Genomic DNA, 132,418 nt, shown 5'->3' on the forward strand with positions numbered 1-132,418 from the left:
GGTGCTGGGTGCTCAGTACTCAGGGTGCTCAGTGCTCAGGGTTCTGGGTGCTCAGGGTGCTGGGTGCTCAGTGCTCGGGGTGCTGGGTGCTCAGTGCTCAGGGTGCTGTGTGCTCAGTGCTCAGTACTCAGCGTGCTGAGTGCTCAGTGCTCAGAGTGTTGGGTGCTCAGTACTCAGGGTGCTGGGTGCTCAGTGCTCAGTGCTCAGGGTGCTCAGTGCTCAGGGTGCTGGGTGCTCAGTGCTCGGGGTGCTGGGTGCTCAGTGCTCAGTGCTCAGGGTGCTGGGTGTTCAGTACTCAGGGTGCTCGGTGCGCAGTGCTCAGGGTGCTAGGTGCTCAGTACTCAGGGTGCTGGGTGCTCAGTGCTCGGGGTGCTGGGTGCTCAGTGCTCAGGGTGATCAGTGCTCAGTACTCAGGGTGCTGGGTGCTCAGTACTCAGGGTGCTGGGTGCTCAGTACTCAGGGTGCTGGGTGCTCAGTACTCAGGGTGCTCCGTGCTCAGTACTCAGGGTGCTGGGTGCTCAGTGCTCAGGGTGCTTTGTACTCAGTACTCAGCGTTCTGGGTGCTCAGTACTCAGGGTGCTGGGTGCTCAATGCTCAGGGTGCTGGGTGCTCAGTGCTCAGGGTGCTGGGTGCTCAGTACTCAGGGTGCTGGGTGCTCAGTGCTCAGGGTGATCGGTGCTCAGTACTCAGGGTGCTCAGTACTCAGGTTGCTGGGTGCTCAGTACTCAGGGTGCTGGGTGCTCATTGCTCAGGGTGCTGGGTGCTCAGTGCTCTGGGTGCTGGGTGCTCAGTGCTCAGGGTGCTGGGTGCTCAGTGCTCAGGGTGCTGGGCGCTCAGTGCTCGGGGTGCTCGGTGCTCAGTGCTCAGGGTCCTGGGTGCTCAGTACTCAGGGTGCTGGGTGCTTAGTCATCAGGGTGCTCAGTGCTCAGTACACAGGGTGCTGGGTGCTCAGTGCTCGGGGTGCTGGGTGCTCAGTGCTCAGTGCTCAGGGTGCTGGGTGCTCAGTGCTCAGGGTGCTGGGTGCTCAGTGCTCGGGGAGCTCGGTGCTCAGTACTCAGGGTGCTGGGTGCTCAGTACTCAGTGCTCGGGGACCTGGGTGCTCCGTGCTCGGGGTGCTGGGTGCTCAGTACTCAGGGTGCTGGGTGCTCAGTGCTCGGGGTGCTGGGTGCTCAGTACTCAGGGTTCTGGGGGCTCAGTACTCAGGGTGCTGGGTGCTCAGTACTCAGGGTGCTCGGTTCTCAGTACTCAGGGTGCTGGGTGCTCATTCTCGGGGTGCTGGGTGCTCAGTGCTCGGGGTGCTGGGTGCTCAGTACTCAGGGTGCTGGGGGCTCAGTACTCAGGGTGCTGTGTGCTCAGTACTCAGGGTGATCTGTTCTCAGTACTCAGGGTGCTGGGTGCTCAGTACTCGGGGTGCTCAGTACTCAGGGTACTGGGTGCTCAGTACTCAGGGTGCTGGGTGCTCAGTGCTCGGGGTGCTCGGTGCTCAGTACTCGGGGTGCTGGGTGCTCAGTACTCGGGGTGCTGGGTGCTCAGTGCTCAGGGTGCTGGGTGCTCAGTGCTCGGGGTGCTGGGTGCTCAGTGCTGAGGGTGCTGGCTGCTCAGTGCTCAGGGTGCTGGGTGCTCAGTACTCAGGGTGCTAGGTGCTCAGTACTCAGGGTGCTCAGTGCTCCGTACTCAGCGTGCTGGGTGCTCAGTGCTCAGGGTCCTCGGTGCTCAGTACTCAGGGTGCTCAGTGCTCAGTACTCAGCGTGCTTTATGCTCAGTGCTCAGGGTGCTGGGTGCTCAGTACTCAGGGTGCTGGGTGCTCAGTACTCAGGGTGCTGGGTGCTCAGTACTCAGGGTGCTGGGTGCTCAGTGCTCGGGGTGCTCGGTGATCAGTACTCAGGGTGCTGGGTGCTCAGTGCTCAGGGTGCTGAGTACTCAGTACTCAGGGTGCTGGGTGCTCAGTGCTCAGGGTGCTGGGTGCTCAGTACTCAGGGTGCTGGGAGCTCAGTACTCAGGGTGCTCGGTGCTCAGTACTCAGGGTGCTGGGTGCTCAGTGCTCAGGGTGCTTTGTACTCAGTACTCAGGGTTCTGGGTGCTCATAACTCACGGTGCTGGGTGCTCAGTGCTCAGGGTGCTGGGTGCTCAGTGCTCAGGGTGCTGGGTGCTCAGTACTCAGGGTGCTGGGTGCTCAGTGCTCAGGGTGATCGTTGCTCAGTACTCAGGGTGCTCAGTACTCAGGGTGCTGGGTGCTCAGTGCTCAGGGTGCTGGGTGCTCAGTACTCAGGGTGCTGGGTGCTCAGTGCTCGGGGTGCTGGGTGCTCAGTGCTCAGGGTGATCGGTGCTCAGTACTCAGGGTGCTGGGTGCTCAGTGCTCAGGTTGCTGGGTGCTCAGTCCTCAGGGTGCTCAGTGCTCAGGGTGCTTGGTGCTCAGTGCTCGGGGTGCTCGGTGCTCAGTACTCAGGGTGCTGAGTGCTCAGTACTCAGGGTGCTGGGTGCTCAGTACTCATGGTGCTGGGTGCTCAGTACTCAGGGGGCTGGGTGCTCAGTGCTCAGGGTGCTGGGTGCTCAGTGCTCAGGGTGCTGGGTGCTCAGTGCTCGGGGTGCTGGGTGGTCAGTGCTCAGTGCTCAGGGTGCTGGGTGCTCAGTGCTCAGTGCTCAGGGTGCTGGGTGCTCAGTACTCAGGGTGCTGGGTGCTCAGTACTCAGGGTGCTGGGTGCTCAGTTCTCAGGCTGCTGGGTGCTCAGTACTCTGGGTGTTGGGTGCTCAGTACTCAGGGTGCTGGGTGCTCAGTGCTCGGGGTGCTGGGTGCTCAGTGCTCTGGGTGCTGGGTGCTCAGTGCTCAGGGTGCTGGGTGCTCAGTACTCAGGGTGCTGGGTGCTCAGTGCTCGGGGTGCTCGGTGCTCAGTACTCAAGGTGCTGGGTGCTCAGTGCTCAGGGTGCGGGGTGCTCAGTCCTCGGGGTGCTCCATGCTCAGTGTTCAGGGTGCGGGGTGCTCAGTCCTCGGGGTGCTCCATGCTCAGTGCTCGGGGTGCTGGGTGCTCAGTGCTCGGGGTGCTGGGTGCTCAGTGCTCAGTACTCAGGGTGCTGGGTTCTCAGTGCTCAGGGTGCTGAGTGCTCAGTACTCAGCGTGCTGGGTGCTCAGTACTCAGGGTGCTGGGTGCTCAGTGCTCAGGGTGCTGGGTGCTCAGTGCTCAGGGTGCTGGGTGCTCAGTGCTCGGGGAGCTCGGTGCTCAGTACTCAGGGTGCTGGGTACTCAGTACTCAGTGCTCGGGGTCCTGGGTGCTCCGTGCTCAGGGTGCTGGGTGCTCAGTACTCAGGGTGCTGGGTGCTCAGTGCTCAGGGTGCTGGGTGCTCAGTGCTCAGGGTGCTTTGTGCTCAGTACTCAGGGTGCTGGGTGCTCAGTGCTCAGGGTGATCGGTGCTCAGTACTCAGGGTGCTCGGTGCTCAGTACTCAGGGTGCTGAGTGCTCAGTACTCAGGGTACTGGGTGCTCAGGACTCATGGTGCTGGGTGCTCAGTACTCAGGGGGCTGGGTGCTCAGTGCTCAGTGTGCTGGGTGCTCAGTGCTCAGGGCGCTGGGTGCTCAGTGCTCGGGGTGCTGAGTGCTCAGTGCTCGGGGTGCTGGGTGGTCAGTGCTCAGTGCTCAAGGTGCTGGGTGCTCAGTGCTCAGTGCTCAGGCAGCTGGGTGCTCAGTACTCAGGGTGCTGGGTGCTCAGTACTCAGGGTGCTGGGTGCTCAGTTCTCAGGGTGCTGGGTGATCAGTACTCTGGGTGTTGGGTGCTCAGTACTCAGGGTGCTCAGTGCTCAGTACTCGGGGTGCTGGGTGCTCAGTGCTCAGTGTGCTCAGTGCTCAGTGCTCAGGGTGCTGGGTGCTCAGTGCTCGGGGCGCTGGGAGCTCAGTGCTCGGGGTGCTCAGTGCTCAGTACTCGGGGTGCTGGGTGCTCAGTACTCAGTGCTCGGGGTCCTGGGTGCTCTGTGCTCAGGGTGCTGGGTGCTCAGTACTCAGGGTGCTGGGTGCTCAGTGCTCAGGGTGCTGGGTGCTCAGTGCTCAGGGTGCTTTGTGCTCAGTACTCAGAGTGCTGTGTGCTCAGTGCTCAGTACTCAGCGTGCTGGGTGCTCAGTGCTCAGAGTGTTGGGTGCTCAGTACTCAGTGTGCTGGGTGCTCAGTGCTCAGTGCTCAGGGTGCTCAGTGCTCAGGGTGCTCAGTGCTCAGGGTGCTGGGTGCTCAGGGTGCTGGGTGCTCAGTGCTCAGGGTGCTGGGAGCTCAGTACTCAGGGTGCTGGGTGCTCAGTGCTCGGGGTGCTCGGTGCTCAGTACTCAAGGTGCTGGGTGCTCAGTGCTCAGGGTGCGGGGTGCTCAGTCCTCGGGGTGCTCCATGCTCAGTGTTCAGGGTGCGGGGTGCTCAGTCCTCGGGGTGCTCCATGCTCAGTGCTCGGGGTGCTGGGTGCTCAGTGCTCGGGGTGCTGGGTGCTCAGTGCTCAGTACTCAGGGTGCTGGGTTCTCAGTGCTCAGGGTGCTGAGTGCTCAGTACTCAGCGTGCTGGGTGCTCAGTACTCAGGGTGCTGGGTGCTCAGTGCTCAGGGTGCTGGGTGCTCAGTGCTCAGGGTGCTGGGTGCTCAGTGCTCGGGGAGCTCGGTGCTCAGTACTCAGGGTGCTGGGTGCTCAGTACTCAGTGCTCGGGGTCCTGGGTGCTCCGTGCTCAGGGTGCTGGGTGCTCAGTACTCAGGGTGCTGGGTGCTCAGTGCTCAGGGTGCTGGGTGCTCAGTGCTCAGGGTGCTTTGTGCTCAGTACTCAGGGTGCTGGGTGCTCAGTGCTCAGGGTGATCGGTGCTCAGTACTCAGGGTGCTCGGTGCTCAGTACTCAGGGTGCTGAGTGCTCAGTACTCAGGGTACTGGGTGCTCAGGACTCATGGTGCTGGGTGCTCAGTACTCAGGGGGCTGGGTGCTCAGTGCTCAGTGTGCTGGGTGCTCAGTGCTCAGGGCGCTGGGTGCTCAGTGCTCGGGGTGCTGAGTGCTCAGTGCTCGGGGTGCTGGGTGGTCAGTGCTCAGTGCTCAAGGTGCTGGGTGCTCAGTGCTCAGTGCTCAGGCAGCTGGGTGCTCAGTACTCAGGGTGCTGGGTGCTCAGTACTCAGGGTGCTGGGTGCTCAGTTCTCAGGGTGCTGGGTGATCAGTACTCTGGGTGTTGGGTGCTCAGTACTCAGGGTGCTCAGTGCTCAGTACTCGGGGTGCTGGGTGCTCAGTGCTCAGTGTGCTCAGTGCTCAGTGCTCAGGGTGCTGGGTGCTCAGTGCTCGGGGCGCTGGGAGCTCAGTGCTCGGGGTGCTCAGTGCTCAGTACTCGGGGTGCTGGGTGCTCAGTACTCAGTGCTCGGGGTCCTGGGTGCTCTGTGCTCAGGGTGCTGGGTGCTCAGTACTCAGGGTGCTGGGTGCTCAGTGCTCAGGGTGCTGGGTGCTCAGTGCTCAGGGTGCTTTGTGCTCAGTACTCAGAGTGCTGTGTGCTCAGTGCTCAGTACTCAGCGTGCTGGGTGCTCAGTGCTCAGAGTGTTGGGTGCTCAGTACTCAGTGTGCTGGGCGCTCAGTGCTCAGTGCTCAGGGTGCTCAGTGCTCAGGGTGCTCAGTGCTCAGGGTGCTGGGTGCTCAGGGTGCTGGGTGCTCAGTGCTCAGGGTGCTGGGAGCTCAGTGCTCAGTGCTCAGGGTGCTGGGTGCTCAGTGCTCAGTGCTCAGGGTGCTGGGTGTTCAGTACTCAGGGTGCTCGGTGCTCAGTGCTCGGGGTGCTCGGTGCTCAGTACTCAGGGTGCTGGGTGCTCAGTACTCAGGGTGCTGGGTGCTCCGTACTCAGGGTGCTGGGTGCTCAGTACTCAGGTTGCTGGGTGCTCAGTACTCAGGGTGCTGGGTGCTCAGTGCTCAGGGTGCTGGGTGCTCAGTACTCAGGGTGCTGGGTGCTCAGTACTCAGGGTGCTCGGTGCTCAGTACTCAGGGTGCTGGGTGCTCAGTGCTCAGGGTGCTTTGTACTCAGTACTCAGGGTTCTGGGTGCTCAGTACTCAGGGTGCTGGGTGCTCAGTGCTCAGGGTGCTGGGTGCTCAGTGCTCAGGGTGCTGTGTGCTCAGTACTCAGGGTGCTGGGTGCTCAGTTCTCAGGGTGATCGGTGCTCAGTACTCAGGGTGCTCAGTACTCAGGGTGCTGGGTGCTCAGTGCTCAGGGTGCTGGGTGCTCAGTACTCAGGGTGCTCAGTGCTCAGGGTTCTGGGTGCTCAGGGTGCTGGGTGCTCAGTGCTCGGGGTGCTGGGTGCTCAGTGCTCAGGGTGCTGTGTGCTCAGTGCTCAGTACTCAGCGTGCTGGGTGCTCAGTGCTCAGAGTGTTGGGTGCTCAGTACTCAGGGTGCTGGGTGCTCAGTGCTCAGTGCTCAGGGTGCTCAGTGCTCAGGGTGCTGGGTGCTCAGTGCTCGGGGTGCTGGGTGCTCAGTGCTCAGTGCTCAGGGTGCTGGGTGTTCAGTACTCAGGGTGCTCGGTGCTCAGTGCTCAGGGTGCTAGGTGCTCAGTACTCAGGGTGCTGGGTGCTCAGTGCTCGGGGTGCTGGGTGCTCAGTGCTCAGGGTGATCAGTGCTCAGTACTCAGGGTGCTGGGTGCTCAGTACTCAGGGTGCTGGGTGCTCAGTACTCAGGGTGCTGGGTGCTCAGTACTCAGGGTGCTCCGTGCTCAGTACTCAGGGTGCTGGGTGCTCAGTGCTCAGGGTGCTTTGTACTCAGTACTCAGCGTTCTGGGTGCTCAGTACTCAGGGTGCTGGGTGCTCAATGCTCAGGGTGCTTTGTGCTCAGTGCTCAGGGTGCTGGGTGCTCAGTACTCACTGTGCTGGGTGCTCAGTGCTCAGGGTGATCGGTGCTCAGTACTCAGGGTGCTCAGTACTCAGGTTGCTGGGTGCTCAGTACTCAGGGTGCTGGGTGCTCATTGCTCAGGGTGCTGGGTGCTCAGTGCTCTGGGTGCTGGGTGCTCAGTGCTCAGGGTGCTGGGTGCTCAGTGCTCAGGGTGCTGGGCGCTCAGTGCTCGGGGTGCTCGGTGCTCAGTGCTCAGGGTCCTGGGTGCTCAGTACTCAGGGTGCTGGGTGCTTAGTCATCAGGGTGCTCAGTGCTCAGTACACAGGGTGCTGGGTGCTCAGTGCTCGGGGTGCTGGGTGCTCAGTGCTCAGTACTCAGGGTCCTGGGTGCTCAGTGCTCAGGGTGCTGAGTACTCAGTACTCAGCGTGCTGGGTGCTCAGTACTCAGGGTGCTGGGTGCTCAGTGCTCAGGGTGCTGGGTGCTCAGTGCTCAGGGTGCTGGGTGCTCAGTGCTCGGGGAGCTCGGTGCTCAGTACTCAGGGTGCTGGGTGCTCAGTACTCAGTGCTCGGGGACCTGGGTGCTCCGTGCTCGGGGTGCTGGGTGCTCAGTACTCAGGGTGCTGGGTGCTCAGTTCTCAGGGTGCTGGGTGATCAGTACTCTGGGTGTTGGGTGCTCAGTACTCAGGGTGCTCAGTGCTCAGTACTCGGGGTGCTGGGTGCTCAGTGCTCAGTGTGCTCAGTGCTCAGTACACAGGGTGCTGGGTGCTCAGTGCTCGGGGTGCTGGGTGCTCAGTGCTCAGTACTCAGGGTCCTGGGTGCTCAGTGCTCAGGGTGCTGAGTACTCAGTACTCAGCGTGCTGGGTGCTCAGTACTCAGGGTGCTGGGTGCTCAGTGCTCAGGGTGCTGGGTGTTCAGTACTCAGGGTGCTCGGTGCTCAGTGCTCAGGGTGCTAGGTGCTCAGTACTCAGGGTGCTGGGTGCTCAGTGCTCGGGGTGCTGGGTGCTCAGTGCTCAGGGTGATCAGTGCTCAGTACTCAGGGTGCTGGGTGCTCAGTACTCAGGGTGCTGGGTGCTCAGTACTCAGGGTGCTGGGTGCTCAGTACTCAGGGTGCTCCGTGCTCAGTACTCAGGGTGCTGGGTGCTCAGTGCTCAGGGTGCTTTGTACTCAGTACTCAGCGTTCTGGGTGCTCAGTACTCAGGGTGCTGGGTGCTCAATGCTCAGGGTGCTTTGTGCTCAGTGCTCAGGGTGCTGGGTGCTCAGTACTCACTGTGCTGGGTGCTCAGTGCTCAGGGTGATCGGTGCTCAGTACTCAGGGTGCTCAGTACTCAGGTTGCTGGGTGCTCAGTACTCAGGGTGCTGGGTGCTCATTGCTCAGGGTGCTGGGTGCTCAGTGCTCTGGGTGCTGGGTGCTCAGTGCTCAGGGTGCTGGGTGCTCAGTGCTCAGGGTGCTGGGCGCTCAGTGCTCGGGGTGCTCGGTGCTCAGTGCTCAGGGTCCTGGGTGCTCAGTACTCAGGGTGCTGGGTGCTTAGTCATCAGGGTGCTCAGTGCTCAGTACACAGGGTGCTGGGTGCTCAGTGCTCGGGGTGCTGGGTGCTCAGTGCTCAGTACTCAGGGTCCTGGGTGCTCAGTGCTCAGGGTGCTGAGTACTCAGTACTCAGCGTGCTGGGTGCTCAGTACTCAGGGTGCTGGGTGCTCAGTGCTCAGGGTGCTGGGTGCTCAGTGCTCAGGGTGCTGGGTGCTCAGTGCTCGGGGAGCTCGGTGCTCAGTACTCAGGGTGCTGGGTGCTCAGTACTCAGTGCTCGGGGACCTGGGTGCTCCGTGCTCGGGGTGCTGGGTGCTCAGTACTCAGGGTGCTGGGTGCTCAGTGCTCGGGGTGCTGGGTGCTCAGTACTCAGGGTGCTGTGGGCTCAGTACTCAGGGTGCTGGGTGCTCAGTACTCAGGGTGCTCGGTTCTCAGTACTCAGGGTGCTGGGTGCTCATTCTCGGGGTGCTGGGTGCTCAGTGCTCGGGGTGCTGGGTGCTCAGTACTCAGGGTGATCTGTTCTCAGTACTCAGGGTGCTGGGTGCTCAGTACTCGGGGTGCTCAGTACTCAGGGTACTGGGTGCTCAGTACTCAGGGTGCTGGGTGCTCAGTGCTCGGGGTGCTCGGTGCTCAGTACTCGGGGTGCTGGGTGCTCAGTGCTCAGGGTGCTGGGTGCTCAGTGCTCGGGGTGCTGGGTGCTCAGTGCTGAGGGTGCTGGCTGCTCAGTGCTCAGGGTGCTGGGTGCTCAGTGCTCGGCTTGCTCGGTGCTCAGTACTCGGGGTGCTGGGTGCTCAGTGCTCAGGGTGCTGGGTGCTCAGTGCTCGGGGTGCTCGGTGCTCAGTACTCGGGGTGCTGGGTGCTCAGTGCTCAGGGTGCTGGGTGCTCAGTGCTCGGGGTGCTGGGTGCTCAGTGCTGAGGGTGCTGGCTGCTCAGTGCTCAGGGTGCTGGGTGCTCAGTACTCAGGGTGCTAGGTGCTCAGTACTCAGGGTGCTCAGTGCTCCGTACTCAGCGTGCTGGGTGCTCAGTGCTCAGGGTCCTCGGTGCTCAGTACTCAGGGTGCTCAGTGCTCAGTACTCAGCGTGCTTTATGCTCAGTGCTCAGGGTGCTGGGTGCTCAGTACTCAGGGTGCTGGGTGCTCAGTACTCAGGGTGCTGGGTGCTCAGTACTCAGGGTGCTGGGTGCTCAGTGCTCGGGGTGCTCGGTGATCAGTACTCAGGGTGCTGGGTGCTCAGTGCTCAGGGTGCTGAGTACTCAGTACTCAGGGTGCTGGGTGCTCAGTGCTCAGGGTGCTGGGTGCTCAGTACTCAGGGTGCTGGGTGCTCAGTACTCAGGGTGCTCGGTGCTCAGTACTCAGGGTGCTGGGTGCTCAGTGCTCAGGGTGCTTTGTACTCAGTACTCAGGGTTCTGGGTGCTCATAACTCACGGTGCTGGGTGCTCAGTGCTCAGGGTGCTGGGTGCTCAGTGCTCAGGGTGCTGGGTGCTCAGTACTCAGGGTGCTGGGTGCTCAGTGCTCAGGGTGATCGTTGCTCAGTACTCAGGGTGCTCAGTACTCAGGGTGCTGGGTGCTCAGTGCTCAGGGTGCTGGGTGCTCAGTACTCAGGGTGCTGGGTGCTCAGTGCTCGGGGTGCTGGGTGCTCAGTGCTCAGGGTGATCGGTGCTCAGTACTCAGGGTGCTGGGTGCTCAGTGCTCAGGTTGCTGGGTGCTCAGTCCTCAGGGTGCTCAGTGCTCAGGGTGCTTGGTGCTCAGTGCTCGGGGTGCTCGGTGCTCAGTACTCAGGGTGCTGAGTGCTCAGTACTCAGGGTGCTGGGTGCTCAGTACTCATGGTGCTGGGTGCTCAGTACTCAGGGGGCTGGGTGCTCAGTGCTCAGGGTGCTGGGTGCTCAGTGCTCAGGGTGCTGGGTGCTCAGTGCTCGGGGTGCTGGGTGGTCAGTGCTCAGTGCTCAGGGTGCTGGGTGCTCAGTGCTCAGTGCTCAGGGTGCTGGGTGCTCAGTACTCAGGGTGCTGGGTGCTCAGTACTCAGGGTGCTGGGTGCTCAGTTCTCAGGCTGCTGGGTGCTCAGTACTCTGGGTGTTGGGTGCTCAGTACTCAGGGTGCTGGGTGCTCATTGCTCGGGGTGCTGGGTGCTCAGTGCTCAGGGTGCTGGGTGCTCAGTGCTCAGGGTTCTGGGTGCTCAGTACTCAGGGTGCTGGGTGCTCAGTGCTCGGGGTGCTCGGTGCTCAGTACTCAAGGTGCTGGGTGCTCAGTGCTCAGGGTGCGGGGTGCTCAGTCCTCGGGGTGCTCCATGCTCAGTGTTCAGGGTGCGGGGTGCTCAGTCCTCGGGGTGCTCCATGCTCAGTGCTCGGGGTGCTGGGTGCTCAGTGCTCGGGGTGCTGGGTGCTCAGTGCTCAGTAGTCAGGGTGCTGGGTGCTCAGTGCTCAGGGTGCTGAGTGCTCAGTACTCAGCGTGCTGGGTGCTCAGTACTCAGGGTTCTGGGTGCTCAGTGCTCAGGGTGCTGGGTGCTCAGTGCTCAGGGTGCTGGGTGCTCAGTGCTCGGGGAGCTCGGTGCTCAGTACTCAGGGTGCTGGGTGCTCAGTACTCAGTGCTCGGGGTCCTGGGTGCTCCGTGCTCAGGGTGCTGGGTGCTCAGTACTCAGGGTGCTGGGTGCTCAGTGCTCAGGGTGCTGGGTGCTCAGTGCTCAGGGTGCTTTGTGCTCAGTACTCAGGGTGCTGGGTGCTCAGTGCTCAGGGTGATCGGTGCTCAGTACTCAGGGTGCTCGGTGCTCAGTACTCAGGGTGCTGAGTGCTCAGTACTCAGGGTACTGGGTGCTCAGGACTCATGGTGCTGGGTGCTCAGTACTCAGGGGGCTGGGTGCTCAGTGCTCAGTGTGCTGGGTGCTCAGTGCTCAGGGCGCTGGGTGCTCAGTGCTCGGGGTGCTGAGTGCTCAGTGCTCGGGGTGCTGGGTGGTCAGTGCTCAGTGCTCAAGGTGCTGGGTGCTCAGTGCTCAGTGCTCAGGCAGCTGGGTGCTCAGTACTCAGGGTGCTGGGTGCTCAGTACTCAGGGTGCTGGGTGCTCAGTTCTCAGGGTGCTGGGTGATCAGTACTCTGGGTGTTGGGTGCTCAGTACTCAGGGTGCTCAGTGCTCAGTACTCGGGGTGCTGGGTGCTCAGTGCTCAGTGTGCTCAGTGCTCAGTGCTCAGGGTGCTGGGTGCTCAGTGCTCGGGGCGCTGGGAGCTCAGTGCTCGGGGTGCTCAGTGCTCAGTTTTCGGGGTGCTGGGTGCTCAGTACTCAGTGCTCGGGGTCCTGGGTGCTCCGTGCTCAGGGTGCTGGGTGCTCAGTACTCAGGGTGCTGGGTGCTCAGTGCTCAGGGTGCTGGGTGCTCAGTGCTCAGGGTGCTTTGTGCTCAGTACTCAGAGTGCTGTGTGCTCAGTGCTCAGTACTCAGCGTGCTGGGTGCTCAGTGCTCAGAGTGTTGGGTGCTCAGTACTCAGTGTGCTGGGTGCTCAGTGCTCAGTGCTCAGGGTGCTCAGTGCTCAGGGTGCTCAGTGCTCAGGGTGCTGGGTGCTCAGGGTGCTGGGTGCTCAGTGCTCAGGGTGCTGGGAGCTCAGTGCTCAGTGCTCAGGGTGCTGGGTGCTCAGTGCTCAGTGCTCAGGGTGCTGGGTGTTCAGTACTCAGGGTGCTCGGTGCTCAGTGCTCAGGCTGCTAGGTGCTCAGTACTCAGGGTCCTGGGTGCTCAGTGCTCGGGGTGCTGGGTGATCAGTGCTCAGGGTGATCAGTGCTGAGTACTCAGGGTGCTGGGTGCTCAGTGCTCAGGGTGCTGGGTGCTCAGGGTGCTGGGTGCTCAGTGCTCGGGGTGCTGGGTGATCAGTGCTCAGGGTGATCAGTGCTCAGTACTCAGGGTGCTGGGTGCTCAGTGCTCAGGGTGCTGGGTGCTCAGGGTGCTGGGTGCTCAGTACTCAGGGTGCTGATTGCTCAGTAGTCAGGGTGCTGGGTGCTCAGTACTCAGGGTGCTGGGTGCTCAGTGCTCAGGGTGCTGGGTGCTCAGGGTGCTGGGTGCTCAGTACTCAGGGTGCTGGGTGCTCAGTGCTCGGGGTGCTGGGTGCTCAGGGCTGTGGTGCTGGGTGCTCAGTGGTCAGTGCTCAGGGTGCTGGGTGCTCAGTGCTCAGTGCTCAGGGTGCTGGTTGCTCAGTACTCAGGGTGCTGGGTGCTCAGTACTCAGGGTGCTGGGTGCTCAGTGCTCAGGGTGCTCTGTGCTCAGTACTCAGGGTGCTGGGTGCTCAGTGCTCGGGGTGCTGCGTGCTCAGTGCTCAGTGTGCTGGGTGCTCAGTGCTCAGGGTGCTGGGTGCTCAGTACTCAGGGTGCTCAGTGCTCAGTACTCGGGGTGCTTGTTGCTCAGTACTCGGGGTGCTCATGGCTGTGGTGCTGGGTGCTCAGTGGTCAGTGCTCAGGGTGCTGGGTGCTCAGTGCTCAGTACTCAGGGTGCTCGGTGCTCAGTACTCAGGGTTCTCAGTGCTCAGTACTCAGGGTGCTGGGTGATCAGTACTCTGGGTGTTGGGTGCTCAGTACTCAGGGTGCTCAGTGCTCAGTACTCGGGGTGCTGGGTGCTCAGTGCTCAGTGTGCTCAGTGCTCAGTGCTCAGGGTGCTGGGTGCTCAGTGCTCGGGGCGCTGGGAGCTCAGTGCTAGGGGTGCTCAGTGCTCAGTATTCGGGGTGCTGGGTGCTCAGTACTCAGTGCTCGGGGTCCTGGGTGCTCCGTGCTCAGGGTGCTGGGTGCTCAGTACTCAGGGTGCTGGGTGCTCAGTGCTCAGGGTGCTGGGTGCTCAGTGCTCAGGGTGCTTTGTGCTCAGTACTCAGAGTGCTGTGTGCTCAGTGCTCAGTACTCAGCGTGCTGGGTGCTCAGTGCTCAGAGTGTTGGGTGCTCAGTACTCAGTGTGCTGGGTGCTCAGTGCTCAGTGCTCAGGGTGCTCAGTGCTCAGGGTGCTCAGTGCTCAGGGTGCTGGGTGCTCAGGGTGCTGGGTGCTCAGTGCTCAGGGTGCTGGGAGCTCAGTGCTCAGTGCTCAGGGTGCTGGGTGCTCAGTGCTCAGTGCTCAGGGTGCTGGGTGTTCAGTACTCAGGGTGCTCGGTGCTCAGTGCTCAGGCTGCTAGGTGCTCAGTACTCAGGGTCCTGGGTGCTCAGTGCTCGGTGTGCTGGGTGATCAGTGCTCAGGGTGATCAGTGCTCAGTACTCAGGGTGCTGGGTGCTCAGTGCTCAGGGTGCTGGGTGCTCAGGGTGCTGGGTGCTCAGTGCTCGGGGTGCTGGGTGATCAGTGCTCAGGGTGATCAGTGCTCAGTACTCAGGGTGCTGGGTGCTCAGTGCTCAGGGTGCTGGGTGCTCAGGGTGCTGGGTGCTCAGTACTCAGGGTGCTGAGTGCTCAGTAGTCAGGGTGCTGGGTGCTCAGTACTCAGGGTGCTGGGTGCTCAGTGCTCAGGGTGCTGGGTGCTCAGGGTGCTGGGTGCTCAGTACTCAGGGTGCTGGGTGCTCAGTGCTCGGGGTGCTGGGTGCTCAGGGCTGTGGTGCTGGGTGCTCAGTGGTCAGTGCTCAGGGTGCTGGGTGCTCAGTGCTCAGTGCTCAGGGTGCTGGTTGCTCAGTACTCAGGGTGCTGGGTGCTCAGTACTCAGGGTGCTGGGTGCTCAGTGCTCAGGGTGCTCTGTGCTCAGTACTCAGGGTGCTGGGTGCTCAGTGCTCGGGGTGCTGCGTGCTCAGTGCTCAGTGTGCTGGGTGCTCAGTGCTCAGGGTGCTGGGTGCTCAGTACTCAGGGTGCTCAGTGCTCAGTACTCGGGGTGCTTGTTGCTCAGTACTCGGGGTGCTCAGGGCTGTGGTGCTGGGTGCTCAGTGGTCAGTGCTCAGGGTGCTGGGTGCTCAGTGCTCAGTACTCAGGGTGCTCGGTGCTCAGTACTCAGGGTTCTCAGTGCTCAGTACTCAGGGTGCTGGGTGCTCAGTTCTCAGGGTGCTGGGTGCTCAGTACTCAGGGTGCTCAATGCTCAGTACTCGGGGTGCTTGTTGCTCAGTACTCAGGGTGCTCAGTGCTCAGTACTCGGGGTGCTGGGTGCTCAGTGCTCAGGGTGCTCAGTTCTCAGTGCTCGGGGTGCTGGGTGCTCAGTGCTCGGGGCGCTGGGTGCTCAGTGCTCGGGGTGCTGGGTGCTCAGTACTCGGGGTGCTGGGTGCTCAGTGCTCAGGGTGCTCAGTGCTCAGTACTCAGTGCTCAGGGTGCTCAGTGCTCAGTGCTCAGGGTGCTGGGTGTTCAATACTCAGGGTGCTGGGTGCTCAGTACTCAGGGTGCTGGGTGCTCAGTGCTCAGGGTGCTGGGTGCTCAGTACTCTGGGTGTTGGGTGCTCAGTACTCAGGGTGCTGGGTGCTCCGTGCTCGGGGTGCTGGGTGCTCAGTGCTCAGGGTGCTGGGTGCTCTGTGCTCAGGGTGCTGGGTGCTCAGTGCTCAGGGTGCTGGGTGCTCAGTACTCGGGGTGCTCCGTGCTCAGGGTGCTGGGTGCTCAGTGCTCAGGTTGCTGGGTGCTCAGTGCTCAAGGTGCTGGGTGCTGAGTGCTCAGGGTGCTGGGTGCTCAGTGCTCGGGCTGCTCGGTGCTCAGTGCTCAGGGTCCTGGGTGCTCAGTTCTCAGGGTGCTGGGTGCTTAGTACTCAGGGTGCTCAGTGCTCAGTACACAGGGTGCTGGGTGCTCAGTGCTCGGGGTGCTGGGTGCTCAGTGCTCAGTACTCAGGGTGCTGGGTGCTCAGTGCTCGGGGTGCTGGGTGCTCAGTACTCAGCGTGCTGGGTGCTCAGTACTCAGTGTGCTGGGTGCTCAGTTCTCAGGGTGCTGGGTGCTCAGTGCTCAGGGTGCTGGGTGCTCAGTGCTCAGGGTGCTGGGTGCTCAGTACTCAGGGTGCTGGGTGCTCAGTGCTCGGGGTGCTCGGTGCTCAGTACTCAAGGTGCTGGGTGCTCAGTGCTCAGGGTGCGGGGTGCTCAGTCCTCGGGGTGCTCCATGCTCAGTGTTCAGGGTGCGGGGTGCTCAGTCCTCGGGGTGCTCCATGCTCAGTGCTCGGGGTGCTGGGTGCTCAGTGCTCGGGGTGCTGGGTGCTCAGTGCTCAGTAGTCAGGGTGCTGGGTGCTCAGTGCTCAGGGTGCTGAGTGCTCAGTACTCAGCGTGCTGGGTGCTCAGTACTCAGGGTTCTGGGTGCTCAGTGCTCAGGGTGCTGGGTGCTCAGTGCTCAGGGTGCTGGGTGCTCAGTGCTCGGGGAGCTCGGTGCTCAGTACTCAGGGTGCTGGGTGCTCAGTACTCAGTGCTCGGGGTCCTGGGTGCTCCGTGCTCAGGGTGCTGGGTGCTCAGTACTCAGGGTGCTGGGTGCTCAGTGCTCAGGGTGCTGGGTGCTCAGTGCTCAGGGTGCTTTGTGCTCAGTACTCAGGGTGCTGGGTGCTCAGTGCTCAGGGTGATCGGTGCTCAGTACTCAGGGTGCTCGGTGCTCAGTACTCAGGGTGCTGAGTGCTCAGTACTCAGGGTACTGGGTGCTCAGGACTCATGGTGCTGGGTGCTCAGTACTCAGGGGGCTGGGTGCTCAGTGCTCAGTGTGCTGGGTGCTCAGTGCTCAGGGCGCTGGGTGCTCAGTGCTCGGGGTGCTGAGTGCTCAGTGCTCGGGGTGCTGGGTGGTCAGTGCTCAGTGCTCAAGGTGCTGGGTGCTCAGTGCTCAGTGCTCAGGCAGCTGGGTGCTCAGTACTCAGGGTGCTGGGTGCTCAGTACTCAGGGTGCTGGGTGCTCAGTTCTCAGGGTGCTGGGTGATCAGTACTCTGGGTGTTGGGTGCTCAGTACTCAGGGTGCTCAGTGCTCAGTACTCGGGGTGCTGGGTGCTCAGTGCTCAGTGTGCTCAGTGCTCAGTGCTCAGGGTGCTGGGTGCTCAGTGCTCGGGGCGCTGGGAGCTCAGTGCTCGGGGTGCTCAGTGCTCAGTTTTCGGGGTGCTGGGTGCTCAGTACTCAGTGCTCGGGGTCCTGGGTGCTCCGTGCTCAGGGTGCTGGGTGCTCAGTACTCAGGGTGCTGGGTGCTCAGTGCTCAGGGTGCTGGGTGCTCAGTGCTCAGGGTGCTTTGTGCTCAGTACTCAGAGTGCTGTGTGCTCAGTGCTCAGTACTCAGCGTGCTGGGTGCTCAGTGCTCAGAGTGTTGGGTGCTCAGTACTCAGTGTGCTGGGTGCTCAGTGCTCAGTGCTCAGGGTGCTCAGTGCTCAGGGTGCTCAGTGCTCAGGGTGCTGGGTGCTCAGGGTGCTGGGTGCTCAGTGCTCAGGGTGCTGGGAGCTCAGTGCTCAGTGCTCAGGGTGCTGGGTGCTCAGTGCCCAGTGCTCAGGGTGCTGGGTGTTCAGTACTCAGGGTGCTCAGTGCTCAGTGCTCAGGCTGCTAGGTGCTCAGTACTCAGGGTCCTGGGTGCTCAGTGCTCGGGGTGCTGGGTGATCAGTGCTCAGGGTGATCAGTGCTCAGTACTCAGGGTGCTGGGTGCTCAGTGCTCAGGGTGCTGGGTGCTCAGGGTGCTGGGTGCTCAGTGCTCGGGGTGCTGGGTGATCAGTGCTCAGGGTGATCAGTGCTCAGTACTCAGGGTGCTGGGTGCTCAGTGCTCAGGGTGCTGGGTGCTCAGGGTGCTGGGTGCTCAGTACTCAGGGTGCTGAGTGCTCAGTAGTCAGGGTGCTGGGTGCTCAGTACTCAGGGTGCTGGGTGCTCAGTGCTCAGGGTGCTGGGTGCTCAGGGTGCTGGGTGCTCAGTACTCAGGGTGCTGGGTGCTCAGTGCTCGGGGTGCTGGGTGCTCAGGGCTGTGGTGCTGGGTGCTCAGTGGTCAGTGCTCAGGGTGCTGGGTGCTCAGTGCTCAGTGCTCAGGGTGCTGGTTGCTCAGTACTCAGGGTGCTGGGTGCTCAGTACTCAGGGTGCTGGGTGCTCAGTGCTCAGGGTGCTCTGTGCTCAGTACTCAGGGTGCTGGGTGCTCAGTGCTCGGGGTGCTGCGTGCTCAGTGCTCAGTGTGCTGGGTGCTCAGTGCTCAGGGTGCTGGGTGCTCAGTACTCAGGGTGCTCAGTGCTCAGTACTCGGGGTGCTTGTTGCTCAGTACTCGGGGTGCTCAGGGCTGTGGTGCTGGGTGCTCAGTGGTCAGTGCTCAGGGTGCTGGGTGCTCAGTGCTCAGTACTCAGGGTGCTCGGTGCTCAGTACTCAGGGTTCTCAGTGCTCAGTACTCAGGGTGCTGGGTGATCAGTACTCTGGGTGTTGGGTGCTCAGTACTCAGGGTGCTCAGTGCTCAGTACTCGGGGTGCTGGGTGCTCAGTGCTCAGTGTGCTCAGTGCTCAGTGCTCAGGGTGCTGGGTGCTCAGTGCTCGGGGCGCTGGGAGCTCAGTGCTAGGGGTGCTCAGTGCTCAGTATTCGGGGTGCTGGGTGCTCAGTACTCAGTGCTCGGGGTCCTGGGTGCTCCGTGCTCAGGGTGCTGGGTGCTCAGTACTCAGGGTGCTGGGTGCTCAGTGCTCAGGGCGCTGGGTGCTCAGTGCTCAGGGTGCTTTGTGCTCAGTACTCAGAGTGCTGTGTGCTCAGTGCTCAGTACTCAGCGTGCTGGGTGCTCAGTGCTCAGAGTGTTGGGTGCTCAGTACTCAGTGTGCTGGGTGCTCAGTGCTCAGTGCTCAGGGTGCTCAGTGCTCAGGGTGCTCAGTGCTCAGGGTGCTGGGTGCTCAGGGTGCTGGGTGCTCAGTGCTCAGGGTGCTGGGAGCTCAGTGCTCAGTGCTCAGGGTGCTGGGTGCTCAGTGCTCAGTGCTCAGGGTGCTGGGTGTTCAGTACTCAGGGTGCTCGGTGCTCAGTGCTCAGGCTGCTAGGTGCTCAGTACTCAGGGTCCTGGGTGCTCAGTGCTCGGTGTGCTGGGTGATCAGTGCTCAGGGTGATCAGTGCTCAGTACTCAGGGTGCTGGGTGCTCAGTGCTCAGGGTGCTGGGTGCTCAGGGTGCTGGGTGCTCAGTGCTCGGGGTGCTGGGTGATCAGTGCTCAGGGTGATCAGTGCTCAGTACTCAGGGTGCTGGGTGCTCAGTGCTCAGGGTGCTGGGTGCTCAGGGTGCTGGGTGCTCAGTACTCAGGGTGCTGAGTGCTCAGTAGTCAGGGTGCTGGGTGCTCAGTACTCAGGGTGCTGGGTGCTCAGTGCTCAGGGTGCTGGGTGCTCAGGGTGCTGGGTGCTCAGTACTCAGGGTGCTGGGTGCTCAGTGCTCGGGGTGCTGGGTGCTCAGGGCTGTGGTGCTGGGTGCTCAGTGGTCAGTGCTCAGGGTGCTGGGTGCTCAGTGCTCAGTGCTCAGGGTGCTGGTTGCTCAGTACTCAGGGTGCTGGGTGCTCAGTACTCAGGGTGCTGGGTGCTCAGTGCTCAGGGTGCTCTGTGCTCAGTACTCAGGGTGCTGGGTGCTCAGTGCTCGGGGTGCTGCGTGCTCAGTGCTCAGTGTGCTGGGTGCTCAGTGCTCAGGGTGCTGGGTGCTCAGTACTCAGGGTGCTCAGTGCTCAGTACTCGGGGTGCTTGTTGCTCAGTACTCGGGGTGCTCAGGGCTGTGGTGCTGGGTGCTCAGTGGTCAGTGCTCAGGGTGCTGGGTGCTCAGTGCTCAGTACTCAGGGTGCTCGGTGCTCAGTACTCAGGGTTCTCAGTGCTCAGTACTCAGGGTGCTGGGTGCTCAGTTCTCAGGGTGCTGGGTGCTCAGTACTCAGGGTGCTCAATGCTCAGTACTCGGGGTGCTTGTTGCTCAGTACTCAGGGTGCTCAGTGCTCAGTACTCGGGGTGCTGGGTGCTCAGTGCTCAGGGTGCTCAGTTCTCAGTGCTCGGGGTGCTGGGTGCTCAGTGCTCGGGGCGCTGGGTGCTCAGTGCTCGGGGTGCTGGGTGCTCAGTACTCGGGGTGCTGGGTGCTCAGTGCTCAGGGTGCTCAGTGCTCAGTACTCAGTGCTCAGGGTGCTCAGTGCTCAGTGCTCAGGGTGCTGGGTGTTCAATACTCAGGGTGCTGGGTGCTCAGTACTCAGGGTGCTGGGTGCTCAGTGCTCAGGGTGCTGGGTGCTCAGTACTCTGGGTGTTGGGTGCTCAGTACTCAGGGTGCTGGGTGCTCCGTGCTCGGGGTGCTGGGTGCTCAGTGCTCAGGGTGCTGGGTGCTCTGTGCTCAGGGTGCTGGGTGCTCAGTGCTCAGGGTGCTGGGTGCTCAGTACTCGGGGTGCTCCGTGCTCAGGGTGCTGGGTGCTCAGTGCTCAGGTTGCTGGGTGCTCAGTGCTCAAGGTGCTGGGTGCTGAGTGCTCAGGGTGCTGGGTGCTCAGTGCTCGGGCTGCTCGGTGCTCAGTGCTCAGGGTCCTGGGTGCTCAGTTCTCAGGGTGCTGGGTGCTTAGTACTCAGGGTGCTCAGTGCTCAGTACACAGGGTGCTGGGTGCTCAGTGCTCGGGGTGCTGGGTGCTCAGTGCTCAGTACTCAGGGTGCTGGGTGCTCAGTGCTCGGGGTGCTGGGTGCTCAGTACTCAGCGTGCTGGGTGCTCAGTACTCAGTGTGCTGGGTGCTCAGTTCTCAGGGTGCTGGGTGCTCAGTGCTCAGGGTGCTGGGTGCTCAGTGATCGGGGTGCTGAGTGCTCAGTACTCAGTGTGCTCAGTGCTCGGGGAGCTCGGTGCTCAGTACTCAGGGTGCTGGGTGCTCAGTTCTCAGTGCTCGGGGTCCTGGGTGCTCCGTGCTCAGGGTGCTGGGTGCTCAGTGCTCTGGGTGCTTAGTGCTCAGTACTCAGGGTGCTGGGTGCTCAGTATTCATGGTGCTGGGTGCTCATTCTCAGGGTGCTGGGTGCTCAGTGCTCGGGTTGCTGGGTGCTCAGTACTCAGGGTGCTGGGGGCTCAGTACTCAGGGTGCTGGGTGCTCAGTACTCAGGGTGCTCGGTTCTCAGTACTCAGGGTGCTGGGTGCTCATTCTCGGGGTGCTGGGTGCTCAGTGCTCGGGGTGCTGGGTGCTCAGTACTCAGGGTGCTGGGGGCTCAGTACTCAGGGTGCTGGGTGCTCAGTACTCAGGGTGATCTGTTCTCAGTACTCAGGTTGCTGGGTGCTCAGTGCTCGGGGTGCTGGGTGCTCAGTACTCGGGGTGCTCAGTTCTCAGTACTCAGGGTGCTGGGTGCTCAGTACTCAGGGTGCTGGGTGCTCAGTGCTCGGGGTGCACGGTGCTCAGTACTCGGTGTGCAGGGTGCTCAGTACTCGAGGTGCTGGGTGCTCAGTGCTCAGGGTGCTGGGTGCTCAGTACTCAGGGTGCTGAGTGCTCAGTACTCAGGGTGCTGGGTGCTCAGTACTCAGGTTGCTGGTTGCTCAGTACTCAGGGTGCTGGGTGCTCAGTGCTCAGGGTGCTGGGTGCTCAGTGCTCGGGGTTCTGGGTGCTCAGGGCTGTTGTGCTGGGTGCTCAGTGCTCAGTGCTCAGGGTGCTGGGTGCTCAGTGCTCAGTGCTCAGGGTGCTGGTTGCTCAGTACTCAGGGTGCTGGGTGCTCAGTACTCAGGGTGCTGGGTGCTCAGTGCTCAGGGTGCTCTGTGCTCAGTACTCAGGGTGCTGGGTGCTCAGTGCTCGGGGTGCTGCGTGCTCAGTGCTCAGGGAGCTGGGTGCTCAGTGCTCAGGGTGCTGGGTGCTCAGTACTCAGGGTGCTGGGTGCTCAGTGCTCAGGGTGCTGGGTGCTCAGTCCTCAGGGTGCTCAGTACTCAGGGTGCTCGGTGCTCAGTGCTCAGTACTCAGGGTGCTCAGTACTCAGGGTGCTGGTTGCTCAGTGCTCGGGGTGCTGGGTGCTCAGTACTCAGGGTGCTGGGTGCTCAGTACTCGGGGTGCTGGGTGCTCAGTACTCAGGGTGCTGGGTGCTCAGTGCTCGGGGTGCTGGGTGCTCAGTGCTCAGGGTGATCGGTGCTCAGTGCTCAGGGTGCTGGGTGCTCAGTCCTCCGGGTGCACAGTGCTCAGGGTGCTGTTTGCTCAGTGCTTGGGGTGCTCGGTGCTCAGTACTCAGGGTGCTGAGTGCTCAGTACTCAGGGTGCTGGGTGCTCAGTACTCAGGGTGCTGGGTGCTCAGTACTCAGGGTGCTGGGTGCTCAGGGTGCTGGGTGCTCAGTACTCAGGGTGCTGGGTGCTCAGTGCTCGGGGTGCTGGGTGCTCAGGGCTGTGGTGCTGGGTGCTCAGTGGTCAGTGCTCAGGGTGCTGGGTGCTCAGTGCTCAGTGCTCAGGGTGCTGGTTGCTCAGTACTCAGGGTGCTGGGTGCTCAGTACTCAGGGTGCTGGGTGCTCAGTGCTCGGGGTGCTCTGTGCTCAGTACTCAGGGTGCTGGGTGCTCAGTGCTCAGTTTGCTGGGTGCTCAGTGCTCAGGGTGCTGGGTGCTCAGTACTCAGGGTGCTCAGTGCTCAGTACTCGGGGTGCTTGTTGCTCAGTACTCGGGGTGCTCAGGGCTGTGGTGCTGGGTGCTCAGTGGTCAGTACTCAGGGTGCTGGGTGCTCAGTGCTCAGTACTCAGGGTGCTCGGTGCTCAGTACTCAGGGTTCTCAGTGCTCAGTACTCAGGGTGCTGGGTGCTCATTTCTCAGGGTGCTGGGTGCTCACTACTCAGGGTGCTCAGTGTTCAGTACTCGGGGTGCTTGTTGCTCAGTACTCAGGGTGCTCAGTGCTCAGTACTCGGGGTGCTGGGTGCTCAGTGCTCAGGGTGCTCAGTTCTCAGTGCTCGGGGTGCTGGGTGCTCAGTGCTCGGGGCGCTGGGTGCTCAGTGATCGGGGTGCTGGGTGCTCAGTACTCGGGGTGCTGGGTGCTCAGTGCTCAGGGTGCTCAGTGCTCAGTACTCAGTGCTCAGGGTGCTCAGTGCTCAGTGCTCAGGGTGCTGGGTGTTCAATACTCAGGGTGCTGGGTGCTCAGTACTCAGGGTGCTGGGTGCTCAGTGCTAAGGGTGCTGGGTGCTCAGTACTCTGGGTGTTGGGTGCTCAGTACTCAGGGTGCTGGGTGCTCCGTGCTCGGGGTGCTGGGTGCTCAGTGCTCAGGGTGCTGGGTGCTCTGTGCTCAGGGTGCTGGGTGTTCAGTGCTCAGGGTGCTGGGTGCTCAGTACTCGGGGTGCTCCGTGCTCAGGGTGCTGGGTGCTCAGTGCTCAGGTTGCTGGGTGCTCAGTGCTCAAGGTGCTGGGTGCTGAGTGCTCAGGGTGCTGGGTGCTCAGTGCTCGGGCTGCTCGGTGCTCAGTGCTCAGGGTCCTGGGTGCTCAGTTCTCAGGGTGCTGGGTGCTTAGTACTCAGGGTGCTCAGTGCTCAGTACACAGGGTGCTGGGTGCTCAGTGCTCGGGGTGCTGGGTGCTCAGTGCTCAGTACTCAGGGTGCTGGGTGCTCAGTGCTCGGGGTGCTGGGTGCTCAGTACTCAGCGTGCTGGGTGCTCAGTACTCAGTGTGCTGGGTGCTCAGTTCTCAGGGTGCTGGGTGCTCAGTGCTCAGGGTGCTGGGTGCTCAGTGATCGGGGTGCTGAGTGCTCAGTACTCAGTGTGCTCAGTGCTCGGGGAGCTCGGTGCTCAGTACTCAGGGTGCTGGGTGCTCAGTTCTCAGTGCTCGGGGTCCTGGGTGCTCCGTGCTCGGGGTGCTGGGTGCTCAGTGCTCTGGGTGCTTAGTGCTCAGTACTCAGGGTGCTGGGTGCTCAGTACTCATGGTGCTGGGTGCTCATTCTCAGGGTGCTGGGTGCTCAGTGCTCGGGTTGCTTGGTGCTCAGTACTCAGGGTGCTGGGGGCTCAGTACTCAGGGTGCTGGGTGCTCAGTACTCAGGGTGCTCGGTTCTCAGTACTCAGGGTGCTGGGTGCTCATTCTCGGGGTGCTGGGTGCTCAGTGCTCGGGGTGCTGGGTGCTCAGTACTCAGGGTGCTGGGGGCTCAGTACTCAGGGTGCTGGGTGCTCAGTACTCAGGGTGATCTGTTCTCAGTACTCAGGTTGCTGGGTGCTCAGTGCTCGGGGTGCTGGGTGCTCAGTACTCGGGGTGCTCAGTTCTCAGTACTCAGGGTGCTGGGTGCTCAGTACTCAGGGTGCTGGGTGCTCAGTGCTCGGGGTGCACGGTGCTCAGTACTCGGTGTGCAGGGTGCTCAGTACTCGGGGTGCTGGGTGCTCAGTGCTCAGGGTGCTGGGTGCTCAGTACTCAGGGTGCTGAGTGCTCAGTACTCAGGGTGCTGGGTGCTCAGTACTCAGGTTGCTGGTTGCTCAGTACTCAGGGTGCTGGGTGCTCAGTGCTCAGGGTGCTGGGTGCTCAGTGCTCGGGGTTCTGGGTGCTCAGGGCTGTTGTGCTGGGTGCTCAGTGCTCAGTGCTCAGGGTGCTGGGTGCTCAGTGCTCAGTGCTCAGGGTGCTGGTTGCTCAGTACTCAGGGTGCTGGGTGCTCAGTACTCAGGGTGCTGGGTGCTCAGTGCTCAGGGTGCTCTGTGCTCAGTACTCAGGGTGCTGGGTGCTCAGTGCTCGGGGTGCTGCGTGCTCAGTGCTCAGGGAGCTGGGTGCTCAGTGCTCAGGGTGCTGGGTGCTCAGTATTCAGGGTGCTGGGTGCTCAGTGCTCAGGGTGCTGGGTGCTCAGTCCTCAGGGTGCTCAGTACTCAGGGTGCTCGGTGCTCAGTGCTCAGTACTCAGGGTGCTCAGTACTCAGGGTGCTGGTTGCTCAGTGCTCGGGGTGCTGGGTGCTCAGTACTCAGGGTGCTGGGTGCTCAGTACTCGGGGTGCTGGGTGCTCAGTACTCAGGGTGCTGGGTGCTCAGTGCTCGGGGTGCTGGGTGCTCAGTGCTCAGGGTGATCGGTGCTCAGTGCTCAGGGTGCTGGGTGCTCAGTCCTCCGGGTGCACAGTGCTCAGGGTGCTGTTTGCTCAGTGCTCGGGGTGCTCGGTGCTCAGTACTCAGGGTGCTGAGTGCTCAGTACTCAGGGTGCTGGGTGCTCAGTACTCAGGGTGCTGGGTGCTCAGTACTCAGGGTGCTGGGTGCTCAGGGTGCCTGGTGCTCAGTACTCAGGGTGCTGGGTGCTCAGTGCTCGGGGTGCTGGGTGCTCAGGGCTGTGGTGCTGGGTGCTCAGTGGTCAGTGCTCAGGGTGCTGGGTGCTCAGTGCTCAGTGCTCAGGGTGCTGGTTGCTCAGTACTCAGGGTGCTGGGTGCTCAGTACTCAGGGTGCTGGGTGCTCAGTGCTCGGGTTGCTCTGTGCTCAGTACTCAGGGTGCTGGGTGCTCAGTGCTCAGTTTGCTGGGTGCTCAGTGCTCAGGGTGCTGGGTGCTCAGTACTCAGGGTGCTCAGTGCTCAGTACTCGGGGTGCTTGTTGCTCAGTACTCGGGGTGCTCAGGGCTGTGGTGCTGGGTGCTCAGTGGTCAGTACTCAGGGTGCTGGGTGCTCAGTGCTCAGTACTCAGGGTGCTCGGTGCTCAGTACTCAGGGTTCTCAGTGCTCAGTACTCAGGGTGCTGGGTGCTCATTTCTCAGGGTGCTGGGTGCTCACTACTCAGGGTGCTCAGTGTTCAGTACTCGGGGTGCTTGTTGCTCAGTACTCAGGGTGCTCAGTGCTCAGTACTCGGGGTGCTGGGTGCTCAGTGCTCAGGGTGCTCAGTTCTCAGTGCTCGGGGTGCTGGGTGCTCAGTGCTCGGGGCGCTGGGTGCTCAGTGATCGGGGTGCTGGGTGCTCAGTACTCGGGGTGCTGGGTGCTCAGTGCTCAGGGTGCTCAGTGCTCAGTACTCAGTGCTCAGGGTGCTCAGTGCTCAGTGCTCAGGGTGCTGGGTGTTCAGTACTCAGGGTGCTGGGTGCTCAGTACTCAGGGTGCTGGGTGCTCAGTGCTCAGGGTGCTGGGTGCTCAGTACTCTGGGTGTTGGGTGCTCAGTACTCAGGTTGCTGGGTGCTCCGTGCTCGGGGTGCTGGGTGCTCAGTGCTCAGGGTGCTGTGTGCTCTGTGCTCAGGGTGCTGGGTGCTCAGTGCTCAGGGTGCTGGGTGCTCAGTACTCGGGGTGCTCCGTGCTCAGGGTGCTGGGTGCTCATTGCTCAGGGTGCTGGGTGCTCAGTTCTCGGGGTGCTGGGTGCTGAGCGCTCAGGGTGCTGGGTGCTCAGTGCTCGGGCTGCTCGGTGCTCAGTGCTCAGGGTCCTGGGTGCTCAGTACTCAGGGTGCTGGGTGCTTAGTACTCAGGGTGCTCAGTGCTCAGTACACAGGGTGCTGGGTGCTCAGTGCTCGGGGTGCTGGGTGCTCAGTGCTCAGTACTCAGGGTGCTGGGTTCTCAGTGCTTGGGGTGCTGGGTGCTCAGTACTCAGCGTGCTGGGTGCTCAGTACTCAGGGTGCTGGGTGCTCAGTGCTCAGGGTGCTTGGTGTTCAGTGCTCAGGGTGCTGGGTGCTCAGTGATCGGGGTGCTGGATGCTCATTACTCAGTGTGCTCAGTGCTCGGGGAGCTCGGTGCTCAGTACTCAGGGTGCTGGGTGCTCAGTTCTCAGTGCTCGGGGTCCTGGGTGCTCCGTGCTCGGGGTGCTGGGTGCTCAGTGCTCTGGGTGCTTAGTGCTCAGTACTCAGGGTGCTGGGTGCTCAGTACTCATGGTGCTGGGTGCTCATTCTCAGGGTGCTGGGTGCTCAGTGCTCGGGTTGCTGGGTGCTCAGTACTCAGGGTGCTGGGGGCTCAGTACTCAGGGTGCTGGGTGCTCAGTACTCAGGGTGCTGGGTTCTCAGTACTCAGGGTGCTGGGTGCTCATTCTCGGGGTGCTGGGTGCTCAGTGCTCGGGGTGCTGGGTGCTCAGTACTCAGGGTGCTGGGGGCTCAGTACTCAGGGTGCTGGGTGCTCAGTACTCAGGGTGATCTGTTCTCAGTACTCAGGTTGCTGGGTGCTCAGTGCTCGGGGTGCTGGGTGCTCAGTACTCGGGGTGCTGGGTGCTCAGTACTCAGGGTGCTGGGTGCTCATTGTCGGGGTGCTGGGAGCTCAGTACTCAGGGTGCTGGGGGCTCAGTACTCAGGGTGCTGGGTGCTCAGTATTCAGGGTGCTCGGTTCTCAGTACTCAGGGTACTGGGTGCTCATTGTCGGGGTGCTGGGTGCTCAGTACTCAGGGTGCTGGGGGCTCAGTACTCAGGGTGCTGGGTGCTCAGTACTCAGGGTGATCTGTTCTCAGTACTCAGGTTGCTGGGTGCTCAGTGCTCGGGGTGCTGGGTGCTCAGTACTCGCGGTGCTCAGTGCTCAGTACTCAGGGTGCTGGGTGCTCAGTACTCAGGGTGCTGGGTGCTCAGTGCTCGGGGTGCTCGGTGCTCAGTACTCGGGGTGCAGGGTGCTCAGTACTCGGTGTGCTGGGTGCTCAGTGCTCAGGGAGCTGGGTGCTCAGTGCTCAGGGTGCTGGGTGCTCAGTGCTGAGGGTGGTGCTGGGTGCTCAGTACTCAGGGTGCTGGGTGCTCAGTGCTCAGGGTGCTGGGTGCTCAGTACTAAGGGTGCTGGGTGCTCAGTACTCAGGGTGCTCGGTGCTCAGTACTCAGGGTGCTGGGTGCTCAGAGCTCAGGGTGCTGGGTACTCAGTACTCAGGGTGCTGGGTGCTCAGTACTCTGGGTGTTGGGTGCTCAGTACTCAGGGTGCTGGGTGCTCCGTGCTCAGGGTGCTGGGTGCTCAGTGCACAGGGTTCTGGGTGCTCATTGCTCAGGGTGCTGGGTGCTCAGTACTCAGGGTGCTGGGTGCTTAGTGCTCGAGGTGCTCGGTGCTCAGTACTCAAGGTGCTGGGTGCTCAGTGCTCAGGGTGCTGGGTGCTCAGTCCTCAGGGTGCTCCGTGCTCATGGTGCTGGGTGCTCAGTGCTCAGGGTGCTGGGTGCTCAGTGCTCGGGGTGCTGGGTGCTCAGTACTCAGTGTGCTCAGTGCTCGGGGAGCTCGGTACTCAGTACTCAGGGTGCTGGGTGCTCAGTTCTCAGTGCTCAGGGTCCTGGTTGCTCCGTGCTCGGGGTGCTCAGTGCTCTGGGTGCTTAGTGCTCAGTACTCAGGGTGCTGGGTGCTCAGTACTCATGGTGCTGGGTGCTCATTCTCAGGGTGCTGGGTGCTCAGTACTCGGGGTGCTCCGTGCTCAGGGTGCTGATTGCTCTGTGCTCAGGGTGCTAGGTGCTCAGTCCTCAGGGTGCTGGGTGCTCAGTACTCGGGGTGCTCCGTGCTCAGGGTGCTGGGTGCTCAGTGCTCAGGGTGCTGGGTGCTCAGTGCTCGGGGTGCTGGGTGCTGAGTGCTCAGGGTGCTGGGTGCTCAGTGCTTCGGCTGCTCGGTGCTCAGTGCTCAGGGTCCTGGGTGCTCAGTACTCAGGTTGCTGGGTGCTTAGTACTCAGGGTGCTCAGTGCTCAGAACACAGGGTGCTGGGTGCTCAGTGCTCGGGGTGCTGGGTGCTCAGTGCTCAGTACTCAGGGTGCTGGGTGCTCAGTGCTCAGGGTGCTGGGTGCTCAGTACTCAGCGTGCTGGGTGCTCAGTACTCAGTGTGCTGGGTGCTCAGTTCTCAGGGTGCTGGGTGCTCAGTGCTTAGGGTGCTTGGTGCTCAGTGATCGGGGTGCTGAGTGCTCAGTACTCAGGGTGCTGGGTGCTCAGTTCTCAGTGCTCGGGGTCCTGGGTGCTCCGTGCTCGGGGTGCTGGGTGCTCAGTGCTCTGGGTGCTTAGTGCTCAGTACTCAGGGTGCTGGGTGCTCAGTACTCATGGTGCTGGGTGCTCATTCTCAGGGTGCTGGGTGCTCAGTGCTCGGGTTGCTGGGTGCTCAGTACTCAGGGTGCTGGGGGCTCAGTACTCAGGGTGCTGGGTGCTCAGTACTCAGGGTGCTCGGTTCTCAGTACTCAGGGTGCTGGGTGCTCATTCTCGGGGTGCTGGGTGCTCAGTGCTCGGGGTGCTGGGTGCTCAGTACTCAGGGTGCTGGGGGCTCAGTACTCAGGGTGCTGGGTGCTCAGTACTCAGGGTGATCTGTTCTCAGTACTCAGGTTGCTGGGTGCTCAGTGCTCGGGCTGCTGGGTGCTCATTACTCGGGGTGCTCAGTTCTCAGTACTCAGGGTGCTGGGTGCTCAGTACTCAGGGTGCTGGGTGCTCAGTGCTCGGGGTGCTCGGTGCTCAGTACTCGGTGTGCAGGGTGCTCAGTACTCGGGGTGCTGGGTGCTCAGTGCTCAGGGTGCTGGGTGCTCAGTACTCAGGGTGCTGAGTGCTCAGTACTCAGGGTGCTGGGTGCTCAGTACTCAGGTTGCTGGTTGCTCAGTGCTCGGGGTGCTGGGTGCTCAGTGCTCAGAATGCTCGGTGCTTAGTACTCATGGTTCTCAGTACTCAGGGTGCTGGGTGCTCATTGTCGGGGTGCTGGGAGCTCAGTACTCAGGGTGCTGGGGGCTCAGTACTCAGTGTGCTGGGTGCTCAGTACTCAGGGTGCTCGGTTCTCAGTACTCAGGGTGCTGGGTGCTCATTGTCGGGGTGCTGGGTGCTCAGTACTCAGGGTGCTGGGGGCTCAGTACTCAGGGTGCTGGGTGCTCAGTACTCAGGGTGATCTGTTCTCAGTACTCAGGTTGCTGGGTGCTCAGTGCTCGGGGTGCTGGGTGCTCAGTACTCGGGGTCCTCAGTGCTCAGTACTCAGGGTCCTGGGTGCTCAGTACTCAGGGTGCTGGGTGCTCAGTGCTCGGGGTGCTGGGTGCGCAGTACTCGGGGTGCTCAGTGCTCAGTACTCAGGGTGCTGGGTGCTCAGTACTCAGGGTGCTGGGTGCTCCATACTCGGGGTGCAGGGTGCTCAGTGCTCAGGAAGCTGGGTGCTCAGTGCTCAGGGTGCTGGGTGCTCAGTGCTGAGGGTGGTGCTGGGTGCTCAGTACTCAGGGTGCTGGGTGCTCAGTGCTCAGGGTGCTGGGTGCTCAGTACTAAGGGTGCTGGGTGCTCAGTACTCAGGGTGCTCGGTGCTCAGTACTCAGGGTGCTGGGTGCTCAGAGCTCAGGGTGCTGGGTACTCAGTACTCAGGGTGCTGGGTGCTCAGTACTCTGGGTGTTGTTTGCTCAGTACTCAGGGTGCTGGGTGCTCCGTGCTCAGGGTGCTGGGTGCTCAGTGCACAGGGTTCTGGGTGCTCAGTGCTCAGGGTGCTGTGTGCTCAGTACTCAGGGTGCTGGGTGCTTAGTGCTCGAGGTGCTCGGTGCTCAGTACTCAAGGTGCTGGGTGCTCAGTGCTCAGGGTGCTGGGTGCTCAGTCCTCGGGGTGCTCCGTGCTCATGGTGCTGGGTGCTCAGTGCTCAGGGTGCTGGGTGCTCAGTGCTCAGGGTGCTGGGTGCTCAGTACTCAGTGTGCTCAGTGCTCGGGGAGCTCGGTGCTCAGTACTCAGGGTGCTGGGTGCTCAGTTCTCAGTGCTCGGGGTCCTGGTTGCTCCGTGCTCGGGGTGCTGGGTGCTCAGTGCTCTGGGTGCTTAGTGCTCAGTACTCAGGGTGCTGGGTGCTCAGTACTCATGGTGCTGGGTGCTCATTCTCAGGGTGCTGGGTGCTCAGTACTCGGGGTGCTCCGTGCTCAGGGTGCTGGGTGCTCTGTGCTCAGGGTGCTGGGTGCTCTGTCCTCAGGGTGCTGGGTGCTCAGTACTCGGGGTGCTCCGTGCTCAGGGTGCTGGGTGCTCAGTGCTCAGGGTGCTGGGTGCTCAGTGCTCGGGGTGCTGGGTGCTGAGTGCTCAGGGTGCTGGGTGCTCAGTGCTCGGGCTACTCGGTGCTCAGTGCTCAGGGTCCTGGGTACTCAGTACTCAGGGTGCTGGGTGCTTAGTACTCAGGGTGCTCAGTGCTCAGAACACAGGGTGCTGGGTGCTCAGTGCTCGGGGTGCTGGGTGCTCAGTGCTCAGTACTCAGGGTGCTGGGTGCTCAGTGCTCGGGGTGCTGGGTGCTCAGTACTCAGCGTGCTGGGTGCTCAGTGCTCAGGGTGCTGGGTGCTCAGTGATCGGGGTGCTGATTGCTCAGTACTCAGTGTGCTCAGTGCTCGGGGAGCTCGGTGTTCAGTACTCAGGGTGCTGTCTGCTCAGTTCTCAGTGCTCGGGGTCCTGGGTGCTCCGTGCTCGGGGTGCTGGGTGCTCAGTGCTCTGGGTGCTTAGTGCTCAGTACTCAGGGTGCTGGGTGCTCAGTACTGATGGTGCTGGGTGCTCATTCTCAGGGTGCTGGGTGCTCAGTGCTCGGGTTGCTGGGTGCTCAGTACTCATGTTGCTGGGGGCTCAGTACTCAGGGTGCTGGGTGCTCAGTACTCAGGGTGTTCGTTTCTCAGTACTCAGGGTGCTGGGTGCTCATTCTCGGGGTGCTGGGTGCTCAGTGCTCGGGGTGCTGGGTGCTCAGTACTCAGGGTGCTGGGGGCTCAGTACTCAGGGTGCGGGGTGCTCACTCCTCAGGGTGATCTGTTCTCAGTACTCAGGTTGCTGGGTGCTCAGTGCTCGGGGTGCTGGGTGCTCAGTACTCGGGGTGCTCAGTTCTCAGTACTCAGGGTGCTGGGTGCTCAGTACTCAGGGTGCTGGGTGCTCAGTGCTCGGGGTGCTCGGTGCTCAGTACTCGGTGTGCAGGGTGCTCAGTACTCGGGGTGCTGGGTGCTCAGTGCTCAGGGTGCTGGGTGCTCAGTACTCAGGGTGCTGAGTGCTCAGTACTCAGGGTGCTGGGTGCTCAGTACTCAGGTTGCTGGTTGCTCAGTACTCAGGGTGCTGGGTGCTCAGTACTCAGGGTGCTGGGTGCTCAGTGCTCGGGGTGCTGGGTGCTCAGGGCTGTGGTGCTGGGTGCTCAGTGCTCAGTGCTCAGGGTGCTGGGTGCTCAGTGCTCAGTGCTTAGGGTGCTGGTTGCTCAGTACTCAGGGTGCTGGGTGCTCAGTACTCAGGGTGCTGGGTGCTCAGTGCTCAGGGTGCTCTGTGCTCAGTACTCAGGGTGCTGGGTGCTCAGTGTTCGGGGTGCTGCGTGCTCAGTGCTCAGGGAGCTGGGTGCTCAGTGCTCAGGGTGCTGGGTGCTCAGTACTCAGGGTGCTGGGTGCTCAGTGCTCAGGGTGCTGGGTGCTCAGTCCTCAGGGTGCTCAGTACTCAGGGTGCTCGGTGCTCAGTGCTCAGTACTCACGGTGCTCAGTACTCAGGGTGCTGGTTGCTCAGTGCTCAGGGTGCTGGGTGCTCAGTACTCAGGGTGCTGAGTGCTCAGTACTCAGGGTGCTGGGTGCTCAGTACTCAGGTTGCTGGTTGCTCAGTACTCAGGGTGCCTGGTGCTCAGTGCTCAGGGTGCTGGGTGCTCAGTGCTCGGGGTGCTGCGTGCTCAGTACTCGGGGTGCTGGGTGCTCAGTACTCAGGGTGCTGGGTGCTCAGTGCTCGGATGCTGGGTGCTCAGTGCTCAGGGTGATCGGTGCTCAGTGCTCAGGGTGCTGGGTGCTCAGTCCTCCGGGTGCACAGTGCTCAGGGTGCTGTTTGCTCAGTGCTCGGGGTGCTCGGTGCTCAGTACTCAGGGGGCTGAGTGCTCAGTACTCAGGGTGCTGGGTGCTCAGTACTCAGGGTGCTGGGTGCTCAGTACTCAGGGTGCTGGGTGCTCAGGGTGCTGGGTGCTCAGTACTCAGGGTGCTGGGTGCTCAGTGCTCAGGGTGCTGGGTGCTCAGGGCTGTGGTGCTGGGTGCTCAGTGGTCAGTGCTCAGGGTGCTGCGTGCTCAGTGCTCAGTGCTCAGGGTGCTGGTTGCTCAGTACTCAGGGTGCTGGGTGCTCAGTACTCAGGGTGCTGGGTGCTCAGTGCTCAGGGTGCTGGGTGCTCAGTACTCAGGGTGCTGGGTGCTCAGTGCTCGGGGTGCTCTGTGCTCAGTACTCAGGGTGCTGGGTGCTCAGTGCTCAGTGTGCTGGGTGCTCAGTGCTCAGGGTGCTGGGTGCTCAGTACTCAGGGTGCTCAGTGCTCAGTACTCTGGGTGCTTGTTGCTCAGTACTCGGGGTGCTCAGGGCTGTGGTGCTGGGTGCTCAGTGGTCAGTGCTCAGGGTGCTGGGTGCTCAGTGCTCAGTACTCAGGGTGCTCGGTGCTCAGTACTCAGGGTTCTCAGTGCTCAGTACTCAGGGTGCTGGGTGCTCATTTCTCAGGGTGCTGGGTGCTCAGTACTCAGGGTGCTCAGTGCTCAGTACTCGGGGTGCTTGTTGCTCAGTACTCAGGGTGCTCAGTGCTCAGTACTCGGGGTGCTGGGTGCTCAGTGCTCAGGGTGCTCAGTTCTCAGTGCTCGGGGTGCTGGGTGCTCAGTGCTCGGGGCGCTGAGTGCTCAGTGCTCGGGGTGCTGGGTGCTCAGTACTTGGGGTGCTGGGTGCTCAGTGCTCAGGGTGCTCAGTGCTCAGTACTCAGTGCTCAGGGTGCTCAGTGCTCAGTGCTCAGGGTGCTGGGTGTTCAGTACTCAGGGTGCTGGGTGCTCAGTACTCAGGGTGCTGGGTGCTCAGTGCTCAGGGTGCTGGGTGCTCAGTACTCTGGGTGTTGGGTGCTCAGTACTCAGGGTGCTGGGTGCTCCGTGCTCGGGGTGCTGGGTGCTCAGTTCTCAGGGTGCTGGGTGCTCTGTGCTCAGGGTGCTGGGTGCTCAGTGCTCAGGGTGCTGGGTGCTCAGTACTCGGGGTGCTCCGTGCTCAGGGTGCTGGGTGCTCAGTGCTCAGGGTGCTGGGTGCTCAGTGCTCGGGGTGCTGGGTGCTGAGTGCTCAGGGTGCTGGGTGCTCAGTGCTCCGGCTGCTCGGTGCTCAGTGCTCAGGGTGCTGGGTGCTCAGTACTCAGGGTGCTGGGTGCTCAGTACTCAGGGTGCTGGGTGCTCCGTGCTCGGGGTGCTGGGTGCTCAGTTCTCAGGGTGCTGGGTGCTCTGTGCTCAGGGTGCTGGGTGCTCAGTGCTCAGGGTGCTGGGTGCTCAGTACTCGGGGTGCTCCGTGCTCAGGGTGCTGGGTGCTCAGTGCTCAGGGTGCTGGGTGCTCAGTGCTCGGGGTGCTGGGTGCTGAGTGCTCAGGGTGCTGGGTGCTCAGTGCTCGGGCTGCTCGGTGCTCAGTGCTCAGGGTGCTGGGTGCTCAGTACTCGGGGTGCTGGGTGCTCAGTACTCAGGGTGCTGGGTGCTCAGTGCTCGGGGTGCTGGGTGCTCAGTGCTCAGTACTCAGGGTGCTCGGTGCTCAGTAATCAGGGTTCTCAGTGCTCAGTACTCAGGGTGCTGGGTGCTCATTTCTCAGGGTGCTGGGTGCTCAGTACTCAGGGTGCTCAGTGCTCAGTACTCGGCGTGCTTGTTGCTCAGTACTCAGGGTGCTCTGTGCTCAGTACTCAGGGTGCTGGGTGCTCAGTACTCGGGGTGCTTGTTGCTCAGTACTCGGGGTGCTCAGGACTGTGGTGCTGGGTGTTCAGTGCTCAGTGCTCAGGGTGCTGGGTGCTCAGTGCTCAGTGCTCAGGGTGCTGGTTCCTCAGTACTCAGGGTGCTGGGTGCTCAGTACTCAGGGTGCTGGGTGCTCAGTGCTCAGGGTGCTCTGTGCTCAGTTCTCAGGGTGCTGGGTGCTCAGTACTCAGGGTGCTGGGTGCTCAGTGCTCAGGGTGCTGGGTGCTCAGTCCTCAGGGTGCTCAGTACTCAGGGTGCTCGGTGCTCAGTGCTCAGTACTCACGGTGCTCAGTACTCAGGGTGCTGGTTGCTCAGTGCTCGGGGTGCTGGGTGCTCAGTACTCAGGGTGCTGGGTGCTCAGTACTCAGGGTGCTGGGTGCTCCGTGCTCGGGGTGCTGGGTGCTCAGTTCTCAGGGTGCTGGGTGCTCTGTGCTCAGGGTGCTGGGTGCTCAGTGCTCAGGGTGCTGGGTGCTCAGTACTCGGGGTGCTCCGTGCTCAGGGTGCTGGGTGCTCAGTGCTCAGGGTGCTGGGTGCTCAGTGCTCGGGGTGCTGGGTGCTGAGTGCTCAGGGTGCTGGGTGCTCAGTGCTCGGGCTGCTCGGTGCTCAGTGCTCAGGGTCCTGGGTGCTCAGTACTCAGGGTGCTGGGTGCTTAGTACTCAGGGTGCCCAGTGCTCAGTACACAGGGTGCTGGGTGCTCAGTGCTCGGGGTGCTGGGTGCTCAATGCTCAGTACTCAGGGTGCTGGGTTCTCAGTGCTCGGGGTGCTGGTTTCTCAGTACTCAGCGTGCTGGGTGCTCAGTACTCAGGGTGCTGGGTGCTCAGTGCTCAGGGTGCTGGGTGTTCAGTGCTCAGGGTGCTGGGTGCTCAGTAATCGGGGTGCTGGGTGCTCAGTACTCAGTGTGCTCAGTGCTCGGGGAGCTCGGTGCTCAGTACTCAGGGTGCTGGGTGCTCAGTTCTCAGTGCTCGGGGTCCTGGGTTCTCCGTGCTCGGGGTGCTGGGTGCTCAGTGCTCTGGGTGCTTAGTGCTCAGTACTCAGGGTGCTGGGTGCTCAGTACTCATGGTGCTGGGTGCTCATTCTCAGGGTGCTGGTTGCTCAGGGCTCGGGTTGCTGGGTGCTCAGTACTCAGGGTGCTGGGGGCTCAGTACTCAGGGTGCTGGGTGCTCAGTACTCAGCGTGCTGGGTTCTCAGTACTCAGGGTGCTGGGTGCTCATTCTCGGGGTGCTGGGTGCTCAGTGCTCGGGGTGCTGGGTGCTCAGTACTCAGGGTGCTGGGGGCTCAGTACTCAGGGTGCTGGGTGCTCAGTACTCAGGGTGATCTGTTCTCAGTACTCAGGTTGCTGGGTGCTCAGTGCTCGGAGTGCTGGGTGCTCAGTACTCGGGGTGCTGGGTGCTCAGTGCTCAGGGTGCTGGGTGCTCAGTGCTCGGGGTGCTGGGTGCTCAGGGCTGTGGTGCTGGGTGCTCAGTGCTCAGTGCTCAGGGTGCTGGGTGCTCAGTGCTCAGGGTGCTGGGTGCTCAGTACTCAGGGTGCTGGTTGCTCAGTAATCAGGGTGCTGGGTGCTCAGTACTCAGGGTGCTGGGTGCTCAGTGCTCAGGGTGCTGGGTGCTCAGTGCTCGGGGTGCTGCGTGCTCAGTGCTCAGGGAGCTGTGTGCTCAGTGCTCAGGGTGCTGGGTGCTCAGTACTCAGGGTGCTGGGTGCTCAGTGCTCGTTGTGCTCGGTGCTCAGTCCTCGGGGTGCTCCGTGCTCAGTGATCAGGGTGCTGGGTGCTCAGTACTCAGGGTGCTCGGTGCTCAGTACTCAGGGTTCTCAGTGCTCAGTACTCAGGGTGCTGGGTGCTCAGTGCTCAGGGTGCTGGGTGCTCAGTACTCAGGGTGCTCAGTGCTCAGTTCTCGGGGTGCTTGGTGCTCAGTACTCAGGGTGTTCAGTGCTCAGTACTCGGGGTGCTGGGTGCTCAGTGCTCAGGGTGCTCAGTGCTCAGTGCTCGGGGTGCTGGGTGCTCAGTGCTCAGGGCGCTGGGTGCTCAGTGCTCGGGGTGCTGGGTGCTCAGTACTCGGGGTGCTGGGTGCTCAGTGCTCAGAGTGCTCAGTGCTCAGTACTCAGTGCTCAGGGTGCTCAGTGCTCAGTGCTCAGGATGCTGGGTGCTCAGTACTCATGGTGCTGGGTGCTCATTCTCAGGGTGCTGGGTGCTCAGTGCTCGGGTTGCTGGGTGCTTAGTACTCAGGGTGCTGGGGGCTCAGTACTCAGGGTGCTGGGTGCTCAGTACTCAGGGTGCTCGGTTCTCAGTACTCAGGGTGCTGGGTGCTCATTGTCGGGGTGCTGGGAGCTCAGTACTCAGGGTGCTATGGGCTCAGTACTCAGGGTGCTGGGTGCTCAGTACTCAGGGTGCTCGGTTCTCAGTACTCAGGGTGCTGGGTGCTCATTGTCGGGGTGCTGGGTGCTCAGTACTCAGGGTGCTGGGTGCTCAGTGCTCAGGGTGCTGGGTGCTCAGTCCTCAGGGTGCTCAGTACTCAGGGTGCTCGGTGCTCAGTGCTCAGGGTGCTCGGTTCTCAGTACTCAGGGTGCTTCGTGCTCATTGTCGGGGTGCTGGGAGCTCAGTACTCAGGGTGCTGGGGGCTCAGTACTCAGGGTGCTGGGTGCTCAGTACTCAGGGTGCTCGGTTCTCAGTACTCAGGTTGCTGGTTGCTCAGTACTCAGGGTGCTGGGTGCTCAGTGCTCAGGGTGCTGGGTGCTCAGTGCTCGGGGTGCTGGGTGCTCAGGGCTGTGGTGCTGGGTGCTCAGTGCTCAGTGCTCAGGGTGCTGGGTGCTCAGTGCTCAGTGCTCAGGGTGCTGGTTGCTCAGTACTCAGGGTGCTGGGTGCTCAGTACTCAGGGTGCTGGGTGCTCAGTGCTCAGGGTGCTCTGTGCTCAGTACTCAGGGTGCTGGGTGCTCAGTGCTCGGGGTGCTGCGTGCTCAGTGCTCAGGGAGCTGGGTGCTCAGTGCTCAGGGTGCTGGGTGCTCAGTACTCAGGGTGCTGGGTGCTCAGTGCTCAGGGTGCTGGGTGCTCAGTCCTCAGGGTGCTCAGTACTCAGGGTGCTCGGTGCTCAGTGCTCAGTACTCAGGGTGCTCAGTACTCAGGGTGCTGGTTGCTCAGTGCTCGGGGTGCTGGGTGCTCAGTACTCAGGGTGCTGGGTGCTCAGTACTCGGGGTGCTGGGTGCTCAGTACTCAGGGTGCTGGGTGCTCAGTGCTCGGATGCTGGGTGCTCAGTGCTCAGGGTGCTGGGTGCTCAGTGCTCAGGGTGCTCGGTGCTCAGTCCTCCGGGTGCACAGTGCTCAGGGTGCTGTTTGCTCAGTGCTCGGGGTGCTCGGTGCTCAGTACTCAGGGGGGTGAGTGCTCAGTACTCAGGGTGCTGGGTGCTCAGTACTCAGGGTGCTTTGTGCTCAGTACTCAGGGTGCTGGGTGCTCAGGGTGCTGGGTGCTCAGTACTCAGGGTGCTGGGTGCTCAGTGCTCAGGGTGCTGGGTGCTCAGGGCTGTGGTGCTGGGTGCTCAGTGGTCAGTGCTCAGGGTGCTGGGTGCTCAGTGCTCAGTGCTCAGGGTGCTGGTTGCTCAGTACTCAGGGTGCTGGGTGCTCAGTACTCAGGGTGCTGGGTGCTCAGTGCTCAGGGTGCTCTGTGCTCAGTACTCAGGGTGCTGGGTGCTCAGTGCTCGGGGTGCTCTGTGCTCAGTACTCAGGGTGCTGGGTGCTCAGTGCTCAGTGTGCTGGGTGCTCAGTGCTCAGGGTGCTGGGTGCTCAGTACTCAGGGTGCTCAGTGCTCAGTACTCGGGGTGCTTGTTGCTCAGTACTCGGGGTGCTCAGGGCTGTGGTGCTGGGTGCTCAGTGGTCAGTGCTCAGGGTGCTGGGTGCTCAGTGCTCAGTACTCAGGGTGCTCGGTGCTCAGTACTCAGGGTTCTCAGTGCTCAGTACTCAGGGTGCTGGGTGCTCATTTCTCAGGGTGCTGGGTGCTCAGTACTCAGGGTGCTCAGTGCTCAGTACTCGGGGTGCTTGTTGCTCAGTACTCAGGGTGCTCAGTGCTCAGTACTCGGGGTGCTGGGTGCTCAGTGCTCAGGGTGCTCAGTTCTCAGTGCTCGGGGTGCTGGGTGCTCAGTGCTCGGGGCGCTGAGTGCTCAGTGCTCGGGGTGCTGGGTGCTCAGTACTTGGGGTGCTGGGTGCTCAGTGCTCAGGGTGCTCAGTGCTCAGTACTCAGTGCTCAGGGTGTTCAGTGCTCAGTGCTCAGGGTGCTGGGTGTTCAGTACTCAGGGTGCTGGGTGCTCAGTACTCAGGGTGCTGGGTGCTCAGTGCTCAGGGTGCTGGGTGCTCAGTACTCTGGGTGTTGGGTGCTCAGTACTCAGGGTGCTGGGTGCTCCGTGCTCGGGGTGCTGGGTGCTCAGTTCTCAGGGTGCTGGGTGCTCTGTGCTCAGGGTGCTGGGTGCTCAGTGCTCAGGGTGCTGGGTGCTCAGTACTCGGGGTGCTCCGTGCTCAGGGTGCTGGGTGCTCAGTGCTCAGGGTGCTGGGTGCTCAGTGCTCAGGGTGCTGGGTGCTGAGTGCTCAGGGTGCTGGGTGCTCAGTGCTCGGGCTGCTCGGTGCTCAGTGCTCAGGGTCCTGGGTGCTCAGTACTCAGGGTGCTGGGTGCTTAGTACTCAGGGTGCTCAGTGCTCAGTACACAGGGTGCTGGGTGCTCAGTGCTCGGGGTGCTGGGTGCTCAATGCTCAGTACTCAGGGTGCTGGGTTCTCAGTGCTCAGGGTGCTGGTTGCTCAGTACTCAGCGTGCTGGGTGCTCAGTACTCAGGGTGCTGGGTGCTCAGTGCTCAGGGTGCTGGGTGTTCAGTGCTCAGGGTGCTGGGTGCTCAGTGATCGGGGTGCTGGGTGCTCAGTACTCAGTGTGCTCAGTGCTCGGGGAGCTCGGTGCTCAGTACTCAGGGTGCTGGGTGCTCAGTTCTCAGTGCTCGGGGTCCTGGGTGCTCCGTGCTCGGGGTGCTGGGTGCTCAGTGCTCTGGGTGCTTAGTGCTCAGTACTCAGGGTGCTGGGTGCTCAGTACTCATGGTGCTGGGTGCTCATTCTCAGGGTGCTGGGTGCTCAGTGCTCGGGTTGCTGGGTGCTCAGTACTCAGGGTGCTGGGGGCTCAGTACTCAGGGTGCTGGGTGCTCAGTAATCAGGGTGCTGGGTTCTCAGTTCTCAGGGTGCTGGGTGCTCATTCTCGGGGTGCTGGGTGCTCAGTGCTCGGGGTGCTGGGTGCTCAGTACTCAGGGTGCTGGGGGCTCAGTACTCAGGGTGCTGGGTGCTCAGTACTCAGGGTGATCTGTTCTCAGTACTCAGGTTGCTGGGTGCTCAGTGCTCGGAGTGCTGGGTGCTCAGTACTCGGGGTGCTGGGTGCTCAGTGCTCAGGGTGCTGGGTGCTCAGTGCTCGGGGTGCTGGGTGCTCAGGGCTGTGGTGCTGGGTGCTCAGTGCTCAGTGCTCAGGGTGCTGGGTGCTCAGTGCTCAGTGCTCAGGGTGCTGGTTGCTCAGTACTCAGGGTGCTGGGTGCTCAGTACTCAGGGTGCTGGGTGCTCAGTGCTCAGGGTGCTCTGTGCTCAGTACTCAGGGTGCTGGGTGCTCAGTGCTCGGGGTGCTGCGTGCTCAGTGCTCAGGGAGCTGTGTGCTCAGTGCTCAGGGTGCTGGGTGCTCAGTACTAAGGGTGCTGGGTGCTCAGTGCTCGTTGTGCTCGGTGCTCAGTCCTCGGGGTGCTCCGTGCTCAGTGATCAGGGTGCTGGGTGCTCAGTACTCAGGGTGCTCGGTGCTCAGTACTCAGGGTTCTCAGTGCTCAGTACTCAGGGTGCTGGGTGCTCAGTGCTCAGGGTGCTGGGTGCTCAGTACTCAGGGTGCTCAGTGCTCAGTTCACGGGGTGCTTGGTGCTCAGTACTCAGGGTGCTCAGTGCTCAGTACTCGGGGTGCTGGGTGCTCAGTGCTCAGGGTGCTCAGTGCTCAGTGCTCGGGGTGCTGGGTGCTCAGTGCTCGGGGCGCTGGGTGCTCAGTGCTCGGGGTGCTAGGTGCTCAGTACTCGGGGTCCTGGGTGCTCAGTGCTCAGAGTGCTCAGTGCTCAGTACTCAGTGCTCAGGGTGCTCAGTGCTCAGTGCTCAGGATGCTGGGTGCTCAGTACTCATGGTGCTGGGTGCTCATTCTCAGGGTGCTGGGTGCTCAGTGCTCGGGTTGCTGGGTGCTTAGTACTCAGGGTGCTGGGGGCTCAGTACTCAGGGTGCTGGGTGCTCAGTACTCAGGGTGCTCGGTTCTCAGTACTCAGGGTGCTGGGTGCTCATTGTCGGGGTGCTGGGAGCTCAGTACTCAGGGTGCTGGGGGCTCATTACTCAGGGTGCTGGGTGCTCAGTACTCAGGGTGCTCGGTTCTCAGTACTCAGGGTGCTGGGTTCTCATTGTCGGGGTGCTGGGTGCTCAGTACTCAGGGTGCTGGGGGCTCAGTACTCAGGGTGCTGCGTGCTCAGTACTCAGGGTGATCTGTTCTCAGTACTCAGGTTGCTGGGTGCTCAGTGATCGGGGTGCTGGGTGCTCAGTACTCGGGGTGCTCAGTGCTCAGTACTCAGGGTGCTGGGTGCTCAGTACTCAGGGTGCTGGGTGCTCAGTGCTCGGGGTGCTCGGTGCTCAGTACTCGGGGTGCAGGGTGCTCAGTACTCGGGGTGCTGGGTGCTCAGTGCTCAGGGAGCTGGGTGCTCAGTGCTCAGGGTGCTGGGTGCTCAGTGCTGAGGGTGGTGCTGGGTGCTCAGTACTCAGGGTGCTGGGTGCTCAGTGCTCAGGGTGCTGGGTGCTCAGTACTAAGGGTACTGGGTGCTCAGTACTCAGGGTGCTCGGTGCTCAGTACTCAGGGTGCTGGGTGCTCAGAGCTCAGGGTGCTGGGTACTCAGTACTCAGGGTGCTGGGTGCTCAGTACTCTGGGTGTTGGGTGCTCAGTACTCAGGGTGCTGGGTGCTCCGTGCTCAGGGTGCTGGGTGCTCAGTGCACAGGGTTCTGGGTGCTCAGTGCTCAGGGTGCTGGGTGCTCAGTACTCAGGGTGCTGGGTGCTTAGTGCTCGAGGTGCTCGGTGCTCAGTACTCAAGGTGCTGGGTGCTCAGTGCTCAGGGTGCTGGGTGCTCTGTCCTCGGGTGCTCCGTGCTCATGGTGCTGGGTGCTCAGTGCTCAGGGTGCTGGGTGCTCAGTGCTCGGGGTGCTGGGTGCTCAGTACTCAGTGTGCTCAGTGCTTGGGGAGCTCGGTGCTCAGTACTCAGGGTGCTGGGTGCTCAGTTCTCAGTGCGCGGGGTCCTGGTTGCTCCGTGCTCGGGGTGCTGGGTGCTCAGTGCTCTGGGTGCTTAGTGCTCAGTACTCAGGGTGCTGGGTGCTCAGTACTCATGGTGCTGGGTGCTCATTCTCAGGGTGCTGGGTGCTCAGTGCTCGGGTTGCTGGGTGCTCAGTACTCAGGGTGCTGGGGGCTCAGTACTCAGGGTGCTGGGTGCTCAGTACTCAGGGTGCTCGGTTCTCAGTACTCAGGGTGCTGGGTGCTCATTCTCGGGGTGCTGGGTGCTCAGTGCTCGGGGTGCTGGGTGCTCAGTACTCAGGGTGCTGGGGGCTCAGTACTCAGGGTGCTGGGTGCTCAGTACTCAGGGTGATCTGTTCTCAGTACTCAGGTTGCTGGGTGCTCAGTGCTCATGGTGCTGGGTGCTCAGTACTCAGGTTGCTGGTTGCTCAGTACTCAGTGTGCTGGGTGCTCAGTGCTCAGGGTGCTGGGTGCTCAGTGCTCGGGGTGCTGGGTGCTCAGGGCTGTGGTGCTGGGTGCTCAGTGCTCAGTGCTCAGGGTGCTGGGTGCTCAGTGCTCAGTGCTCAGGGTGCTGGTTGCTCAGTACTCAGGGTGCTGGGTGCTCAGTACTCAGGGTGCTGGGTGCTCAGTGCTCAGAGTGCTCTGTGCTCAGTACTCAGGGTGCTGGGTGCTCAGTGCTCGGGGTGCTGGGTGCTCAGTGCTCAGGGTGCTGGGTGCTCAGTACTCAGGGTGCTGGGTGCTCAGTACTCAGGGTGCTTGGTGCTCAGTACTCAGGGTGCTCAGTGCTCAGTACTCGGTGTGCTGGGTGCTCAGTGCTCAGGGTGCTCAGTGCTCAGTGCTCGGGGTGCTGGGTGCTCAGTGCTCGGGGTGCTGGGTGCTCAGTACTCGGGGTGCTGGGTGCTCAGTGCTTAGGGTGCTCAGTGCTCAGTACTCAGTGCTCAGGGTGCTCAGTGCTCAGTGCTCAGGGTGCTGGGTGTTCAGTACTCAGGGTGCTGGGTGCTCAGTACTCAGGGTGCTGGGTGCTCAGTACTCAGGGTGCTGGGTGCTCAGTGCTCGGGGTGCACGGTGCTCAGTACTCGGGGTGCAGGGTGCTCAGTACTCGGGGTGCTGGGTGCTCAGTGCTCAGGGAGCTGGGTGCTCAGTGCTCGGGGTGCTGGGTGCTCAGTGCTGAGGGTGTTGCTGGGTGCTCAGTACTAAGGGTGCTGGGTGCTCATTGCTCAGGGTGCTGGGTGCTCAGTACTAAGGGTGCTGGGTGCTCAGTACTCAGGGTGCTCGGTGCTCAGTACTCAGGGTGCTGGGTGCTCAGAGCTCAGGGTGCTGGGTACTCAGTTCTCAGGGTGCTGGGTGCTCAGTACTCTGAGTTTTGGGTGCTCAGTACTCAGGGTGCTGGGTGCTCCGTGCTCAGGGTGCTGGGTGCTCAGTGCTCAGGGTTCTGGGTGCTCAGTGCTCAGGGTGCTGGGTGCTCAGTACTCAGGGTGCTGGGTGCTTAGTGCTCGAGTTGCTCGGTGCTCAGTACTCAAGGTGCTGGGTGCTCAGTGCTCAGGGTGCTGGGTGCTCAGTCCTCGGGGTGCTCCGTGCTCATGGTGCTGGGTGCTCAGTGCTCGGGGAGCTCGGTGCTCAGTACTCAGGGTGCTGGGTGCTCAGTTCTCAGTGCTTGGGGTCCTGGTTGCTCCGTGCTCGGGGTGCTGGGTGCTCAGTGCTCTGGGTGCTTAGTGCTCAGTACTCAGGGTGCTGGGTGCTCAGTACTCATGGTGCTGGGTGCTCATTCTCAGGGTGCTGGGTGCTCAGTGCTCGGGTTGCTGGGTGCTCAGTACTCAGGGTGCTGGGGGCTCAGTACTCAGGGTGCTGGGTGCTCATTATCGGGGTGCTGGGTGCTCAGTGCTCGGGGTGCTGGGTGCTCAGTACTCTGGGTGCTGGGGGCTCAGTACTCAGGGTGCTGGGTGCTCAGTACTCAGGGTGATCTGTTCTCAGTACTCAGGTTGCTGGGTGCTCATTGCTCAGGGTGCTGGGTGCTCAGTACTCGGGGTGCTCAGGGCTCAGTACTCAGGGTGCTGGGTGCTCAGTACTCAGGGTGCTGGGTGCTCAGTGCTCGGGGTGCTCGGTGCTCAGTACTCGGGGTGCAGGGTGCTCAGTACTCGGGGTGCTGGGTGCTCAGTGTTCAGGGAGCTGGGTGCTCAGTGCTCGGGGTGCTGGGTGTTCAGTGCTGAGGGTGGTGCTGGGTGCTCAGTACTCAGGGTGCTGGGTGCTCAGTACTCAGGGTGCTGGGTGCTCAGTGCTCAGAGTGCTCTGTGCTCAGTACTCAGGGTGCTGGGTGCTCAGTGCTCGGGGTGCTGGGTGCTCAGTGCTCAGGGTGCTGGGTGCTCAGTACTCAGGGTGCTGGGTGCTCAGTACTCAGGGTGCTTGGTGCTCAGTACTCAGGGTGCTCAGTGCTCAGTACTCGGGGTGCTGGGTGCTCAGTGCTCAGGGTGCTCAGTGCTCAGTGCTCGGGGTGCTGGGTGCTCAGTGCTCGGGGTGCTGGGTGCTCAGTCCTCGGGGTGCTGGGTGCTCAGTACTCAGTGCTCAGGGTGCTCAGTGCTCAGTTCTCAGGGTGCTGGGTGTTCAGTACTCAGGGTGCTGGGTGCTCAGTACTCAGGGTGCTGGGTGCTCAGTGCTCGGGGTGCTCGGTGCTCAGTACTCGGGGTGCAGGGTGCTCAGTATTCGTGGTGCTGGGTGTTCAGTGCTCAGGGAGCTGGGTGCTCAGTGCTCGGGGTGCTGGGTGCTCAGTGCTGAGGGTGGTGCTGGGTGCTCAGTACTCAGGGAGCTGGGTGCTCAGTGCTCGGGGTGCTGGGTGCTCAGTGCTGAGGGTGGTGCTGGGTGCTCAGTATTCGTGGTGCTGGGTGCTCAGTGCTCAGGGAGCTGGGTGCTCAGTGCTCGGGGTGCTGGGTGCTCAGTGCTGAGGGTGGTGCTGGGTGCTCAGGGATCGGGGTGCTGGGTGCTCAGTACTCAGTGTGCTCAGTGCTCGGGGAGCTCGGTGCTCAGTACTCAGGGTGCTGGGTGCTCAGTTCTCAGTGCTTGGGGTCCTGGTTGCTCCGTGCTCGGGGTGCTGGGTGCTAAGTGCTCTGGGTGATTAGTGCTCAGTACTCAGGGTGCTGGGTGCTCAGTACTCATGGTGCTGGGTGCTCATTCTCAGGGTGCTGGGTGCTCAGTGCTCAGGTTGCTGGGTGCTCAGTACTCAGGGTGCTGGGGGCTCAGTACTCAGGGTTCTGGGTGCTCAGTACTCAGGGTGCTCGGTTCTCAGTACTCAGGGTGCTGGGTGCACATTCTCGGGGTGCTGGGTGCTCAGTGCTCGGGGTGCTGGGTGCTCAGTACTCAGGGTGCTGGGGGCTCAGTACTCAGGGTGCTGGGTGCTCAGTACTCAGGGTGATCTGTTCTCAGTACTCAGGTTGCTGGGTGCTCAGTGCTCGGGGTGCTGGGTGCTCAGTACTCGGGGTGCTCAGTGCTCAGTACTCAGGGTGCTGGGTGCTCAGTACTCAGGGTGCTGGGTGCTCAGTGCTCGGGGTGCTCGGTGCTCAGTAGTCGGGGTGCAGGGTGTTCGGTACTCGGGGTGCTGGGTGCTCAGTGTTCAGGGAGCTGGGTGCTCAGTGCTCGGGGTGCTGGGTGCTCAGTGCTGAGGGTGGTGCTGGGTGCTCAGTACTCAGGGTGCTGCGTGCTCAGTGCTCAGGGTGCTGGGTGCTCAGTACTAAGGGTGCTGGGTGCTTAGTACTCAGGGTGCTCGGTGCTCAGTACTCAGGGTGCTGGGTGCTCAGTACTCATGGTGCTGGGTGCTCATTCTCAGGGTGCTGGGTGCTCAGTGCTCGGGTTGCTGGGTGCTTAGTTCTCAGGGTGCTGGGGGCTCAGTACTCAGGGTGCTGGGTGCTCAGTACTCAGGGTGCTCGGTTCTCAGTACTCAGGGTGCTGGGTGCTCATTGTCGGGGTGCTGGGAGCTCAGTACTCAGGGTGCTGGGGGCTCAGTACTCAGGGTGCTGGGTGCTCAGTACTCAGGGTGCTCGGTTCTCAGTACTCAGGGTGCTGGGTGCTCATTGTCGGGTTGCTGGGTGCTCAGTACTCAGGGTGCTGGGGGCTCAGTACTCAGGGTGCTGGGTGCTCAGTACTCAGGGTGATCTGTTCTCAGTACTCAGGTTGCTGGGTGCTCAGTGCTCGGGGTGCTGGGTGCTCAGTACTCGGGGTACTCAGTGCTCAGTACTCAGGGTGCTGGGTGCTCAGTACTCAGGGTGCTGGGTGCTCAGTGCTCGGGGTGCTCGGTGCTCATTACTCGGGGTGCAGGGTGCTCAGTACTCGGGGTGCTGGGTGCTCAGTACTCAGGGTGCTGGGTGCTCAGTACTCAGGGTGCTGGGTGCTCAGTGCTCGGGGTGCTCGGTGCTCAGTACTCGGGGTGCAGGGTGCTCAGTATTCGGGGTGCTGGGTGCTCAGTGCTCAGGGAGCTGGGTGCTCAGTGCTCGGGGTGCTGGGTGCTCAGTGCTGAGGGTGGTGCTGGGTGCTCAGTACTCAGGGTGCTGGGTGCTCAGTGCTCAGGGTGCTGGGTGCTCAGTACTAAGGGTGCTGGGTGCTCAGTACTCAGGGTGCTCTGTGCTCAGTACTCAGGGTGCTGGGTGCTCAGAGCTCAGGGTGCTGGGTACTCAGTTCTCAGGGTGCTGGGTGCTCAGTACTCTGGGTGTTGGGTGATCAGTACTTAGGGTGATGGGTGCTCCGTGCTCAGGGTGCTGGGTGCTCATAGCTCAGGGTTCTGGGTGCTCAGTGCTCAGGTTGCTGGGTGCTCAGTACTCAGGGTGCTGGGTGCTTAGTGCTCGAGGTGCTCGGTGCTCAGTACTCAAGGTGCTGGGTGCTCAGTGCTCAGGGTGCTGGGTGCTCAGTACTCGGGGTGCTCCGTGCTCATGGTGCTGGGTGCTCAGTGCTCAGGGTGCTGGGTGCTCAGTGCTCGGGGTGCTGGGTGCTCAGTACTCAGTGTGCTCAGTGCTCGGGAAGCTCGGTGCTCAGTACTCAGGGTGCTGGGTGCTCAGTTCTCAGTGCTTGGGGTCCTGGTTGCTCCGTGCTCGGGGTGCTGGGTGCTCAGTGCTCTGGGTGCTTAGTGCTCAGTACTCAGGGTGCTGGGTGCTCAGTACTCATGGTGCTGGGTGCTCATTCTCAGGGTGCTGGGTGCTCAGTGCTCGGGTTGCTGGGTGCTCAGTACTCAGGGTGCTGGGGGCTCAGTACTCAGGGTGCTGGGTGCTCAGTACTCAGGGTGCTCGGTTCTCAGTACTCAGGGTGCTGGGTGCTCATTCTTGGGGTGCTGGGTGCTCAGTGCTCGGGGTGCTGGGTGCTCAGTACTCAGGGTGCTGGGGGCTCAGTACTCAGGGTGCTGGGTGCTCAGTACTCAGGGTGATCTGTTCTCAGTACTCAGGTTGCTGGGTGCTCAGTGCTCGGGGTGCTGGGTGCTCAGTACTCGGGGTGCTCAGTGCTCAGTACTCAGGGTGCTGGGTGCTCAGTACTCAGGGTGCTGGGTGCTCAGTGCTCGGGGTGCTCGGTGCTCAGTACTCGGGGTGAAGGGTGCTCAGTACTCGGGGTGCTGGGTGCTCAGTGTTCAGGGAGCTGGGTGCTCAGTGCTAGGGGTGCTGGGTGCTCAGTGCTGAGGGTGGTGCTGGGTGCTCAGTACTCAGGGTGCTGGGTGCTCAGTGCTCAGGGTGCTGGGTGCTCAGTACTAAGGGTGCTGGGTGCTCAGTACTCAGGGTGCTCGGTGCTCAGTACTCAGGGTGCTGGGTGCTCAGTACTCATGGTGCTGGGTGCTCATTCTCAGGGTGCTGGGTGCTCAGTGCTCGGGTTGCTGGGTGCTTAGTACTCAGGGTGCTGGGGGCTCAGTACTCAGGGTGCTGGGTGCTCAGTACTCAGGGTGCTCGGTTCTCAGTACTCAGGGTGCTGGGTGCTCATTGTCGGGGTGCTGGGAGCTCAGTACTCAGGGTGCTGGGGGCTCAGTACTCAGGGTGCTGGGTGCTCAGTACTCAGGGTGCTCGGTTCTCAGTACTCAGGGTGCTGGGTGCTCATTGTCGGGGTGCTGGGTGCTCAGTACTCAGGGTGCTGGGGGCTCAGTACTCAGGGTGCTGCGTGCTCAGTACTCAGGGTGATCTGTTCTCAGTACTCAGGTTGCTGGGTGCTCAGTGCTCGGGGTGCTGGGTGCTCAGTACTCGGGGTGCTCAGTGCTCAGTACTCAGGGTGCTGGGTGCTCAGTACTCAGGGTGCTGGGTGCTCAGTGCTCGGGGTGCTCGGTGCTCAGTACTCGGGGTGCAGGGTGCTCAGTACTCGGGGTGCTGGGTGCTCAGTGCTCAGGGAGCTGGGTGCTCAGTGCTCAGGGTGCTGGGTGCTCAGTGCTGAGGGTGGTGCTGGGTGCTCAGTACTCAGGGTGCTGGGTGCTCAGTGCTCAGGGTGCTGGGTGCTCAGTACTAAGGGTGCTGGGTGCTCAGTACTCAGGGTGCTCGGTGCTCAGTACTCAGGGTGCTGGGTGCTCAGAGCTCAGGGTGCTGGGTACTCAGTACTCAGGGTGCTGGGTGCTCAGTACTCTGGGTGTTGGGTGCTCAGTACTCAGGGTTCTGGGTGCTCCGTGCTCAGGGTGCTGGGTGCTCAGTGCACAGGGTTCTGGGTGCTCAGTGCTCAGGGTGCTGGGTGCTCAGTACTCAGGGTGCTGCGTGCTTAGTGCTCGAGGTGCTCGGTGCTCAGTACTCAAGGTGCTGGGTGCTCAGTGCTCAGGGTGCTGGGTGCTCAGTCCTCGGGGTGCTCCGTGCTCATGGTGCTGGGTGCTCAGTGCTCAGGGTGCTGGGTGCTCAGTGCTCGGGGTGCTGGGTGCTCAGTACTCAGTGTGCTCAGTGCTCGGGGAGCTCGGTGCTCAGTACTCAGGGTGCTGGGTGCTCAGTTCTCAGTGCTGGGGGTCCTGGTTGCTCCGTGCTCGGGGTGCTGGGTGCTCAGTGCTCTGGGTGCTTAGTGCTCAGTACTCAGGGTGCTGGGTGCTCAGTACTCATGGTGCTGGGTGCTCATTCTCAGGGTGCTGGGTGCTCAGTGCTCGGGTTGCTGGGTGCTCAGTACTCAGGGTGCTGGGGGCTCAGTACTCAGGGTGCTGGGTGCTCATTCTCGGGGTGCTGGGTGCTCAGTGCTCGGGGTGCTGGGTGCTCAGTACTCAGGGTGCTGGTGGCTCAGTACTCAGGGTGCTGGGTGCTCAGTACTCAGGGTGATCTGTTCTCAGTACTCAGGTTGCTGGGTGCTCAGTGCTCATGGTGCTGGGTGCTCAGTACTCAGGTTGCTGGTTGCTCAGTTCTCAGGGTGCTGGGTGCTCAGTGCTCAGGGTGCTGGGTGCTCAGTGCTCGGGGTGCTGGGTGCTCAGGGCTGTGGTGCTGGGTGCTCAGTGCTCAGTGCTCAGGGTGCTGGGTGCTCAGTGCTCAGTGCTCAGGGTGCTGGTTTCTCAGTACTCAGGGTGCTGGGTGCTCAGTACTCAGGGTGCTGGGTGCTCAGTGCTCAGAGTGCTCTGTGCTCAGTACTCAGGGTGCTGGGTGCTCAGTGCTCGGGGTGCTGGGTGCTCAGTGCTCAGGGTGCTGGGTGCTCAGTACTCAGGGTGCTGGGTGCTCAGTACTCAGGGTGCTTGGTGCTCAGTACTCAGGGTGCTCAGTGCTCAGTACTCGGGGTGCTGGGTGCTCAGTGCTCAGGGGGCTCAGTGCTCGGGGTGCTGGGTGCTCAGTGCTCGGGGTGCTGGGTGCTCAGTACTCGGGGTGCTGGGTGCTCAGTGCTTAGGGTGCTCAGTGCTCAGTACTCAGTGCTCAGGGTGCTCAGTGCTCAGTGCTCAGGGTGCTGGGTGTTCAGTACTCAGGGTGCTGGGTGCTCAGTACTCAGGGTGCTGGGTGCTCAGTACTCATGGTGCTGGGTGCTCAGTGCTCGGGGTGCTCGGTGCTCAGTACTCGGGGTGCAGGGTGCTCAGTACTCGGGGTGCTGGGTGCTCAGTGCTCAGGGTGCTGGGGGCTCAGTACTCAGGGTGCTGGGTGCTCAGTACTCAGGGTGCTCGGTTCTCAGTACTCAGGGTGCTGGGTGCTCATTGTCGGGGTGCTGGGTGCTCAGTACTCAGGGTGCTGGGGGCTCAGTACTCAGGGTGCTGCGTGCTCAGTACTCAGGGTGATCTGTTCTCAGTACTCAGGTTGCTGGGTGCTCAGTGCTCGGGGTGCTGGGTGCTCAGTACTCGGGGTGCTCAGTGCTCAGTACTCAGGGTGCTGGGTGCTCAGTACTCAGGGTGCTGGGTGCTCAGTGCTCGGGGTGCTCGGTGCTCAGTACTCGGGGTGCAGGGTGCTCAGTACTCGGGGTGCTGGGTGCTCAGTGCTCAGGGAGCTGGGTGCTCAGTGCTCAGGGTGCTGGGTGCTCAGTGCTGAGGGTGGTGCTGGGTGCTCAGTACTCAGGGTGCTGGGTGCTCAGTGCTCAGGGTGCTGGGTGCTCAGTACTAAGGGTGCTGGGTGCTCAGTACTCAGGGTGCTCGGTGCTCAGTACTCAGGGTGCTGGGTGCTCAGAGCTCAGGGTGCTGGGTACTCAGTACTCAGGGTGCTGGGTGCTCAGTACTCTGGGTGTTGGGTGCTCAGTACTCAGGGTTCTGGGTGCTCCGTGCTCAGGGTGCTGGGTGCTCAGTGCACAGGGTTCTGGGTGCTCAGTGCTCAGGGTGCTGGGTGCTCAGTACTCAGGGTGCTGCGTGCTTAGTGCTCGAGGTGCTCGGTGCTCAGTACTCAAGGTGCTGGGTGCTCAGTGCTCAGGGTGCTGGGTGCTCAGTCCTCGGGGTGCTCCGTGCTCATGGTGCTGGGTGCTCAGTGCTCAGGGTGCTGGGTGCTCAGTGCTCGGGGTGCTGGGTGCTCAGTACTCAGTGTGCTCAGTGCTCGGGGAGCTCGGTGCTCAGTACTCAGGGTGCTGGGTGCTCAGTTCTCAGTGCTGGGGGTCCTGGTTGCTCCGTGCTCGGGGTGCTGGGTGCTCAGTGCTCTGGGTGCTTAGTGCTCAGTACTCAGGGTGCTGGGTGCTCAGTACTCATGGTGCTGGGTGCTCATTCTCAGGGTGCTGGGTGCTCAGTGCTCGGGTTGCTGGGTGCTCAGTACTCAGGGTGCTGGGGGCTCAGTACTCAGGGTGCTGGGTGCTCATTCTCGGGGTGCTGGGTGCTCAGTGCTCGGGGTGCTGGGTGCTCAGTACTCAGGGTGCTGGTGGCTCAGTACTCAGGGTGCTGGGTGCTCAGTACTCAGGGTGATCTGTTCTCAGTACTCAGGTTGCTGGGTGCTCAGTGCTCATGGTGCTGGGTGCTCAGTACTCAGGTTGCTGGTTGCTCAGTTCTCAGGGTGCTGGGTGCTCAGTGCTCAGGGTGCTGGGTGCTCAGTGCTCGGGGTGCTGGGTGCTCAGGGCTGTGGTGCTGGGTGCTCAGTGCTCAGTGCTCAGGGTGCTGGGTGCTCAGTGCTCAGTGCTCAGGGTGCTGGTTTCTCAGTACTCAGGGTGCTGGGTGCTCAGTACTCAGGGTGCTGGGTGCTCAGTGCTCAGAGTGCTCTGTGCTCAGTACTCAGGGTGCTGGGTGCTCAGTGCTCGGGGTGCTGGGTGCTCAGTGCTCAGGGTGCTGGGTGCTCAGTACTCAGGGTGCTGGGTGCTCAGTACTCAGGGTGCTTGGTGCTCAGTACTCAGGGTGCTCAGTGCTCAGTACTCGGGGTGCTGGGTGCTCAGTGCTCAGGGTGCTCAGTGCTCGGGGTGCTGGGTGCTCAGTGCTCGGGGTGCTGGGTGCTCAGTACTCGGGGTGCTGGGTGCTCAGTGCTTAGGGTGCTCAGTGCTCAGTACTCAGTGCTCAGGGTGCTCAGTGCTCAGTGCTCAGGGTGCTGGGTGTTCAGTACTCAGGGTGCTGGGTGCTCAGTACTCAGGGTGCTGGGTGCTCAGTACTCATGGTGCTGGGTGCTCAGTGCTCGGGGTGCTCGGTGCTCAGTACTCGGGGTGCTGGGTGCTCAGTACTCGGGGTGCTGGGTGCTCAGTGCTCAGGGAGCTGGGTGCTCAGTGCTCGGGGTGCTGGGTGCTCAGTGCTGAGGGTGTTGCTGGGTGCTCAGTACTCAGGGTGCTGGGTGCTCATTGCTCAGGGTGCTGGGTGCTCAGTACTAAGGGTGCTGGGTGCTCAGTACTCAGGGTGCTCGGTGCTCAGTACTCAGGGTGCTGGGTGCTCAAAGCTCAGGGTGCTGGGTACTCAGTTCTCAGGGTGCTGGGTGCTCAGTACTCTGGGTGTTGGGTGCTCAGTACTCAGGGTGCTGGGTGCTCCGTGCTCAGGGTGCTGGGTGCTCAGTGCTCAGGGTTTCTGGGTGCTCAGTGCACATTGTGCTGGGTGCTCAGTACTCAGGGTGCTGGGTGCTTAGTGCTCGAGGTGCTCGGTGCTCAGTACTCAAGGTGCTGGGTGCTCAGTGCTCAGGGTGATGGGTGCTCAGTCCTCGGGGTGCTCCGTGCTAATGGTGCTGGGTGCTCAGTGCTCAGGGTGCTGGGTGCTCAGTGCTCGGGGTGCTGGGTGCTCAGTACTCAGTGTGCTCAGTGCTCGGGGAGCTCGGTGCTCAGTACTCAGGGTGCTGGGTGCTCAGTTCTCAGTGCTTGGGGTCATGGTTGCTCCGTGCTCGGGGTGCTGGGTGCTCAGTGCTCTGGGTGCTTAGTGCTCAGTACTCAGGGTGCTGGGTGCTCAGTACTCATGGTGCTGGGTGCTCATTCTCAGGGTGCTGGGTGCTCAGTGCTCGGGTTGCTGGGTGCTCAGTACTCAGGGTGCTGGGGGCTCAGAACTCAGGGTGCTGGGTGCTCATTCTCGGGGTGCTGGGTGCTCAGTGCTCGGGGTGCTGGGTGCTCAGTACTCAGGGTCCTGGGGGCTCAGTACTCAGGGTGCTGGGTGCTCAGTACTCATGGTGCTGGGTGCTCATTCTCAGGGTGCTGGGTGCTCAGTGCTCGGGTTGCTGGGTGCTCAGTACTAAGGGTGCTGGGGGCTCAGTACTCAGGGTGCTGGGTGCTCAGTACTCAAGGTGCTCGGTTCTCAGTACTCAGGGTGCTGGGTGCTCATTCTCGGGGTGCTGGGTGCTCAGTGCTCGGGGTGCTGGGTGCTCAGTACTCAGGGTGCTGGTGGCTCAGTACTCAGGGTGCTGGGTGCTCAGTACTCAGGGTGATCTGTTCTCAGTACTCAGGTTGCTGGGTGCTCAGTGCTCATGGTGCTGGGTGCTCAGTACTCAGGTTGCTGGTTGCTCAGTACTCAGGGTGCTGGGTGCTCAGTGCTCAGGGTGCTGGGTGCTCAGTGCTCGGGGTGCTGGGTGCTCAGGGCTGTGGTGCTGGGTGCTCAGTGCTCAGTGCTCAGGGTGCTGGGTGCTGAGTGCTCAGTGCTCAGGGTGCTGGTTGCTCAGTACTCAGGGTGCTGGGTGCTCAGTACTCAGGGTGCTGGGTGCTCAGTGCTCAGAGTGCTCTGTGCTCAGTACTCAGGGTGCTGGGTGCTCAGTGCTCGGGGTGCTGGGTGCTCAGTGCTCAGGGTGCTGGGTGCTCAGTACTCAGGGTGCTGGGTGCTCAGTACTCAGGGTGCTTGGTGCTCATTACTCAGGGTGCTCAGTGCTCAGTACTCGGGGTGCTGGGTGCTCAGTGCTCAGGGTGCTCAGTGCTCAGTGCTCGGGGTGCTGGGTGCTCAGTGCTCGGGTTGCTGGGTGCTCAGTACTCGGGGTGCTGGGTGCTCAGTGCTTAGGGTGCTCAGTGCTCAGTACTCAGTGCTCAGGGTGCTCAGTGCTCAGTGCTCAGGGTGCTGGGTGTTCAGTACTCAGGGTGCTGGGTGCTCAGTACTCAGGGTGCTGGGTGCTCAGTACTCATGGTGCTGGGTGCTCAGTGCTCGGGGTGCTCGGTGCTCAGTACTCGGGGTGCAGGGTGCTCAGTACTCGGGGTGCTGGGTGCTCAGTGCTCAGGGAGCTGGGTGCTCAGTGCTCGGGGTGCTGGGTGCTCAGTGCTGAGGGTGTTGCTGGGTGCTCAGTACTCAGGGTGCTGGGTGCTCATTGCTCAGGGTGCTGGGTGCTCAGTACTAAGGGTGCTGGGTGCTCAGTACTCAGGGTGCTCGGTGCTCAGTACTCAGGGTGCTGGGTGCTCAGAGCTCAGGGTGCTGGGTACTCAGTTCTCAGGGTGCTGGGTGCTCAGTACTCTGGGTGTTGGGTGCTCAGTAATCAGGGTGCTGGGTGCTCCGTGCTCAGGGTGCTGGGTGCTCAGTGCTCAGGGTTTCTGGGTGCTCAGTGCTCATTGTGCTGGGTGCTCAGTACTCAGGGTGCTGGGTGCTTAGTGCTCGAGGTGCTCGGTGCTCAGTACTCAAGGTGCTGGGTGCTCAGTGCTCAGGGTGATGGGTGCTCAGTGCTCAGGGTGCTGGGTGCTCAGTGCTCGGGGTGCTGGGTGCTCAGTACTCAGTGTGCTCAGTGCTCGGGGAGCTCGGTGCTGAGTACTCAGGGTGCTGGGTGCTCAGTTCTCAGTGCTTGGGGTCATGGTTGCTCCGTGCTCGGGGTGCTGGGTGCTCAGTGCTCTGGGTGTTTAGTGCTCAGTACTCAGGGTGCTGGGTGCTCAGTACTCATGGTGCTGGGTGCTCATTCTCAGGGTGCTGGGTGCTCAGTGCTCGGGTTGCTGGGTGCTCAGTACTCAGGGTGCTGGGGGCTCAGAACTCAGGGTGCTGGGTGCTCATTCTCGGGGTGCTGGGTGCTCAGTGCTCGGGTGCTGGGTGCTCAGTACTCAGGGTGCTGGGGGCTCAGTACTCAGGGTGCTGGGTGCTCAGTACTCATGGTGCTGGGTGCTCATTCTCAGGGTGCTGGGTGCTCAGTACTCAGGGTGCTGGGGGCTCAGTACTCAGGGTGCTGGGTGCTCAGTACTCAAGGTGCTCGGTTCTCAGTACTCAGGGTGCTGGGTGCTCATTCTCGGGGTGCTGGGTGCTCAGTGCTCGGGGTGCTGGGTGCTCAGTACTCAGGGTGCTGGTGGCTCAGTACTCAGGGTGCTGGGTGCTCAGTACTCAGGGTGATCTGTTCTCAGTACTCAGGTTGCTGGGTGCTCAGTGCTCATGGTGCTGGGTGCTCAGTACTCAGGTTGCTGGTTGCTCAGTACTCAGGGTGCTGGGTGCTCAGTGCTCAGGGTGCTGGGTGCTCAGTGCTCGGGGTGCTGGGTGCTCAGGGCTGTGGTGCTGGGTGCTCAGTGCTCAGTGCTCAGGGTGCTGGGTGCTCAGTGCTCAGTGCTCAGGGTGCTGGTTGCTCAGTACTCAGGGTGCTGGGTGCTCAGTACTCAGGGTGCTGGGTGCTCAGTGCTCAGAGTGCTCTGTGCTAAGTACTCAGGGTGCTGGGTGCTCAGTGCTCGGGGTGCTGGGTGCTCAGTGCTCAGGGTGCTGGGTGCTCAGTACTCAGGGTGCTGGGTGCTCAGTACTCAGGGTGCTTGGTGCTCATTACTCAGGGTGCTCAGTGCTCAGTACTCGGGGTGCTGGGTGCTCAGTGCTCAGGGTGCTCAGTGCTCAGTGCTCGGGGTGCTGGGTGCTCAGTGCTCGGGGTGCTGGGTGCTCAGTACTCGGGGTGCTGGGTGCTCAGTGCTTAGGGTGCTCAGTGCTCAGTACTCAGTGCTCAGGGTGCTCAGTGCTCAGTGCTCAGGGTGCTGGGTGTTCAGTACTCAGGGTGCTGGGTGCTCAGTACTCAGGGTGCTGGGTGCTCAGTACTCATGGTGCTGGGTGCTCAGTGCTCGGGGTGCTCGGTGCTCAGTACTCGGGGTGCAGGGTGCTCAGTACTCGGGGTGCTGGGTGCTCAGTGCTCAGGGAGCTGGGTGCTCAGTGCTAGGGGTGCTGGGTGCTCAGTGCTGAGGGTGTTGCTGGGTGCTCAGTACTCAGGGTGCTGGGTGCTCATTGCTCAGGGTGCTGGGTGCTCAGTACTAAGGGTGCTGGGTGCTCAGTACTCAGGGTGCTCGGTGCTCAGTACTCAGGGTGCTGGGTGCTCAGAGCTCAGGGTGCTGGGTACTCAGTTCTCAGGGTGCTGGGTGCTCAGTACTCTGGGTGTTGGGTGCTCAGTACTCAGGGTGCTGGGTGCTCCGTGCTCAGGGTGCTGGGTGCTCAGTGCTCAGGGTTTCTGGGTGCTCAGTGCTCATTGTGCTGGGTGCTCAGTACTCAGGATGCTGGGTGCTTAGTGCTCGAGGTGCTCGGTGCTCAGTACTCAAGGTGCTGGGTGCTCAGTGCTCAGGGTGATGGGTGCTCAGTCCTCGGGGTGCTCCGTGCTCATGGTGCTGGGTGCTCAGTGCTCAGGGTGCTGGGTGCTCAGTGCTCGGGGTGCTGGGTGCTCAGTACTCAGTGTGCTCAGTGCTCGGGGAGCTCGGTGCTCAGTACTCAGGGTGCTGGGTGCTCAGTTCTCAGTGCTTGGGGTCATGGTTGCTCCGTGCTCGGGGTGCTGGGTGCTCAGTGCTCTGGGTGCTTAGTGCTCAGTACTCAGGGTGCTGGGTGCTCAGTACTCATGGTGCTGGGTGCTCATTCTCAGGGTGCTGGGTGCTCAGTGCTCGGGTTGCTGGGTGCTCAGTACTCAGGGTACTGGGGGCTCAGAACTCAGGGTGCTGGGTGCTCATTCTCGGGGTGCTGGGTGCTCAGTGCTCGGGGTGCTGGGTGCTCAGTACTCAGTGTGCTGGGGGCTCAGTACTCAGGGTGCTTTGTGCTCAGTACTCAGGGTGATCTGTTCTCAGTACTCAGGTTGCTGGGTGCTCATTGCTCGGGGTTCTGGGTGCTCAGTACTCGGGGTGCTCAGGGCTCAGTACTCAGGGTGCTGGGTGCTCAGTACTCAGGGTGCTGGGTGCTTAGTGCTCGTGGTGCTCGGTGCTCAGTACTCGGGGTGCAGGGTGCTCAGTACTCGGGGTGCTGGGTGCTCAGTGTTCAGGGAGCTGGGTGCTCAGTGCTCGGGGTGCTGGGTGCTCAGTGCTGAGGGTGGTGCTGGGTGCTCAGTACTCAGGGTGCTGGGTGCTCAGTACTCAGGGTGCTGGGTGCTCAGTGCTCAGAGTGCTCTGTGCTCAGTACTCAGGGTGCTGGGTGCTCAGTGCTCGGGGTGCTGAGGGCTCAGTGCTCAGGGTGCTGGGTGCTCAGTACTCAGGGTGCTCGGTGCTCAGTACTCAGGGTGCTGGGTGCTCAGTACTCATGGTGCTGGGTGCTCATTCTCAGGGTGCTGGGTGCTCAGTGCTCGGGTTGCTGGGTGCTTAGTACTCAGGGTGCTGGGGGCTCAGTACTCAGGGTGCTGGGTGCTCAGTACTCAGGGTGCTCGGTTCTCAGTACTCAGGGTGCTGGGTGCTCATTGTCGGGGTGCTGGGAGCTCAGTACTCAGGGTGCTGGGGGCTCAGTACTCAGGGTGCTGGGTGCTCAGTACTCAGGGTGCTCGGTTCTCAGTACTCAGGGTGCTGGGTGCTCATTGTCGGGGTGCTGGGTGCACAGTACTCAGGGTGCTGGGGGCTCAGTACTCAGGGTGCTGCGTGCTCAGTACTCAGGGTGATCTGTTCTCAGTACTCAGGTTGCTGGGTGCTCAGTGCTCGGGGTGCTGGGTGCTCAGTACTCGGGGTGCTCAGTGCTCAGTACTCAGGGTGCTGGGTGCTCAGTACTCAGGGTGCTGGGTGCTCAGTGCTCGGGGTGCTCGGTGCTCAGTACTCAGGGTGCAGGGTGCTCAGTACTCGGGGTGCTGGGTGCTCAGTGCTCAGGGAGCTGGGTGCTCAGTGCTCAGGGTGCTGGGTGCTCAGTGCTGAGGGTGGTGCTGGGTGCTCAGTACTCAGGGTGCTGGGTGCTCAGTGCTCAGGGTGCTGGGTGCTCAGTACTAAGGGTGCTGGGTGCTCAGTACTCAGGGTGCTCGGTGCTCAGTACTCAGGGTGCTGGGTGCTCAGAGCTCAGGGTGCTGGGTACTCAGTACTCAGGGTGCTGGGTGCTCAGTACTCTGGGTGTTGGGTGCTCAGTACTCAGGGTTCTGGGTGCTCCGTGCTCAGGGTGCTGGGTGCTCAGTGCACAGGGTTCTGGGTGCTCAGTGCTCAGGGTGCTGGGTGCTCAGTGCTCAGGGTGCTGGGTGCTCAGTGCTCGGGGTGCTGGGTGCTCAGTACTCAGTGTGCTCAGTGCTCGGGGAGCTCGGTGCTCAGTACTCAGGGTGCTGGGTGCTCAGTTCTCAGTGCTCGGGGTCCTGGTTGCTCCGTGCTCGGGGTGCTGGGTGCTCAGTGCTCTGGGTGCTTAGTGCTCAGTACTCAGGGTGCTGGGTGCTCAGTACTCATGGTGCTGGGTGCTCATTCTCAGGGTGCTGGGTGCTCAGTGCTCGGGTTGCTGGGTGCTCAGTACTCAGGGTGCTGGGGGCTCAGTACTCAGGGTGCTGGGTGCTCAGTACTCAAGGTGCTCGGTTCTCAGTACTCAGGGTGCTGGGTGCTCATTCTCGGGGTGCTGGGTGCTCAGTGCTCGGGGTGCTGGGTGCTCAGTACTCAGGGTGCTGGTGGCTCAGTACTCATGGTGCTGGGTGCTCAGTACTCAGGGTGATCTGTTCTCAGTACTCAGGTTGCTGTGTGCTCAGTGCTCATGGTGCTGGGTGCTCAGTACTCAGGTTGCTGGATGCTCAGTACTCAGGGTGCTGGGTGCTCAGTGCTCAGGGTGCTGGGTGCTCAGTGCTCGGGGTGCTGGGTGCTCAGGGCTGTGGTGCTGGGTGCTCAGTGCTCAGTGCTCAGGGTGCTGGGTGCTCAGTGCTCAGTGCTCAGGGTGCTGGTTGCTCAGTACTAAGGGTGCTGGGTGCTCAGTACTCAGGGTGCTGTGTGCTCAGTGCTCAGAGTGCTCTGTGCTCAGTACTCAGGGTGCTGGGTGCTCAGTGCTCGGGGTGCTGGGTGCTCAGTGCTCAGGGTGCTGGGTGCTCAGTACTCAGGGTGCTGGGTGCTCAGTACTCAGGGTGCTTGGTGCTCAGTACTCAGGGTGCTCAGTGCTCAGTACTCGGGGTGCTGGGTGCTCAGTGCTCAGGGTGCTCATTGCTCAGTGCTCGGGGTGCTGGGTGCTCAGTGCTCGGGGTGCTGGGTGCTCAGTACTCGGGGTGCTGGGTGCTCAGTGCTTAGGGTGCTCAGTGCTCAGTACTCAGTGCTCAGGGTGCTCAGTGCTCAGTGCTCAGGGTGCTGGGTGTTCAGTACTCAGGGTGCTGGGTGCTCAGTACTCAGGGTGCTGGGTGCTCAGTACTCATGGTGCTGGGTGCTCAGTGCTCGGGGTGCTCGGTGCTCAGTACTCGGGGTGCAGGGTGCTCAGTACTCGGGGTGCTGGGTGCTCAGTGCTCAGGGAGCTGGGTGCTCAGTGCTCGGGGTGCTGGGTGCTCAGTGCTGAGGGTGTTGCTGGGTGCTCAGTACTCAGGGTGCTGGGTGCTCATTGCTCAGGGTGCTGGGTGCTCAGTACTAAGGGTGCTGGGTGCTCAGTACTCAGGGTGCTCTGTGCTCAGTACTCAGGGTGCTGGGTGCTCAGAGCTCAGGGTGCTGGGTACTCAGTTCTCAGGGTGCTGGGTGCTCAGTACTCTGGGTGTTGGGTGCTCAGTACTCAGGGTGCTGGGTGCTCCGTGCTCAGGGTGCTGGGTGCTCAGTGCTCAGGGTTTCTGGGTGCTCAGTGCTCATTGTGCTGGGTGCTCAGTACTCAGGGTGCTGGGTGCTTAGTGCTCGAGGTGCTCGGTGCTCAGTACTCAAGGTGCTGGGTGCTCAGTGCTCAGGGTGATGGGTGCTCAGTCCTCGGGGTGCTCCGTGCTCATGGTGCTGGGTGCTCAGTGCTCAGGGTGCTGGGTGCTCAGTGCTCGGGGTGCTGGGTGCTCAGTACTCAGTGTGCTCAGTGCTCGGGGAGCTCGGTGCTCAGTACTCAGGGTGCTGGGTGCTCAGTTCTCAGTGCTTGGGGTCATGGTTGTCCGTGCTCGGGGTGCTGGGTGCTCAGTGCTCTGGGTGCTTAGTGCTCAGTACTCAGGGTGCTGGGTGCTCAGTACTCATGGTGCTGGGTGCTCATTCTCAGGGTGCTGGGTGCTCAGTGCTCGGGTTGCTGGGTGCTCAGTACTCAGGGTGCTGGGGGCTCAGAACTCAGGGTGCTGGGTGCTCATTCTCGGGGTGCTGGGTGCTCAGTGCTCGGGGTGCTGGGTGCTCAGTACTCAGTGTGCTGGGGGCTCAGTACTCAGGGTGCTGGGTGCTCAGTACTCAGGGTGATCTGTTCTCAGTACTCAGGTTGCTGGGTGCTCATTGCTCGGGGTTCTGGGTGCTCAGTACTCGGGGTGCTCAGGGCTCAGTACTCAGGGTGCTGGGTGCTCAGTACTCAGGGTGCTGGGTGCTCAGTGCTCGTGGTGCTCGGTGCTCAGTACTCGGGGTGCAGGGTGCTTAGTACTCGGGGTGCTGGGTGCTCAGTGTTCAGGGAGCTGGGTGCTCAGTGCTCGGGGTGCTGGGTGCTCAGTGCTGAGGGTGGTGCTGGGTGCTCAGTACTCAGGGTGCTGGGTGCTCAGTACTCAGGGTGCTGGGTGCTCAGTGCTCAGAGTGCTCTGTGCTCAGTACTCAGGGTGCTGGGTGCTCAGTGCTCGGGGTGCTGGGGGCTCAGTGCTCAGGGTGCTGGGTGCTCAGTACTCAGGGTGCTCGGTGCTCAGTACTCAGGGTGCTGGGTGCTCAGTACTCATGGTGCTGGGTGCTCATTCTCAGGGTGCTCTGTGCTCAGTGCTCGGGTTGCTGGGTGCTTAGTACTCAGGGTGCTGGGGGCTCAGTACTCAGGGTGCTGGGTGCTCAGTACTCAGGGTGCTCGGTTCTCAGTACTCAGGGTGCTGGGTGCTCATTGTCGGGGTGCTGGGAGCTCAGTACTCAGGGTGCTGGGGGCTCAGTACTCAGGGTGCTGGGTGCTCAGTACTCAGGGTGCTCGGTTCTCAGTACTCAGGGTGCTGGGTGCTCATTGTCGGGGTGCTGCGTGCTCAGTACTCAGGGTGATCTGTTCTCAGTACTCAGGTTGCTGTGTGCTCAGTGCTCATGGTGCTGGGTGCTCAGTACTCAGGTTGCTGGATGCTCAGTACTCAGGGTGCTGGGTGCTCAGTGCTCAGGGTGCTGGGTGCTCAGTGCTCGGGGTGCTGGGTGCTCAGGGCTGTGGTGCTGGGTGCTCAGTGCTCAGTGCTCAGGGTGCTGGGTGCTCAGTGCTCAGTGCTCAGGGTGCTGGTTGCTCAGTACTAAGGGTGCTGGGTGCTCAGTACTCAGGGTGCTGTGTGCTCAGTGCTCAGAGTGCTCTGTGCTCAGTACTCAGGGTGCTGGGTGCTCAGTGCTCGGGGTGCTGGGTGCTCAGTGCTCAGGGTGCTGGGTGCTCAGTACTCAGGGTGCTGGGTGCTCAGTACTCAGGGTGCTTGGTGCTCAGTACTCAGGGTGCTCAGTGCTCAGTACTCGGGGTGCTGGGTGCTCAGTGCTCAGGGTGCTCATTGCTCAGTGCTCGGGGTGCTGGGTGCTCAGTGCTCGGGGTGCTGGGTGCTCAGTACTCGGGGTGCTGGGTGCTCAGTGCTTAGGGTGCTCAGTGCTCAGTACTCAGTGCTCAGGGTGCTCAGTGCTCAGTGCTCAGGGTGCTGGGTGTTCAGTACTCAGGGTGCTGGGTGCTCAGTACTCAGGGTGCTGGGTGCTCAGTACTCATGGTGCTGGGTGCTCAGTGCTCGGGGTGCTCGGTGCTCAGTACTCGGGGTGCAGGGTGCTCAGTACTCGGGGTGCTGGGTGCTCAGTGCTCAGGGAGCTGGGTGCTCAGTGCTCGGGGTGCTGGGTGCTCAGTGCTGAGGGTGTTGCTGGGTGCTCAGTACTCAGGGTGCTGGGTGCTCATTGCTCAGGGTGCTGGGTGCTCAGTACTAAGGGTGCTGGGTGCTCAGTACTCAGGGTGCTCTGTGCTCAGTACTCAGGGTGCTGGGTGCTCAGAGCTCAGGGTGCTGGGTACTCAGTTCTCAGGGTGCTGGGTGCTCAGTACTCTGGGTGTTGGGTGCTCAGTACTCAGGGTGCTGGGTGCTCCGTGCTCAGGGTGCTGGGTGCTCAGTGCTCAGGGTTTCTGGGTGCTCAGTGCTCATTGTGCTGGGTGCTCAGTACTCAGGGTGCTGGGTGCTTAGTGCTCGAGGTGCTCGGTGCTCAGTACTCAAGGTGCTGGGTGCTCAGTGCTCAGGGTGATGGGTGCTCAGTCCTCGGGGTGCTCCGTGCTCATGGTGCTGGGTGCTCAGTGCTCAGGGTGCTGGGTGCTCAGTGCTCGGGGTGCTGGGTGCTCAGTACTCAGTGTGCTCAGTGCTCGGGGAGCTCGGTGCTCAGTACTCAGGGTGCTGGGTGCTCAGTTCTCAGTGCTTGGGGTCATGGTTGTCCGTGCTCGGGGTGCTGGGTGCTCAGTGCTCTGGGTGCTTAGTGCTCAGTACTCAGGGTGCTGGGTGCTCAGTACTCATGGTGCTGGGTGCTCATTCTCAGGGTGCTGGGTGCTCAGTGCTCGGGTTGCTGGGTGCTCAGTACTCAGGGTGCTGGGGGCTCAGAACTCAGGGTGCTGGGTGCTCATTCTCGGGGTGCTGGGTGCTCAGTGCTCGGGGTGCTGGGTGCTCAGTACTCAGTGTGCTGGGGGCTCAGTACTCAGGGTGCTGGGTGCTCAGTACTCAGGGTGATCTGTTCTCAGTACTCAGGTTGCTGGGTGCTCATTGCTCGGGGTTCTGGGTGCTCAGTACTCGGGGTGCTCAGGGCTCAGTACTCAGGGTGCTGGGTGCTCAGTACTCAGGGTGCTGGGTGCTCAGTGCTCGTGGTGCTCGGTGCTCAGTACTCGGGGTGCAGGGTGCTCAGTACTCGGGGTGCTGGGTGCTCAGTGTTCAGGGAGCTGGGTGCTCAGTGCTCGGGGTGCTGGGTGCTCAGTGCTGAGGGTGGTGCTGGGTGCTCAGTACTCAGGGTGCTGGGTGCTCAGTACTCAGGGTGCTGGGTGCTCAGTGCTCAGAGTGCTCTGTGCTCAGTACTCAGGGTGCTGGGTGCTCAGTGCTCGGGGTGCTGGGGGCTCAGTGCTCAGGGTGCTGGGTGCTCAGTACTCAGGGTGCTCGGTGCTCAGTACTCAGGGTGCTGGGTGCTCAGTACTCATGGTGCTGGGTGCTCATTCTCAGGGTGCTCTGTGCTCAGTGCTCGGGTTGCTGGGTGCTTAGTACTCAGGGTGCTGGGGGCTCAGTACTCAGGGTGCTGGGTGCTCAGTACTCAGGGTGCTCGGTTCTCAGTACTCAGGGTGCTGGGTGCTCATTGTCGGGGTGCTGGGAGCTCAGTACTCAGGGTGCTGGGGGCTCAGTACTCAGGGTGCTGGGTGCTCAGTACTCAGGGTGCTCGGTTCTCAGTACTCAGGGTGCTGGTTGCTCATTGTCGGGGTGCTGCGTGCTCAGTACTCAGGGTGATCTGTTCTCAGTTCTCAGGTTGCTGGGTGCTCAGTGCTCTTGGTGCTGGGTGCTCAGTACTCGGGGTGCTCAGTGCTCAGTACTCAGGGTGCTGGGTGCTCAGTACTCAGGGTGCTGGGTGCTCAGTGCTCGGGGTGCTCGGTGCTCAGTACTCGGGGTGCAGGGTGCTCAGTACTCGGGGTGCTGGGTGCTCAGTGCTCAGGGAGCTGGGTGCTCAGTGCTCAGGGTGCTGGGTGCTCAGTGCTGAGGGTGGTGCTGGGTGCTCAGTACTCAGGGTGCTGGGTGCTCAGTGCTCAGGGTGCTGGGTGCTCAGTACTAAGGGTGCTGGGTGCTCAGTACTCAGGGTGCTCGGTGCTCAGTACTCAGGGTGCTGGGTGCTCAGAGCTCAGGGTGCTGGGTACTCAGTACTCAGGGTGCTGGGTGCTCAGTACTCTGGGTGTTGGGTGCTCAGTACTCAGGGTTCTGGGTGCTCCGTGCTCAGGGTGCTGGGTGCTCAGTGCACAGGGTTCTGGGTGCTCAGTGCTCAGGGTGCTGGGTGCTCAGTACTCAGGGTGCTGGGTGCTTAGTGCTCGAGGTGCTCGGTGCTCAGTACTCAAGGTGCTGGGTGCTCAGTGCTCAGGGTGCTGGGTGCTCAGTCCTCGGGGTGCTTCGTGCTCATGGTGCTGGGTGCTCAGTGCTCAGGGTGCTGGGTGCTCAGTGCTCGGGGTGCTGGGTGCTCAGTACTCAGTGTGCTCAGTGCTCGGGGAGCTCGGTGCTCAGTACTCAGGGTGCTGGGTGCTCAGTTCTCAGTGCTCGGGGTCCTGGTTGCTCCGTGCTCGGGGTGCTGGGTGCTCAGTGCTCTGGGTGCTTAGTGCTCAGTACTCAGGGTGCTGGGTGCTCAGTACTCATGGTGCTGGGTGCTCATTCTCAGGGTGCTGGGTGCTCAGTGCTCGGGTTGCTGGGTGCTCAGTACTCAGGGTGCTGGGGGCTCAGTACTCAGGGTGCTGGGTGCTCAGTACTCAAGGTGCTCGGTTCTCAGTACTCAGGGTGCTGGGTGCTCATTCTCGGGGTGCTGGGTGCTCAGTGCTCGGGGTGCTGGGTGCTCAGTACTCAGGGTGCTGGTGGCTCAGTACTCAGGGTGCTGGGTGCTCAGTACTCAGGGTGATCTGTTCTCAGTACTCAGGTTGCTGTGTGCTCAGTGCTCATGGTGCTGGGTGCTCAGTACTCAGGTTGCTGGTTGCTCAGTACTCAGGGTGCTGGGTGCTCAGTGCTCAGGGTGCTGGGTGCTCAGTGCTCGGGGTGCTGGGTGCTCAGGGCTGTGGTGCTGGGTGCTCAGTGCTCAGTGCTCAGGGTGCTGGGTGCTCAGTGCTCAGTGCTCAGGGTGCTGGTTGCTCAGTACTCAGGGTGCTGGGTGCTCAGTACTCAGGGTGCTGGGTGCTCAGTGCTCAGAGTGCTCTGTGCTCAGTACTCAGGGTGCTGGGTGCTCAGTGCTCGGGGTGCTGGGTGCTCAGTGCTCAGGGTGCTGGGTGCTCAGTACTCAGGGTGCTGGGTGCTCAGTACTCAGGGTGCTTGGTGCTCAGTACTCAGGGTGCTCAGTGCTCAGTACTCGGGGTGCTGGGTGCTCAGTGCTCAGGGTGCTCAGTGCTCAGTGCTCGGGGTGCTGGGTGCTCAGTGCTCGGGGTGCTGGGTGCTCAGTACTCGGGGTGCTGGGTGCTCAGTGCTTAGGGTGCTCAGTGCTCAGTACTCAGTGCTCAGGGTGCTCAGTGCTCAGTGCTCAGGGTGCTGGGTGTTCAGTACTCAGGGTGCTGGGTGCTCAGTACTCAGGGTGCTGGGTGCTCAGTACTCATGGTGCTGGGTGCTCAGTGCTCGGGGTGCTCGGTGCTCAGTATTCGGGGTGCAGGGTGCTCAGTACTCGGGGTGCTGGGTGCTCAGTGCTCAGGGAGCTGGGTGCTCAGTGCTCGGGGTGCTGGGTGCTCAGTGCTGAGGGTGTTGCTGGGTGCTCAGTACTCAGGGTGCTGGGTGCTCATTGCTCAGGGTGCTGGGTGCTCAGTACTAAGGGTGCTGGGTGCTCAGTACTCAGGGTGCTCGGTGCTCAGTACTCAGGGTGCTGGGTGCTCAGAGCTCAGGGTGCTGGGTACTCAGTTCTCAGGGTGCTGGGTGCTCAGTACTCTGGGTGTTGGGTGCTCAGTACTCAGGGTGCTGGGTGCTCCGTGCTCAGGGTGCTGGGTGCTCAGTGCTCAGGGTTTCTGGGTGCTCAGTGCTCATTGTGCTGGGTGCTCAGTACTCAGGGTGCTGGGTGCTTAGTGCTCGAGGTGCTCGGTGCTCAGTACTCAAGGTGCTGGGTGCTCAGTGCTCAGGGTGATGGGTGCTCAGTCCTCGGGGTGCTCCATGCTCATGGTGCTGGGTGCTCAGTGCTCAGGGTGCTGGGTGCTCAGTGCTCGGGGTGCTGGGTGCTCAGTACTCAGTGTGCTCAGTGCTCGGGGAGCTCGGTGCTCAGTACTCAGGGTGCTGGGTGCTCAGTTCTCAGTGCTTGGGGTCATGGTTGCTCCGTGCTCGGGGTGCTGGGTGCTCAGTGCTCTGGGTGCTTAGTGCTCAGTACTCAGGGTGCTGGGTGCTCAGTACTCATGGTGCTGGGTGCTCATTCTCAGGGTGCTGGGTGCTCAGTGCTCGGGTTGCTGGGTGCTCAGTACTCAGGGTGCTGGGGGCTCAGAACTCAGGGTGCTGGGTGCTCATTCTCGGGGTGCTGGGTGCTCAGTGCTCGGGGTGCTGGGTGCTCAGTACTCAGGGTGCTGGGGGCTCAGTACTCAGGGTGCTGGGTGCTCAGTACTCAGGGTGCTGGGTGCTCAGTGCTCAGGGAGCTGGGTGCTCAGTGCTCGGGGTGCTGGGTGCTCAGTGCTGAGGGTGTTGCTGGGTGCTCAGTACTCAGGGTGCTGGGTGCTCATTGCTCAGGGTGCTGGGTGCTCAGTACTAAGGGTGCTGGGTGCTCAGTACTCAGGGTGCTCGGTGCTCAGTACTCAGGGTGCTGGGTGCTCAGTGCTCGGGGTGCTGGGTGCTCAGTACTCAGGGTGCTCTGGGCTCAGTACTCAGGGTGCAGGGTGCTCAGTACTCGGGGTGCTGGGTGCTCAGTGCTCAGGGAGCTGGGTGCTCAGTGCTCGGGGTGCTGGGTGCTCAGTGCTGAGGGTGTTGCTGGGTGCTCAGTACTCAGGGTGCTGGGTGCTCATTGCTCAGGGTGCTGGGTGCTCAGTACTAAGGGTGCTGGGTGCTCAGTACTCAGGGTGCTCGGTGCTCAGTACTCAGGGTGCTGGGTGCTCAGTGCTCAGGGTGCTGGGTACTCAGTACTCAGGGTGCTGGGTGCTCAGTACTAACTGTGCTGGGTGCTCAGTGCTCAGGGTGCTGGGTGCTCAGTGCTCAGGGAGCTGGGTGCTCAGTGCTCGGGGTGCTGGGTGCTCAGTGCTGAGGGTGTTGCTGGGTGCTCAGTACTCAGGGTGCTGGGTGCTCATTGCTCAGGGTGCTGGGTGCTCAGTACTAAGGGTGCTGGGTGCTCAGTACTCAGGGTGCTCGGTGCTCAGTACTCAGGGTGCTGGGTGCTCAGAGCTCAGGGTGCTGGGTACTCAGTTCTCAGGGTGCTGGGTGCTCAGTACTCTGGGTGTTGGGTGCTCAGTACTCAGGGTGCTGGGTGCTCCGTGCTCAGGGTGCTGGGTGCTCAGTGCTCAGGGTTTCTGGGTGCTCAGTGCTCATTGTGCTGGGTGCTCAGTACTCAGGGTGCTGGGTGCTTAGTGCTCGAGGTGCTCGGTGCTCAGTACTCAAGGTGCTGGGTGCTCAGTGCTCAGGGTGCTGGGTGCTCAGTGCTCGGGGTGCTGGGTGCTCAGTACTCAGTGTGCTCAGTGCTCGGGGAGCTCGGTGCTCAGTACTCAGGGTGCTGGGTGCTCAGTTCTCAGTGCTTGGGGTCATGGTTGCTCCGTGCTCGGGGTGCTGGGTGCTCAGTGCTCTGGGTGCTTAGTGCTCAGTACTCAGGGTGCTGGGTGCTCAGTACTCATGGTGCTGGGTGCTCATTCTCAGGGTGCTGGGTGCTCAGTGCTCGGGTTGCTGGGTGCTCAGTCCTCAGGGTGCTGGGGGCTCAGAACTCAGGGTGCTGGGTGCTCATTCTCAGGGTGCTGGGTGCTCAGTGCTCGGGGTGCTGGGTGCTCAGTACTCAGGGTGCTGGGGGCTCAGTACTCAGGGTGCTGGGTGCTCAGTACTCATGGTGCTGGGTGCTCATTCTCAGGGTGCTGGGTGCTCAGTGCTCGGGTTGCTGGGTGCTCAGTACTCAGGGTGCTGGGGGCTCAGTACTCAGGGTGCTGGGTGCTCAGTACTCAAGGTGCTCGGTTCTCAGTACTCAGGGTGCTGGGTGCTCATTCTCGGGGTGCTGGGTGCTCAGTGCTCGGGGTGCTGGGTGCTCAGTACTCAGGGTGCTGGTGGCTCAGTACTCAGGGTGCTGGGTGCTCAGTACTCAGGGTGATCTGTTCTCAGTACTCAGGTTGCTGGGTGCTCAGTGCTCATGGTGCTGGGTGCTCAGTACTCAGGTTGCTGGTTGCTCAGTACTCAGGGTGCTGGGTGCTCAGTGCTCAGGGTGCTGGGTGCTCAGTGCTCGGGGTGCTGGGTGCTCAGGGCTGTGGTGCTGGGTGCTCAGTGCTCAGTGCTCAGGGTGCTGGGTGCTCAGTGCTCAGTGCTCAGGGTGCTGGTTGCTCAGTACTCAGGGTGCTGGGTGCTCAGTACTCAGGGTGCTGGGTGCTCAGTGCTCAGAGTTCTCTGTGCTCAGTACTCAGGGTGCTGGGTGCTCAGTGCTCGGGGTGCTGGGTGCTCAGTGCTCAGGGTGCTGGGTGCTCAGTACTCAGGGTGCTGGCTGCTCAGTACTCAGGGTGCTTGGTGCTCAGTACTCAGGGTGCTCAGTGCTCAGTACTCGGGGTGCTGGGTGCTCAGTGCTCAGGGTGCTCAGTGCTCAGTGCTCGGGGTGCTGGGTGCTCAGTGCTCGGGGTGCTGGGTGCTCAGTACTCGGGGTGCTGGGTGCTCAGTGCTTAGGCTGCTCAGTGCTCAGTACTCAGTGCTCAGGGTGCTCAGTGCTCAGTGCTCAGGGTGCTGGGTGTTCAGTACTCAGGGTGCTGGGTGCTCAGTACTCAGGGTGCTGGGTGCTCAGTACTCATGGTGCTGGGTGCTCAGTGCTCGGGGTGCTCGGTGCTCAGTACTCGGGGTGCAGGGTGCTCAGTACTCTGGGTGCTGGGTGCTCAGTGCTCAGGGAGCTGGGTGCTCAGTGCTCGGGGTGCTGGGTGCTCAGTGCTGAGGGTGTTGCTGGGTGCTCAGTACTCAGGGTGCTGGGTGCTCATTGCTCAGGGTGCTGGGTGCTCAGTACTAAGGGTACTGGGTGCTCAGTACTCAGGGTGCTCGGTGCTCAGTACTCAGGGTGCTGGGTGCTCAGAGCTCAGGGTGCTGGGTACTCAGTTCTCAGGGTGCTGGGTGCTCAGTACTCTGGGTGTTGGGTGCTCAGTACTCAGGGTGCTGGGTGCTCCGTGCTCAGGGTGCTGGGTGCTCAGTGCTCAGGGTTTCTGGGTGCTCAGTGCTCATTGTGCTGGGTGCTCAGTACTCAGGGTGCTGGGTGCTTAGTGCTCGAGGTGCTCGGTGCTCAGTACTCAAGGTGCTGGGTGCTCAGTGCTCAGGGTGATGGGTGCTCAGTCCTCGGGGTGCTCCGTGCTCATGGTGCTGGGTGCTCAGTGCTCAGGGTGCTGGGTGCTCAGTGCTCGGGGTGCTGGGTGCTCAGTACTCAGTGTGCTCAGTGCTCGGGGAGCTCGGTGCTCAGTACTCAGGGTGCTGGGTGCTCAGTTCTCAGTGCTTGGGGTCATGGTTGCTCCGTGCTCGGGGTGCTGGGTGCTCAGTGCTCTGGGTGCTTAGTGCTCAGTACTCAGGGTGCTGGGTGCTCAGTACTCATGGTGCTGGGTGCTCATTCTCAGGGTGCTGGGTGCTCAGTGCTCGGGTTGCTGGGTGCTCAGTACTCAGGGTGCTGGGGGCTCAGAACTCAGGGTGCTGGGTGCTCATTCTCAGGGTGCTGGGTGCTCAGTGCTCGGGGTGCTGGGTGCTCAGTACTCAGGGTGCTGGGGGCTCAGTACTCAGGGTGCTGGGTGCTCAGTACTCATGGTGCTGGGTGCTCATTCTCAGGGTGCTGGGTGCTCAGTGCTCGGGTTGCTGGGTGCTCAGTACTCAGGGTGCTGGGGGCTCAGTACTCAGGGTGCTGGGTGCTCAGTACTCAAGGTGCTCGGTTCTCAGTACTCAGGGTGCTGGGTGCTCATTCTCGGGGTGCTGGGTGCTCAGTGCTCGGGGTGCTGGGTGCTCAGTACTCAGGGTGCTGGTGGCTCAGTACTCAGGGTGCTGGGTGCTCAGTACTCAGGGTGATCTGTTCTCAGTACTCAGGTTGCTGGGTGCTCAGTGCTCATGGTGCTGGGTGCTCGGTACTCAGGTTGCTGGTTGCTCAGTACTCAGGGTGCTGGGTGCTCAGTGCTCAGGGTGCTGGGTGCTCAGTGCTCGGGGTGCTGGGTGCTCAGGGCTGTGGTGCTGGGTGCTCAGTGCTCAGTGCTCAGGGTGCTGGGTGCTCAGTGCTCAGTGCTCAGGGTGCTGGTTGCTCAGTACTCAGGGTGCTGGGTGCTCAGTACTCAGGGTGCTGGGTGCTCAGTGCTCAGAGTGCTCTGTGCTCAGTACTCAGGGTGCTGGGTGCTCAGTGCTCGGGGTGCTGGGTGCTCAGTGCTCAGGGTGCTGGGTGCTCAGTACTCAGGGTGCTGGCTGCTCAGTACTCAGGGTGCTTGGTGCTCAGTACTCAGGGTGCTCAGTGCTCAGTACTCGGGGTGCTGGGTGCTCAGTGCTCAGGGTGCTCAGTGCTCAGTGCTCGGGGTGCTGGGTGCTCAGTGCTCGGGGTGCTGGGTGCTCAGTACTCGGGGTGCTGGGTGCTCAGTGCTTAGGGTGCTCAGTGCTCAGTACTCAGTGCTCAGGGTGCTCAGTGCTCAGTGCTCAGGGTGCTGGGTGTTCAGTACTCAGGGTGCTGGGTGCTCAGTACTCAGCGTGCTGGGTGCTCAGTACTCATGGTGCTGGGTGCTCAGTGCTCGGGGTGCTCGGTGCTCAGTACTCGGGGTGCAGGGTGCTCAGTACTCTGGGTGCTGGGTGCTCAGTGCTCAGGGAGCTGGGTGCTCAGTGCTCGGGGTGCTGGGTGCTCAGTGCTGAGGGTGTTGCTGGGTGCTCAGTACTGAGGGTGCTGGGTGCTCATTGCTCAGGGTGCTGGGTGCTCAGTACTAAGGGTGCTGGGTGCTCAGTACTCAGGGTGCTCGGTGCTCAGTACTCAGGGTGCTGGGTGCTCAGAGCTCAGGGTGCTGGGTACTCAGTTCTCAGGGTGCTGGGTGCTCAGTGCTCTGGGTGCTTAGTGCTCAGTACTCAGGGTGCTGGGTGCTCAGTACTCATGGTGCTGGGTGCTCATTCTCAGGGTGCTGGGTGCTCAGTGCTCGGGTTGCTGGGTGCTCAGTACTCAGGGTGCTGGGGGCTCAGAACTCAGGGTGCTGGGTGATCATTCTCAGGGTGCTGGGTGCTCAGTGCTCGGGGTGCTGGGTGCTCAGTACTCAGGGTGCTGGGGGCTCAGTACTCAGGGTGCTGGGTGCTCAGTACTCATGGTGCTGGGTGCTCATTCTCAGGGTGCTGGGTGCTCAGTGCTCGGGTTGCTGGGTGCTCAGTACTCAGGGTGCTGGGGGCTCAGTACTCAGGGTGCTGGGTGCTCAGTACTCAAGGTGCTCGGTTCTCAGTACTCAGGGTGCTGGGTGCTCATTCTCGGGGTGCTGGGTGCTCAGTGCTCGGGGTGCTGGGTGCTCAGTACTCAGGGTGCTGGTGGCTCAGTACTCAGGGTGCTGGGTGCTCAGTACTCAGGGTGATCTGTTCTCAGTACTCAGGTTGCTGGGTGCTCAGTGCTCATGGTGCTGGGTGCTCAGTACTCAGGTTGCTGGTTGCTCAGTACTCAGGGTGCTGGGTGCTCAGTGCTCAGGGTGCTGGGTGCTCAGTGCTCGGGGTGCTGGGTGCTCAGGGCTGTGGTGCTGGGTGCTCAGTGCTCAGTGCTCAGGGTGCTGGGTGCTCAGTGCTCAGTGCTCAGGGTGCTGGTTGCTCAGTACTCAGGGTGCTGGGTGCTCAGTACTCAGGGTGCTGGGTGCTCAGTGCTCAGAGTGCTCTGTGCTCAGTACTCAGGGTGCTGGGTGCTCAGTGCTCGGGGTTCTGGGTGCTCAGTGCTCAGGGTGCTGGGTGCTCAGTACTCAGGGTGCTGGCTGCTCAGTACTCAGGGTGCTTGGTGCTCAGTACTCAGGGTGCTCAGTGCTCAGTACTCGGGGTGCTGGGTGCTCAGTGCTCAGGGTGCTCAGTGCTCAGTGCTCGGGGTGCTGGGTGCTCAGTGCTCGGGGTGCTGGGTGCTCAGTACTCGGGGTGCTGGGTGCTCAGTGCTTAGGGTGCTCAGTGCTCAGTACTCAGTGCTCAGGGTGCTCAGTGCTCAGTGCTCAGGGTGCTGGGTGTTCAGTACTCAGGGTGCTGGGTGCTCAGTACTCAGCGTGCTGGGTGCTCAGTACTCATGGTGCTGGGTGCTCAGTGCTCGGGGTGCTCGGTGCTCAGTACTCGGGGTGCAGGGTTCTCAGTACTCTGGGTGCTGGGTGCTCAGTGCTCAGGGAGCTGGGTGCTCAGTGCTCGGGGTGCTGGGTGCTCAGTGCTGAGGGTGTTGCTGGGTGCTCAGTACTGAGGGTGCTGGGTGCTCATTGCTCAGGGTGCTGGGTGCTCAGTACTAAGGGTGCTGGGTGCTCAGTACTCAGGGTGCTCGGTGCTCAGTACTCAGGGTGCTGGGTGCTCAGAGCTCAGGGTGCTGGGTACTCAGTTCTCAGGGTGCTGGGTGCTCAGTACTCTGGGTGTTGGGTGCTCAGTACTCAGGGTGCTGGGTGCTCCGTGCTCAGGGTGCTGGGTGCTCAGTGCTCAGGGTTTCTGGGTGCTCAGTGCTCATTGTGCTGGGTGCTCAGTACTCAGGGTGCTGGGTGCTTAGTGCTCGAGGTGCTCGGTGCTCAGTACTCAAGGTGCTGGGTGCTCAGTGCTCAGGGTGATGGGTGCTCAGTCCTCGGGGTGCTCCGTGCTCATGGTGCTGGGTGCTCAGTGCTCAGGGTGCTGGGTGCTCAGTGCTCGGGGTGCTGGGTGCTCAGTACTCAGTGTGCTCAGTGCTCGGGGAGCTCGGTGCTCAGTACTCAGGGTGCTGGGTGCTCAGTTCTCAGTGCTTGGGGTCATGGTTGCTCCGTGCTCGGGGTGCTCGGTGCTCAGTGCTCTGGGTGCTTAGTGCTCAGTACTCAGGGTGCTGGGTGCTCAGTACTCATGGTGCTGGGTGCTCATTCTCAGGGTGCTGGGGGCTCAGAACTCAGGGTGCTGGGTGCTCATTCTCGGGGTGCTGGGTGCTCAGTGCTCGGGGTGCTGGGTGCTCAGTACTCAGGGTGCTGGGGGCTCAGTACTCAGGGTGCTGGGTGCTCAGTACTCAGGGTGATCTGTTCTCAGTACTCAGGTTGCTGGGTGCTCATTGCTCGGGGTTCTGGGTGCTCAGTACTCGGGGTGCTCAGGGCTCAGTACTCAGGGTGCTGGGTGCTCAGTACTCAGGGTGCTGGGTGCTCAGTGCTCGTGGTGCTCGGTGCTCAGTACTCGGGGTGCAGGGTGCTCAGTACTCGGGGTGCTGGGTGCTCAGTGTTCAGGGAGCTGGGTGCTCAGTGCTCGGGGTGCTGGGTGCTCAGTGCTGAGGGTGGTGCTGGGTGCTCAGTACTCAGGGTGCTGGGTGCTCAGTACTCAGGGTGCTGGGTGCTCAGTGCTCAGAGTGCTCTGTGCTCAGTACTCAGGGTGCTGGGTGCTCAGTGCTTGGGGTGCTGGGTGCTCAGTGCTCGGGGTGCAGTGTGCTCAGTACTCCGGATGCTCGGTGCTCAGTACTCAGGGTGCTGGGTGCTCAGTACTCAGGGTGCTCGGTGCTCAGTACTCAGGGTGCTGGGTGCTCAGTGCTCAGTGTGCTGGGTGCTAAGTACTCAGGGTGCTGGGTGCTCAGGACTCAGGGTGCTGTGTGCTCAGTGCTCGGAGTGCTGGGTGCTCAGTACTCAGGGTGCTGGGTGCTCAGCACTCAGGGTGCTGGGTGCTCAGTGCTCGGGGTGCTGGGTGCTCAGTGCTCAGGGTGCTGGATGCTCAGTACTTAGGGTGCTGGGTGCTTAGTGCTCGGGGTGCTCGGTGCTCAGTACTTAAGGTGCTGGGTGCTCAGTGCTCACGGTGCTGGGTGCTCAGTCCTCGGGGTGCTCCGTGCTCAGTGCTCAGGGTGCTGGGTGCTCAGTACTCAGGGTGCTCGGTGCTCAGTACTAAGGGTGCTGGGTGCTCAGTACTCAGGGTGTTGGGTGCTCAGTGCTCAGGGTGCTGGGTGCTCAGTACTCAGGGTGCTGGGTGCTCAGTGCTCAGGGTGCTGGGTGCTCAGTGCTCGGGGTGCTCGGTGCTCAGTACTCAGGGTACTGGGTGCTCAGTACTCAGGGTGCTGGGTGCTCAGTGTTCAGGGTGATCGGTGCTCAGTCCTCAGGGTGCTCAGTACTCAGGGTGCTGGGTGCTCAGTGCTCGGGGTGCTGGCTGCTCAGTGCTGAGGGTGCTGGGTGCTCTGTGATCGGGGTGCTGGGTGCTCAGTACTCAGGGTGCTCAGTGCTCGGGGAGCTCGGTGCTCAGTAATCAGGGTGCTGGGTGCTCAGTACTCAGTGCTCGGGGTCCTGGGTGCTCCGTGCTTGGGGTGCTGGGTGCTCAGCGCTCTGGGTGCTTAGTGCTCAGTACTCAGGGTGCTGGGTGCTCAGTACTCAGGGTGCTCAGTGCTCGGGGTACTGGGTGCTCAGTACTCAGGGTGCTGGGTGCTCAGTACTCAGGTTGCTGGTTGCTCAGTGCTTGGGGTGCTGGGTGCTCAGTGCTCAGGGTGGTGGGTTCTCAGTGCTCAGGGTGCTGGGTGCTCAGTACTCAGGGTGCTGGGTGCTCAGTGCTAGGGGTGTTCGGTGCTCAGTACGTTGGGTGCTCAGTACTCAGGGTGCTGGGTGCTCAGTGCTCAGGGTGCTGGGTGCTCAGTACTCAGGGTGCTCAGTACTCAGGCTGCTGGGTGCTCAGTACTCAGGGTGCTCAGTACTCAGGGTGCTGGGTGCTCAGTGCTCGGGTTGCTGGGTGCTCAGTGCTCGGGGTGCTGGGTGCTCAGTACATAGGGTGCTCAGTACTCAGGGTGCTGGGTGCTCAGTGCTCGGGTTGCTGGGTGCTCAGTGCTCAGGGTGATCGGTGCTCAGTACTCAGGATGCTGGGTGCTCAGTACTCAGGGTGCTGGGTGCTCAGTCCTCAGGGTGCTCAGTGCTCAGGGTGCTGGGTGCTCAGTGCTCGGGGTGCAGTGTGCTCAGTACTCCGGATGCTCGGTGCTCAGTACTCAGGGTGCTGGGTGCTCAGTACTCAGGGTGCTGGGTGCTCAGTACTCAGGGTGCTCGGTGCTCAGTACTCAGGGTGCTGGGTGCTCAGTGCTCAGTGTGCTGGGTGCTAAGTACTCAGGGTGTTGGGTGCTCAGGACTCAGGGTGCTGTGTGCTCAGTGCTCGGAGTGCTGGGTGCTCAGTACTCAGGGTGCTGGGTGCTCAGTACTCAGGGTGCTGGGTGCTCAGTGCTCGGGGTGCTCGGTGCTCAGTACTTAAGGTGCTGGGTGCTCAGTGCTCACGGTGCTGGGTGCTCAGTCCTCGGGGTGCTCCGTGCTCAGTGCTCAGGGTGCTGGGTGCTCAGTACTCAGGGTGCTCGGTGCTCAGTACTAAGGGTGCTAAGTGCTCAGTGCTCGGGGTGCTGGGTGCTCAGTGCTCCTGGTGCTGGGTGCTCAGTACTCAGGGTGCTGGGTTCTCAGTGCTCAGGGTGCTGGGTGCTCAGTACTCAGTGCTCAGGATGCTGGGTGCTCAGTGCTCAGGGTGCTCAGTGCTCAGTACTCAGTACTCAGGGTGCTGGGTGCTCAGTACTCAGGGTGCTGGGTGCTCAGTGCTCGGGGTGCCCGGTGCTCAGTGCTCGGGGTGCTGGGTGCTCAGTACTCAGGGTGCTGGGTGCTCAGTACTCAGAGTGCTCAGTGCTCAGTACTCAGGGTGCTCAGTGCTCAGTGCTCGGGGTGCTGGGTGCTCAGTGCTCAGGGTGCTCAGTGCTCAGTGCTCAGTACTCAGGGTGCTGGCTGCTCAGTACTCAGGGTGCTGGGTGCTCAGTACTCAGCGTGCTGGGTGCTCAGTGCTCAGGGTCCTCGGTGCTCAGTACTCACGGTGCTCAGTGCTCAGTACTCAGCGTGCTTTGTGCTCAGTGCTCAGGGTGCTGGGTGCTCAGTACTCAGGGTGCTGGGTGCTCAGTACTCACTGTGCTGGGTGCTCAGTACTCGGGGTGCTGGGTGCTCATTACTCAGGGTGCTGGGTGCTCAGTACTCGGGGTGCTGGGTGCTCATTACTCAGGGTGCTGGGTGCTCATTACTCAGGGTGCTGGGTGCTCAGTGCTCGGGGTGCTCGGTGCTCAGTACTCTTGGTGCAGGGTGCTCAGTACTCAGGGTGCTGGGTGCTCAGTGCTCGGGGTGCTGGGTGCTCATTACTCAGGGTGCTGGGTGCTCATTACTCAGGGTGCTGGGTGCTCAGTGCTCGGGGTGCTCGGTGCTCAGTACTCTTGGTGCAGGGTGCTCAGTACTCAGGGTGCTGGGTGCTCAGTGCTCGGGGTGCTCGGTGCTCAGTGCTCAGGATGCTCGGTGCTCAGTACTCTTGGTGCTGGGTGCTCATTGCTCAGGGTGCTGGGTTCTCCGTGCTCGGGGTGCTCGGTGCTCAGTACTCAGGGTGCTGGGTGCTCAGTGCTCAGGGTCCTGGTTGCTCAGTACTCAGGGAGCTCAGTACTCAGTACTCAGGGTGCTGGGTGCTCAGTGCTTGGGGTGCTGGGTGCTCATTGCTCAGGGTGCTGGGTGCTCAGTGCTCGGGGTGCAGGGTGCTCAGTACTCCGGATGCTCGGTGCTCAGTACTCAGGGTGCTGGGTGCTCAGTGCTCGGGGTGCTGGGTGCTCAGTGCTGAGGGTGCTGGGTGCTCTGTGATCGGGGTGCTGGGTGCTCAGTGCTCAGGGTGATCGGTGCTCAGTCCTCAGGGTGCTCAGTACTCAGGGTGCTGGGTGCTCAGTGCTCGGGGTGCTGGCTGCTCAGTGCTGAGGGTGCTGGGTGCTCTGTGATCGGGGTGCTGGGTGCTCAGTACTCAGGGTGCTCAGTGCTCGGGGAGCTCGGTGCTCAGTAATCAGGGTGCTGGGTGCTCAGTACTCAGTGCTCGGGGTCCTGGGTGCTCCGTGCTTGGGGTGCTGGGTGCTCAGCGCTCTGGGTGCTTAGTGCTCAGTACTCAGGGTGCTGGGTGCTCAGTACTCAGGGTGCTCAGTGCTCGGGGTACTGGGTGCTCAGTACTCAGGGTGCTGGGTGCTCAGTACTCAGGTTGCTGGGTGCTCAGTGCTTGGGGTGCTGGGTGCTCAGTGCTCAGGGTGGTGGGTTCTCAGTGCTCAGGGTGCTGGGTGCTCAGTACTCAGGGTGCTGGGTGCTCAGTGCTAGGGGTGTTCGGTGCTCAGTACGTTGGGTGCTCAGTACTCAGGGTGCTGGGTGCTCAGTGCTCAGGGTGCTGGGTGCTCAGTACTCAGGGTGCTCAGTACTCAGGCTGCTGGGTGCTAAGTACTCAGGGTGCTCAGTACTCAGGGTGCTGGGTGCTCAGTGCTCGGGTTGCTGGGTGCTCAGTGCTCGGGGTGCTGGGTGCTCAGTACATAGGGTGCTCAGTACTCAGGGTGCTGGGTGCTCAGTGCTCGGGTTGCTGGGTGCTCAGTGCTCAGGGTGATCGGTGCTCAGTACTCAGGATGCTGGGTGCTCAGTACTCAGGGTGCTGGGTGCTCAGTCCTCAGGGTGCTCAGTGCTCAGGGTGCTGGGTGCTCAGTGCTCGGGGTGCAGTGTGCTCAGTACTCCGGATGCTCGGTGCTCAGTACTCAGGGTGCTGGGTGCTCAGTACTCAGGGTGCTCGGTGCTCAGTACTCAGGATGCTGGGTGCTCAGTGCTCAGTGTGCTGGGTGCTAAGTACTCAGGGTGCTGGGTGCTCAGGACTCAGGGTGCTGTGTGCTCAGTGCTCGGAGTGCTGGGTGCTCAGTACTCAGGGTGCTGGGTGCTCAGTACTCAGGGTGCTGGGTGCTCAGTGCTCGGGGTGCTGGGTGCTCAGTGCTCAGGGTGCTGGATGCTCAGTACTTAGGGTGCTGGGTGCTCAGTGCTCGGGGTGCTCGGTGCTCAGTACTTAAGGTGCTGGGTGCTCAGTGCTCACGGTGCTGGGTGCTCAGTCCTCGGGGTGCTCCGTGCTCAGTGCTCAGGGTGCTGGGTGCTCAGTACTCAGGGTGCTCGGTGCTCAGTACTAAGGGTGCTAAGTGCTCAGTGCTCGGGGTGCTGGGTGCTCAGTGCTCCTGGTGCTGGGTGCTCAGTACTCAGGGTGCTGGGTTCTCAGTGCTCAGGGTGCTGGGTGCTCAGTACTCAGTGCTCAGGATGCTGGGTGCTCAGTGCTCAGGGTGCTCAGTGCTCAGTACTCAGTACTCAGGGTGCTGGGTGCTCAGTACTCAGGGTGCTGGGTGCTCAGTGCTCGGGGTGCCCGGTGCTCAGTGCTCGGGGTGCTGGGTGCTCAGTACTCAGGGTGCTGGGTGCTCAGTACTCAGAGTGCTCAGTGCTCAGTACTCAGGGTGCTCAGTGCTCAGTGCTCGGGGTGCTGGGTGCTCAGTGCTCAGGGTGCTCAGTGCTCAGTGCTCAGTACTCAGGGTGCTGGCTGCTCAGTACTCAGGGTGCTGGGTGCTCAGTACTCAGCGTGCTGGGTGCTCAGTGCTCAGGGTCCTCGGTGCTCAGTACTCACGGTGCTCAGTGCTCAGTACTCAGCGTGCTTTGTGCTCAGTGCTCAGGGTGCTGGGTGCTCAGTACTCAGGGTGCTGGGTGCTCAGTACTCACTGTGCTGGGTGCTCAGTACTCGGGGTGCTGGGTGCTCATTACTCAGGGTGCTGGGTGCTCAGTACTCGGGGTGCTGGGTGCTCATTACTCAGGGTGCTGGGTGCTCATTACTCAGGGTGCTGGGTGCTCAGTGCTCGGGGTGCTCGGTGCTCAGTACTCTTGGTGCAGGGTGCTCAGTACTCAGGGTGCTGGGTGCTCAGTGCTCGGGGTGCTGGGTGCTCATTACTCAGGGTGCTGGGTGCTCATTACTCAGGGTGCTGGGTGCTCAGTGCTCGGGGTGCTCGGTGCTCAGTACTCTTGGTGCAGGGTGCTCAGTACTCAGGGTGCTGGGTGCTCAGTGCTCGGGGTGCTCGGTGCTCAGTGCTCAGGATGCTCGGTGCTCAGTACTCTTGGTGCTGGGTGCTCATTGCTCAGGGTGCTGGGTGCTCCGTGCTCGGGGTGCTCGGTGCTCAGTACTCAGGGTGCTGGGTGCTCAGTGCTCAGGGTCCTGGTTGCTCAGTACTCAGGGAGCTCAGTACTCAGTACTCAGGGTGCTGGGTGCTCAGTGCTTGGTGTGCTGGGTGCTCATTGCTCAGGGTGCTGGGTGCTCAGTGCTCGGGGTGCAGGGTGCTCAGTACTCCGGATGCTCGGTGCTCAGTACTCAGGGTGCTGGGTGCTCAGTGCTCGGGGTGCTGGGTGCTCAGTGCTGAGGGTGCTGGGTGCTCTGTGATCGGGGTGCTGGGTGCTCAGTACGCAGGGTGCTCAGTGCTCGGGGAGCTCGGTGCTCAGTACTCAGGGTGCTGGGTGCTCAGTACTCAGTGCTCGGGGTCCTGGGTGCTCCGTGCTTGGGGTGCTGGGTGCTCAGCGCTCTGGGTGCTTAGTGCTCAGTACTCAGGGTGCTCAGTGCTCGGGGTGCTGGGTGCTCAGTTCTCAGGGTGCTGGGTGCTCAGTACTCAGGGTGCTGGGTGCTCAGTGCTCAGGGTGCTGGGTGCTCAGTACTCGGGGTGCTCGGTGCTCAGTACTCAGGGTGCTGGGTGCTCAGTACTCAGGGTGTGGGGTGCTCAGTACTCAGGGTGCTCGGTGCTCAGTACTCAGGGTGCTGGGTGCTCAGTGCTCAGGGTGCTGGGTGCTAAGTACTCAGGGTGCTGGGTGCTCCGTACTCAGGGTGCTGGGTGCTCAGTGCTCAGGGTGCTGGGTGCTCAGTACTCAGGGTGCTGGGTGCTCAGTACTCAGGGTGCTGGGTGCTCAGTACTCAGGGTGTTGGGTGCTCAGTGCTCAGGGTGCTGGGTGCTCAGTACTCAGGGTGCTGGGTGCTCAGTGCTCAGGGTGCTGGGTGCTCAGTGCTCGGGGTGCTCGGTGCTCAGTACTCAGGGTACTGGGTGCTCAGTACTCAGGGTGCTGGGTGCTCAGTGCTCAGGGTGATCGGTGCTCAGTCCTCAGGGTGCTCAGTACTCAGGGTGCTGGGTGCTCAGTGCTCGGGGTGCTGGCTGCTCAGTGCTGCGGGTGCTGGGTGCTCTGTGATCGGGGTGCTGGGTGCTCAGTACTCAGGGTGCTCAGTGCTCGGGGAGCTCGGTGCTCAGTAATCAGGGTGCTGGGTGCTCAGTACTCAGTGCTCGGGGTCCTGGGTGCTCCGTGCTTGGGGTGCTGGGTGCTCAGCGCTCTGGGTGCTTAGTGCTCAGTACTCAGGGTGCTGGGTGCTCAGTACTCAGGGTGCTCAGTGCTCGGGGTACTGGGTGCTCAGTACTCAGGGTGCTGGGTGCTCAGTACTCAGGGTGCTGGGTGCTCAGTGCTCAGGGTGCTGGGTGCTCACTACTCGGGGTGCTCGGTGCTCAGTACTCAGGGTGCTTGGTGCTCAGTACTCAGGGTGCTGGGTGCTCAGTACTCAGGGTGCTCGGTGCTCAGTACTCAGGGTGCTGGGTGCTCAGTGCTCAGGGTGCTGGGTGCTCAGTACTCAGGGTGCTCGGTGCTCAGTACTCAGGGTGCTGGGTGCTCAGTGCTCAGGGTGCTGGGTGCTCAGTACTCAGGGTGCTCAGTACTCAGGGTGCTGGGTGCTCAGTGCTCGGGTTGCTGGGTGCTCAGTGCTCAGGGTGATCGGTGCTCAGTACTCAGGATGCTGGGTGCTCAGTACTCAGGGTGCTCAGTACTCAGGGTGCTGGGTGCTCAGTACTCAGGGTGCTCAGTACTCAGGGTGCTCAGTACTCAGGGTGCTGTGTGCTCAGTACTCAGGGTGCTCAGTACTCAGGGTGCTGGGGGCTCAGTGCTCGGGTTGCTGTGTGCTCAGTGCTCAGGGTGATCGGTGATCAGTACTCAGGATGCTGGGTGCTCAGTACTCAGGGTGCTGGGTGCTCAGTCCTCAGGGTGCTCAGTGCTCAGGGTGCTGGGTGCTCAGTGCTCGGGGTGCAGGGTGCTCAGTACTCCGGATGCTCGGTGCTCAGTACTCAGGGTGCTGGGTGCTCAGTACTCAGGGTGCTGGGTGCTCAGTACTCAGGGTGCTCGGTGCTCAGTACTCAGGGTGCTGGGTGCTCAGTGCTCAGTGTGCTGGGTGCTAAGTACTCAGGGTGCTGGGTGCTCATGACTCAGGGTGCTGGGTGCTCAGTGCTCTGGGTGCTGGGTGCTCAGTACTCAGGGTGCTGGGTGCTCAGTGCTCAGGGTGCTGGGTGCTCAGTACTCAGGGTGCTCAGTACTCAGGGTGCTGGGTGCTCAGTACTCAGGGTGCTGGGTGCTCAGTGCTCGGGGTGCTGGGTGCTCAGTACTCAGGGTGCTCAGTACTCAGGGTGCTGGGTGCTCAGTGCTTGGGGTGCTGGGTGCTCAGTGCTCAGGGTGCTGGGTTCTCAGTGCTCAGTGTGCTGGGTACTCAGTACTCGGGGTGCTCGGTGCTCAGTACTCAGGGTGCTGGGTGCTCAGTACTCAGGGTGCTGGGTCCTCAGTACTCAGGGTGCTCGGTGCTAAGTACTCAGGGTGCTGGGTGCTCAGTACTCAGGGTGCTGGGTGCTCAGTGCTCAGGGTGCTGGGTGCTCAGTACTCAGGGTGCTGGGTGCTCAGTGCTCAGGGTGCTGGGTGCTCAGTACTCAGGGTGATCAGTACTCAGGGTGCTGGGTGCTCAGTACTCAGGGTGCTCAGTACTCGGGGTGCTGGGTGCTCAGTGCTCGGGGTGCTGGGTGCTCAGTACTCAGGGTGCTCAGTACTCAGGGTGCTGGGTGCTCAGTGCTCGGGGTGCTGGGTGCTCAGTGCTCAGGGTGATCGGTGCTCAGTACTCAGGATGCTGGGTGCTCAGTACTCAGGGTGCTGGGTGCTCAGTACTCACGGTGCTGGTTGATCAGTCCTCAGAGTGCTCAGTGCTCAGGATGCTGGGTGCTCAGTGCTCGGGGTGCTCGGTGCTCAGTACTCAGGGTGCTGAGTGCTCAGTACTCAGGGTGCTGGATGCTCAGTGCTCGGGGTGCTGGGTGCTCAGTACTCAGGGTGCTGGGTGCTCAGTGCTCAGGGTGTTGGGTGCTCAGTGCTCGGGGTACTGGATGCTCAGTACTCAGGGTGCTGTGTGCTCAGTACTCAGGGTGCTGGGTGCTCAGTGCTCGGGGTGCTGGGTGCTCAGTGCTCAGGGTGCTGGGTGCTCAGGACTCAGGGTGCTGGGTGCTCAGTGCTCGGGGTGCTCGGTGCTCAGTACTCAAGGTGCTGGCTGCTCAGTGCTCACGGTTCTGGGTGCTCAGTCCTCTGGGTGCTCCGTGCTCAGTGCTCAGGGTGTTGGGTGCTCAGTACTCAGGGTGCTCGGTGCTCAGTACTAAGGGTGCTCAGTGCTCAGTACTCAGGGTGCTCAGTGCTCAGTGCTCGGGGTGCTGGGTGCTCAGTGCTCGGGGTGCTGGGTGCTCAGTACTCAGGGTGCTGGGTGCTCAGTACTCAGGGTGCTGGGTGCTCAGTGCTAGGGGTGCTCGGTGCTCAGTACGTTGGGTGCTCAGTACTCAGGGTGCTGGGTGCTCAGTGCTCAGGGTGCTGGGTGCTCAGTACTCAGGGTGCTGGGTGCTCAGTGCTCAGGGTGCTGGGTGCTCAGTACTCAGGGTGCTCAGTACTCAGGGTGCTGGGTGCTCAGTACTCAGGGTGCTCAGTACTCGGGGTGCTGGGTGCTCAGTGCTCGGGGTGCTGGGTGCTCAGTACTCAGGGTGCTCAGTACTCAGGGTGCTGGGTGCTCAGTGCTCGGGGTGCTGGGTGCTCAGTGCTCAGGGTGATCGGTGCTCAGTACTCAGGATGCTGGGTGCTCAGTACTCAGGGTGCTGGGTGCTCAGTACTCACGGTGCTGGTTGATCAGTCCTCAGAGTGCTCAGTGCTCAGGATGCTGGGTGCTCAGTGCTCGGGGTGCTCGGTGCTCAGTACTCAGGGTGCTGAGTGCTCAGTACTCAGGGTGCTGGATGCTCAGTGCTCGGGGTGCTGGGTGCTCAGTACTCAGGGTGCTGGGTGCTCAGTGCTCAGGGTGTTGGGTGCTCAGTGCTCGGGGTACTGGGTGCTCAGTACTCAGGGTGCTGTGTGCTCAGTACTCAGGGTGCTGGGTGCTCAGTGCTCGGGGTGCTGGGTGCTCAGTGCTCAGGGTGCTGGGTGCTCAGGACTCAGGGTGCTGGGTGCTCAGTGCTCGGGGTGCTCGGTGCTCAGTACTCAAGGTGCTGGCTGCTCAGTGCTCACGGTTCTGGGTGCTCAGTCCTCTGGGTGCTCCGTGCTCAGTGCTCAGGGTGTTGGGTGCTCAGTACTCAGGGTGCTCGGTGCTCAGTACTAAGGGTGCTCAGTGCTCAGTACTCAGGGTGCTCAGTGCTCAGTGCTCGGGGTGCTGGGTGCTCAGTGCTCGGGGTGCTGGGTGCTCAGTACTCAGGGTGCTGGGTGCTCAGTACTCAGGGTGCTGGGTGCTCAGTGCTAGGGGTGCTCGGTGCTCAGTACGTTGGGTGCTCAGTACTCAGGGTGCTGGGTGCTCAGTGCTCAGGGTGCTGGGTGCTCAGTGCTCAGGGTGCTGGGTGCTCAGTGCTCAGGTTGCTGGGTGCTCAGTGCTTGGGGTGCTGGGTGCTCAGTGCTCAGGGTGCTGGGTTCTCAGTGCTCAGGGTGCTGGGTGCTCAGTACTCAGGGTGCTGGGTGCTCAGTGCTAGGGGTGTTCGGTGCTCAGTACGTTGGGTGCTCAGTACTCAGGGTGCTGGGTGCTCAGTGCTCAGGGTGCTGGCTGCTCAGTGCTCAGGGTGCTGGGTGCTCAGTGCTCAGGGTGCTGGGTGCTCAGTGCTTGGGGTGCTGGGTGCTCAGTGCTCAGGGTGCTGGGTTCTCAGTGCTCAGGGTGCTCGGTGCTCAGTACTCAGGGTGCTGGGTGCTCAGTGCTCAGGGTGCTGGTTGCTAAGTACTCAGGGTGCTCCGTGCTCCGTACTCAGGGTGCTGGGTTCTCAGTGCTCAGGGTGCTGGGTGCTCAGTACTCAGGGTGCTGGCTGCTCAGTGCTCAGGGTGCTGGGTGCTCAGTACTCAGGGTGCTCAGTACTCAGGGTGCTGGGTGCTCAGTACTCAGGGTGCTCAGTACTCAGGGTGCTGGGTGCTCAGTGCTCGGGTTGCTGGGTGCTCAGTGCTCAGGGTGATCGGTGCTCAGTACTCAGGATGCTGGGTGCTCAGTACTCAGGGTGCTGGGTGCTCAGTCCTCAGGGTGCTCAGTGCTCAGGGTGCTGGGTGCTCAGTGCTCGGGGTGCAGGGTGCTCAGTACTCCGGATGCTCGGTGCTCAGTACTCAGGGTGCTGGGTGCTCAGTACTCAGGGTGCTGGGTGCTCAGTACTCAGGGTGCTCGGTGCTCAGTACTCAGGGTGCTGGGTGCTCAGTGCTCAGTGTGCTGGGTGCTAAGTACTCAGGGTGCTGGGTGCTCAGGACTCAGGGTGCTGGGTGCTCAGTGCTCAGGGTGCTGGGTGCTCAGTACTCAGGGTGCTGGGTGCTCAGTGCTCAGGGTGCTGGGTGCTCAGTACTCAGGGTGCTCAGTACTCAGGGTGCTGGGTGCTCAGTACTCAGGGTGCTGGGTGCTCAGTGCTCGGGGTCCTGGGTGCTCAGTACTCAGGGTGCTCAGTACTCAGGGTGCTGGGTGCTCAGTGCTTGGGGTGCTGGGTGCTCAGTGCTCAGGGTGCTGGGTTCTCAGTGCTCAGGGTGCTGGGTACTCAGTACTCGGGGTGCTCGGTGCTCAGTACTCAGGGTGCTGGGTGCTCAGTACTCAGGGTGCTGGGTCCTCAGTACGCAGGGTGCTCGGTGCTCACGTCTCAGGGTGCTGGGTGCTCAGTGCTCGGGGTGCTCGGTGCTCAGTACTCAATGTGCTGGCTGCTCAGTGCTCACGGTTCTGGGTGCTCAGTCCTCGGGGTGCTCCGTGCTCAGTGCTCAGGGTGATCAGTGCTCAGTACTCAGGGTGCTCAGTGCTCAGTGCTCGGGGTGCTGGGTGCTCAGTGCTCGGTGTGCTGGGTGCTCAGTACTCAGGGTGCTGGGTGCTCAGTACTCAGGGTGCTGGGTGCTCAGTGCTAGAGGTGCTCGGTGCTCTGTACGTTGGGTGCTCAGTATTCAGGGTGCTGGGTGCTCAGTGCTCAGGGTGCTGGGTGCTCAGTGCTCAGGGTGCTGGGTGCTCAGTGCTTGGGGTGCTGGGTGCTCAGTGCTTGGTGTGCTGCGTGCTCAGTGCTCAGGGTGCTGGGTTCTCAGTGCTCAGGGTGCTGGGTGCTCAGTACTCGCGGTGCTCGGTGCTCAGTACTCAGGGTGCTGGGTGCTCAGTACTCAGGGTGCTGGGTGCTCAGTACTCAGGGTGCTCGGTGCTAAGTACTCAGGGTGCTCGGTGCTCAGTACTCAGGGTGCTGGGTGCTCAGTGCTCAGGGTGCTGGGTGCTCAGTACTCAGGGTGCTGGGTGCTCAGTGCTCAAGGTGCTGGGTGCTCAGTACTCAGGGTGCTGGGTGCTCAGTGCTCAGGGAGCTCAGTACTCGGGGTGCTGGGTGCTCAGTGCTCGGGGTGCTGGGTGCTCAGTGCTCAGGGTGATCGGTGCTCAGTACTCAGGATGCTGGGTGCTCAGTACTCAGGGTGCTGGGTGCTCAGTACTCAGGGTGCTGGGTGCTCAGTCCTCAGGGTGCTCAGTGCTCAGGGTGCTGGGTGCTCAGTGCTCGGGGTGCTCGGTGCTCAGTACTCAGGGTGCTGAGTGCTCAGTACTCAGGGTGCTGGGTGCTCAGTGCTCGGGGTGCTGGGTGTTCAGTACTCAGGGTGCTGGGTGCTCAGTGCTCAGGGTGCTGGGTGCTCAGTGCTCGGGGTACTGGGTGCTCAGTACTCAGGGTGCTGGGTGCTCAGTACTCAGGGTGCTGGGTGCTCAGTGCTCGGGGTGCTGGGTGCGCAGTGCTCAGGATGCTGGGTGCTTAGGACTCAGGGTGCTGGGTGCTCAGTGCTCAGGGTAATCGGTGCTCAGTACTCAAGGTGCTGGCTGCTCAGTGCTCACGGTGCTGGGTGCTCAGTCCTCGGGATGCTCCGTGCTCAGTGCTCAGGGTGCTGGGTGCTCAGTACTCAGGGTGCTCGGTGCTCAGTACTAAGGGTGCTCAGTGCTCAGTACTCAGGGTGCTCAGTGCTCAGTGCTCGGGGTGCTGGGTGCTCAGTACTCAGGGTGCTGGGTGCTCAGTACTCAGGGTGCTGGGTGCTCAGTGCTAGGGGTGCTCGGTGCTCAGTACGTTGGGTGCTCAGTACTCAGGGTGCTGGGTGCTCAGTGCTCAGGGTGCTGGGTGCTCAGTGCTCAGGGTCCTGGGTGCTCAGTGCTCAGGTTGCTGGGTGCTCAGTACTCAGGGTGCTGGGTGCTCAGTGCTCGGGGTGCTCGGTGCTCAGTACTCAGGGTGCTGGGTGCTCAGGACTCAGGGTGCTGGGTGCTCAGTGCTCAGGGTTATCGGTGCTCAGTCCTCAGGGTGCTCAGTACTCAGGGTGCTGGGTGCTCAGTGCTCGGGGTGCTGCGTGCTCAGTGCTGAGGTTGCTGGGTGCTCTGTCATCGGGGTGCTGGGTGCTCAGTACATAGGATGATCAGTGCTCGGGGAGCTCGGTGCTCAGTACTCAGGGTGCTGGGTGCTCAGTACTCAGTGCTCGGGGTCCTGGGTGCTCCGTGCTTGGGGTGCTGGTTGCTCAGCGCTCTGGGTGCTTAGTGCTCAGTACTCAGGGTGCTGGGTGCTCAGTACTCAGGGTGCTCAGTGCACGATGTGCTGGGTGCTCAGTACTCAGGGTGCTGGGTGCTCAGTACTCAGGGTGCTGGGTGCTAATTCTCGGGGTGCTGGGTGCTCAGTGCTCGGGGTGCTGTTTGCTCAGTACTCGGGGTGCTGGGTGCTCAGTGCTCAGCGTGCTGGGTGCTCAGTACTCTGGGTGCTCTGTTCTCAGTACTCAGGCTGCTGGGTGCTCATGCTCGGGGAGCTGGGTGCTCAGTGCTCGGGGTGCTGGGTGCTCAGTGCTCGGGGTGCTGGGTGCTCAGTACTCAGGGTGCTGGGTGCTCAGTACTCAGGGTGCTGGGTGCTCAGTGCTCGGGGTGCTCGGTGCTCAGTACTCAGGGTGCTGGGTGCTCAGTCCTCGGGGTGCTGGGTGCTCAGTGCTCAGGGTGCTGGGTGCTCAGTGCTCGGGGTGCTGGGTGCTCAGTGCTCAGGATGCTGGCTGCTCAGTGCTCAGGGTGCTGGGTGCTCAGTACTCAGGGTGCTGGGTGCTCAGTACTCAGGGTGCTCAGCGCTCAGTACTCAGCGTGCTGGGTGCTCAGTGCTCAGGGTCCTTGGTGCTCAGTACTCAGGGTGCTCAGTGCTCAGTATTCAGCATGCTTTGTGCTCAGTGCTCAGGGTGCTGGGTGCTCATTACTCAGGGTGTTGGGTGCTCAGTACTCGGGGTGCTCGGTGCTCAGTACTCTTGGTGCTGGGTGCTCAGTACTCAGGGTGCTGGGTGCTCAGTGCTCGTGGTGCTCGGTGCTCAGTGCTCAGGATGCTCGGTGCTCAGTACTCTTGGTGCTGGGTGCTCAGTACTCAGGGTGCTGGGTGCTCAGTGCTCGGGGTGCTCGGTGCTCAGTACTCAGGGTCCTGGGTGCTCAGTGCTCAGGGTGCTGGGTACTCAGTACTCAGGGTGCTCAGTGCTCAGGGTGCTGGGTGCTCAGTGCTCGGGGTGCAGGGTGATCAGTACTCCGGATGTTCGGTGCTCAGTACTCAGGGTGCTGGGTGCTCAGTACTCAGGGTGCTGGGTGCTCAGTACTCAGGGTGCTGGGTGCTCAGTACTCAGGGTGCTCGGTGCTCAGTGCTTGGTGTGCTGCGTGCTCAGTGCTCAGGGTGCTGGGTTCTCAGTGCTCAGGGTGCTGGGTGCTCAGTACTCGCGGTGCTCGGTGCTCAGTACTCAGGGTGCTGGGTGCTCAGTACTCAGGGTGCTGGGTGCTCAGTACTCAGGGTGCTGGGTGCTCAGTGCTCAGGGTGCTGGGTGCTCAGTACTCAGGGTGCTGGGTACTCAGTGCTCAGGGTGCTCAGTACTCGGGGTGCTGGGTGCTCAGTGCTCGGGGTGCTGGGTGCTCAGTACTCAGGGTGCTCAATACTCAGGGTGCTGGCTGCACAGTGCTCAGGGTGCTGGGTGCTCAGTGCTCAGGGTGATCGGTGCTCAGTACTCAGGATGCTGGGTGCTCAGTACTCAGGGTGCTGGGTGCTCAGTACTCAGGGTGCTGGGTGCTCAGTCCTCAGGGTGCTCAGTGCTCAGGGTGCTGGGTGCTCAGTGCTCGGGGTGCTCGGTGCTCAGTACTCAGGGTGCTGAGTGCTCAGTACTCAGGGTGCTGGGTGCTCAGTGCTCGGGGTGCTGGGTGTTCAGTACTCAGGGTGCTGGGTGCTCAGTGCTCAGGGTGCTGGGTGCTCAGTGCTCGGGGTACTGGGTGCTCAGTACTCAGGGTGCTGGGTACTCAGTACTCAGGGTGCTGGGTGCTCAGTGCTCGGGGTGCTGGGTGCGCAGTGCTCAGGATGCTGGGTGCTTAGGACTCAGGGTGCTGGGTGCTCAGTGCTCGGGGTGCTCGGTGCTCAGTACTCAAGGTGCTGGCTGCTCAGTGCTCACGGTGCTGGGTGCTCAGTCCTCGGGATGCTCCGTGCTCAGTGCTCAGGGTGCTGGGTGCTCAGTACTCAGGGTGCTCGGTGCTCAGTACTAAGGGTGCTCAGTGCTCAGTACTCAGGGTGCTCAGTGCTCAGTGTACGGGGTGCTGGGTGCTCAGTACTCAGGGTGCTGGGTGCTCAGTACTCAGGGTGCTGGGTGCTCAGTGCTAGGGGTGCTCGGTGCTCAGTACGTTGGGTGCTCAGTACTCAGGGTGCTGGGTGCTCAGTGCTCAGGTGCTGGGTGCTCAGTGCTCAGGGACCTGGGTGCTCAGTGCTCAGGGTGCTGGGTGCTCAGTACTCAGGGTGCTGGGTGCTCAGTGCTCGGGGTGCTCGGTGCTCAGTACTCAGGGTGCTGGGTGCTCAGGACTCAGGGTGCTGGGTGCTCAGTGCTCAGGGTTATCGGTGCTCAGTCCTCAGGGTGCTCAGTACTCAGGGTGCTGGGTGCTCAGTGCTCGGGGTGCTGCGTGCTCAGTGCTGAGGTTGCTGGGTGCTCTGTCATCGGGGTGCTGGGTGCTCAGTACATCGGGTGATCAGTGCTCGGGGAGCTCGGTGCTCAGTACTCAGGGTGCTGGGTGCTCAGTACTCAGTGCTCGGGGTCCTGGGTGCTCCGTGCTTGGGGTGCTGGGTGCTCAGCGCTCTGGCTGCTTAGTGCTCAGTACTCAGGGTGCTGGGTGCTCAGTACTCAGGGTGCTCAGTGCACGATGTGCTGGGTGCTCAGTACTCAGGGTGCTGGGTGCTCAGTACTCAGGGTGCTGGGTGCTAATTCTCGGGGTGCTGGGTACTCAGTGCTCGGGGTGCTGTTTGCTCAGTACTCGGGGTGCTGGGTGCTCAGTGCTCAGCGTGCTGGGTGCTCAGTACTCTGGGTGCTCTGTTCTCAGTACTCAGGCTGCTGGGTGCTCATGCTCGGGGAGCTGGGTGCTCAGTGCTCGGGGTGATGGGTGCTCAGTGCTCGGGGTGCTGGGTGCTCAGTACTCAGGGTGCTGGGTGCTCAGTACTCAGGGTGCTGGGTGCTCAGTGCTCCGGGTGCTCGGTGCTCAGTACTCAGGGTGCTGGGTGCTCAGTCCTCGGGGTGCTGGGTGCTCAGTGCTCAGGGTGCTGGGTGCTCAGTGCTCGGGGTGCTGGGTGCTCAGTGCTCAGGATGCTGGCTGCTCAGTGCTCAGGGTGCTGGGTGCTCAGTACTCAGGGTGCTCGGTGCTCAGTACTCAGGGTGCTCAGCGCTCAGTACTCAGCGTGCTGGGTGCTCAGTGCTCAGGGTCCTTGGTGCTCAGTACTCAGGGTGCTCAGTGCTCAGTATTCAGCATGCTTTGTGCTCAGTGCTCAGGGTGCTGGGTGCTCATTACTCAGGGTGTTGGGTGCTCAGTACTCGGGGTGCTCGGTGCTCAGTACTCTTGGTGCTGGGTGCTCAGTACTCAGGGTGCTGGGTGCTCAGTGCTCGTGGTGCTCGGTGCTCAGTGCTCAGGATGCTCGGTGCTCAGTACTCTTGGTGCTGGGTGCTCAGTACTCAGGGTGCTGGGTGCTCAGTGCTCGGGGTGCTCGGTGCTCAGTACTCAGGGTCCTGGGTGCTCAGTGCTCAGGGTGCTGGGTACTCAGTACTCAGGGTGCTCAGTGCTCAGGGTGCTGGGTGCTCAGTGCTCGGGGTGCAGGGTGATTAGTACTCCGGATGTTCGGTGCTCAGTACTCAGGGTGCTGGGTGCTCAGTACTCAGGGTGCTGGGTGCTCAGTACTCAGGGTGCTCGGTGCTCAGTACTCAGGGTGCTGGGTGCTCAGTGCTCAGTGTGCTGGGTGCTAAGTACTCAGGGTGCTGGGTGCTCAGTACTCAGGGTGCTGGGTGCTCAGTGCTCAGGGTGCTGGGTGCTCAGTACTCAGGGTGCTGGGTGCTCAGTACTCAGGGTGCTGGGTGCTCAGTGCTCAGGGTGCTGGGTGCTCAGTACTCAGGGTGCTGGGTGCTCAGTGCTCAGGGTGCTGGGTGCTCAGTACTCAGGGTGCTGGGTGCTCAGTGCTCAGGGTGCTGGGTGCTCAGTACTCAGGGTGCTGGGTGCTCAGTGCTCAGGGTGCTGGGTGCTCAGTACTCAGGGTGCTGGGTGCTCAGTACTCAGGGTGCTGGGTGCTCAGTGCTCAGGGTGCTGGGTGCTCAGTACTCAGGGTGATGGGTGCTCAGTGCTCAGGGTGCTGGGTGCTCAGTACTCAGGGTGCTGGGTGCTCAGTGCTCAGGGTGCTGGGTGCTCAGTGCTCAGGGTGCTGAGTGCTCAGTGCTCAGGGTGCTGCGTGCTCAGTACTCGGGGTGCTCGGTGCTCAGTACTCAGTGTGCTGGGTGCTCAGTACTCAGGGTGCTGGGTGCTCAGTACTCAGGGTGCTCGGTGCTAAGTACTCAGGGTGCTGGGTGCTCAGTACTCAGGGTGCTGGGTGCTCAGTGCTCAGGGTGCTGGGTGCTCAGTACTCAGGGTGCTGGGTGCTCAGTGCTCAGTGCTCAGGGTGCTCAGTACTCGGGGTGCTGGGCGCTCAGTGCTCGGGGTGCTGGGTGCTCAATACTCAGGGTGCTGGGTGCTCAGTACTCAGGGTGCTGGGTGCTCAGTACTCAGGGTGCTCAGTACTCAGGGTGCTGGGTGCTCAGTACTCAGGGTGCTCAGTACTCAGGGTGCTTGGTGCTCAGTGCTCGGGTTGCTGGGTGCTCAGTGCTCGGGGTGCTGGGTGCACAGTACTCAGGGTGCTCAGTACTCAGGGTGCTGGGTGCTCAGTGCTCGGGTTGCTGGGTGCTCAGTGCTCAGGGTGATCGGTGCTCAGTACTCAGGATGCTGGGTGCTCAGTACTCAGGGTGCTGGGTGCTCAGTCCTCAGGGTGCTCAGTGCTCAGGGTGCTGGGTGCTCAGTGCTCGGGGTGCAGGGTGCTCAGTACTCCGGATGCTCGGTGCTCAGTACTCAGCGTGCTGGGTGCTCAGTACTCAGGGTGCTGGGTGCTCAGTACTCAGGGTGCTTGGTGCTCAGTACTCAGGGTGCTGGGTGCTCAGTGCTCAGTGTGCTGGGTGCTAAGAACTCAGGGTGCTGGGTGCTCAGGAATCAGGGTGCTGGGTGCTCAGTGCTCAGGGTGCTGGGTGCTCAGTACTCAGGGTGCTGGGTGCTCAGTGCTCAGGGTGCTGGGTGCTCAGTACTCAGGGTGCTCAGTACTCATGGTGCTTTCGTGCTCAGTACTCAGGGTGCAGGGTGCTCAGTGCTCGGGGTGCTGGGTGCTCAGTACTCAGGGTGCTCAGTACTCAGGGTGCTGGGTGCTCAGTGCTTGGGGTGCTGGGTGCTCAGTGCTCAGGGTGCTGGGTTCTCAGTGCTCAGGGTGCTGGGTACTCAGTACTCGGGGTGCTCGGTGCTCAGTACTCAGGGTGCTGGGTGCTCAGTACTCAGGGTGCTGGGTCCTCAGTACTCAGGGTGCTCGGTGCTAAGTACTCAGGGTGCTGGGTGCTCAGTACTCAGGGTGCTGGGTGCTCAGTGCTCAGGGTGCTGGGTGCTCAGTACTCAGGGTGCTGGGTGCTCAGTGCTCAGGGTGCTGGGTGCTCAGTACTCAGGGTGCTCAGTACTCAGGGTGCTGGGTGCTCAGTACTCAGGGTGCTCAGTACTCGGGGTGCTGGGTGCTCAGTGCTCGGGGTGCTGGGTGCTCAGTACTCAGGGTGCTCAGTACTCAGGGTGCTGGGTGCTCAGTGCTCGGGGTGCTGGGTGCTCAGTGCTCAGGGTGCTGGGTGCTCAGTACTCAGGGTGCCCCGTGCTCAGTACTCAGGGTGCTGGGTGCTCAGTGCTCATTGTGCTGGGTGCTCAGTACTCAGGGTGCTGGGTGCCCAGTGCTCAGGGTGCTGGGTGCTCAGTGCTCAGGGTGCTGAGTGCTCAGTGCTCAGGGTGCTGGGTGCTCAGTGCTTGGGGTGCTGGGTGCTCAGTGCTCAGGGTGCTGGGTTCTCAGTGCTCAGGGTGCTGGGTGCTCAGTACTCGGGGTGCTCGGTGCTCAGTACACAGGGTGCTGGGTGCTCAGTACTCAGGGTGCTGGGTGCTCAGTACTCAGGGTGCTGGGTGCTCAGTGCTCAGGGTGCTCAGTACTCGGGGTGCTGGGTGCTCAGTGCTCGGGGTGCTGGGTGCTCAGTACTCAGGGTGCTCAGTACTCAGGGTGCTGGCTGCACAGTGCTCAGGGTGCTGGGTGCTCAGTGCTCAGGGTGATCGGTGCTCAGTACTCAGGATGCTGGGTGCTCAGTACTCAGGGTGCTGGGTGCTCAGGACTCAGGGTGCTGGGTGCTCAGTGCTCAGGGTTATCGGTGCTCAGTCCTCAGGGTGCTCAGTACTCAGGGTGCTGGGTGCTCAGTGCTCGGGGTGCTGCGTGCTCAGTGCTGAGGTTGCTGGGTGCTCTGTCATCGGGGTGCTGGGTGCTCTGTACATAGGGTGATCAGTGCTCGGGGAGCTCGGTGCTCAGTACTCAGGGTGCTGGGTGCTCAGTACTCAGTGCTCGGGGTCCTGGGTGCTCCGTGCTTGGGGTGCTGGGTGCTCAGCGCTCTGGGTGCTTAGTGCTCAGTACTCAGGGTGCTGGGTGCTCAGTACTCAGGGTGCTCAGTGCATGGGGTGCTGGGTGCTCAGTACTCAGGGTGCTGGGTGCTCAGTACTCAGGGTGCTGGGTGCTAATTCTCGGGGTGCTGGGTGCTCAGTGCTCGGGGTGCTGTTTGCTCAGTACTCGGGGTGCTGGGTGCTCAGTGCTCAGCGTGCTGGGTGCTCAGTACTCTGGGTGCTCTGTTCTCAGTACTCAGGCTGCTGGGTGCTCATGCTCGGGGAGCTGGGTGCTCAGTGCTCGGGGTGCTGGGTGCTCAGTGCTCGGGGTGCTGGGTGCTCAGTACTCAGGGTGCTGGGTGCTCAGTACTCAGGGTGCTGGGTGCTCAGTGCTCGGGGTGCTCGGTGCTCAGTACTCAGGGTGCTGGGTGCTCAGTCCTCGGGGTGCTGGGTGCTCAGTGCTCAGGGTGCTGGGTGCTCAGTGCTCGGGGTGCTGGGTGCTCAGTGCTCAGGATGCTGGCTGCTCAGTGCTCAGGGTGCTGGGTGCTCAGTACTCAGGGTGCTCGGTGCTCAGTACTCAGGGTGCTCAGCGCTCAGTACTCAGCGTGCTGGGTGCTCAGTGCTCAGGGTCCTTGGTGCTCAGTACTCAGGGTGCTCAGTGCTCAGGGTGCTGGGTGCTCATTACTCAGGGTGTTGTTTGCTCAGTACTCGGGGTGCTCGGTGCTCAGTACTCTTGGTGCTGGGTGCTCAGTACTCAGGGTGCTGGGTGCTCAGTGCTCGTGGTGCTCGGTGCTCAGTGCTCAGGATGCACGGTGCTCAGTACTCTTGGTGCTGGGTGCTCAGTACTCAGGGTGCTGGGTGCTCAGTGCTCGGGGTGCTCGGTGCTCAGTACTCAGGGTGCTGGGTGCTCAGTGCTCAGGGTGCTGGGTGATCAGTACTCAGGGTGCTCAGTGCTCAGGGTGCTGGGTGCTCAGTGCTCGGGGTGCAGGGTGATCAGTACTCCGGATGTTCGGTGCTCAGTACTCAGGGTGCTGGGTGCTCAGTACTCAGGGTGCTGGGTGCTCAGTACTCAGGGTGCTCGGTGCTCAGTACTCAGGGTGCTGGGTGCTCAGTGCTCAGTGTGCTGGGTGCTAAGTACTCAGGGTGCTGGGTGCTCAGTACTCAGGGTGCTGGGTGCTCAGTGCTCAGGGTGCTGGGTGCTCAGTACTCAGGGTGCTTTGTGCTCAGTACTCAGGGTGCTGGGTGCTCAGTGCTCCGGGTGCTGGGTGCTCAGTACTCAGGGTGCTGGGTGCTCAGTGCTCAGGGTGCTGGGTGCTCAGTACTCAGGGTGCTGGGTGCTCAGTGCTCAGGGTGCTGGGTGCTCAGTACTCAGGGTGCTGGGTGCTAAGTGCTCAGGGTGCTGGGTGCTCAGTACTCAGGGTGCTGGGTGCTCAGTACTCAGGGTGCTGGGTGCTCAGTGCTCAGGGTGCTGGGTGCTCAGTACTCAGGGTGCTGGGTGCTCAGTGCTCAGGGTGCTGGGTGCTCAGTACTCAGGGTGCTGGGTGCTCAGTGCTCAGGGTGCTGGGTGCTCAGTGCTCAGGGTGCTGCGTGCTCTGTGCTCAGGGTGCTGCGTGCTCAGTACTCGGGGTGCTCGGTGCTCAGTACTCAGGGTGCTGGGTGCTCATTACTCAGGGTGCTGGGTGCTCAGTACTCAGGGTGCTCGGTGCTAAGTACTCAGGGTGCTGGGTGCTCAGTACTCAGGGTGCTGGGTGCTCAGTGCTCAGGGTGCTGGGTGCTCAGTACTCAGGGTGCTGGGTGCTCAGTGCTCAGTGCTCAGGGTGCTCAGTACTCGGGGTGCTGGGCGCTCAGTGCTCGGGGTGCTGGGTGCTCAATACTCAGGGTGCTGGGTGCTCAGTACTCAGGGTGCTGGGTGCTCAGTATTCAGGGTGCTCAGTACTCAGGGTGCTGGGTGCTCAGTACTCAGGGTGCTCAGTACTCAGGGTGCTTGGTGCTCAGTGCTCGGGTTGCTGGGTGCTCAGTGCTCGGGGTGCTGGGTGCACAGTACTCAGGGTGCTCAGTACTCAGGGTGCTGGGTGCTCAGTGCTCGGGTTGCTGGGTGCTCAGTGCTCAGGGTGATCGGTGCTCAGTACTCAGGATGCTGGGTGCTCAGTACTCAGGGTGCTGGGTGCTCAGTCCTCAGGGTGCTCAGTGCTCAGGGTGCTGGGTGCTCAGTGCTCGGGGTGCAGGGTGCTCAGTACTCCGGATGCTCGGTGCTCAGTACTCAGCGTGCTGGGTGCTCAGTACTCAGGGTGCTGGGTGCTCAGTACTCAGGGTGCTCGGTGCTCAGTACTCAGGGTGCTGGGTGCTCAGTGCTCAGTGTGCTGGGTGCTAAGAACTCAGGGTGCTGGGTGCTCAGGACTCAGGGTGCTGGGTGCTCAGTGCTCAGGGTGCTGGGTGCTCAGTACTCAGGGTGCTGGGTGCTCAGTGCTCAGGGTGCTGGGTGCTCAGTACTCAGGGTGCTCAGTACTCATGGTGCTTTGGTGCTCAGTACTCAGGGTGCAGGGTGCTCAGTTCTCGGGGTGCTGGGTGCTCAGTACTCAGGGTGCTCAGTACTCAGGGTGCTGGGTGCTCAGTGCTTGGGGTGCTGGGTGCTCAGTGCTCAGGGTGCTGGGTTCTCAGTGCTCAGGGTGCTGGGTACTCAGTACTCGGGGTGCTCGGTGCTCAGTACTCAGGGTGCTGGGTGCTCAGTACTCAGGGTGCTGGGTCCTCAGTACTCAGGGTGCTCGGTGCTAAGTACTCAGGGTGCTGGGTGCTCAGTACTCAGGGTGCTGGGTGCTCAGTGCTCAGGGTGCTGGGTGCTCAGTACTCAGGGTGCTGGGTGCTCAGTGCTCAGGGTGCTGGGTGCTCAGTACTCAGGGTGCTCAGTACTCAGGGTGCTGGGTGCTCAGTACTCAGGGTGCTCAGTACTCGGGGTGCTGGGTGCTCAGTGCTCGGGGTGCTGGGTGCTCAGTACTCAGGGTGCTCAGTACTCAGGGTGCTGGGTGCTCAGTGCTCGGGGTGCTGGGTGCTCAGTGCTCAGGGTGCTGGGTGCTCAGTACTCAGGGTGCTGGGTGCTCAGTACTCAGGGTGCTGGGTGCTCAGTGCTCAGGGTGCTGGGTGCTCAGTACTCAGGGTGCTGGGTGCTCAGTGCTCAGGGTGCTGGGTGCTCAGTGCTCAGGGTGCTGAGTGCTCAGTGCTCAGGGTGCTGGGTGCTCAGTACTCAGGGTGCTGGGTGCTCAGTACTCAGGGTGCTCGGTGCTAAGTACTCAGGGTGCTGGGTGCTCAGTACTCAGGGTGCTGGGTGCTCAGTGCTCAGGGTGCTGGGTGCTCAGTACTCAGGGTGCTGGGTGCTCAGTGCTCAGTGCTCAGGGTGCTCAGTACTCGGGGTGCTGGGCGCTCAGTGCTCAGGGTGCTGGGTGCTCAATACTCTGGGTGCTCAGTACTCAGGGTGCTGGGTGCTCAGTGCTCGGGGTGCTGGGTGCTCAGTGCTCAGGGTGATCGGTGCTCAGTACTCAGTATGCTGGGTGCTCAGTACTCAGGGTGCTGGGTGCTCAGTACTCAGGGTGCTGGGTGCTCAGTCCTCAGTGTGCTCAGTGCTCAGGGTGCTGGGTGCTCAGTGCTCGGGGTGCTCGGTGCTCAGTACTCAGGGTGCTGAGTGCTCAGTACTCAGGGTGCTGGGTGCTCAGTGCTCGGGGTGCTGGGTGCTCAGTACTCAGGGTGCTGGGTGCTCAGTGCTCAGTGTGCTGGGTGCTCAGTGCTCGGGGTACTGGGTGCTCAGTACTCAGGGTGCTGGGTGCTCAGTACTCAGGGTGCTGGGTGCTCAGTGCTCGGGGTGCTGGGTGCTCAGTGCTCAGGGTGCTGGGTGCTCAGGACTCAGGGTGCTGGGTGCTCAGTGCTCGGGGTGCTCGGTGCTCAGTACTCAAGGTGCTGGCTGCTCAGTGCTCACGGTGCTGGGTGCTCAGTCCTCGGGGTGCTCCGTGCTCAGTGCTCAGGGTGCTGGGTGCTCAGTACTCAGGGTGCTCGGTGTTCATTACTAAGGGTGCTCAGTGCTCAGTACTCAGGGTGCTCAGTGCTCAGTGCTCGGGGTGCTGGGTGCTCAGTACTCAGGGTGCTGGGTGCTCAGTACTCAGGGTGCTGGGTGCTCAGTGCTAGGGGTGCTCGGTGCTCAGTACGTTGGGTGCTCAGTACTCAGGGTGCTGGGTGCTCAGTGCTCAGGGTGCTGGGTGCTCAGTGCTCAGGGTGCTGGGTGCTCAGTGCTTGGGGTGCTGGGTGCTCAGTGCTCAGGGTGCTGGGTGCTCAGTGCTTGGGGTGCTGGGTGCTCAGTACTCAGGGTGCTGGGTGCTCAGTGCTCAGGGTGCTGGGTGCTCAGTGCTCAGGGTGCTGGGTGCTCAGTGCTCAGGGTGCTGGGTGCTCAGTGCTTGGGGTGCTGTGTGCTCAGTGCTCAGGGTGCTGGGTACTCAGTGCTCAGGGTTCTCGGTGCTCAGTACTCAGGGTGCTGGGTGCTCAGTGCTCAGGTTGCTGGGTGCTAAGTACTCAGGGTGCTGGGTGCTCCATACTCAGGGTGCTGGGTGCTCAGTGCTCAGGGTGCTGGGTGCTCAGTACTCAGGGTGCTGGGTGCTCAGTGCTCAGGGTGGTGGGTACTCAGTACTCAGGGTGCTCAGTACTCAGGGTGCTGGGAGCTCAGTACTCAGGGTGCTCAGTACTCAGGGTGCTGGGTGCTCAGTGCTCGGGTTGCTGGGTGCTCAGTGCTCGGGGTGCTGGGTGCTCAGTACACAGGGTGCTCAGTACTCAGGGTGCTGGGTGCTCAGTGCTCGGGTTGCTGGGTGCTCAGTGCTCAGGGTGATCGGTGCTCAGTACTCAGGATGCTGGGTGCTCAGTACTCAGGGTGCTGGGTGCTCATTCCTCAGGGTGCTCAGTGCTCAGGGTGCTGGGTGCTCAGTGCTCGGGGTGCAGGGTGCTCAGTACTCCGGATGCTCGGTGCTCAGTACTCAGGGTGCTGGGTGCTCAGTACTCAGGGTGCTGGGTGCTCAGGACTCAGGGTGCTGGGTGCTCAGTGCTCGGGGTGCTCGGTGCTCAGTACTCAAGGTCCTGGCTGCTCAGTGCTCACGGTTCTGGGTGCTCAGTCCTCGGGGTGCTCCGTGCTCAGTGCTCAGGGTGTTGGGTGCTCAGTACTCAGGGTGCTCGGTGCTCAGTACTAAGGGGGCTCAGTGCTCAGTACTCAGGGTGCTCAGTGCTCAGTGCTCGGGGTGCTGGGTGCTCAGTGCTCGGGGTGCTGGGTGCTCAGTACTCAGGGTGCTGGGTGCTCAGTACTCAGGGTGCTGGGTGCTCAGTGCTAGGGGTGCTCGGTGCTCAGTACGTTGGGTGCTCAGTACTCAGGGTGCTGGGTGCTCAGTGCTCAGGGTGCTGGGTGCTCAGTGCTCACGGTGCTGGGTGCTCAGTGCTCAGGATGCTGGGTGCTCAGTGCTTGGGGTGCTGGCTGCTTAGTGCTCAGGGTGCTGGGTTCTCAGTGCTCAGGGTGCTGGGTGCTCAGTACTCGGGGTGCTCGGTGCTCAGTACTCAGGGTGCTGGGTGCTCAGTACTCAGGGTCCTGGGTGCTCAGTACTCAGGGTGCTCAGTGCTAAGTACTCAGGGTGCTGGGTGCTCAGTACTCAGGGTGCTGGGTGCTCAGTGCTCAGGGTGCTTTGTGCTCAGTACTCAGGGTGTTGGGTGCTCAGTGCTCAGGGTGCTGGGTACTCAGTGCTCAGGGTGCTGGGTGCTCCGTACTCAGGGTGCTGGGTGCTCAGTGCTCAGGGTGCTGGGTGCTCAGTACTCAGGGTGCTGGGTGCTCAGGGTGGTGGGTGCTCAGTACTCAGGGTGCTCAGTTCTCGGTGTGCTGGGTGCTCAGTACTCAGGGTGCTCAGTACTCAGGGTGCTGGGTGCTCAGTGCTCGGGTTGCTGGGTGCTCAGTGCTCAGGGTGATCGGTGCTCAGTACTCAGGATGCTGGGTGCTCAGTACTCAGGGTGCTGGGTGCTCATTCCTCAGGGTGCTCAGTGCTCAGGGTGCTGGGTGCTCAGTGCTCGGGGTGCAGGGTGCTCAGTACTCCGGATGCTCGGTGCTCAGTACTCAGGGTGCTGGGTGCTCAGTACTCAGGGTGCTGGGTGCTCAGGCCTCAGGGTGCTGGGTGCTCAGTGCTCGGGGTGCTCGGTGCTCAGTACTCAAGGTCCTGGCTGCTCAGTGCTCACGGTTCTGGGTGCTCAGTCCTCGGGGTGCTCCGTGCTCAGTGCTCAGGGTGTTGGGTGCTCAGTACTCAGGGTGCTCGGTGCTCAGTACTAAGGGTGCTCAGTGCTCAGTACTCAGGGTGCTCAGTGCTCAGTGCTCGGGGTGCTGGGTGCTCAGTGCTCGGGGTGCTGGGTGCTCAGTACTCAGGGTGCTGTGTGCTCAGTACTCAGGGTGCTGGGTGCTCAGGGCTAGGGGTGCTCGGTGCTCAGTACGTTGGGTGCTCAGTACTCAGGGTGCTGGGTGCTCAGTGCTCAGGGTGCTGGGTGCTCAGTTCTCAGGGTGCTGGGTGCTCAGTGCTCAGGGTGCTGGGTGCTCAGTGCTTGGGGTGCTGGGTGCTTAGTGCTCAGGGTGCTGGGTTCTCAGTGCTCAGGGTGCTGGGTGCTCAGTACTCGGGGTGCTCAGTGCTCAGTACTCAGGGTGCTGGGTGCTCAGTACTCAGGGTCCTGGGTGCTCAGTACTCAGGGTGCTCGGTGCTAAGTACTCAGGGTGCTGGGTGCTCAGTACTCAGGGTGCTGGGTGCTCAGTGCTCAGGGTGCTGGGTGCTCAGTACTCAGGGTGCTGGGTGCTCAGTGCTCAGGGTGCTGGGTGCTCAGTACTCAGGGTGCTGGGTGCTCAGTGCTCAGGGTGCTCAGTACTCGGGGTGCTGGGTGCTCAGTGCTCGGGGTGCTGGGTTCTCAGTACTCAGGGTGCTCAGTACTCAGGGTGCTGGCTGCTCAGTGCTCAGGGTGCTGGGTGCTCAGTGCTCAGGGTGATCGTTGCTCAGTACTCAGGATGCTGGGTGCTCAGTACTCAGGGTGCTGGGTGCTCAGTACTCAGGGTGCTGGGTGCTCAGTCCTCAGGGTGCTCAGTGCTCAGGGTGATGGGTGCTCAGTGCTCGGGGTGCTCGGTGCTCAGTACTCAGGGTGCTGAGTGCTCAGTACTCAGGGTGCTGGGTGCTCAGTGCTCGGGGTGCTGGGTGTTCAGTACTCAGGGTGCTGGGTGCTCAGTGCTCAGGGTGCTGGGTGCTCAGTGCTCGGGGTACTGGGTGCTCAGTACTCAGGGTGCTGGGTGCTCAGTACTCAGGGTGCTGGGTGTTCAGTGCTCGGGGTGCTGGGTGCGCAGTGCTCAGGGTGCTGGGTGCTCAGGACTCAGGGTGCTGGGTGCTCAGTGCTCGGGGTGCTCGGTGCTCTGTACTCAAGGTAATGGCTGCTCAGTGCTCACGGTGCTGGGTGCTCAGTCCTCGGGATGCTCCGTGCTCAGTGCTCAGGGTGCTGGGTGCTCAGTACTCAGGGTGCTCGGTGCTCAGTACTAAGGGTGCTCAGTGCTCAGTATTCAGGGTGCTCAGTGCTCAGTGCTCGGTGTGCTGGGTGCTCAGTGCTCCGGGTGCTGGGTGCTCAGTACTCAGGGTGCTGGGTGCTCAGTGCTAGGGGTGCTCGGTGCTCAGTACGTTGGGTGCTCAGTACTCAGGGTGCTGGGTGCTCAGTGCTCAGGGTGCTGGGTGCTCAGTACTCAGGGTGCTGGGTGCTCAGTGCTCGGGGTGCTCGGTGCTCAGTACTCAGGGTGCTGGGTGCTCAGTACTCAGGTTGCTGGGTGCTCAGTGCTCAGGGTTATCGGTGCTCAGTCCTCAGGGTGCTCAGTACTCAGGGTGCTGGGTGCTCAGTGCTCGGGGTGATGCGTGCTCAGTGCTGAGGGTGCTGGGTGCTCTGTCATCGGGGTGCTGGGTGCTCAGTACTCAGGGTGCTCAGTGCTCGGGGAGCTCGGTGCTCAGTACTCAGGGTGCTGGGTGCTCAGTACTCAGTGCTCGGGGTCCTGGGTGCTCCGTGCTTGGGGTGCTGGGTGCTCAGAGCTCTGGGTGCTTAGTGCTCAGTACTCAGGGTGCTGGGTGCTCAGTACTCAGGGTGCTCAGTGCACGGGGTGCTGGGTGCTCAGTACTCAGGGTGCTCAGTACTCAGGGTGCTGGCTGCTCAGTGCTCAGGGTGCTGGGTGCCCAGTGCTCAGGGTGATCGTTGCTCAGTACTCAGGATGCTGGGTGCTCAGTACTCAGGGTGCTGGGTGCTCAGTACTCAGGGTGCTGGGTGCTCAGTCCTCAGGGTGCTCAGTGCTCAGGGTGCTGGGTGCTCAGTGCTCGGGGTGCTCGGTGCTCAGTAATCAGGGTGCTGAGTGCTCAGTACTCAGGGTTCTGGGTGCTCAGTGCTCGGGGTGCTGGGTGTTCAGTACTCAGGGTGCTGGGTGCTCAGTGCTCAGGGTGCTGGGTGCTCAGTGCTCTTGGTACTGGGTGCTCAGTACTCAGGGTCCTGGGTGCTCAGTACTCAGGGTGCTGGGTGCTCAGTGCTCGGGGTGCTGGGTGCGCAGTGCTCGGGGTGCTGGGTGCACAGTACTCAGGGTGCTCAGTACTCAGGGTGCTGGGTGCTCAGTGCTCGGGTTGCTGGGTGCTCAGTGCTCAGGGTGATCGGTGCTCAGTACTCAGGATACTGGGTGCTCAGTACTCAGGGTGCTGGGTGCTCAGTCCTCAGGGTGCTCAGTGCTCAGGGTGCTGGGTGCTCAGTGCTCGGGGTGCAGGGTGCTCAGTACTCCGGATGCTCGGTGCTCAGTACTCAGCGTGCTGGGTGCTCAGTACTCAGGGTGCTGGGTGCTCAGTACTCAGGGTGCTCGGTGCTCAGTACTCAGGGTGCTGGGTGCTCAGTGCTCAGTGTGCTGGGTGCTAAGAACTCAGGGTGCTGGGTGCTCAGGACTCAGGGTGCTGGGTGCTCAGTGCTCAGGGTGCTGGGTGCTCAGTACTCAGGGTGCTGGGTGCTCAGTGCTCAGGGTGCTGGGTGCTCAGTACTCAGGGTGCTCAGTACTCATGGTGCTTTGGTTCTCAGTACTCAGGGTGCAGGGTGCTCAGTGCTCGGGGTGCTGGGTGCTCAGTACTCAGGGTGCTCAGTACTCGGGGTGCTGGGTGCTCAGTGCTCGGGGTGCTGGGTGCTCAGTACTCAGGGTGCTCAGTACTCAGGGTGCTGGGTGCTCAGTGCTCGGGGTGCTGGGTGCTCAGTGCTCAGGGTGCTGGGTGCTCAGTACTCAGGGTGCTGGGTGCTCAGTACTCAGGGTGCTGTGTGCTCAGTGCTCAGGGTGCTGGGTGCTCAGTACTCAGGGTGCTGGGTGCTCAGTGCTCAGGGTGCTGGGTGCTCAGTGCTCAGGGTGCTGAGTGCTCAGTGCTCAGGGTGCTGGGTGCTCAGTGCTTGGGGTGCTGGGTGCTCAGTGCTCAGGGTGCTGGGTTCTCAGTGCTCAGGGTGCTGGGTGCTCAGTACTCAGGGTGCTCGGTGCTCAGTACTCAGGGTGCTGGGTGCTCAGTACTCAGGGTGCTGGGTGCTCAGTACTCAGGGTGCTCGGTGCTAAGTACTCAGGGTGCTGGGTGCTCAGTACTCAGGGTGCTGGGTGCTCAGTGCTCAGGGTGCTGGGTGCTCAGTACTCAGGGTGCTGGGTGCTCAGTGCTAAGTGCTCAGGGTGCTCAGTACTCGGGGTGCTGGGAGCTCAGTGCTCAGGGTGCTGGGTGCTCAATACTCAGGGTGCTCAGTACTCAGGGTGCTGGGTGCTCAGTGCTCGGGGTGCTGGGTGCTCAGTGCTCAGGGTGATCGGTGCTCAGTACTCAGTATGCTGGGTGCTCAGTACTCAGGGTGCTGGGTGCTCAGTACTCAGGGTGCTGGGTGCTCAGTCCTCAGTGTGCTCAGTGCTCAGGGTGCTGGGTGCTCAGTGCTCGGGGTGCTCGGTGCTCAGTACTCAGGGTGCTGAGTGCTCAGTACTCAGGGTGCTGGGTGCTCAGTACTCAGGGTGCTGGGTGCTCAGTGCTCGGGGTGCTGGGTGCTCAGTGCTCAGGGTGCTGGGTGCTCAGGACTCAGTGTGCTGGGTGCTCAGTGCTCGGGGTGCTCGGTGCTCAGTACTCAAGGTGCTGGCTGCTCAGTGCTCACGGTGCTGGGTGCTCAGTCCTCGGGGTGCTCCGTGCTCAGTGCTCAGGGTGCTGGGTGCTCAGTACTCAGGGTGCTCGGTGCTCATTACTAAGGGTGCTCAGTGCTCAGTACTCAGGGTGCTCAGTGCTCAGTGCTCGGGGTGCTGGGTGCTCAGTGCTCGGGGTGCTGGGTGCTCAGTACTCAGGGTGCTGGGTGCTCAGTACTCAGGGTGCTGGGTGCTCAGTGCTAGGGGTGCTCGGTGCTCAGTACGTTGGGTGCTCAGTACTCAGGGTGCTGGGTGCTCAGTGCTCAGGGTGCTGGGTGCTCAGTGCTCAGGGTGCTGGGTGCTCAGTGCTCAGGGTGCTGGGTGCTCAGTGCTTGGGGTGCTGGGTGCTCAGTGCTCAGGGTGCTGGGTGCTCAGTGCTTGGGGTGCTGGGTGCTCAGTACTCAGGGTGCTGGGTGCTCAGTGCTCAGGGTGCTGGGTGCTCAGTGCTCAGGGTGCTGGGTGCTCAGTGCTCAGGGTGCTGGGTGCTCAGTGCTTGGGGTGCTGTGTGCTCAGTACTCAGGGTGCTGGGTACTCAGTGCTCAGGGTGCTGGGTGCTCCGTACTCAGGGTGCTGGGTGCTCAGTGCTCAGGGTGCTGGGTGCTCAGTACTCAGGGTGCTGGGTGCTCACTACTCAGGGTGCTGGGTGCTCAGTGCTAGGGGTGCTCGGTGCTCAGTACGTTGGGTGCTCAGTACTCAGGGTGCTGGGTGCTCAGTGCTCAGGGTGCTGGGTGCTCAGTGCTAAGGGTGCTGGGTGCTCAGTGCTCAGGGTGCTGGGTGCTCAGTACTCAGGGTGCTGGGTGCTCAGTGCTCGGGGTGCTCGGTGCTCAGTACTCAGGGTGCTGGGTGCTCAGTACTCAGGGTGCTGGGTGCTCAGTGCTCAGGGTTATCGGTGCTCACTCCTCAGGGTGCTCAGTACTCAGGGTGCTGGGTGCTCAGTGCTCAGGGTGCTGGGTGCTCAGTACTCAGGGTGCTCGGTGCTCATTACTAAGGGTGCTCAGTGCTCAGTACTCAGGGTGCTCAGTGCTCAGTGCTCGGGGTGCTGGGTGCTCAGTGCTCAGGGTGCTGGGTGCTCAGTACTCAGGGTGCTGGGTGCTCAGTACTCAGGGTGCTGGGTGCTCAGTGCTAGGGGTGCTCGGTGCTCAGTACGTTGGGTGCTCAGTACTCAGGGTGCTGGGTGCTCAGTGCTCAGGGTGCTGGGTGCTCAGTGCTCAGGGTGCTGGGTGCTCAGTGCTCAGGGTGCTGGGTGCTCAGTGCTTGGGGTGCTGGGTGCTCAGTGCTCAGGGTGCTGGGTGCTCAGTGCTAGGGGTGCTGGGTGCTCAGTACTCAGGGTGCTGGGTGCTCAGTGCTCAGGGTGCTGGGTGCTCAGTGCTCAGGGTGCTGGGTGCTCAGTGCTCAGGGTGCTGGGTGCTCAGTGCTTGGGGTGCTGTGTGCTCAGTACTCAGGGTGCTGGGTACTCAGTGCTCAGGGTGCTCGGTGCTCAGTACTCAGGGTGCTGGGTGCTCAGTGCTCAGGTTGCTGGGTGCTAAGTACTCAGGGTGCTGGGTGCTCCGTACTCAGGGTGCTGGGTGCTCAGTGCTCAGGGTGCTGGGTGCTCAGTACTCAGGGTGCTGGGTGCTCAGTGCTCAGGGTGGTGGGTGCTCAGTACTCAGGGTGCTCAGTTCTCAGGGTGCTGGGTGCTCAGTACTCAGGGTGCTCAGTACTCAGGGTGCTGGGTGCTCAGTGCTCGGGTTGCTGGGTGCTCAGTGCTCAGGGTGATCGGTGCTCAGTACTCAGGATGCTGGGTGCTCAGTACTCAGGGTGCTGGGTGCTCATTCCTCAGGGTGCTCAGTGCTCAGGGTGCTGGGTGCTCAGTGCTCGGGGTGCAGGGTGCTCAGTACTCCGGATGCTCGGTGCACAGTACTCAGGGTGCTGGGTGTTCAGTACTCAGGGTGCTGGGTGCTCAGGCCTCAGGGTGCTGGGTGCTCAGTGCTCGGGGTGCTCGGTGCTCAGTACTCAAGGTCCTGGCTGCTCAGTGCTCACGGTTCTGGGTGCTCAGTCCTCGGGGTGCTCCGTGCTCAGTGCTCAGGGTGTTGGGTGCTCAGTACTCAGGGTGCTCGGTGCTCAGTACTAAGGGTGCTCAGTGCTCAGTACTCAGGGTGCTCAGTGCTCAGTGCTCGGGGTGCTGGGTGCTCAGTGCTCGGGGTGCTGGGTGCTCAGTACTCAGGGTGCTGTGTGCTCAGTACTCAGGGTGCTGGGTGCTCAGTGCTAGGGGTGCTCGGTGCTCAGTACGTTGGGTGCTCAGTACTCAGGGTGCTGGGTGCTCAGTGCTCAGGGTGCTGGGTGCTCAGTGCTCAAGGTGCTGGGTGCTCAGTGCTCAGGGTGCTGGGTGCTCAGTGCTTGGGGTGCTGGGAGCTTAGTGCTCAGGGTGCTGGGTTCTCAGTGCTCAGGGTGCTGGGTGCTCAGTACTCGGGGTGCTCAGTGCTCAGTACTCAGGGTGCTGGGTGCTCAGTACTCAGGGTCCTGGGTGCTCAGTACTCAGGGTGCTCGGTGCTAAGTACTCAGGGTGCTGGGTGCTCAGTACTCAGGGTGCTGGGTGCTCAGTGCTCAGGGTGCTGGGTGCTCAGTACTCAGGGTGCTGGGTGCTCAGTGCTCAGGGTGCTGGGTGCTCAGTACTCAGGGTGCTGGGTGCTCAGTGCTCAGGGTTATCGGTGCTCACTCCTCAGGGTGCTCAGTACTCAGGGTGCTGGGTGCTCAGTGCTCGGGGTGCTGCGTGCTCAGTGCTGAGGGTGCTGGGTGCTCTGTCATCGGGGTGCTGTTTGCTCAGTACTCAGGGTGCTCAGTGCTCGGGGAGCTCGGTGCTCAGTACTCAGGGTGCTGGGTGCTCAGTACTCAGTGCTCAGGGTCCTGGGTGCTCCGTGCTTGGTTTCCTGGGTGCTCAGCGCTCTGGGTGCTTAGCGCTCAGTACTCAGGGTGCTGGGTGCTCAGTACTCAGGGTGCTCAGTGCACGAGGTGCTGGGTGCTCAGTGCTCAGGGTGCTGGGTGCTCAGTACTCAGGGTGCTCAGTGCTCACGGTGCTGGGTGCTCAGTGCTCGGGGTGCAGGGTGCTCAGTACTCCGGATGCTCGGTGCTCAGTACTCAGGGTGCTGGGTGCTCAGTACTCAGGGTGCTGGGTGCTCAGTACTCAGGGTGCTCGGTGCTCAGTACTCAGGGTTCTGGGTGCTCAGTGTGCTGGGTGCTAAGTACTCAGGGTGCTGGGTGCTCAGTACTCAGGGTGCTGGGTGCTCAGTGCTCAGGGTCCTGGTTGCTCAGTACTCAGGGTGCTGGGTGCTCAGTGCTCAGGGTGCTGGGTGCTCAGTGCTCAGGGTGCTGAGTGCTCAGTGCTCAGGGTGCTGGGTGCTCAGTGCTTGGGGTGCTGGGTGCTCAGTGCTCAGGGTGCTGGGTTCTCAGTGCTCAGGGTGCTGGGTGCTCAGTACTCGGGGTGCTCGGTGCTCAGTACTCAGGGTGCTGTGTGCTCAGTACTCAGGGTGCTGGGTGCTCAGTACTCAGGGTGCTCGGTGCTAAGTACTCAGGGTGCTGGTTGCTCAGTACTCAGGGTGCTGGGTGCTCAGTGCTCAGGGTGCTGGGTGCTCAGTACTCAGGGTGCTGGGTGCTCAGTGCTCAGTGTGCTGGGTGCTCAGTACTCAGGGTGCTGGGTGCTCAGTGCTCAGGGTGCTCAGTACTCGGGGTGCTGGGCGCTCAGTGCTCGGGGTGCTGGGTGCTCAATACTCAGGGTGCTCAGTACTCAGGGTGCTGGGTGCTCAGTGCTCGGGGTGCTGGGTGCTCAGTGCTCAGGGTGATCGGTGCTCAGTACTCAGTATGCTGGGTGCTCAGTACTCAGGGTGCTGGGTGCTCAGTACTCAGGGTGCTGGGTGCTCAGTCCTCAGTGTGCTCAGTGCTCAGGCTGCTGGGTGCTCAGTGCTCGGGGTGCTCGGTTCTCAGTACTCAGGCTGCTGAGTGCTCAGTACTCAGGGTGCTGGGTGCTCAGTGCTCGGGGTGCTGGGTGCTCAGTACTCAGGGTGCTGGGTTCTCAGTGCTCAGGGTGCTGGGTGCTCAGTGCTCGGGGTACTGGGTGCTCAGTACTCAGGGTGCTGGGTGCTCAGTACTCAGGGTGCTGGGTGCTCAGTGCTCGGGGTGCTCGGTGCTCAGTACTCAAGGTGCTGGCTGCTCAGTGCTCGGGGTGCTCGGTGCTCAGTACTAAGGGTGCTCAGTGCTCAGTACTCAGGGTGCTCAGTGCTCAGTGCTCGGGGTGCTGGGTGCTCAGGGCTCGGTGTGCTGGGTGCTCAGTACTCAGGGTGCTGGGTGCTCAGTGCTCAGGTTGCTGGGTGCTAAGTACTCAGGGTGCTGGGTGCTCCGTACTCAGGGTGCTGGGTGCTCAGTGCTCAGGGTGCTGGGTGCTCAGTACTCAGGGTGCTGGGTGCTCAGTGCTCAGGGTGGTGGGTGCTCAGTACTCAGGGTGCTCAGTTCTCAGGGTGCTGGGTGCTCAGTACTCAGGGTGCTCAGTACTCAGGGTGCTGGGTGCTCAGTGCTCGGGTTGCTGGGTGCTCAGTGCTCAGGGTGATCGGTGCTCAGTACTCAGGATGCTGGGTGCTCAGTACTCAGGGTGCTGGGTGCTCATTCCTCAGGGTGCTCAGTGCTCAGGGTGCTGGGTGCTCAGTGCTCGGGGTGCAGGGTGCTCAGTACTCCGGATGCTCGGTGCACAGTACTCAGGGTGCTGGGTGTTCAGTACTCAGGGTGCTGGGTGCTCAGGCCTCAGGGTGCTGGGTGCTCAGTGCTCGGGGTGCTCGGTGCTCAGTACTCAAGGTCCTGGCTGCTCAGTGCTCACGGTTCTGGGTGCTCAGTCCTCGGGGTGCTCCGTGCTCAGTGCTCAGGGTGTTGGGTGCTCAGTACTCAGGGTGCTCGGTGCTCAGTACTAAGGGTGCTCAGTGCTCAGTACTCAGGGTGCTCAGTGCTCAGTGCTCGGGGTGCTGGGTGCTCAGTGCTCGGGGTGCTGGGTGCTCAGTACTCAGGGTGCTGTGTGCTCAGTACTCAGGGTGCTGGGTGCTCAGTGCTAGGGGTGCTCGGTGCTCAGTACGTTGGGTGCTCAGTACTCAGGGTGCTGGGTGCTCAGTGCTCAGGGTGCTGGGTGCTCAGTGCTCAGGGTGCTGGGTGCTCAGTGCTCAGGGTGCTGGGTGCTCAGTGCTTGGGGTGCTGGGAGCTTAGTGCTCAGGGTGCTGGGTTCTCAGTGCTCAGGGTGCTGGGTGCTCAGTACTCGGGGTGCTCAGTGCTCAGTACTCAGGGTGCTGGGTGCTCAGTACTCAGGGTCCTGGGTGCTCAGTACTCAGGGTGCTCGGTGCTAAGTACTCAGGGTGCTGGGTGCTCAGTACTCAGCGTGCTGGGTGCTCAGTGCTCAGGGTGCTGGGTGCTCAGTACTCAGGGTGCTGGGTGCTCAGTGCTCAGGGTGCTGGGTGCTCAGTACTCAGGGTGCTGGGTGCTCAGTGCTCAGGGTGCTCAGTACTCGGGGTGCTGGGTGCTCAGTGCTCGGGGTGCTGGGTTCTCAGTACTCAGGGTGCTCAGTACTCAGGGTGCTGGCTGCTCAGTGCTCAGGGTGCTGGGTGCTCAGTGCTCAGGGTGATCGTTGCTCAGTACTCAGGATGCTGGGTGCTCAGTACTCAGGGTGCTGGGTGCTCAGTACTCAGGGTGCTGGGTGCTCAGTCCTCAGGGTGCTCAGTGCTCAGGGTGCTGGGTGCTCAGTGCTCGGGGTGCTCGGTGCCCAGTACTCAGGGTGCTGAGTGCTCAGTACTCAGGGTGCTGGGTGCTCAGTGCTCGGGGTGCTGGGTGTTCAGTACTCAGGGTGCTGGGTGCTCAGTGCTCAGGGTGCTGGGTGCTCAGTGCTCGGGGTACTGGGTGCTCAGTACTCAGGGTGCTGGGTGCTCAGTACTCAGGGTGCTGGGTGCTCAGTGCTCGGGGTGCTGGGTGCGCAGTGCTCAGGGTGCTGGGTGCTCAGGACTCAGGGTGCTGGGTGCTCAGTGCTCGGGGTGCTCGGTGCTCTGTACTCAAGGTGCTGGCTGCTCAGTGCTCACGGTGCTGGGTGCTCAGTCCTCGGGATGCTCCGTGCTCAGTGCTCAGGGTGCTGGGTGCTCAGTACTCAGGGTGCTCGGTGCTCAGTACTAAGGGTGCTCAGTGCTCAGTATTCAGGGTGCTCAGTGCTCAGTGCTCGGTGTGCTGGGTGCTCAGTGCTCCGGGTGCTGGGTGCTCAGTACTCAGGGTGCTGGGTGCTCAGTGCTAGGGGTGCTCGGTGCTCAGTACGTTGGGTGCTCAGTACTCAGGGTGCTGGGTGCTCAGTGCTCAGGGTGCTGGGTGCTCAGTACTCAGGGTGCTGGGTGCTCAGTGCTCGGGGTGCTCGGTGCTCAGTACTCAGGGTGCTGGGTGCTCAGTACTCAGGTTGCTGGGTGCTCAGTGCTCAGGGTTATCGGTGCTCAGTCCTCAGGGTGCTCAGTACTCAGGGTGCTGGGTGCTCAGTGCTCGGGGTGCTGCGTGCTCAGTGCTGAGGGTGCTGGGTGCTCTGTCATCGGGGTGCTGGGTGCTCAGTACTCAGGGTGCTCAGTGCTCGGGGAGCTCGGTGCTCAGTACTCAGGGTGCTGGGAGCTCAGTACTCAGTGCTCGGGGTCCTGGGTGCTCCGTGCTTGGGGTGCTGGGTGCTCAGCGCTCTGGGTGCTTAGTGCTCAGTACTCAGGGTGCTGGGTGCTCAGTACTCAGGGTGCTCAGTGCACGGGGTGCTGGGTGCTCAGTACTCAGGGTGCTGGGTGCTCAGTACTCAGGGTGCTGGGTGCTAATTCTCGGGGTGCTGGGTGCTCAGTGCTCGGGGTGCTGTTTGCTCAGTACTCGGGGTGCTGGGTGCTCAGTGCTCAGCGTGCTGGGTGCTCAGTACTCAGGGTGCTCTGTTCTCAGTACTCAGGCTGCTGGGTGCTCATGCTCGGGGAGCTGGGTGCTCAATGCTCGGGGTGCTGGGTGCTCAGTGCTTGGGGTGCTGGGTGCTCAGTACTCAGGGTGCTGGGTGCTCAGTACTCAGGGTGCTGGGTGCTCAGTGCTCCGGGTGCTCGGTGCTCAGTACTCAGGGTGCTGGGTGCTCAGTCCTCGGGGTGCTGGGTGCTCAGTGCTCAGGGTGCTTGGTGCTCAGTGCTCGGGGTGCTGGGTGCTCAGTGCTCAGGATGCTGGCTGCTCAGTGCTCAGGGTGCTGGGTGCTCAGTACTCAGGGTGCTCGGTGCTCAGTACTCAGGGTGCTCAGCGCTCAGTACTCAGCGTGCTGGGTGCTCAGTGCTCAGGGTCCTTGGTGCTCAGTACTCAGGGTGCTCCGTGCTCAGTATTCAGCGTGCTTTGTGCTCAGTGCTCAGGGTGCTGGGTGCTCATTACTCAGGGTGCTGGGTGCTCAGTACTCGGGGTGCTCGATGCTCAGTACTCTTGGTGCTGGGTGCTCAGTACTCAGGGTGCTGGGTGCTCAGTGCTCGGGGTGCTCGGTGCTCAGTGCTCAGGATGCTCGGTGCTCAGTACTCTTGGTGCTGGGTGCTCAGTACTCAGGGTGCTGGGTGCTCAGTCCTCGGGGTGCTCGGTGCTCAGTACTCAGGGTGCTGGGTGCTCAGTGCTCAGGGTGCTGGGTGCTCAGTACTCAGGGTGCTCAGTGCTCAGGGTGCTGGGTGCTCAGTGCTCGGGGTGCAGGGTGCTCAGTACTCCGGATGCTCGGTGCTCAGTACTCAGGGTGCTGGGTGCTCAGTACTCAGGGTGCTGGGTGCTCAGTACTCAGGGTGCTCGGTGCTCAGTACTCAGGGTTCTGGGTGCTCAGTGCTCAGTGTGCTGGGTGCTAAGTACTCAGGGTGCTGGGTGCTCAGTACTCAGGGTGCTGGGTGCTCAGTGCTCAGGGTCCTGGTTGCTCAGTACTCAGGGTGCTGGGTGCTCAGTGCTCAGGGTGCTGGGTGCTCAGTGCTCAGGGTGCTGAGTGCTCAGTGCTCAGGGTGCTGGGTGCTCAGTGCTTGGGGTGCTGGGTGCTCAGTGCTCAGGGTGCTGGGTTCTCAGTGCTCAGGGTGCTGGGTGCTCAGTACTCGGGGTGCTCGGTGCTCAGTACTCAGGGTGCTGGGTGCTCAGTACTCAGGGTGCTGGGTGCTCAGTACTCAGGGTGCTCGGTGCTAAGTACTCAGGGTGCTGGGTGCTCAGTACTCAGGGTGCTGGGTGCTCAGTGCTCAGGGTGCTGGGTGCTCAGTACTCAGGGTGCTGGGTGCTCAGTGCTCAGTGTGCTGGGTGCTCAGTACTCAGGGTGCTGGGTGTTCAGTGCTCAGGGTGCTCAGTACTCGGGGTGCTGGGCGCTCAGTGCTCGGGGTGCTGGGTGCTCAATACTCAGGGTGCTCAGTACTCAGGGTGCTGGGTGCTCAGTGCTCGATGTGCTGGGTGCTCAGTGCTCAGGGTGATCGGTGCTCAGTACTCAGTATGCTGGGTGCTCAGTACTCAGGGTGCTGGGTGCTCAGTACTCAGGGTGCTGGGTGCTCAGTCCTCAGTGTGCTCAGTGCTCAGGGTGCTGGGTGCTCAGTGCTCGGGGTGCTCGGTTCTCAGTACTCAGGCTGCTGAGTGCTCAGTACTCAGGGTGCTGGGTGCTCAGTGCTCGGGGTGCTGGGTGCTCAGTACTCAGGGTGCTGGGTTCTCAGTGCTCAGGGTGCTGGGTGCTCAGTGCTCGGGGTACTGGGTGCTCAGTACTCAGGGTGCTGGGTGCTCAGTACTCAGGGTGCTGGGTGCTCAGTGCTCGGGGTGCTCGGTGCTCAGTACTCAAGGTGCTGGCTGCTCAGTGCTCGGGGTGCTCCGTGCTCAGTACTAAGGGTGCTCAGTGCTCAGTACTCAGGGTGCTCAGTGCTCAGTGCTCGGGGTGCTGGGTGCTCAGTGCTCGGTGTGCTGGGTGCTCAGTACTCAGGGTGCTGGGTGCTCACTACTCAGGGTGCTGGGTGCTCAGTGCTAGGGGTGCTCGGTGCTCAGTACGTTGGGTGCTCAGTACTCAGGGTGCTGGGTGCTCAGTGCTCAGGGTGCTGGGTGCTCAGTGCTAAGGGTGCTGGGTGCTCAGTGCTCAGGGTGCTGGGTGCTCAGTACTCAGGGTGCTGGGTGCTCAGTGCTCGGGGTGCTCGGTGCTCAGTACTCAGGGTGCTGGGTGCTCAGTACTCAGGGTGCTGGGTGCTCAGTGCTCAGGGTTATCGGTGCTCACTCCTCAGGGTGCTCAGTACTCAGGGTGCTGGGTGCTCAGTGCTCGGGGTGCTGCGTGCTCAGTGCTGAGGGTGCTGGGTGCTCTGTCATCGGGGTGCTGTTTGCTCAGTACTCAGGGTGCTCAGTGCTCGGGGAGCTCGGTGCTCAGTACTCAGGGTGCTGGGTGCTCAGTACTCAGTGCTCAGGGTCCTGGGTGCTCAGTGCTCAGGGTGCTGGGTGCTCAGTGCTAAGGGTGCTGGGTGCTCAGTGCTCAGGGTGCTGGGTGCTCAGTACTCAGGGTGCTGGGTGCTCAGTACTCAGGGTGCTCAGTGCACGAGGTGCTGGGTGCTCAGTGCTCAGGGTGCTGGGTGCTCAGTACTCAGGGTGCTCAGTGCTCACGGTGCTGGGTGCTCAGTGCTCGGGGTGCAGGGTGCTCAGTACTCCGGATGCTCGGTGCTCAGTACTCAGGGTGCTGGGTGCTCAGTACTCAGGGTGCTGGGTGCTCAGTACTCAGGGTGCTCGGTGCTCAGTACTCAGGGTTCTGGGTGCTCAGTGCTCAGTGTGCTGGGTGCTAAGTACTCAGGGTGCTGGGTGCTCAGTACTCAGGGTGGTGGGTGCTCAGTGCTCAGGGTCCTGGTTGCTCAGTACTCAGGGTGCTGGGTGCTCAGTGCTCAGGGTGCTGGGTGCTCAGTGCTCAGGGTGCTGAGTGCTCAGTGCTCAGGGTGCTGGGTGCTCAGTGCTTGGGGTGCTGGGTGCTCAGTGCTCAGGGTGCTGGGTTCTCAGTGCTCAGGGTGCTGGGTGCTCAGTACTCGGGGTGCTCGGTGCTCAGTACTCAGGGTGCTGGGTGCTCAGTACTCAGGGTGCTGGGTGCTCAGTACTCAGGGTGCTCGGTGCTAAGTACTCAGGGTGCTGGGTGCTCAGTACTCAGGGTGCTGGGTGCTCAGTGCTCAGGGTGCTGGGTGCTCAGTACTCAGGGTGCTGGGTGCTCAGTGCTCGGGGTGCTGGGTGCTCAGTGCTCAGGGTGATCGGTGCTCAGTACTCAGTATGCTGGGTGCTCAGTACTCAGGGTGCTGGGTGCTCAGTACTCAGGGTGCTGGGTGCTCAGTCCTCAGTGTGCTCAGTGCTCAGGCTGCTGGGTGCTCAGTGCTCGGGGTGCTCGGTTCTCAGTACTCAGGCTGCTGAGTGCTCAGTACTCAGGGTGCTGGGTGCTCAGTGCTCGGGGTGCTGGGTGCTCAGTACTCAGGGTGCTGGGTTCTCAGTGCTCAGGGTGCTGGGTGCTCAGTGCTCGGGGTACTGGGTGCTCAGTACTCAGGGTGCTGGGTGCTCAGTACTCAGGGTGCTGGGTGCTCAGTGCTCGGGGTGCTCGGTGCTCAGTACTCAAGGTGCTGGCTGCTCAGTGCTCGGGGTGCTCGGTGCTCAGTACTAAGGGTGCTCAGTGCTCAGTACTCAGGGTGCTCAGTGCTCAGTGCTCGGGGTGCTGGGTGCTCAGTGCTCGGTGTGCTGGGTGCTCAGTACTCAGGGTGCTGGGTGCTCACTACTCAGGGTGCTGGGTGCTCAGTGCTAGGGGTGCTCGGTGCTCAGTACCTTGGGTGCTCAGTACTCAGGGTGCTGGGTGCTCAGTGCTCAGGGTGCTGGGTGCTCAGTGCTAAGGGTGCTGGGTGCTCAGTGCTCAGGGTGCTGGGTGCTCAGTACTCAGGGTGCTGGGTGCTCAGTGCTCGGGGTGCTCGGTGCTCAGTACTCAGGGTGCTGGGTGCTCAGTACTCAGGGTGCTGGGTGCTCAGTGCTCAGGGTTATCGGTGCTCACTCCTCAGGGTGCTCAGTACTCAGTGTGCTGGGTGCTCAGTGCTCGGGGTGCTGCGTGCTCAGTGCTGAGGGTGCTGGGTGCTCTGTCATCGGGGTGCTGTTTGCTCAGTACTCAGGGTGCTCAGTGCTCGGGGAGCTCGGTGCTCAGTACTCAGGGTGCTGGGTGCTCAGTACTCAGTGCTCAGGGTCCTGGGTGCTCCGTGCTTGGGGTGCTGGGTGCTCAGCGCTCTGGGTGCTTAGCGCTCAGTACTCAGGGTGCTGGGTGCTCAGTACTCAGGGTGCTCAGTGCACGAGGTGCTGGGTGCTCAGTACTCAGGGTGCTGGGTGCTCAGTACTCAGGGTGCTGGGTGCTAATTCTCGGGGTGCTTTGTGCTCAGTGCTCAGCGTGCTGGGTGCTCAGTACTCTGGGTGCTCTGTTCTCAGTACTCAGGCGGCTGGGTGCTCATTCTCGGGGTGCTGGGTGCTCAGTGCTCGGGGTGCTGGTTGCTCAGTGCTCGGGGTGCTGGGTGCTCAGTACTCAGGGTGCTGGGTGCTCAGTACTCAGGGTGCTGGGTGCTCAGTTCTCGGGGTGCTCGGTGCTCAGTACTCAGGGTGCTGGGTGCTCAGTACTCGGGGTGCTGGGTGCTCAGTGCTCAGGGTGCTGGGTGCTCAGTGCTCGGGGTGCTGGGTGCTCAGTGCTCAGGATGCTGGCTGCTCAGTGCTCAGGGTGCTGGGTGCTCAGTACTCAGGGTGCTCGGTGCTCAGTACTCAGGGTGCTCAGCGCTCAGTACTCAGCGTGCTGGGTGCTCAGTGCTCAGGGTCCTTGGTGCTCAGTACTCAGGGTGCTCCGTGCTCAGTATTCAGCGTGCTTTGTGCTCAGTGCTCAGGGTGCTGGGTGCTCATTACTCAGGGTGCTGGGTGCTCAGTACTTGGGGTGCTCGGTGCTCAGTACTCTTGGTGCTGGGTGCTCAGTACTCAGGGTGCTGGGTGCTCAGTGCTCGGGGTGCTCGGTGCTCAGTGCTCAGGATGCTCGGTGCTCAGTACTCTTGGTGCTGGGTGCTCAGTACTCAGGGTGCTGGGTGCTCAGTCCTCGGGGTGCTCGGTGCTCAGTACTCAGGGTGCTTGGTGCTCAGTGCTCAGGGTGCTGGGTGCTCAGTACTCAGGGTGCTCAGTGCTCAGGGTGCTGGGTGCTCAGTGCTCGGGGTGCAGGGTGCTCAGTACTCCGGATGCTCGGTGCTCAGTACTCAGGGTGCTGGGTGCTCAGTACTCAGGGTGCTGGGTGCTCAGTACTCAGGGTGCTCGGTGCTCAGTACTCAGGGTTCTGGGTGCTCAGTGCTCAGTGTGCTGGGTGCTAAGTACTCAGGGTGCTGGGTGCTCAGTACTCAGGGTGCTGGGTGCTCAGTGCTCAGGGTCCTGGTTGCTCAGTACTCAGGGTGCTGGGTGCTCAGTGCTCAGGGTGCTGTGTGCTCAGTGCTCAGGGTGCTGAGTGCTCAGTGCTCAGGGTGCTGGGTGCTCAGTGCTTGGGGTGCTGGGTGCTCAGTGCTCAGGGTGCTGGGTTCTCAGTGCTCAGGGTGCTGGGTGCTCAGTACTCGGGGTGCTCGGTGCTCAGTACTCAGGGTGCTGGGTGCTCAGTACTCAGGGTGCTGGGTGCTCAGTACTCAGGGTGCTCGGTGCTAAGTACTCAGGGTGCTGGGTGCTCAGTACTCAGGGTGCTGGGTGCTCAGTGCTCAGGGTGCTGGGTGCTCAGTACTCAGGGTGCTGGGTGCTCAGTGCTCAGTGTGCTGGGTGCTCAGTACTCAGGGTGCTGGGTGCTCAGTGCTCAGGGTGCTCAGTACTCGGGGTGCTGGGCGCTCAGTGCTCGGGGTGCTGGGTGCTCAATACTCAGGGTGCTCAGTACTCAGGGTGCTGGGTGCTCAGTGCTCGGGGTGCTGGGTGCTCAGTGCTCAGGGTGATCGGTGCTCAGTACTCAGTATGCTGGGTGCTCAGTACTCAGGGTGCTGGGTGCTCAGTACTCAGGGTGCTGGGTGCTCAGTCCTCAGTGTGCTCAGTGCTCAGGGTGCTGGGTGCTCAGTGCTCGGGGTGCTCGGTGCTCAGTACTCCGGCTGCTGAGTGCTCAGTACTCAGGGTGCTGGGTGCTCAGTGCTCGGGGTGCTGGGTGCTCAGTACTAAGGGTGCTGGGTTCTCAGTGCTCAGGGTGCTGGGTGCTCAGTGCTCGGGGTACTGGGTGCTCAGTACTCAGGGTGCTCGGTGCTCAGTACTCAGGGTGCTGGGTGCTCAGTGCTTGGGGTGCTGGGTGCTCAGTGCTCAGGGTGCTGGGTGCTCAGGACTCAGGGTGCTGGGTGCTCAGTGCTCGGGGTGCTCGGTGCTCAGTACTCAAGGTGCTGGCTGCTCAGTGCTCGGGGTGCTCGGTGCTCAGTACTAAGCGTGCTCAGTGCTCAGTACTCAGGGTGCTCAGTGCTCAGTGCTCGGGGTGCTGGGTGCTCAGTGCTCGGTGTGCTGGGTGCTCAGTACTCAGGGTGCTGGGTGCTCACTACTCAGGGTGCTGGGTGCTCAGTGCTAGGGGTGCTCGGTGCTCAGTACGTTGGGTGCTCAGTACTCAGGGTGCTGGGTGCTCAGTGCTCAGGGTGCTGGGTGCTCAGTGCTAAGGGTGCTGGGTGCTCAGTGCTCAGGGTGCTGGGTGCTCAGTACTCAGGGTGCTGGGTGCTCAGTGCTCGGGGTGCTCGGTGCTCAGTACTCAGGGTGCTGGGTGCTCAGTACTCAGGGTGCTGGGTGCTCAGTGCTCAGGGTTATCGGTGCTCACTCCTCAGGGTGCTCAGTACTCAGGGTGCTGGGTGCTCAGTGCTCGGGGTGCTGCGTGCTCAGTGCTGAGGGTGCTGGGTGCTCTGTCATCGGGGTGCTGTTTGCTCAGTACTCAGGGTGCTCAGTGCTCGGGGAGCTCGGTGCTCAGTACTCAGGGTGCTGGGTGCTCAGTACTCAGTGCTCAGGGTCCTGGGTGCTCCGTGCTTAGGGTGCTGGGTGCTCAGCGCTCTGGGTGCTTAGCGCTCAGTACTCAGGGTGCTGGGTGCTCAGTACTCAGGGTGCTCAGTGCACGAGGTGCTGGCTGCTCAGTACTCAGGGTGCTGGGTGCTCAGTACTCAGGGTGCTGGGTGCTAATTCTCGGGGTGCTTTGTGCTCAGTGCTCAGCGTGCTGGGTGCTCAGTACTCTGGGTGCTCTGTTCTCAGTACTCAGGCTGCTGGGTGCTCAGTACTCAGGGTGCTCGGTGCTCAGTACTCAGGGTTCTGGGTGCTCAGTGCTCAGTGTGCTGGGTGCTAAGTACTCAGGGTGCTGGGTGCTCAGTACTCAGGGTGCTGGGTGCTCAGTGCTCAGGGTCCTGGTTGCTCAGTACTCAGGGTGCTGGGTGCTCAGTGCTAAGGGTGCTGGGTGCTCAGTGCTCAGGGTGCTGAGTGCTCAGTGCTCAGGGTGCTGGGTGCTCAGTGCTTGGGGTGCTGGGTGCTCAGTGCTCAGGGTGCTGGGTTCTCAGTGCTCAGGGTGCTGGGTGCTCAGTACTCGGGGTGCTCGGTGCTCAGTACTCAGGGTGCTGGGTGCTCAGTACTCAGGGTGCTGGGTGCTCAGTACTCAGGGTGCTCGGTGCTAAGTACTCAGGGTGCTGGGTGCTCAGTACTCAGGGTGCTGGGTGCTCAGTGCTCAGGGTGCTGGGTGCTCAGTACTCAGGGTGCTGGGTGCTCAGTGCTCAGTGTGCTGGGTGCTCAGTACTCAGGGTGCTGGGTGTTCAGTGCTCAGGGTGCTCAGTACTCGGGGTGCTGGGCGCTCAGTGCTCGGGGTGCTGGGTGCTCAATACTCAGGGTGCTCAGTACTCAGGGTGCTGGGTGCTCAGTGCTCGATGTGCTGGGTGCTCAGTGCTCAGGGTGATCGGTGCTCAGTACTCAGGCTGCTGGGTGCTCATTCTCGGGGTGCTTTGTGCTCAGTGCTCAGCGTGCTGGGTGCTCAGTACTCTGGGTGCTCTGTTCTCAGTACTCAGGCTGCTGGGTGCTCATTCTCGGGGTGCTGGGTGCTCAGTGCTCGGGGTGCTGGTTGCTCAGTGCTCGGGGTGCTGGGTGCTCAGTACTCAGGGTGCTGGGTGCTCAGTACTCAGGGTGCTGGGTGCTCAGTTCTCGGGGTGCTCGGTGCTCAGTACTCAGTGTGCTGGGTGCTCAGTACTCGGGGTGCTGGGTGCTCAGTGCTCAGGGTGCTGGGTGCTCAGTGCTCGGGGTGCTGGGTGCTCAGTGCTCAGGGTGCTGGCTGCTCAGTGCTCAGGGTGCTGGGTGCTCAGTACTCAGGGTGCTCGGTGCTCAGTACTCAGGGTGCACAGCGCTCAGTACTCAGCGTGCTGGGTGCTCAGTGCTCAGGGTCCTTGGTGCTCAGTACTCAGGGTGCTCAGTGCTCAGTACTCAGCGTGCTTTGTGCTCAGTGCTCAGGGTGCTGGGTGCTCATTACTCAGGGTGCTGGGTGCTCAGTGCTCGGGGTGCTCGGTGCTCAGTACTCTTGGTGCTGGGTGCTCAGTACTCAGGGTGCTGGGTGCTCAGTGCTCAGGGTGCTCTGTGCTCAGTGCTCAGGATGCTTGGTGCTCAGTAGTCTTGGTCCTGGGTGCTCAGTACTCAGGGTGCTGGGTGCTCAGTGCTCGGGGTGCTCGGTGCTCAGTACTCAGGGTGCTGGGTGCTCAGTGCTCAGGGTGCTGGGTGCTCAGTACTCAGGGTGCTCAGTACTCAGTACTCAGGGTGCTGGGTGCTCAGTGCTTGGGGTGCTGGGTGCTCAGTGCTCAGGATGCTGGGTGCTCAGTGCTCGGGGTGCTGGGTGTTCAGTACTCGGGGTGCTCGGTGCTCAGTACTCAGGATGCTGGGTGCTCAGTACTCAGGGTGCTGGGTGCTCAGTACTCAGGGTGCTGGGTGCTCAGTGCTCAGGGTGCTGGGTGCTCAGTACTCAGGGTGCTGGGTGCTCAGTACTCAGGGTGCTGGGTGCTCAGTGCTCGGAGTGCTCGGTGCTCAGTACTCAGGGTGCTGGGTGCTCAGTACTCAGGGTGCTGGGTGCTCAGTGCTCAGGGTGATCGGTGCTCAGTCCTCAGGGTGCTCAGTACTCAGGGTGCTGGGTGCTCAGTGCTCGTGGTGCTGGGTGCTCAGTGCTGAGGGTGCTGGGTGCTCTGTGATCGGGGTGCTGGGTGCTCAGTACTCAGGGTGCTCAGTGCTCGGGGAGCTCGGTGCTCAGTACTCAGGGTGCTGGGTGCTCAGTACTCAGTGCTCGGGGTCCTGGGTGCTCCGTGCTTGGGGTGCTGGGTGCTCAGCGCTCTGGGTGTTTAGTGCTCAGAACTCAGGGTGCTCAGTGCTCTGGGTGCTGGGTGCTCAGTACTCAGGGTGCTGGGTGCTCAGTACTCAGGGTGCTGGGTGCTCAGTGCTCAGGGTGCTGGGTGGTCAGTACTCGGGGTGCTCGGTGCTCAGTACTCAGGGTGCTGGGTGCTCAGTACTCAGGGTGCTGGGTGCTCAGTACTCAGGGTGCTCGGTGCTCAGTACTCAGGGTGCTGGGTGCTCAGTGCTCAGGGTGCTGGGTGCTAAGTACTCAGGGTGCTGGGAGCTCAGTACTCAGGGTGCTGGGTGCTCAGTGCTCAGGGTGCTGGGTGCTCAGTACTCAGGGTGCTGGGTGCTCAGTGCTCAGGGTGCTGGGTGCTCAGTACTCAGGGTGCTCAGTACTCAGTGTGCTGGGTGCTCAGTACTCAGGGTGCTCAGTACTCAGGGTGCTGGGTGCTCAGTGCTCGGGGTGCTGGGTGCACAGTACTCAGGGTGCTCAGTACTCAGGGTGCTGGGTGCTCAGTGCTCGGGTTGCTGGGTGCTCAGTGCTCAGGGTGATCGGTGCTCAGTACTCAGGATACTGGGTGCTCAGTACTCAGGGTGCTGGGTGCTCAGACCTCAGAGTGCTCAGTGCTCAGGGTGCTGGGTGCTCAGTGCTCAGGGTGCTCAGTACTCGGGGTGCTGGGTGCTCAGTGCTCGGGGTGCTGGGTGCTCAGTACTCAGGGTGCTCAGTACTCAGGGTGCTATCTGCTCAGTGCTCAGGGTGCTGGGTGCTCAGTGCTCAGGGTGATCGTTGCTCAGTACTCAGGGTGCTGGGTGCTCAGTACTCGGGGTGCTGGGTGCTCAGTGCTCAGGGTGCTGGGTGCTCAGTGCTCGGGGTGCTGGGTGCTCAGTGCTCAGGATGCTGGCTGCTCAGTGCTCAGGGTGCTGGGTGCTCAGTACTCAGGGTGCTCGGTGCTCAGTACTCAGGGTGCTCAGCGCTCAGTACTCAGCGTGCTGGGTGCTCAGTGCTCAGGGTCCTTGGTGCTCAGTACTCAGGGTGCTCCGTGCTCAGTATTCAGCGTGCTTTGTGCTCAGTGCTCAGGGTGCTGGGTGCTCATTACTCAGGGTGCTGGGTGCTCAGTACTCGGGGTGCTCAGTGCTCAGTACTCTTGGTGCTGGGTGCTCAGTACTCAGGGTGCTGGGTGCTCAGTGCTCGGGGTGCTCGGTGCTTAGTGCTCAGGATGCTCGGTGCTCAGTACTCTTGGTGCTGGGTGCTCAGTACTCAGGGTGCTGGGTGCTCAGTCCTCGGGGTGCTCGGTGCTCAGTACTCAGGGTGCTGGGTGCTCAGTGCTCAGGGTGCTGGGTGCTCAGTACACAGGGTGCTCAGTGCTCAGGGTGCTGGGTGCTCAGTGCTCTTGGTGCAGGGTGCTCAGTACTCCGGATGCTCGGTGCTCAGTACTCAGGGTGCTGGGTGCTCAGTACTCAGGGTGCTGGGTGCTCAGTACTCAGGGTGCTCGGTGCTCAGTACTCAGGGTTCTGGGTGCTCAGGGCTCAGTGTGCTGGGTGCTAAGTACTCAGGGTGCTGGGTGCTCAGTACTCAGGGTGCTGGGTGCTCAGTGCTCAGGGTCCTGGTTGCTCAGTACTCAGGGTGCTGGGTGCTCAGTGCTCAGGGTGCTGGGTGCTCAGTGCTCAGGGTGCTGAGTGCTCAGTGCTCAGGGTGCTGGGTGCTCAGTGCTTGGGGTGCTGGGTGCTCAGTGCTCAGGGTGCTGGGTTCTCAGTGCTCAGGGTGCTGGGTGCTCAGTACTCGGGGTGCTCGGTGCTCAGTACTCAGGGTGCTGGGTGCTCAGTACTCAGGGTGCTGGGTGCTCAGTACTCAGGGTGCTCGGTGCTAAGTACTCAGGGTGCTGGGTGCTCAGTACTCAGGGTGCTGGGTGCTCAGTGCTCAGGGTGCTGGGTGCTCAGTACTCAGGGTGCTGGGTGCTCAGTGCTCAGTGTGCTGGGTGCTCAGTACTCAGGGTGCTGAGTGCTCAGTGCTCAGGGTGCTCAGTACTCGGGGTGCTGGGCGCTCAGTGCTCGGGGTGCTGGGTGCTCAATACTCAGGGTGCTCAGTACTCAGGGTGCTGGGTGCTCAGTGCTCGGGGTGCTGGGTGCTCAGTGCTCAGGGTGATCGGTGCTCAGTACTCAGTATGCTGGGTGCTCAGTACTCAGGGTGCTGGGTGCTCAGTACTCAGGGTGCTGGGTGCTCAGTCCTCAGTGTGCTCAGTGCTCAGGGTGCTGGGTGCTCAGTGCTCGGGGTGCTCGGTGCTCAGTACTCAGGCTGCTGAGTGCTCAGTACTCAGGGTGCTGGGTGCTCAGTGCTAGGGGTGCTCGGTGCTCAGTACGTTGGGTGCTCAGTACTCAGGGTGCTGGGTGCTCAGTGCTCAGGGTGCTGGGTGCTCAGTGCTAAGGGTGCTGGGTGCTCAGTGCTCAGGGTGCTGGGTGCTCAGTACTCAGGGTGCTGGGTGCTCAGTGCTCGGGGTGCTCGGTGCTCAGTACTCAGGGTGCTGGGTGCTCAGTACTCAGGGTGCTGGGTGCTCAGTGCTCAGGGTTATCGGTGCTCACTCCTCAGGGTGCTCAGTACTCAGGGTGCTGGGTGCTCAGTGCTCGGGATGCTGCGTGCACAGTGCTGAGGGTGCTGGGTGCTCTGTCATCGGGGTGCTGTTTGCTCAGTACTCTGGGTGCTCAGTGCTCAGGGAGCTCGGTGCTCAGTACTCAGGGTGCTGGGTGCTCAGTACTCAGTGCTCAGGGTCCTGGGTGCTCCGTGCTTGGGGTGCTGGGTGCTCAGCGCTCTGGGTGCTTAGCGCTCAGTACTCAGGGTGCTGGGTGCTCAGTACTCAGGGTGCTCAGTGCACGAGGTGCTGGGTGCTCAGTACTCAGGGTGCTGGGTGCTCAGTACTCAGGGTGCTGGGTGCTAATTCTCGGGGTGCTTTGTGCTCAGTGCTCAGCGTGCTGGGTGCTCAGTACTCTGGGTGCTCTGTTCTCAGTACTCAGGCTGCTGGGTGCTCATTCTCGGGGTGCTGGGTGCTCAGTGCTCAGGGAGCTGGGTGCTCAGTGCTCGGAGTGCTCGGTGCTCAGTACTCAGGGTGCTGGGTGCTCAGTACTCAGGGTGCTGGGTGCTCAGTGCTCAGGGTGATCGGTGCTCAGTCCTCAGGGTGCTCAGTACTCAGGGTGATGGGTGCTCAGTGCTCGTGGTGCTGGGTGCTCAGTGCTGAGGGTGCTGGGTGCTCTGTGATCGGGGTGCTGGGTGCTCAGTACTCAGGGTGCTCAGTGCTCAGGGAGCTCGGTGCTCAGTACTCAGGGTGCTGGGTGCTCAGTACTCAGTGCTCGGGGTCCTGGGTGCTCCGTGCTTGGGGTGCTGGGTGCTCAGCGCTCTGGGTGCTTAGTGCTCAGAACTCAGGGTGCTCAGTGCTCTGGGTGCTGGGTGCTCAGTACTCAGGGTGCTGGGTGCTCAGTACTCAGGGTGCTGGGTGCTCAGTGCTCAGGGTGCTGGGTGGTCAGTACTCGGGGTGCTCGGTGCTCAGTACTCAGGGTGCTGGGTGCTCAGTACTCAGGGTGCTGGGTGCTCAGTACTCAGGGTGCTCGGTGCTCAGTACTCAGGGTGCTGGGTGCTCAGTGCTCAGGGTGCTGGGTGCTAAGTACTCAGGGTGCTGGGAGCTCAGTACTCAGGGTGCTGGGTGCTCAGTGCTCAGGGTGCTGGGTGCTCAGTACTCAGGGTGCTGGGTGCTCAGTGCTCAGGGTGCTGGGTGCTCAGTACTCAGGGTGCTCAGTACTCAGTGTGCTGGGTGCTCAGTACTCAGGGTGCTCAGTACTCAGGGTGCTGGGTGCTCAGTGCTCGGGGTGCTGGGTGCACAGTACTCAGGGTGCTCAGTACTCAGGGTGCTGGGTGCTCAGTGCTCGGGTTGCTGGGTGCACAGTGCTCAGGGTGCTCAGTACTCGGGGTGCTGGGTGCTCAGTGCTCGGGGTGCTGGGTGCTCAGTACTCAGGGTGCTCAGTACTCAGGGTGCTATCTGCTAAGTGCTCAGGGTGCTGGGTGCTCAGTGCTCAGGGTGATCGTTGCTCAGTACTCAGGGTGCTGGGTGCTCAGTACTCGGGGTGCTGGGTGCTCAGTGCTCAGGGTGCTGGGTGCTCAGTGCTCGGGGTGCTGGGTGCTCAGTGCTCAGGATGCTGGCTGCTCAGTGCTCAGGGTGCTGGGTGCTCAGTACTCAGGGTGCTCGGTGCTCAGTACTCAGGGTGCTCAGCGCTCAGTACTCAGCGTGCTGGGTGCTCAGTGCTCAGGGTCCTTGGTGCTCAGTACTCAGGGTGCTCCGTGCTCAGTATTCAGCGTGGTTTGTGCTCAGTGCTCAGGGTGCTGGGTGCTCATTACTCAGGGTGCTGGGTGCTCAGTACTCGGGGTGCTCAGTGCTCAGTACTCTTGGTGCTGGGTGCTCAGTACTCAGGGTGCTGGGTGCTCAGTACTCAGGGTGCTGGGTGCTCAGTACTCAGGGTGCTCGGTGCTCAGTACTCAGGGTGCTCGGTGCTCAGTGCTCAGGATGCTCGGTGCTCAGTACTCTTGGTGCTGGGTGCTCAGTACTCAGGGTGCTGGGTGTCAGTCCTCGGGGTGCTCGGTGCTCAGTACTCAGGGTGCTGGGTCCTCAGTGCTCAGGGTGCTGGGTGCTCAGTACACAGGGTGCTCAGTGCTCAGGGTGCTGGGTGCTCAGTGCTCTTGGTGCAGGGTGCTCAGTACTCCGGATGCTCGGTGCTCAGTACTCAGGGTGCTGGGTGCTCAGTACTCAGGGTGCTCGGTGCTCAGTACTCAGGGTGCTCGGTGCTCAGTACTCAGGGTTCTGGGTGCTCAGTGCTCAGTGTGCTGGGTGCTAAGTACTCAGGGTGCTGGGTGCTCAGTACTCAGGGTGCTGGGTGCTCAGTGCTCAGGGTCCTGGTTGCTCAGTACTCAGGGTGCTGGGTGCTCAGTGCTCAGGGTGCTGGGTGCTCAGTGCTCAGGGTGCTGAGTGCTCAGTGCTCAGGATGCTGGGTGCTCAGTGCTTGGGGTGCTGGGTGCTCAGTGCTCAGGGTGCTAGGTTCTCAGTGCTCAGGGTGCTGGGTGCTCAGTACTCGGGGTGCTCGGTGCTCAGTACTCAGGGTGCTGGGTGCTCAGTACTCAGGGTGCTGGGTGCTCAGTACTCAGGGTGCTCGGTGCTAAGTACTCAGGGTGCTGGGTGCTCAGTACTCAGGGTGCTGGGTGCTCAGTGCTCAGGGTGCTGGGTGCTCAGTACTCAGGGTGCTGGGTGCTCAGTGCTCAGTGTGCTGGGTGCTCAGTACTCAGGGTGCTGAGTGCTCAGTGCTCAGGGTGCTCAGTACTCGGGGTGCTGGGCGCTCAGTGCTCGGGGTGCTGGGTGCTCAATACTCAGGGTGCTCAGTACTCAGGGTGCTGGGTGCTCAGTGCTCGGGGTGCTGGGTGCTCAGTGCTCAGGGTGATCGGTGCTCAGTACTCAGTATGCTGGGTGCTCAGTACTCAGGGTGCTGGGTGCTCAGTACTCAGGGTGCTGGGTGCTCAGTCCTCAGTGTGCTCAGTGCTCAGGGTGCTGGGTGCTCAGTGCTCGGGGTGCTCGGTGCTCAGTACTCAGGCTGCTGAGTGCTCAGTACTCAGGGTGCTGGGTGCTCAGTGCTAGGGGTGCTCGGTGCTCAGTACGTTGGGTGCTCAGTACTCAGGGTGCTGGGTGCTCAGTGCTCAGGGTGCTGGGTGCTCAGTGCTAAGGGTGCTGGGTGCTCAGTGCTCAGGGTGCTGGGTGCTCAGTACTCAGGGTGCTTGGTGCTCAGTGCTCGGGGTGCTCGGTGCTCAGTACTCAGGGTGCTGGGTGCTCAGTACTCAGGGTGCTGGGTGCTCAGTGCTCAGGGTTATCGGTGCTCAATCCTCAGGGTGCTCAGTACTCAGGGTGCTGGGTGCTCAGTGCTCGGGATGCTGCGTGCACAGTGCTGAGGGTGCTGGGTGCTCTGTCATCGGGGTGCTGTTTGCTCAGTACTCAGGGTGCTCAGTGCTCGGGGAGCTCGGTGCTCAGTACTCAGGGTGCTGGTTGCTCAGTACTCAGTGCTCAGGGTCCTGGGTGCTCCGTGCTTGGGGTGCTGGGTGCTCAGCGCTCTGGGTGCTTAGCGCTCAGTACTCAGGGTGCTGGGTGCTCAGTACTCAGGGTGCTCAGTGCACGAGGTGCTGGGTGCTCAGTACTCAGGGTGCTGGGTGGTCAGTACTCAGGGTGCTGGGTGCTAATTCTCGGGGTGCTTTGTGCTCAGTGCTCAGCGTGCTGGGTGCTCAGTACTCTGGGTGCTCTGTTCTCAGTACTCAGGCTGCTGGGTGCTCATTCTCGGGGTGCTGGGTGCTCAGTGCTCGGGGTGCTGGTTGCTCAGTGCTCGGGGTGCTGGGTGCTCAGTACTCAGGGTGCTGGGTGCTCAGTACTCAGGGTGCTGGGTGCTCAGTTCTCGGGGTGCTCGGTGCTCAGTACTCAGGGTGCTGGGTGCTCAGTACTCGGGGTGCTGGGTGCTCAGTGCTCAGGGTGCTGGGTGCTCAGTGCTCGGGGTGCTGGGTGCTCAGTGCTCAGGGTGCTGGCTGCTCAGTGCTCAGGGTGCTGGGTGCTCAGTACTCAGGGTGCTCGGTGCTCAGTACTCAGGGTGCACAGCGCTCAGTACTCAGCGTGCTGGGTGCTCAGTGCTCAGGGTCCTTGGTGCTCAGTACTCAGGGTGCTCAGTGCTCAGTACTCAGCGTGCTTTGTGCTCAGTGCTCAGGGTGCTGGGTGCTCATTACTCAGGGTGCTGGGTGCTCACTGCTCGGGGTGCTCGGTGCTCAGTACTCTTGGTGCTGGGTGCTCAGTACTCAGGGTGCTGGGTGCTCAGTGCTCAGGGTGCTCTGTGCTCAGTGCTCAGGATGCTTGGTGCTCAGTAGTCTTGGTCCTGGGAGCTCAGTACTCAGGGTGCTGGGTGCTCAGTGCTCGGGGTGCTCGGTGCTCAGTACTCAGGGTGCTGGGTGCTCAGTGCTCAGGGTGCTGGGTGCTCAGTACTCAGGGTGCTCAGTACTCAGTACTCAGGGTGCTGGGTGCTCAGTGCTTGGGGTGCTGGGTGCTCAGTGCTCAGGGTGCTGGGTGCTCAGTGCTCGGGGTGCTGGGTGTTCAGTACTCGGGGTGCTCGGTGCTCAGTACTCAGGGTGCTGGGTGCTCAGTACTCAGGGTGCTGGGTGCTCAGTGCTCAGGGTGCTGGGTGCTCAGTACTCAGGGTGCTGGGTGCTCAGTACTCAGGGTGCTGGGTGCTCAGTGCTCAGGGTGCTGGGTGCTCAGTGCTCGGAGTGCTCGGTGCTCAGTACTCAGGGTGCTGGGTGCTGAGTACTCAGGGTGCTGGGTGCTCAGTGCTTAGGGTGATCGGTGCTCAGTCCTCAGGGTGCTCAGTACTCAGGGTGCTGGGTGCTCAGTGCTCGTGGTGCTGGGTGCTCAGTGCTGAGGGTGCTGGGTGCTCTGTGATCGGGGTGCTGGGTGCTCAGTACTCAGGGTGCTCAGTGCTCGGGGAGCTCGGTGCTCAGTACTCAGGGTGCTGGGTGCTCAGTACTCAGTGCTCGGGGTCCTGGGTGCTCCGTGCTTGGGGTGCTGGGTGCTCAGCGCTCTGGGTGCTTAGTGCTCAGAACTCAGGGTGCTCAGTGCTCTTGGTGCTGGGTGCTCAGTACTCAGGGTGCTGGGTGCTCAGTACTCAGGGTGCTGGGTGCTCAGTGCTCAGGGTGCTGGGTGGTCAGTACTCGGGGTGCTCGGTGCTCAGTACTCAGGGTGCTGGGTGCTCAGTACTCAGGGTGCTGGGTGCTCAGTACTCAGGGTGCTCGGTGCTCAGTACTCAGGGTGCTGGGTGCTCAGTGCTCAGGGTGCTGGGTGCTAAGTACTCAGGGTGCTGGGAGCTCAGTACTCAGGGTCCTGGGTGCTCAGTGCTCAGGGTGCTGGGTGCTCAGTACTCAGGGTGCTGGGTGCTCAGTGCTCAGGGTGCTGGGTGCTCAGTACTCAGGGTGCTCAGTACTCAGGGTGCTGGGTGCTCAGTGCTCGGGGTGCTGGGTGCACAGTACTCAGGGTGCTCAGTACTCAGGGTGCTGGGTGCTCAGTGCTCGGGTTGCTGGGTGCTCAGTGCTCAGGGTGATCGGTGCTCAGTACTCAGGATACTGGGTGCTCAGTACTCAGGGTGCTGGGTGCTCAGACCTCAGAGTGCTCAGTGCTCTGGTTGCTGGGTGCTCAGTGCTCAGGGTGCTCAGTACTCGGGGTGCTGGGTGCTCAGTGCTCGGGGTGCTGGGTGCTCAGTACTCAGGGTGCTCAGTACTCAGGGTGCTGGCTGCTCAGTGCTCAGGGTGCTGGGTGCTCAGTGCTCAGGGTGATCGTTGCTCAGTACTCAGGATGCTGGGTGCTCAGTACTCAGGGTGCTGGGTGCTCAGTACACAGGGTGCTGGGTGCTCAGTCCTCATGGTGCTCAGTGCTCAGGGTGCTGGGTGCTCAGTGCTCGGGGTGCTCGGTGCTCAGTACTCAGGGTGCTGAGTGCTCAGTACTCAGGGTGCTGGGTGCTCAGTGCTCGGGGTGCTGGGTGTTCAGTACTCACGGTGCTGGGTGCTCAGTGCTCAGGGTGCTGGGTGCTCAGTGCTCGGGGTACTGGGTGCTCAGTACTCAGGGTGCTGGGTGCTCAGTACTCAGGGTGCTGGGTGCTCAATGCTCGGGGTGCTGGGTGCGCAGTGCTCAGGGTGCTGGGTGCTCAGGACTCAGGGTGCTGGGTGCTCAGTGCTCGGGGTGCTCGGTGCTCTGTACTCAAGGTGCTGGCTGCTCAGTGCTCACGGTGCTGGGTGCTCAGTCCTCGGGATGCTCCGTGCTCAGTGCTCAGGGTGCTGGGTGCTCAGTACTCAGGGTGCTCGGTGCTCAGTACTAAGGGTGCTCAGTGCTCAGTATTCAGGGTGCTCAGTGCTCAGTGCTCGGTGTGCTGGGTGCTCAGTGCTCCGGGTGCTGGGTGCTCAGTACTCAGGGTGCTAGGTGCTCAGTGCTAGGGGTGCTCGGTGCTCAGTACGTTGGGTGCTCAGTACTCAGGGTGCTGGGTGCTCAGTGCTCAGGGTGATGGGTGCTCAGTGCTCAGGGTGCTGGGTGCTCAGTGCTCAGGGTGCTGGGTGCTCAGTACTCAGGGTGCTGGGTGCTCAGTGCTCGGGGTGCTCGGTGCTCAGTACTCAGGGTGCTGGGTGCTCAGTACTCAGGGTGCTGGGTGCTCAGTGCTCAGGGTTATCGGTGCTCAGTCCTCAGGGTGCTCAGTACTCAGGGTGCTGGGTGCTCAGTACTCAGGGTGCTCAGTGCACGGGGTGCTGGGTGCTCAGTACTCAGGGTGCTGGGTGCTCAGTACTCAGGGTGCTGGGTGCTAATTCTCTTGGTGCTGGGTGCTCAGTGCTCGGGGTGCTGTTTGCTCAGTACTCGGGGTGCTGGGTGCTCAGTGCTCAGCGTGCTGGGTGCTCAGAACTCAGGGTGCTCTGTTCTCAGTACTCAGGCTGCTGGGTGCTCATGCTCGGGGAGCTGGGTGCTCAGTGCTCGGGGTGCTGGGTGCTCAGTGCTTGGGGTGCTGGGTGCTCAGTACTCAGGGTGCTGGGTGCTCAGTACTCAGGGTGCTGGGTGCTCTGTGCTCCGGGTGCTCGGTGCTCAGTACTCAGGGTGCTGGGTGCTCAGCCCTCGGGGTGCTGGGTGCTCAGTGCTCAGGGTGCTGGGTGCTCAGTGCTCGGGGTGCTGGGTGCTCAGTGCTCAGGATGCTGGCTGCTCAGTGCTCAGGGTGCTGGGTGCTCAGTACTCAGGGTGCTCGGTGCTCAGTACTCAGGGTGCTCAGCGCTCAGTACTCAGCGTGCTGGGTGCTCAGTGCTCAGGGTCCTTGGTGCTCAGTACTCAGGGTGCTCAGTGCTCAGTATTCAGCGTGCTTTGTGCTCAGTGCTCAGGGTGCTGGGTGCTCATTACTCAGGGTGCTGGGTGCTCAGTACTCGGGGTGCTCGGTGCTCAGTACTCTTGGTGCTGGGTGCTCAGTACTCAGGGTGCTGGATGCTCAGTGCTCGGGGTGCTCGGTGCTCAGTGCTCAGGATGCTCGGTGCTCAGTACTCTTCGTGCTGGGTACTCAGTACTCAGGGTGCTGGGTGCTCAGTCCTCGGGGTGCTCGGTGCTCAGTACTCAGGGTGCTGGGTGCTCAGTGCTCAGGGTGCTGGGTGCTCAGTACTCAGGGTGCTCAGTGCTCAGGGTGCTGGGTGCTCAGTGCTCGGGGTGCAGGGTGCTCAGTACTCCGGATGCTCGGTGCTCAGTACTCAGGGTGCTGGGTGCTAAGTACTCAGGGTTCTGGGTGCTCAGTGCTCAGTGTGCTGGGTGCTAAGTACTCAGGGTGCTGGGTGCTCAGTGCTCAGGGTGCTGGGTGCTCAGTACTCAGGGTGCTGGGTGCTCAGTGCTCAGGGTGCTGGGTGCTCAGTGCTCAGGGTGCTGAGTGCTCAGTGCTCAGGGTGCTGGGTGCTCAGTGCTTGGGGTGCTGGGTGCTCAGTGCTCAGGGTGCTGGGTTCTCAGTGCTCAGGGTGCTCAGTACTCGGGGTGCTCGGTGCTCAGTACTCAGGGTGCTGGGTGCTCAGTACTCAGGGTGCTGGGTGCTCAGTACTCAGGATGCTCGGTGCTAAGTACTCAGGGTGCTGGGTGCACAGTACTCAGGGTGCTGGGTGCTCAGTGCTCAGGGTGCTGGGTGCTCAGTACTCAGGGTGCTGGGTGCTCAGTGCTCAGTGTGCTGGGTGCTCAGTACTCAGGGTGCTGGGTGCTCAGTGCTCAGGGTGCTCAGTACTCGGGGTGCTGGGCGCTCAGTGCTCGGGGTGCTGGGTGCTCAATACTCAGGGTGCTCAGTACTCAGGGTGCTGGGTGCTCAGTGCTCAGGGTGCTGGGTGCTCAGTGCTCAGGGTGATCGGTGCTCAGTACTCAGTATGCTGGGTGCTCAGTACTCAGGGTGCTGGGTGCTCAGTACTCAGGGTGCTGGGTGCTCAGTCCTCAGTGTGCTCAGTGCTCAGGGTGCTGGGTGCTCAGTGCTCGGGGTGCTCGGTGCTCAGTACTCAGGCTGCTGAGTGCTCAGTACTCAGGGTGCTGGGTGCTCAGTGCTCGGGGTGCTGGGTGCTCAGTACTCAGGGTGCTGGGTTCTCAGTGCTCAGGGTGCTGGGTGCTCAGTGCTCGGGGTACTGGGTGCTCAGTACTCAGGGTGCTGGGTGCTCAGTACTCAGGGTGCTGGGTGCTCAGTGCTTGGGGTGCTGGGTGCTCAGTGCTCAGGGTGCTGGATGCTCAGGACTCAGGGTGCTGGGTGCTCAGTGCTCGGGGTGCTCGGTGCTCAGTACTCAAGGTGCTGGCTGCTCAGTGCTCGGGGTGCTCGGTGCTCAGTACTAAGGGTGCTCAGTGCTCAGTACTCAGGGTGCTCAGTGCTAAGTGCTCGGGGTGCTGGGTGCTCAGTGCTAGGGGTGCTCGGTGCTCAGTACGTTGGGTGCTCAGTACTCAGGGTGCTGGGTGCTCAGTGCTCAGGGTGCTGGGTGCTCAGTGCTAAGGGTGCTGGGTGCTCAGTGCTCAGGGTGCTGGGTGCTCAGTACTCAGGGTGCTGGGTGCTCAGTGCTCGGGGTGCTCGGTGCTCAGTGCTCGGGGTGCTGCGTGCTCAGTGCTGAGGGTGCTGGGTGCTCTGTCATCGGGGTGCTGGGTGCTCAGTACTCAGGGTGCTCAGTGCTCGGGGAGCTCGGTGCTCAGTACTCAGGGTGCTGGGTGCTCAGTACTCAGTGCTCAGGGTCCTGGGTGCTCCGTGCTTGGGGTGCTGGGTGCTCAGCGCTCTGGGTGCTTAGCGCTCAGTACTCAGGGTGCTGGGTGCTCAGTACTCAGGGTGCTCAGTGCACGAGGTGCTGGGTGCTCAGTACTCAGGGTGCTGGGTGCTCAGTACTCAGGGTGCTGGGTGCTAATTCTCGGGGTGCTGGGTGCTCAGTGCTCAGCGTGCTTTGTGCTCAGTACTCTGGGTGCTCTGTTCTCAGTACTCAGGCTGCTGGGTGCTCATTCTCGGGGTGCTGGGTGCTCAGTGCTCGGGGTGCTGGGTGCTCAGTGCTCATGGTGCTGGGTGCTCAGTACTCAGGGTGCTGGGTGCTCAGTACTCAGGGTGCTGGGTGCTCAGTTCTCGGGGTGCTCGGTGCTCAGTACTCAGGGTGCTGGGTGCTCAGTACTCGGTGTGCTGGGTGCTCAGTGCTCAGGGTGCTGGGTGCTCAGTATTCAGGGTGCTCGGTGCTCAGTACTCAGGGTGCACAGCGCTCAGTACTCAGCGTGCTGGGTGCTCAGTGCTCAGGGTCCTTGGTGCTCAGTACTCAGGGTGCTCAGTGCTCAGTACTCAGCGTGCTTTGTGCTCAGTGCTCAGGGTGCTGGGTGCTCATTACTCAGGGTGCTGGGTGCTCAGTGCTCGGGGTGTTCGGTGCTCAGTACTCTTGGTGCTGGGTGCTCAGTACTCAGGGTGCTGGGTGCTCAGTGCTCAGGGTGCTGGCTGCTCAGTGCTCAGGGTGCTGGGTGCTCAGTACTCAGGGTGCTCGGTGCTCAGTACTCAGGGTGCACAGCGCTCAGTACTCAGCGTGCTGGGTGCTCAGTGCTCAGGGTCCTTGGTGCTCAGTACTCAGGGTGCTCAGTGCTCAGTACTCAGCGTGCTTTGTGCTCAGTGCTCAGGGTGCTGTTTGCTCATTACTCAGGGTGCTGGGTGCTCAGTACTCAGGGTGCTGGGTGCTCAGTGCTCAGGGTGCTCTGTGCTCAGTGCTCAGGATGCTTGGTGCTCAGTAGTCTTGGTCCTGGGTGCTCAGTCCTCAGGGTGCTGGGTGCTCAGTGCTCGGGGTGCTCGGTGCTCAGTACTCAGGGTGCTGGGTGCTCAGTGCTCAGGGTGCTGGGTGCTCAGTACTCAGGGTGCTCAGTACTCAGTACTCAGGGTGCTGGGTGCTCAGTGCTTGGGGTGCTGGGTGCTCAGTGCTCAGGGTGCTGGGTGCTCAGTGCTCGGGATGCTGGGTGTTCAGTACTCGGGGTGCTCGGTGCTCAGTACTCAGGGTGCTGGGTGCTCAGTACTCAGGGTGCTGGGTGCTCAGTACTCAGGGTGCTGGGTGCTCAGTGCTCAGGGTGCTGGGTGCTCAGTACTCAGGGTGCTGGGTGTTCAGTACTCAGGGTGCTGGGTGCTCAGTGCTCAGGGTGCTGGGTGCTCAGTGCTCGGAGTGCTCAGTGCTCAGTACTCAGGGTGCTGGGTGCTCAGTACTCAGGGTGCTGGGTGCTCAGTGCTCAGGGTGATCGGTGCTCAGTCCTCAGGGTGCTCAGTACTCAGGGTGCTGGGCGCTCAGTGCTCGTGGTGCTGGGTGCTCAGTGCTGAGGGTGCTGGGTGCTCTGTGATCGGTGTGCTGGGTGCTCAGTACTCAGGGTGCTCAGTGCTCGGGGAGCTCGGTGCTCAGTACTCAGGGTGCTGGGTGCTCAGTACTCAGTGCTCGGGGTCCTGGGTGCTCCGTGCTTGGGGTGCTGGGTGCTCAGCGCTCTGGGTGCTTAGTGCTCAGAACTCAGGGTGCTCAGTGCTCTGGGTGCTGGGTGCTCAGTACTCAGGGTGCTGGGTGCTCAGTACTCAGGGTGCTGGGTGCTCAGTGCTCAGGGTGCTGGGTGGTCAGTACTCGGGGTGCTCGGTGCTCAGTACTCAGGGTGCTGGGTGCTCAGTACTCAGGGTGCTGGGTGCTCAGTACTCAGGGTGCTCGGTGCTCAGTACTCAGGGTGCTGGGTGCTCAGTGCTCAGGGTGCTGGGTGCTAAGTACTCAGGGTGCTGGGAGCTCAGTACTCAGGGTGCTGGGTGCTCAGTGCTCAGGGTGCTGGGTGCTCAGTACTCAGGGTGCTGGGTGCTCAGCGCTCGGGGTGCTCGGTGCTCAGTGCTCAGGATGCTCGGTGCTCAGTACTCTTGGTGCTGGGTGCTCAGTACTCAGGGTGCTGGGTGCTCAGTGCTCAGTGTGCTCGGTGCTCAGTACTCAGGGTGCTGGGTGCTCAGTGCTCAGGGTGCTGGGTTCTCAGTACTCAGGGTGCTCAGTACTCAGGGTGCTGTGTGCTCAGTGCTCGGGGTGCTGGGT

Source organism: Microtus oregoni, unplaced genomic scaffold (assembly GCF_018167655.1).
Source record: "Microtus oregoni isolate MIOR12 unplaced genomic scaffold, Mior012 000051F_ref0000332, whole genome shotgun sequence".
NCBI lineage: Eukaryota > Metazoa > Chordata > Mammalia > Rodentia > Cricetidae > Microtus > Microtus oregoni.